General features: G+C 45.6%; 1 protein-coding gene, 5 non-coding genes and 6 gene segments (V, D, J or C); 5 read left to right on the top strand and 7 right to left on the bottom strand.

The window, feature by feature from the left end:
- The first annotated feature begins 6,871 nt into the window (after positions 1 to 6,871).
- Positions 6,872 to 19,538, top strand: LOC119959964. The segment is given in 6 exon segments: positions 6,872 to 6,959; positions 7,088 to 7,459; positions 15,374 to 15,670; positions 15,883 to 16,194; positions 16,815 to 17,123; positions 19,064 to 19,538. Coding segments are annotated over 6 exon segments (1,740 nt in total).
- A 9,521-nt stretch (positions 19,539 to 29,059) lies between these two features.
- Positions 29,060 to 31,632, bottom strand: LOC119959959 (probable G-protein coupled receptor 139). Its single transcript, XM_038787933.1, has 2 exons — positions 31,563 to 31,632; positions 29,060 to 29,973 (listed from the first exon to the last, which is right to left on the bottom strand). The coding sequence occupies exons 1-2, from the start codon at positions 31,630 to 31,632 to the stop codon at positions 29,060 to 29,062; spliced, it is 984 nt and encodes a 327-aa protein (XP_038643861.1).
- Positions 31,633 to 39,275: 7,643 nt separating this feature from the next.
- On the bottom strand, positions 39,276 to 39,347 carry trnae-uuc. Its single transcript has one exon. It is a non-coding gene; the product is annotated as a tRNA-Glu (tRNA).
- Positions 39,348 to 47,885: 8,538 nt separating this feature from the next.
- Positions 47,886 to 48,393, top strand: LOC119959960. The segment is given in 2 exon segments: positions 47,886 to 47,931; positions 48,050 to 48,393. Coding segments are annotated over 2 exon segments (390 nt in total).
- A 9,049-nt stretch (positions 48,394 to 57,442) lies between these two features.
- On the bottom strand, positions 57,443 to 58,002 carry LOC119959961. The segment is given in 2 exon segments: positions 57,443 to 57,837; positions 57,957 to 58,002. Coding segments are annotated over 2 exon segments (441 nt in total).
- Positions 58,003 to 65,794: 7,792 nt separating this feature from the next.
- On the top strand, positions 65,795 to 67,235 carry LOC119959969. The segment is given in 2 exon segments: positions 65,795 to 65,859; positions 66,912 to 67,235. Coding segments are annotated over 2 exon segments (342 nt in total).
- Positions 66,684 to 66,755, bottom strand: trnad-guc. The gene has a single exon. It is a non-coding gene; the product is annotated as a tRNA-Asp (tRNA).
- Positions 67,236 to 89,352: 22,117 nt separating the features above from the next.
- LOC119959962 lies at positions 89,353 to 89,825 on the top strand. The segment is given in 2 exon segments: positions 89,353 to 89,398; positions 89,509 to 89,825. Coding segments are annotated over 2 exon segments (363 nt in total).
- A 10,943-nt stretch (positions 89,826 to 100,768) lies between these two features.
- On the top strand, positions 100,769 to 125,391 carry LOC119959965. The segment is given in 7 exon segments: positions 100,769 to 100,814; positions 100,943 to 101,250; positions 101,623 to 101,713; positions 115,610 to 115,909; positions 116,117 to 116,425; positions 117,056 to 117,364; positions 124,970 to 125,391. Coding segments are annotated over 7 exon segments (1,755 nt in total).
- A 16,965-nt stretch (positions 125,392 to 142,356) lies between these two features.
- Positions 142,357 to 142,429, bottom strand: trnav-uac. The gene has a single exon. It is a non-coding gene; the product is annotated as a tRNA-Val (tRNA).
- A 1,538-nt stretch (positions 142,430 to 143,967) lies between these two features.
- Positions 143,968 to 144,040, bottom strand: trnar-acg. Its single transcript has one exon. It is a non-coding gene; the product is annotated as a tRNA-Arg (tRNA).
- Positions 144,041 to 144,134: 94 nt separating this feature from the next.
- trnav-uac overlaps positions 144,135 to 144,179 on the bottom strand; it is a 73-nt gene continuing 28 nt past the window's right edge. The window contains exon 1 of the tRNA in view: positions 144,135 to 144,179. This exon is cut by the window's right edge and continues 28 nt beyond it. This is a non-coding gene — a tRNA (tRNA-Val).

The following is a 144,179-nucleotide window of genomic DNA, read 5'->3' on the forward strand; positions in this document are numbered from 1 at the left end:
TGGCGCCTCTGTCTCTGTTTTCCCCTGCCTCTCTCCCCTCTCTTCGCGCCTGTCTCTGTTTGCCCCTGCCTCTCTCCTCTCTCTCTTTTGGCGCCTCTGTCTCTGTTTGCCCCTGCCTCTCTCCTCTCTCTCTTTTGGCGCCTCTGTCTCTGTTTTCCCCTGCCTCTCTCCCCTCTCTCCGCGCCTCTCTCTGTTTGCCCCTGCTTCTCTCCCCTCTCTCCGCGCCTCTGTCTCTGTTTTCCCCTGCCTCTCTGCCCTCTCACCGCGCCTCTCTCTGTTTGCCCTTGCCTCTCTCCCCTCTCTCCGCGCCTCTGTCTCTGTTTTCCCCTGCCTCTCTCCCCTCTCCCTCTCTCCGCGCCTCTGTCTCAGTTTGCCCCCTGCCTCTCTCCCCTCTCCCTCTCTCCGCGCCTCTGTCTCTGTTTGACCCTGCCTCTCTCCCCTCTCCCTCTCTCCACGCCTCTGTCTCTGTTTGCCCCTGCCTCTCTCCCCTCTCTCCGCGCCTCTGTCTCTGTTTGCCCCTGCCTCTCTCCTCTCTCTCTTTTGGCGCCTCTGTCTCTGTTTGCGCCTGCCTCTCTCCCCTCTCCCTCTCTCCGTGCCTCTGTCTCTGTTTGCCCATGCCTCTCTCCCCTCCGCCATCCGCGCCTGTGCCTGTGTTCGCACCTGCCTCTCTCGACTTCTTGCCACTCGCGTTCTGGCTTTGGTTTCCCCGTCCATTTTTCTGGACAAAACAGGTTGGCTTCCTCCGGGGTGTCAGAGTGATATTCTTTACCCTGGAATATCACCCCATATCCTGGCAGGGTAAAGTATGCCAAACTGCACTCCACCTTCATACAGCGTGGATTTGGCACCGTTCAATTCTGCCCAGCGCTTGGCCAGCTGAGCACCAATGTCCTGGTGCAGGCGGATGGAATGTTCTTCCCGCTTGCCCCCTCTCGCACTCTTCACCCACCTCAGGATCCGCGCTTAGTCCTGGTGCCTGTGAAGCCTCACGATTATCACCCCCGGTTGTTCCCCAGCCCTCGGCTGCTTCCGAAGCGACCTGTGGACACGGTTTACCTCCGGGAACTTGGCGAAGCCTCCTCGCCGACCAGCTTCCCGATGTTGCTGCTACGTATTCACTGGAGTTTCTCCCATCCGTTCCCTTCGGCGGCCCCACGCTTCTCATGTTTTGCCGACGCGATCTGTTCTTCTGGCCGTCGACTTTATCCTTCAACCCCTTCGGGCTCTGGCCAACTCACTACCTCAATCTCCAGTCTCGCGATCCAGTCCCCTTGGTCGGAGGTGGCATTTTCGAGTCTATTGTTGTCGTTTCCTGGCCCTCTAGCCTCCGCTCCATATTGTCCATTGCCTCCCTCTTGGGGGCCATCGCCGCTTCCACTGCCGCCTCGACGGCTGCCAGGAAGTCATTTCTCATCTCCCCTCTATCTTACTGAAGCTGAGAGGCGATGAAGCCCGTCAATTGAACCATCAGCGCCGTGGTCTGTGCTGGGAGATCTGTGGGATCGGCCCTCACGGGTTCTGTGTCTCCACGTGGAGATGCCTGCTCTGAGGCTGAGCTTTCCCTTCCCTCTTCCTTGCTGGCTTCTCGGCTGGGCGGCTGATTCTTTCTCATGCTGTTTAGAAGTGCAGTCAATGGCGGGGGGTGGCGGGGGGGGGGGGGGGGGGGGGGGGGCTAGTCCGCGGGATTACGAGCACTTTTGTTGCTGTTTTGGGGGTTATAAAGCTGTCGTCAGTAGTTCTTCGACGAGAGCCACCTTTCCTGCGACCACTCAGCTCATGGCCGCCACTGTAAGTTCTGACGTCAGAAAAAGCGATGAATATTCAGTTACATTCCTGACTTCCGCCTTACAGATGATGGATAGAGTTTGGGAAGTCAGGAGGTGAGTTACGCACCACAGAATGTTCAGCCTCGGATCAGCTCTTGTAGCCACATTATTGAAATGTCTTTCCTGTTCAGTATTTCACAAAACGTAATCACTAGGATATTGAAAGTGGGTGATTAAAACATGGCAGCGTCATATAAATCTAGGGGACGTGTTAGGAATCTCCCTTTTTGGCTTTGGCCATTCACCCCCACTTCAGTGGCATGAATGTTACTTGCCACTTATCAGCACAAGACTGAATGTTGTCCGGGACTTGCTGCATATGAACATAGACGGCTTTAGTATTTGAGGAGTCGAATGCAATTCACAATATTGTGCAATCATCAGCAAATATTCCCACTTCTGACATGAGGATGAAGGGTGAAGCTTGGTCCTATGCCTCAATCCTGAGGAACTCCTGCAACAATGTCCTATGACTGAGACTGACCTTAAACACCTACAACCATCTTCCATTGTGCAAGGTAGAGCTCCAACCAGTGCCCCCTGATTCCCATTGGCTGCAGTTTTGCCAGGGTTTCTTGATGCCACAATAAGTCAAATGCTGCCTTGATGGGCCGAGTGGCCTAATTCTGCTCCTGTGTCTTATGGTCTTATGGTGTTATGATTCTGTCTGCACCTCCCACCGTCTGGGAAAGCAGGCATCTTAATCAAAAACCGCTCCCACTCGGATTATTCTCTCTTCCAACATCTTCCATTGGGCAGAAGATACAAAATCTGAGAACACGCACTAACAGATTCAAAAACAGCTTCTTGTCGGCTGGTACCCAACTCCTGAACGGCCGTCTTATGGACAGAACTGATGCCTCTCTGCATCGTCTACTGTTGCAGCACTACCCTCCGTATGTTTCACCCGATTTCTATGTCTACGTATTTATATTGTGCATTTATCGTACATCCTATGTTTTTTTATGGATAGAACGATATGTCTGGACTGCAAGGAGAACAATACTTTTCACTGTACCTCGGTATAGGTGACAACAATCAAAATTTAAGGGCAGCACCACAGTAAAGTGGCTCAATTTCTGGTGGCACATTTTTGTTCACTTTTGTGAAATGGAGAAATGTTTACCGAGGCGCTGTATGGAGTCCATGGGAAATTTGATATTCACATCAACAATCATGGTGCTGGGGAGGGTTGATTGGTTTATTATACCACCTGTAACATGTTTGGGGTTATTGTCTCTGAGGTCCCCCAGGAAATCAAGATGGGATCTTCAGTTGAAGGGGAAAATTTGAGTGTATGAGTGTTTGTTCGAGAGGGAGGGAGAGAGAATGTTTGTGTGAGAGATTGTGTGTGCATAGGCGTGTGTCTGTGTTTATGTGCGTGTCTGAGTTTCTGTGCGTGTGTGTATGCGAGAGAGCATTTATGTGTGTGCGTTTGTTTGAAAGACATCATGTTGTGTACAACTGAATTTCACAAAGATCACAAGCAATCTTTTATTTACAATAGATTCACAGTAAACACATCCACTTCATACTGATTTTTTTCATATGGCATCTTTGCTGAGAACGGAGGAGGCCAGGTTTTGACAGTTAGGTTTTGCCATGAGTTCTGTATATGAAGCTACCAATTGTCATTATGGGTTGTTATTTTCAATGTTTGTGTCGACTGCAAAGCCTCTAAATCCACTGGTCGTGGCCGTTCACACCAGCCCGCTGGAGGTGACGTCATTTTTATCAGCTGGTGACACCCAAGTGCTTGGGGCCTTCATGTGACACTTGGAAGAACACTTGAAGCGGAATATTGACCTTCCCACTCGATGTGTGGGTCTGACTACTTCACCATACGGAAATGCTTTGGGAATGTAACGATCTTCTATCCTTTGATCATACCAGAGCCGTGCAAACCACCTCTGTTTTGTTTGATTTTGAGAGTCTTTGAAGATCTGTCGTTGAGAATACTCTCGCATTCTGATTTTGTCCTGCCGGTACATGAAATTATCGCATGATCCAAATATTACAACCGTCCGTCCTCAATGTAATCATGTTCCAGCTTTCTGTCTTTGACATGAAGATTCACCACTAGCAGTGAAGAATCACCAGCACCGGATGAAGATTGTCAGCTTCCTCTTACTGACATCCCGCTCGTTAGTTCCTGATCGCCTGCGGATGTAATTCATCCAGAAGAGTTCGAAGGACTGAATGTATCGGTCTGACACACATTGCAAAGGACCTGCTTCAATTTACGAAGTAGTCAAGCAGAAAATGAGAATGTTGAACAGCATCTTTCAGGCCCATCTATAGCTCCATCCATCAATCTCATTCACTGATTCCTCAATCAAAATATTCAACTATTACTAATCCCTGCATCAAAGTTACCCTTGTATATTTTGAGCAGATGGTGGGTGCAGTATTAATATAATTGTACCAGTAATCGTGAGGCCCAGGATAATTCTGCGAGGACCCTAGCACAAATCCCACCATGGCTGGAATTTGAATTCAATTAATAAATCTGGAATATATAATAAAGATGACCAGGAAATCCTTTCTTTTCACCCATGAAGGAAATCTGACACCTGGTCTCACCAACATGTGGCTTCAGTCGGACAGCAACATGTCTGACTCTTCAGTTCCTTCTGTGCTGGCCCAGCAAACCACTCAGTTCAACAGCAACTAGCGAGAGGGAACACATGGTGGTCTTGCCAGTGAATCCCACATTCCATGGATGAATAAAGCTAGAAAAACATAAATCTGCATGTTTATCTATTACACAATCTACCCTCTGTCTAATACTCTGTCTGATAGTCTACTTGTATTTCTATCCATTACCACAATGTTATGAGATATGGGAGAGATCCTCCAGTCGGTTATATGAACAAAGAACAAAGGAAAGTACAGCAGAGGAACAGGCCCTTCGGCCCTCCAAGCCTGTGCCGACCATGCAGCCCGTCTAATCTAAAATCTTCCACACTTCCTGGGTCCGTATCCCTCTATTCCCATCCTATTCATGTATTTGGCAAGATGCCCCTTAAACGTCCCTGCTTCCACCACCACGAGTTCCAGGCACCCAATACCCTCTGTGTAAAAGTAGTTGTTGCTTAGAGGTGCCAGAGAAGCTGGCTAACTCTCTTTTCCTTAGAGATGAGAACAGTACAAATAGCTTCACAATTTAAAACATAAAATGATCTCCAGTACTGTTGCTGGGTAGTATTGTTTATAAATAGTCCTCATTGACAGTGTTAAGAGTTTCAAGTTGGCTTGCAGCCAAGCGGTCAGTACTGAGGAAACAGATCTCTGAAAAAAAATCCAGATGCTTCCTGTAAACAACATTGAACATTCGAGCCTCCCTGACTGCAGGCGGCTGGATTGCTGCCAAATACTGTGTGGGGCAGATTAACCTGAATATGAATGGACACAACGGGATTTATCCATTCAAACAATAAATGTTTCAGTCTCACATGAAGTAAACGTTTTAAATCTTATTTCATCGACAGTATTAAATTCAGTGAATGTTCTGTTCACTCTGAGATTAAACATGATCGGAAAATAGTGATCTGACCAGATGCTATTTAATTTATATTAGTTCTGAGTCAAGGTCACTCTAGTTATCAAAGTCTGTTTGGTAATAACCTAATGAAGTGAGAGTGACTGGTGCTGATGGACACAATCCACAAGCCCAATAAGTTTAGGGAAAAAGTTAAATTAAAAGAAAGTCACAAAACTGCCATGAACTCTCCGGAATTCCTGGAATATTCTCCGAGTTGTTGACTTCATTTAAACGGACGCGTCTCTTATACCTGATTAGCTTCGTGTTCTGTACAATATAATTTGTGCTTATTTCCATTATTTAACAGTCCCTCTCATTGCTGCCATTGAGTGGAGAAATGACCAGTTCATAGCCTGCTTTAATGGAAAATAAACATGTATTCCTGTGATATTGTGTAATATTCCACAAAGTCCTGATATCCTGTGCTTCCAACACCAGTGAATGTTAGACAGCCGGTGACCGATAAAATTAGCTGCAATGATTTGGATGCCGAAGGATAACTTTACTGATCGCCGTGTCCGATCCGATTCATTAACTTCTCTGTCAACTGTTAATGTAGATTTTATGTTTCTCTGTCAACTCACTGCTTAATTATCAGGCAAGCGGCTTCTTTTACCGCTAATGTTCACAGGACTGTCTGAGGCTCAGGGGCAATTCGTAATGTAAGTAGTGGCATTGTATAATGTGAGTGATTCTTCTTTTCCACAGACCCAGATTGCACAGTGGTAGCCACCCACCCTGTAAATAGAATCACTTTGGTCATGCCCCGCGTTTAGTTACATAAATCGATACGAATTCCTCTAATACATGATATTTTATTGCTTTCACGGGTTAGAGACTCAGAGTTTTGTAAATCAGGCAAACAATCAACTTTAAAAAAATAATTTAAAAAAAAATAAATTTAGATTACCCAATTATTTTTTCCAATTAAGGGGCAATTTAGCATGGCCAATCCACCTACTCTGCACATTTTTGGGTTGTGGGGGCGAAACCGACGCAGACACGGGGAGAACGTGCAAACTCCACACGGACAGTGACCCAGAGCCGGGATCGAACCTGGGACCTCAGCGCCGTGAGGCGGTTGTGCTAACCACTGCTGCCCTGCAAACAATCAACTTATTCCCTGTTAATATAATTTGACCTGTTTATGTTCATTCTCTTATGTTGAAGTGCAGAAACAAAGCGAATTAATTTGCAATGGGATTAGTTTTTATGAACAGATTTTCACAAGTAATTTCGTCATTAGAACCAATGGAGACATTACAGAGAATCCATTCAGACAAAACACTGTCCCGATACAGAGGAAAGTCAATTTTACTGATAACCTATAGTAAATCTCTGGGTCCATTCTGTTGGGGGTGTGGAAGGTGGGACGTGGATCTAGGCGGCGCCTCCACCAGGGAATCAACAGGCGGCGCCTGGAAAGCCGCCCCCTTCTGCCGGGTATTTAAATGCCGCTCACTGTGACCCGAATCCAACAGTCCGGGAGCTGGTTTGTTCACTGAGTTCCTGACACAACCATTTCCCCCAAATGACCAGATGGATGAGGTGGCCCATTTCTCTCAGTTTGTTGCTGACTTTCTTATCCCGTGAGTAGTTTTTATTGTCCAAGTCTCTCACTGTTACTGTCTCAGTGTTAGTCTCTCTCTGGAATGTTCCAGAGTCACCAATCATTTCACCAGCATTAATCCTCGGTCTTTTTGATATATTTTTACAGGTGTCCAGTCGGATATTGAGGATATTGACGACATTATGTTGACTCAGTCAGAGGCAGAGACCGGGAATCCCGGAGGCTCCATGAGGCTGACCTGTAAAATCAGCGGCTTCAATCTTGACGACACCTGGATGAGCTGGATCCGACAGGTTCCCGGACAGGGGCTGGATTCGCTGATTTGGTACGACAGTTCTTCAGTCAGCTTCCATGCCCCAGAGATTCAGAATCGATTTTCTGCGTCCAAAGACCTTGCAAACAACATCTTCTCTTTAACCATGACGAGTCTGAAGACCGAAGACACCGCCATCTATTACTGTGCAAGCTCCGGGGGTCTGGACTATTGGGGACAAGGGACAATGGTGACGGTGACTGCAGGTAAAAACCATTGAATTATTTACTGGCTGCTTTATTTCAGTCGTTGTTTAGTATTTTTGTCTATTTTAACAAATCATTTGTTCACTAAAATGTGGGTTTGGTGGATACTATATTGAGATTTTGTTGCAGTGTTTCATGTGATTCTGGTGTAAAAGGTTATATAATTACTTTGCCTCTTGACAAAAGGTTGTGCTGAGTGATTCAGTCCCTGGTTGTTATGATTTGATGTTTATTTGCTGAGGATACTGTGTGGTCTGGTTACTTTAAATACCTAACGTCTGTTAAACAGTTTGGCGGTTCTGCAATGTATAATCTCGGTGACATCTGGAGGCTGCAAGTTTTACCACCTCCTGCAGTGTTGGAAACGAATCCAATATTAACAAAATATGCTAAGTTTGATGTGTTCTCCGTATTCACAATACTGATGATATTGTTTCATATTTCTCTTTGGTTTAATTATTAATTCATTTGGTAACAGACTGAGTTGGTGGGTTCGAGATTGAAGTTTTCTTGAAAAGTTATGTTCGATTCTGTTGCAAGTGTTTTTTGAACTGAGCTGCTTCTCCACGCAGCGAGCTTTAGCCCCTTGGTGATGAGATTCGGTGTTTTCCTGGAGAAGAGATTGTGTGTCTAGGTGACTTGACATAGAACATAGAACAGTACAGCACAGAACAGGCCCTTCGGCCCTCAATGTTGTGCCGAGCCATGATCACCCTACTCAAACCCACATATCCACCCTATACCCTTAACCTTACATTTATTAGGACACTACGGGCAATTTAGCATGGCCAATCCACCTAACCCGCACATCTTTGGACTGTGGGAGGAAACCGGAGCACCCGGAGGAAACCCACGCACACAGGGGGAGGACGTGCAGACTCCACACAGACAGTGACCCAGCCGGGAATCGAACCTGGGACCCTGGAGCTGTGAAGCATTTATGCTAACCACCATGCTACCCTGCTGCCCCCAAATAAGTTATATTTGTGAAACGGTTTGGCGTTTCTACATTTTTTAAGCTCGGTGACATTGAGATGTTTCCTGGTTTAATGCAAACAATGTACATGTTTGAAACTGTTTGAAACACGACTCTAAGGAGAAAACGGGCAGGTGTTGGAGATGAAGAAATTAATTAACTATATATTCGGTCTTTTTTATTTTAACTGATGATTACAGATTAAAATCAAACTTTTGGCTTCATTCAGAACACAATTCGCTGCTGCAGTCTCAAACTACTTAATGAAAACGTTTTCATATTGGAAAGTAAAATTAATATAATTTAAACAATTATATCGCGGTTATATAACTCCATATTAACCATAGATGTTTTCATAATAAATATCATCCATCATCAATTGCCTTTCACAATTCTGCTGTGCTCTGCACAGCATTAGCATGATCGGAAACGTTTATCGGCTTTAAATATTTTGTGATTTTGCCTGAGCTGTTTTAATAATAACATACTGAATCTACAGCTTTGTTCAGATACACAAGAGATTGTAAAAACGTTTTATACCCCTAATTACGTTTGCAGTTACTTAAATCTGATTTTAACATTGCAGTTTGGCAATTTGTGTGTACAGTTATTATATTCCCTCTGTGCAGCTGCAGCAATATGATTCCTTCAATGTCATTTGTAGTTGGAGAGCGAGTCGATTGTCATTAATTTAATCCTAACGTTTTCTGAGAGGTCGAGGTCTCAGGCAGTGAAGGAGATGTTCGTATGGTTTATTTGAATTGTAGGAATGTTCAAACTGCACAAGGCTGGAGATTGACAAGTAAAACCTTGAAATTCAAAGAGATTAATTACAAAAGCCGAACATTAGCTTTGCAATAAATAATAACATCCTATCTCCCATAGCTGTGCTGCACACAGAACAGAATTGTGGGAAAACGAATGATAGAATAGAAGAAGAAATTATATCTGAACCTCTTGTTTATTTCTTCTGAAACGTTAAAATGAACAAAAAAATCTACTCCATTTGCTCATTGTAATTTAGTGTTGTGATTAAGGATCTGAACTATTTGTCTTCACTATGTTTACACTGATTAATTTGGATCCGCTTCCATTAAATAATATCTTTGAGGACTAAATTACTGGGATTTTTTGAGTTTTTAAATCTAGGAAGCTATTTTATTGATGACAGACTGCCAGGGTCTTTATTTATGTTTATATGTGTAGTATCGAATTACGACGGGTTCAAAACTCGGAAGTCTAGCTTTAACCATAATATGATCTAACCCCCTCGTCCATCCACCACACCCCCCACTGCTACACTGACATATATGGAGAAACACATACACAAACGCACGCGCAGGCGTGGGCAGTTCTAACACTGTCAGCAAGGTTGAAAATATCTGCTATATTTCACTCATTGATTTATCACCTGAATTACAGTCTGAGAATAGATGGAATTCAGGATTTATCACCGCCTTCAGAAATGTGCAAATTTAACATTTTTGGTAGGTTAAAAAAGGGCAGTTAGAGTAAACGCAAAAAAGTAAGTACTAAAATTTGATTAAATTCATATAAAAGTATTATACTGTCTGAATGTTTCCATCCGGTTATGTGAAGTTTATTGATTAACATTTCTTACTACTTAATAAAACTCAGATTATTTAACAATGTTTCATGCAGGAACAAATTTAAATGATAGAAACTATTTTTTACTATTTATATTATAGAGTGCAAGTCATCTAACAAGACAACTAATTGACAATTAACAATAGCTTACAATGCAATATTAATACTGACTTATTAAACATAAATGACCCCCTACAATTCAGTTGTAGACTCGGCACGCACAATATAAAAGTTTTTAATGAATTTTAAATTGTATCGAAAATGAATTTAGAAAACAATGAATTTCTTTACTCAGGTATTTTAGTTCGATTATCTTGTTGATTACATTTTTAATGCTAATAATCATCATTATTGTCACAAGTAGGCTGACATTAGCAACCGAGTTACTGTGAAAAGCCCCTAGTCGCCACATTCTGGCGCCTGTTCGGGTACGCAGAGGGAGAATTCAGAATTTCCAAATTACTGAACAGCACGTCTTTCGGGACTAGTCGGAGGAAACCGGAGCACCCAGAGCAAACACACGCAGACACGGTGCAGACTCCGCACAGATAGAGACCAAAGCCGGGAATCGAACCGGGGTCCCTGGTGCTGTGAAGCAACCGTGCTAACCACTGTGCCACCGTGCCACCCCCACATTTAATTAAGCAATTAAATAAAACAGTCAATCGTTTTTTAATGAGAATACTTCCTGGTTTCTTTCATTCTTACTTTGTCACCACTCTCTGTTACAGACATGAAACTGCCATTAATCTGTTATATTTAATATGCTCATTGTCAGCGAAATTATATTTTAGGTAACATGACTCAGAGAGGGAGAAATCGTCGGAGAGAGTATGGGAATGAATGTCAGTTCATTTCAAATCAGCTATTGAATTATTGTTATCAGAAGTTGATCATTGATCAGTTCGAATCAGTTTGAATGAAATTGACAGATTGAACAGACCTATCTGCTGGGAACTCGATTGTTGTACCGTTTGTGTCTTTTCGATTTATGTCCACATGGTCACTGTGCAGGGACCAGGAATTTTCCCGACTGGTTGTAAATCTTCTGGTTTCTTCTCCTGTATTTCAGAGAGTAAGATTTAATTGATTTATTTTAAAGACATGCATCTGTAAGAAATGTGAAAATTTGACTTGATATTTGACAAGTGCATCAGAAATTTCTCTCACACGCCCACACGCAAACACATTCTGAAACACACACCGTCTCTCTGTCTGTCTCTGTTTCACACATCCACACACACACAAAACACACACTCTTTCTCAAAATATTTCCCTCTCTCACACTCTCTCTTGCACACACAACTTCTCTCTCAAACACACGGAACCTCTCCCACACTATCTCTCTCACACATCCACACAAAAACACTAACATGTTCACACTCTCTCATACACTTTCTCTTACACACATACGCACTTCTCACACATGCACAAACACACTCACACACATCATCTCCCTCACATGTCTGTCAAGCAGTTGCACTCTTTCTGACAAACTCGTTTTCTCACACACACACACATACTCTCTCTCTCTTTCTCTCACTCTCTCATACACACACATGCACGCTATTTCTATTTATCTTTCGCTCACTCTCACATACACTCTCATACACATTCACTCACACACACATACTCTCACACACTTTTTCTTCACTCACCTGAAGATGGAGCAGTGCTCCCAAAGCTCGTGATTCCAAATATACCTGTTGGACTTTAACCTGGTGTTGAAAGACTTCGTAGTGTGCGCATCCCAGTCCAACGTCACACTTTCTCTCATCACACGTACTTGCTTACACACACTCTCTCTCTCACACATATACTCTGTGGCTTCACAGCACCAAGGTCCCAGAGTCGATGCCCGGCTTGGGTCACTGTCTGTGCAGAGTCTGCATGTTCTCCAGGTGTCTGCGTGGGTTTCCTCCGGGTGCTCCAGTTTCCTCCCACTAGTCCCGAAAGACGTTCTGTTCGGTCATTTGGAAATTCTGAATTCTCCCTCTGTGTGGTCGGTGCCGGACTGTGGCGTGTAGGGACTTTTTACACGAACTTCATTACAATGTAAGGCAACTTGTGACAACAAAGATTATTATTACATACTTTGAACTCTCCCGCACAAAGATACATTCTCCTACACGTTCGCTCTCGTCCATACTCTCACTCACATACACACTATCTCCCTCTCACAAATGCACTCTCCCTTTCGCAATGTCTCACACACATTGCCTCGCTCACACACAATCTCACACAGACTTATAGTCTCACGCAGATAGTCTCATGCACAACCTCTTTTGTTCTCACATCTTTTATCACACACACTCGTTAACATTCACTCAGCCACCTTCACTCATTCCACCCTATCTCCCCACACTCCATCACCCGCAATTGCGTACCCTGGATCACTCACACTCACTTTCACTCATACGTGCTTACTCATACACCCACACTCAAGGACGCACTGTAATTTACGCACCTTCACTCAATCCACCACCCTCGTACACCTCCTCACCAACCAACCCTCCTTCAGTCAGTCATTCACTCTGACCCATTCACTCACACTCATCCATGCTCCCCTTCCTCACTCACTCAGACTCATTCATTCATCTTCACTCACCCACAATAACCCACCCTCACTCACCCAACGACACTCACCCACCCTCACTCACTCGCATTGACACATTGTTTCTCACTCTCCGTCATTAATCCACCTTCATTCAAAGAACAACAAAGAACAAAGAAACGCACAGCACAGGAACAGGCCCTTCGGCCCTCCAAGCCTGCGCCGACCATGGTTGGCCGTCGAAACTAAAATCTTCTACACTTCCGGGGTCCGTATCCCTCTATTCCCATCCTATTCCGTATTTGTCAAGATGCTCCTTCAACGTCACTATCGTCCCTGCTTCCACCATCTCCTCTGGCAGCGAATTCCAAGTACCTACAACCCTCTGGGTTAAAACCTTGCCTCATACCTCATACATGCCCCATGCAGCTCCTCTAATCCTTCGCCCTCGCACCTTAAACCTATACCCCTTGACCCCTCTACCCTGGGAAAAAGTCTCTGACTATCCACACTGTCTATGACTCTCATAATTTTGTAGACCTCTATCAGGTCGCCCCTCAACCTCCTTCGTTCCAGTGAGAACAAACCAAGCTTATTCATCCTCTCCTCATAGCTAATGCCCTCCATACCAAGCAATTCCTGGTACATCTCTTTTGCACCCTCGCTAAAGCCTCCACATCCTTCTGGTAGTTTGGCGACCAGAATTGAACACTATACTCTAAGTGTGGCCTAACTAAGGTTACAACATGACCTGCCAATTTTTATATTCAATTCTCCGGCCGATGAAGGCAAGCCTGCCGTATGCCTTCTTGACTACCTTCTCCACCTGTGTTGCCCCTTTCAGTGACCTGTGGGCCTGTAACCATGATCTCTCTGACTGACAATACTCATGAGGGTTCTACCATTCACTGTATTTCCCTACCTGTTTTAGACCTTCCAAAATGCATTACTCATATTTGTCCGGATTAAACTCCATCTGCCATCACGCCGCCCAAATCTCCAAACTCTCTAAATCCTGCTGTATCCTCTGAGAGTCCATATCGCTATCCAAAATTCCACCAACCTTTGTGTCGTCTGCAAACTTACTAATGAGACCAGTTACATTTCCTCCAAATCATGTATATATACTACGAACAGCAAAGGTCCCAGCACTGATCCCAGCGAAACGCCACTAGTCACAGCCCTCCAATCAGAAAAGCACCCTTCCATTGCTACTCTCTGCCTTCTATGACCTAGCCAGTTCTGTATCCATTCATGCAACCATCCTCACTCGCCAAGCCTTACTCACTCAGCCACACTCGGACACCTCGCACACATCCACCCTCAGTCAGCGCCAAGCTAATCACTCACTCAAACTTAATCATGCACGGTCACCTGGATACCCTCAGTCACCTACCTTCAGTCGCCTCACTCACCTGCCGATCTTCCCTCATCCAACTCAGACTCGACCACCCATCCTCACGCACCCACCTCTTTCTCATCCACCTTCTGCTCACTCAACCTCACCCATTGACTCACTTGTCCTCTCTCACTCCCGCTCACGAATTGAGCGGGAGAGTATATTGGAGGGGAAAGGAAGAAATAACTAGTGCCAGGCCACAGAACGACTGGCACCCGAGCGTGGGTGGCTGACAATGGAATAGCGAGAACCGGAAGAAAGCACAGAGCGCTGGGGGAAATGCAGAGAGCCCGATAGAAAGGCAGAGAGTTGGGGGAAAGTGCCAGGGGTGAGGGTTGTCGAAAACGGGAAAGAGGCGTGGGAACGTTTAATAAAATGACAGAGAGCGTGGAATAGGAAGAAAAGCTTGGGGGAAAGTGCAGCGAGCCTGGGGCAGCATAACCAGCTAGGAAAGAGCAGTTGAGCAGGTATATCGGCAGAAAGCCAATCGCAGAGAGTGGAGAGAAGGTGCAGGGAGATGGGGGAAAGTGTGGATTTTTGGGACAAGCGCCAAGAATCGGGGTAAAGGGCCAAGTGCTGGGTAAAGAGTAAAGGGCCAGTGGAAAGTTCTGGAAACTGAGGCAAGCAGCAAAGAACCGGGAATAGTGCAGAACAGCTGGGAAACGTGCATGGAGCCAGGGAAAGGACAGTGGTCTGGGTGGGGGGCAAAAGGCTGGTTGTCAGGATAGGTGGAATGTAGAGTTAACCCCACAATCAGCTCAGCCATAATTTTATTGAATGGCCAAGGGGACCTGGGGACCGACTGGCCGACTCTTGCTGTTAATGTGCTTGATCCAATGATTAGATAGTTTTGGTGTTATTTGATCTTTTACTCAAATGTAGAGTTCTGTGGTCATTCTCTAAGTATGTCTTTGGAAGGTGTGAAGGTTTGAAAGTCACAATTCATTATAGAGTTGGAGAGAGGAGGAGGTAACGGTCACTTTGAACAACAGCAATTTCCAAAACTACAATGATATAAAGGAAGAGACAACTTCATTGCCACAAAGAGCTGTTGATTGAGAAATAAAAGCTGGCAGAAATAATGAGGTCGACTCTTTGCTCTTCTATTTTATTCCAATTAAAGTGCGTCCATCAGATGACATCAAATGTTAATTTTCTGTAATGTGTTAAAGATGAAGAAGGGATCTGAGTGTCTAAAGTGCGAATAACGAGACGGTGATTCCTAAATGATGGAACAAATAGAAGCTCACATATGGATGCAGGTTTTAATGGGAAAATATTATGATAAGTTTGTATCTGTATCCATACTCTAAGTTGTGTGATACCTTAAGCACAAATAACAGAGCCTAACTTGTTGAATGGGCCATTCTCTCCCAGCGACACCGTCTCCGCCCACTCTCTACATCCTGGTCTCCTCCTGTCAGCAACACAACACCAATGGCTCAGTGACCTACGGCTGTTTGGCGATGGACTACTCCCCAGAAATCAGCAGCCTTACCTGGAAAAAAGATGGGCAGCCGATCACCACAGGAGTTAAGAAATACCCGTCAGTGAGAAACAAGAAGGGAACCTACACCCTGAGCACCCTAACCATCATCGAGTCAGAGGGGGGATGCAGCAAAATAAGCTGTGAGGTTCGATACAGCGGCTCAGACAAGAGCATTGGAATGACATGTAAGTGTTGTGGAAATTGTGAGAAACAGAAAGCCTATGATTACCTTGTATAGGGTATTCGTTGTAACACATTTACACTAAACTTCATTGTCCTGATCCATGGAAATTCCAGCTTAGTGTATATTGGCCGCAAAATTACTATTAAAGTATGAGGCCATTTTATTTATTCTCATTTTTTTCTGTAAGAAATGTCTAACACGTGTTTCTTGAAGGCCGCCTGCCTGACAACCATCTAAATATTATCCTCACCGTGAGTTCCAGTGAAGAAATCACAAGACAGAAATTTACAACCATCGTCTGTTCAGTCAACGATTTTCGTCCAAAGTCAATGACGGTGAAGTGGCTGAAGAATGGACAAGCCATGGGTTCAGGAATTGTCACCTCTCCCGCCTGTGAAGTGAACGGGAACTTCTCGGCGAGCAGTCGGCTAACAGTCTCCGCTGGGGAATGGTTCAGCAAAGCGGTCTATACCTGCCAGGTCACTCATCAAGAGGTCACGCAAAGTCACAACATCACCGCGTCTGGTAAGAGACACAAACAGAGGAAACAATAAATCATCCTGCAATCTGATGTTAATCCAAATCAGGAATTTACTAAAGTTACAAAACACAGAACAACTTCTCATTTACTGCCATGTAGTTTGTGTTTCATTCTGATGTCAGAGCTCCATTAGGATTGCTGACCATTCAGAATTTTATCAGAACAGCAAAGAATGTTTCCTCTACCTTCAAATCATTTAGTGAGTGAGGTGGACTTGATACCAGCTTTATCCTGAGACAACTGGTTGTATTTGAGAGGCAGGGGGCGCCTGGATCCCTTTACTGATAACAGCTCCGGGGAAAGTTCATCCAACCTATTTATGGATCAGCGTTCATTACTGCGTTCCATCGATCAGCAATGGTGTTCTCGAATTGGGAATGTTGCAATGCTTATTCGTTGGAATGATACCAGGATTGAACGACTTTAACAATGAGAATAGTTTTCATACACAAGCTTGTTTTCCTTTGAGTATCGAAACTAAACGGCAATCGTTAGGGGTTGATATTTCGAAGTTGATTTATTCCCATTGAGTGAGTGAAGGCTGAATAATGCTGTCCTGTTTCTTGAGATGGAACTTGGGTTAATTTCATTTTTTCATTCACAGATCCGTCCCTTTGCACTGATGCCTCAGTAACATTACTGCCACCGCCAATAGAACAGGTCTTACTGGAGGCGACTGTAACCTTAACATGCATCGTTTCGAATGCTCCATATAGAGTCAACGTGTCCTGGAGTGAAGCGACGAAGCCGCTGAAATCAGAGATTACCGACCAGCCTGAGGCAGATACTGAGAGCGTGGTCAGCAAATTAAACATCTCGACACAAGCCTGGCTGAGTGGGGCTGCTTTTGACTGTGTGGCGAGCCATCAGGACCTGCCAACTCCTTTAAGAAATTCCATCCGTAAGAATATAGGTGAGCGGTGTCATTGAAGCAATAAGTGAGTCATTGTGTCTATCTCTAGCGTCAGCACAACGGTCAATATTTAGTGTTCAGTACATCTTCGGTCTACTCTGATGGGTAATTCCGCTAACTAAATAATCTGTGCCTGTAGAATTTATGGGGAAATTGATATGAATGATGAATGAATTGAAGGTGGTGATATTCGGTTCAGATGGAGCAAGAACATTGACCATAAGTCATAAGAGCTGGCCTAGGCAAGGGGGCCCATGAAGACTGCCCGGCATTCATCGAAATTATGATTGATCTCATATCAATCTCAATTCCATTTTCCCGCCATAATCCCATATTCCTTGATTTTTTTTTTACTCATTAAAAATCTGTCCATCTCAGCGTTCAATATACTTCACGACCAAGTCCCTACATCTATCTGTGTTAAACAATTCCACAAATTCTCTGCCTTCTGGGAGAAGACATTCCTGCTCATGTCTATCTGAAATAGGGGTTCCCTTACTTTGAAATTATGCCCCAGTCCTAGATCCTTCCACAAGGGAAATCAACCTCTCAGTATCTACCCTGTAAACCCCCCTGAGAATCGTTTATGTCTCAATCAGATCGTCTTCATTCTAATCTCCAGTGAGTACAGGCCCAACCAGCTCAACCACTCACAAAAATCCCCCCATACCCGGGATGAACCTCGTGCACATTCACTGGACAGCTTTTAAAAATAATATGTCTGCCTGAGATAAGGGCGCCAAAACTATTCAAGTACATAAGATGTGGTGTAGCTAGTGCACTGTATAGTTGTAGCAAGGCCTCCCTATTTTTATGTTCCATTCCACTTAAAATGAAGGTCAACATTCAATTTGCATTCCCTATTAGTTGAATGTTCGCGTTCTGTAATTCCCCAAATCCCTCGTTTCTGCAGTCCTTATCCATCTTTATCCTAATTAAAGTTCATTTCCTTTATTTCTCCTACCACAGTACATATTCTTACATTTTCTGACATGAAGTCCCATCTGCCAATTCTCATTTAACTTGCCTTCCTCCCTATTTATGTGGCTTCTGCCAACTTGGTAATAGTACATTCACTTATCCATCGCTGTTTAGACATTCACGTGGATTACATAGAATCATAGAATTTACACTAGAGAAGGAGGCCATTCGGCCCATTGTGTTTGCACCGGTCCTTAGAAAGAGCACCCTGCTTAAGACAACACCTCCAGCCTATCTCTGTAACCCCATCTGACCTTTTTGGACACTAAGGGTTAATTTATCATGGCTAATCCACCTAACCTGAACATCTTTGGACTGTGGGAGGAAACCCACGCAGACATGGAGAGAACGTGCAGACCCATGCCAGGAATCGGACCTGGGACACTGGAGCTGCGAAGCAATAGTGCTAACCACTGTGCTACGATGCCGCCAACAGCTGCTGGTTCACTTTTTGGCCTGTTTGTTACTTCCTCAAATAGCTGCAATAAACTTGTGAAGCATGATTTTCCCTCCATGATGCCGCGCTGACTGCGAGATTATGTTATGTATTTCTAAATGCTCTGTTATTACATCCGTTATAATGGACACTAACTGTCTCCCACTGACAGGTGTTAAGGTCACTGGCCCTTTTTTGTCTCTCTCCCTGTTTTGAATTTCGGCAGTTTTCCAATCCTCTGGGAGTAAGGTGGGAGGAGCCTGGTGTGAAGCTCATACACCAACACACAACAGTTGGATCAATGACCTGTTTCCCTGCTGTACACTTTCTGAAACTTTCTGGTACAACCCCGTAAATTCTCAGGCAAACCTCTGCTCCGAGCTGGGAAACCGGTCAGATCCCAAAGTGGAAAATGGAAGCCTTTAAAATCCAACACAAAACACATTTCTCTCACATCTAACCCGCGGTTCCATTGTCTCCGGAATTCCCCATTTTATTGACATTTATTGTACATTTTCTGCAGATCCCAATCCGCGGGAACCGTCCGTCTCTGTCCTCCTGCCCTCGGCTGAAGACGTCTCCGTTCAGAGATTCGTCTCCCTCAGCTGCTTAGTGAGAGGTTTCTCCCCCCGAGAGATCTTCGTCAAGTGGACCGTCAACGACAAGCCGGTGAATCCCGGGAACTACAAGAACACCGAGGTGATGGCGGAGAACGGCAATAGCTCCTTCTTCATGTACAGCCTGTTATCCATTGCAGCGGAGGAGTGGGCCAGCGGCGCTTCTTACTCCTGTGTGGTGGGACATGAAGCCATCCCCTTGAAGATCATCAACAGAACGGTTGATAAATCCAGCGGTAAACCCAGTTTTGTGAACATTTCCCTCGCTCTGATGGACACCGTTAATTCATGTCAATGAGAATCTATCACTTTCATTTCGAACTGCAAAAAATAATAAATGTTTTTACTTCTGCTTGTGATTTAAATACACAACCGCTCAAATACTGTTCCATTTTTTCTAATGCCAGATCTGTTTGGTAAAGATCGGATCTTTACAGGACTCAAAGTTTTACGGAAGCAATGCGCGCAGCTCTATTATACCTGCGCTAGAAACTGAGTAAATCTCATTCATTATAGCCTTCCGCAAAGTAAATAAATCAGTTTTCCTTCCGCTGTGGATAAGTAGGGCAATTTCTCATTTCAGATAAACAAACGCATCACATTACATCTCGGTGTACCTGCTTTTCTCATTGTTCATTCATTGAAATATGATATCAGCTGTAAGTTGCTGCCCCACACCCTCTGCAAACTGAATTGCGGGTCTCACAGAAACATAGACCAACTATCCCAAGAGAGGAGAAAGGTACATGGTTAATCTGCTTCACACTGTATCTAATCCACTGTACCTTCACTTCCCAACAATGAGCGGAGAAGGGGCATTAGTCAATCAATTATCACCCCACTTCACAAACAAAGAGAGGGACAGAGGCATTAGTTAATCCACTAATGCCCCCGTATTCTCAACAAAGAAAGGGGGCGGATTAGGCAATCCACTGTACTCCCACTTCCCCAACAGAGTGGGAGAGGGGAATTAATCAATCGATTGTACTCCAACTTCCCCAACACAGAGTGGGAGAGGGGAATTAGTCAATCCACTGTACCCCCACTTCCCCAACACAGAGTGGGAGAGTGGAATTAGTCAATCCACTGTACCCCCACTTCCCCAACACAGAGTGGGAGAGGGGAATTAGTCAATCCATTGTACACCCACTTCCCCAACACAGAGTGGGAGAGGGGAATTAGTCAATCCATTGTGCCCCCACTTCCTCAACACAGAGTGGGAGAGGGGAAATAGTCGATCCATTGTACCCCCACTTCCCCAACACAGAGTGGGAGAGGGGAATTAGTCAATCCATTGTACCCCCACTTCCCCAACACAGAGTGGGGGTATTGGTTAATCCACTCTACCCCCATTGCCCAAAAGAGAGTGGGGGTGGGTATTAGTGAATCCACTTTATCCCCACTGCCCAATAAAGAGTGGGGGTATTAGTTAATCCACTCTTCCTCCACCGGCCAGCAAAGAGCGGGGGGGGGGGGATTAGTTAATCTACTCTACCCCAACTGCCCAGCAAAGAGCGGGGATGTTAGTTAATCCACGCTACCCCAACTGCCCAGCAAAGAGCGGGGGTATTAGTTAATCCACTCTACCCCCACTGCACAACAAAGAGGGGGATATTAGTCAATCCACTCTATACCCGTTCTCCAACAACGATCGGGGGTATTAGTTAATCCACTCTACCCCCACTGCCTAACAAAGAAAGAGGGGGGGGGGGACTGGTGCAGCCACTGTCCCCTAACCTCCCCAACAACGAGTGGTTTAGGGCTATTAATAATAATCTTTCTTAGTGTCACAAGTAGGTTTACATTAAAATTGCAATTAATTACTGTGAACATCCCCTTTTGTTAACCCACTTTCCCAACGAAGAGAGGGGGAGGGGCATTAGTCAACCCACTGTACCCCTCACATGCCCAAGCAAGAGGCAGGGGCATTAGTTATGCACTGTTCCCCCACTAGCCCATCAAAGAGAGGGGAGGGACATTAGTTAATACATTGTGCCCCCACCTCCCCAACATTGAGAGGGGGAGGAGCATTAGTTAATTCACTGTCCCTCTTATTTCCCTAACGTAGAGAGGTGAAGGGGCGGTGGGGAAGGCCCCCACCAACAAAGACACCTGCATTATTTAATGCACTCTAACCCACTTCCCCCAACAAACAGAAGAGGAGTGACATTATTTGACCAAATGCATCCATATATCCCCAAGAAAGAGCGGGAGAGGTGCATTATTCAACCCATTGTATTCTCACTACCCAACATAGAAAACTGACGAAGAAATCGTTAACTGATTTTGTTTCTAAGTCACCAAGAAAAATAATAATTAAATGTATTATTGTCATAAGTGGACTCACATTAACACTGGAATGAAGTTACTGTGAAAAGCCCCCAGTCGCCACATTCCGGCGCCTGTTCGGGTAAACAGAGAGAATTCAGAATGTCCAATTCACCAAACAGCACGTCTTTCGGGACTTGTGGGAGGAAACCGGAGCACCCGGAGGAAACCCACTCAGACACAGGGAGAACGTGCAGACTCTGCTCAGACAGTGACCCTAGCGGGAATCGAACATGGAACTCCAGCGCTGTGAAGCAACAGTGCTACCCACTGTGCTGCCATGCCGCCCATAGGAGAATCGCATTAGATGACGCATTGCACCACCATATTCTCAACACACAGAATGGAAAGGAAAATTCCTTTCGAGGGGGCGAAACAATGAACTCACTGTCCTCCCACTCCCCCAGCCGAGAGTTCGGAAGGCCGGAAGAACACAGCTTTCAACAATGCAAGTCATTTCGAACTTCGTGGTCGTGTTTTCTTCTTCCATCAGGCCAATCCTAGTGTGTAAAATATATCTTAAAACAGGACAATTTCTAAATCAAATAATGCTCCATTTCCTGTTAGTCATGTGCTAACACACGCAGACACGCACACAATACACACATATACACACGCACACACAGAAATGCACACATACGCGTGCACATGCAGATACACACACATATAAACGCAGATATGTTAAACAAGACAAGCAGACTCACACAAGGATATAAAACACAGTTGGAACCATCATCATATGCAGCAGCACATAGTGAGAAGACAGTAACACAGACATGAAGATATACACTGCCACCCACATTAGCACACATATATGGGCACATGGAGAAGCACATTAACAGCTTACACACGGATAAAGAAAGACATACATGAATACAGCAGAGCATTCGGATGCACACAGTTAAATGCAAACATTAGCGTGCTCATACACGAGAGGACACGAAAACACACATTAGAACATAGAACATAGAACAGTACAGCACAGAACAGGCCCTTCATGTTGTGCCGAGCAATCATCACCATACTCAAACCCACGTATCCGCCCTATACCCGTAACCGAACAACGTGCTGCCCAGTACACAGGGGACGTATATATTTCAAAACATAGTCATATAAATATATCAATGCATACATACACGTATTAACACATCAACACAGACGTATATACGCGCGCACAGACACACACACTCGCATAAACATTCGTATATTGATTGATATGTGGTGCAGAAGGAAACATATCACTACCTATATACCAGGCCAGAACACATAAGCGCGCATTAACACAACTCTGAATAAATAAACATAGACTTCAATACAAAATATCTCATTCATACAGAAACATAGACAGAAGCACGAAATGCACAGACAATCACACAGGTTAAAACTCATGGCACATGAACAATGAAATGAACGCTCATAAACACACCTTGACAGACAAACCGTTCAAGGCAAATCATGAGTTAGTTCAGCATTAAAGACAAACGACGAGATAACAGTATATTTCTAATATAACATTTGATGGGCATATTCACAAAAACCTATCCCCATTTCATAATGATCCCACAAACGCACAAGTGTTTCCATTACCATAAACAACTAAGACAGGAACTGACGTCCGAATTCTTAGCAGAAATATTACAGTTTTCAAAGAAGCTCAGTGAACTTCCCTCAATATCAATCGTAATAATCTCACATTGTAACAAATTGTTCGAAAATAAACTGAAACTAAATAAAAGCTGCCATGCTTTCGACACGGACTGTTTGAGGAACGTAAAGGAAGAAGAGCTGTGTAGACAGTGACAGAGATCGGTTTCTGAGTGGCACGAACTCAACAGAGTGGGGATAAAGGGATCTTTTTCATGATGCCAGGCGGTGACTAGAGGTGTGCCTCAGGGGCCAGTGCTTGGACCACAACTTTTCACAGTATACATTAATGATCTTGAAGAACATGATGTGGAGATGCCGGCGTTGGACTGGGGTGAGCACAGTAAGAAGTCTTACAACACCAGGTTAAAGTCCAACAGGTTTGTTTCAAACACGAGCTTTCGGAGCACGGCTCCTTCTTCAGGTGAATGGGCATTCACCTGAAGAAGGAGCCGTGCTCCGAAAGCTCGTGTTTGAAACAAACCTGTTGGACTTTAACCTGGTGTTGTAAGACTTCTTACTGTGATCTTGAAGAAGGAATTGAAGGCACCGTTGCTAAGTTTGCAGATGATACAAAGATCTGTAGAGGGGCAGATAGTATTGAGGAACGGGGGGGGGGGGGGGGGGGAGAGAGGTGTAGACGGACCTGGAGAGGCTAGGAGTGGGCAAAGAAGTGGCAGATGGAATACAATGTGGGAAAGTGTGAGATTATGCTCTTTGGAAGCAGAAATTGAGGCATAGGCTATTTTCTAAATGGGAAGATGCTTAAGAAAACAGAAGCACAAAGGGACTTGGGACTCCTTGTTCACGATTCTCTTCAGGTTAACGTGTAGGTTCAGTCGGCAATAGGAAGGCAAATGCAATGTCAGCATTTATGTCAGAAGGGCTAGAATACAAACCACGGGTGGACTTCTGAGGCTATATTCCCGTACCAGCCTCCCCGAACAGGCGCCGAAATGTGGCGACTAGGGGCTTTTCACATTAACTTCATTTTGAAGCCAACTTGTGACAATAAGCGATTTTCATTTCTTAAGGCTCTGGTCAGATCCCATTTGGAGTATTGTGAGCAGTTTTGGTCCCTGTATCTAAGAAAGGATGTGGTGGCCTTGAAAAGGGTCCAGAGGAGGTTCACAAGAATGATCCCTGGAATGAAGAACTTGTATGAGGAACGGTTGAGGACTCTGTGTCTGTACTTGTTGGAGTTTAGAACGATGAGGGGTGATCTTATTGAAACTTACGGGATATTGCGAGGCCTGGATAGAGTGGACGTGGAGAGGATATTTCCACTTGGAGAAAATCTAGAAGCAGAGAACACACTCTCAGACTAAAGAGACGATGCTTTAAAACAGAGATGAGGAGGAATTTCTTCAGGCAGAGGGTGGTGAATCTGTGGAACTATTTGCCGCAGAAGGCTGTGGAGGCCAAATCACTGAGTGTCTTTAAGACAGAGATAGATAGGTTTTTGATCGATTAGTGGATCAGGGGTCATGGGGAGAAGGCAGGAGAATGGGGATGCGAAAAATATCGGCCATGATTGAATGGCGGAGCAGACTCGATGGGACGAGTGGCCTAATTCTGCTCCTATATCTTATGGTCTTATAGAAGATATAAAATGATTATTAAATTCGGGAATATATTACTCACTTAAGAAAGATAAAAGATAATATGTATAATAACACAAGATATCCTGGAAGGGAACACAATTTAACTACATTTCCTCGGCTCCATCCTCGTAGATAACACAGACCACACCTGGACGGAAGACTATGAGGATGATAACGGCAACATCTGGACAACCGCTTCCACATTCATCACCCTGTTCTTCCTGAGCATGTCGTACGGCACAGCAGTCACTCTGGTGAAGGTGAGAAGATTCAATCCACTCACACTTAAAACTGACAGCAGCAGTTTGAAAACTCATTGCAGTTTTCATTGATTACAAAATCTAACACTAATGCCCTAGATCACAAACATCTGCTTTGTTATTTAATCTTCTTTTACAGATTAAGTGACCGGTTGAATTTTGGAGATCGTAGATTTTCATCAGCTCTTCATCAATATCTCTATTACGAATTCATAATATGTCCCTGGTGATCTTAAAATGTTTCTCAGTTTGCAATATAAGTAATAATATAGATGTATTGTAATTTTAGCTTATAATTGTTCTGTAGTTTGATTTCCATTTGTAAATAAGTAACATTTTTTCACTCCTTATTCGCAATTATTGCCTTCCTTTTATGAGTTCCTGTTCTCTCTTTCTAGTGTATGTTGCAGATGTATTTGACAGCTCAGAGCGGATGTGTTCTGCTCGTAGTGCGACGCTCAATTGGTATATTCTCTTTTGTTAATTTGAAAATGAACTTTTCTGCAATTATTTCTCAGAATCTTTGAAATAAATCCTAAATGAACAATAAACTGATTGTGACTTTGCTGAACTCCTGTCTCCAAAGCCCCTTTGTGCCGATCCATTTTCCCATTGCACTCATTTCACTTATACTCTGGTCAGTCACAGTTCCACGTCAGAACAGCGGGTACTCTGCTTCATCAGAGACCGATACAGGGTAATGAATGGGAGAAGAATGGTGTCCTTCACAGTGACAATCAAGACACTACCAGATTAGCTGCAGCACGGGTTAACACTCTCCATGTTGGCCAAATAAATAATTCCCAGGCTATATTCAACAATGCCGACAGAACATAGAACAGTACAGGCCCTTCGGCCCTCAATGTTGTGCCAAGCCATGATCACGCTACTCAAACCCACGTATCCACCCTATACCCGTAACCCAACAACCCCCCCCCCCCTTAACCTTACTTTAATTAGGACACTACGGGCGATTTAGCATGGCCAATCCACCTAACCCGCACATCTTTGGACTGTGGGAGGAAACCGGAGCACCCGGTGGAAACCCACCCACACAGGGGGAGGACGTGCAGACTCCACACAGACAGTGACCCAGCCGGGAACCTGGGACCCTGGAGCTGTGAAGCATTTATGCTAACCACCATGCTACCCTGCTGCCCCGGAGGTACATATCAAGGAGTGAACCCTAGACGCTGGGACGTATATCACACAACAAATAATTGAGTACTAATTCCCACATTATTACCAGAATTTCGGGCCAAGACAGACACCAGGGAACAAAAACGGTGGAAATTCCGAGTTGGATTCCCTACAGTGCAGAAGATGGCCATTTGGCCCATTGAGCCTACATCGACCCTCAGAAGGAGCACCCAACCTCGGCCCATTTTCCCACCCCTGTAACCCATAACCCCACCTAACCTTTGGACACTAAGCGGCAATTTAGCATAGCCAATGCACATAACCGCATATCTTTGGACGGCGGGAGGAAACAGGAAGTCCCAGAGGAAAGCCACGCAGACTCGGGAGAACATGCAAACACCACACAGATAGTTACCCAAGGTCGGAATTGAACCCGAGTCCTTGGCGCTGTCAGGCAGCAATGCTGACTGTGCCACTGTGCGGCCCATGACACTCGTTAATCAGACACAATAAAGAAGCAGGAAACATGGGAATTGTTCCCAGCGAATAATACCTATCTAATCCAGAGCCTGAAGCTTGCATTTTCTTGGAAACATACAAATAGACGCTTTGTCACCCTGTTCTGGTACAGACGTCAACTGAATTTTAAGGTAAATACACTATCTGACGGCTGCAAGCTTTACATTTTGTACCCATTAATACTGACTCTGCCTGAATTTGCGGGGATGCATTTATCTATAATAAACTGCATTCCCTCTGATACCTAGCCCTGAACGCGTGAAATACCAGCCAGGCATATCCCTGCTCAACTCTGTGATACCACCTCGCAGAACTCACTGAACATCACCCCAGGGATACTATTCAGGTCCCTCTGACACCATCCCCCTGAGCTCACTGAACATCATCCCAGGGATCTTCTCACCTTGCTCCAATCCCTCTGACACCATCCCGTGAACTCACTGAACCTCACCATAGGGATCCTCTCTCCCTGCTCCATTCCCTATGATACCATCCCCCTGAACTCACTGAGCATCATCCCAGGGATCCTCTCTCCCGGCTCCATTCCCTGATACCATCCCCCTGAACTCACTGACCATCACCCCAGGGATCATCACTCCCGCTCCATTCCCTCTGATACCATCCCCCTGAACTAGGGGAACATCGCCGTAGAGATCCTGTCGCCGTGCTCTCTGCCGTCTGAATCCATCCCCCTGCACTCATTTCAGGGAATCTATCTTCCTCAGATCAAAATAAATAAAAGTCCCCGAGGACCATAGGCTGCTTTGCCTTTTTGCGAGAGAGGTGACTTGTGGTGATTTTATCTGAGAGTCACTGCACCTCAGCCGAGGGGCAAGGCTGAGAAGGCGTTGCTTTGATTTATCACATCAGCCTGGGCACTAATTGAACTCAGGTTGTCTGCTTCACAACCAGCCAGCCATCCAACAGAACTAGCGACTCCCTCACTCTGATACTCTCTCTGTAAACTTACTGGGCACCATTCCAGGGATGCTCTCTGCCTGCTCAATTCCCTCTGATACAATCTCCCGAAATTAACTGAACATCCCTGTGATCTGTCTTATTTTCATCTGCTCACTGACCGTCAGGGACATCTACACAGAGGACAGGCGAGCGACCTTAGAGGAACGAGGCAGAGACTGCAGCTGCCCAGCGGGGACGAACTTTTTCACCTACAGGTTAAGAACCTTCTCTGCAAGGAGGCTACAGCTAACCCACGGACCCCGAGAAGCACAATGTTAGAGGGAATACTGTACTTGTGTAACCTGAGAGGGGGGACTCCGGGGACCTGTATCGACAACTATTAGAAAGGATACACTCCCCACTGGACGAAACACGGGAAAAATGTGAGAAAGAACTATGGGTGGAAATAGGATGGGGACTCTGGGGCGAAGCCCTGAACAGGGCCAACTCCACCTCTGCTTGCACAAGGCTACGACTCATGCAAATGAACGTGGTGCATAGGGCGCACCTGACAAGGATTCGAAAGAACAGTTTCTTCCTGGAGGTGGAGGACAGATGTGAACGGTGCCAGAAAGGCCCTATCAACCACACTCACATGTTCTGGGCATGCCCCAGACTTGACGTGTTTTGGACAGCCTTAATCGAGGCAATGTCCAACGTTATGGGGGTGAGGGTGGATTGGTGCCTGGGGAATGGCAATCTTCGGGCTTTCGGACCAGCCAGAACTATTTCAGGACCGTTACGAAGTCAACAGCCAAAAGAGCGAGGAGAAGTGTGTGGTTGGGGGGGGGGGGGAAGCAAACGCGACACCAGGGAACAGATTGGGAGGAAAGTTGGGGGAGGCAGGCGAGGGAGGCTGGGGCATGGATAATAGGGGGCCGAGAGTAAGAGCACAAAGAACAGAACCCCCAAAGAAACACCGAAAATGGGTCGGTGGGGTGTGAGTGGGAGCGGGGCCAATTGGCAAAGTGAGGGAGGGGAAGGCGAAGGGGAAAGAGCTGCATATATTTAAATAGGTGACATTCACCTATCTGTAAGATATGCAATCGAATAAATCATATCAAGACAACAAAAACGTGGGGGTGGTCAAGGAGTGGGTGGGGGAGGGTGGAATGTTCTTGTATATTTTACCCGATACACATACCCTTGTCTATTGTATAGTGTGTGAAATCAAAAGCAACAACTGCAATAAAACTATTTTTAAAAATCGTTTACATCTGCTATTGAACGTGCAATGTGGTTTGTTCGACCACATTTTCCCTGCTATTTCATGTTAATTCTGAATGCTGGAATACAAGATTTGTGTTCAAATAGTTTAATGTTTCTGTATCTATTATAAAGTTTATTTTGTTCAGGGTCGTGAATTATTGTGGCTTTATCATCTTAGTAAGCAAGTGTGATTTCATACTTTATCTACTTTGAAACATATTAATAGTCCTTAACTTGATCATGAAACATCGTTTAACTTAAAGCAACTGGTGAAAATGGCGAAGGGAAACATGAGCAACTTCTTCAGCTCATTTCGGAACTTGGTCTGGGCTACTGCATAGATGAAGGTGCTGTTGCAGGAACTGAGTAACTGAAGCATGTTGGTCGTTTCTTGAAATATGAAGTGTGGGTCATTGAAATCCAGACCGGTGAAGTAGGCCTCACCTGTAACCCGAACGTATAGGAAATGTCCAACATATGTGACCCACAGGAGGAGGAAGCTGAGCGAGATGGCCAAGAGCAGGACAATCGACTTCTTGCGGTTGGCTATCTCTGGATCTCCGTCACTCTCTGAGCCCTTCAGCCTCATGCGGGCTCTGCTGGCCTCTACAATGTGCCTTACAGTCAGGGCGTTGAGCATCAGAATAAAGAAGAACGGAAGAAAAGGGGTTAATATGTGGTCGAGCCAGTCATAAGCTTGCCACGATGTGATCGTGTAATAGCTGGACTTAATATCACAGAACCAGGGAATCTCGTCCAATATGTACAAGGGCTGGTAGGTGAAGTCAAAATGGATGTTCTTGACGTAGCTCAAGGTAATGACCATTCCTATGACCAGCAGTGCAGTTTTCTCGGTGCAGTATCTGGTCTTCAGTCTCTGACAGCAGATGGATACAAACCGGTCGAAGGTGAAGGCCACGGTCAGCCATACTGAACCATCACGGGTCGCATAAACGAGCACGGTGCTGACAGCGCATCCGGGGGTGGTCGATAGGACGCTGTATCTAAAGTAAATGCCACCAACCCGGTTGAGGATAACAGCGGTGACCATGACAAGGGAATCAGTCACTGCTATCGCTACCAGGTAGTAGGTGATACACCGAGAGAGTCCGCACCGTCCTCGGGATAGGATGATGATCGCCATCAAGTTGGCTGTAATAGAGAAAAGAGAGAGGCGTCACTGAGCGGACTCCAAAAACCAGCGATTCCCTGATCCATTCCGCTACCGAATCCCTCCTGACCTGTCCATTTCGCACCTCCAGATTTCAATTATTGCAAAACCATTACTGCTTGATGCAAATCCAATGCTGGATTAAACGTTTGTCAATTCATAAAATATCACAATCAGTCCCTGCAACAAACTCCGCTCTCTGGCCACTGGGTCCATTCCCGTGGCTGGCCATCCTCTAAAGTTAGAGACCATTTACAATATTCAAGTCTTGTTTGACCGTGGGCTGAACTTCCAAACGCCCACATTCCCAAACCCGTCGGTCATAAGCACCAACACTGCATACTTCGACATTTCTCCACAGCCTATGGTATCGCCGGTCTGAAAGTCTGCCTTAGCTTAAGAGCTATTCAAACCCTTATTTACCACTTTCATATGTCTATCCTTCCAATTTGCATCGCCAGTGAACTCAACTGAAAGGGGCGGTACGGTAGCATAGTGGTTAGCACAGTTGCTTCACAGCTCCAAAGTCTGAGGTTCCATTCCCGGCTTGGGTCACTGTCTGTGCAGAGTCTTCACATCTCCCCGTGTCTGCGTGGGTCTCCTCCGGGTGCTCCGGTTTCCTCCTACATTCCAAAGATGTGCAGGTTAAGTGCATTGGCCATGCGAAATTGCCCTTACGTGTCCAGGAAGTTTGGGTGGGGTTACTGGGTAACGGGGATACGGTGGAGGTGTGGGCTTGGGTGGGGTGCTCTTTCCAAGGGCCGGTGTAGACTCGATGGGCCGAGTGGCCTCCTTGTGCACTGTAAATGCTATGATTCAATGATCCAAAACTGTTGTTCCTAATGAATAACTCATACCACATCCCGTTCAGCCATTGTAAATGTACTGCCTTCGATCACAGCGCCAGGGCCCTGGGTTTAATTCTGACCTTGGGTTACTGTCTGTGGAGTTTTTACTTTCTCACTGTGTCTGTGTGGTTTCCTCTGGGTGCCTCTCACAGCCCAACGATGTGCAGTTTAGCTGGATTGGCTATTCTAAATTGCCCCTCAGTGTCTAAAGCAGATGTGTAGGTTAGGTGAGGCTAAGGGGTTATTGGGAAAGCGGAGGGGACTGAGCCTGGGCGCAGTACTCTTTTCAAAGTTTGGTACATGTTCGAATCGCCTCCATTTGAACTGATTCTATGATTGCCTAACAAAGCCTCTATTTCAGCATTCTCTTGATTGTTTCACTTACCTCATGCGGCTTATTAGACTAGTCCCTCCCCATTCCTGTGCCATCCTGCAGCCCAATAACGATTTGTAGCAAATGTGTTGCACTGTTTAACAATATAACGTCAGTACAATGCTAAACATTATAACTCATATTTCTGCAGTCTAATAAACAATTGTTCTATAAGTGTGAAGGGTAATTTATTGACCATTTATTGTCCTGCTCTGTAATACAAAATTAAATGATGCACTCTAATATATCGTAATGCAGAAACTTTTCAGCACGATCCTTAAAGGGAAGAGATAAGAATTCTGGAGATTCAGAAGAAAAATAAATATTGCAGTTGAGATTCTGCTCTTACCTGGGAAACCAATAATAGCGAGTGCCGGGTAATAAATGGCAGAAAATGGTCCATTCGCTGGTCCATGCATCGTCTTTCAGGAACCAATTGAATTCTGCAAGGTGCACATACTAGATCTGCAAGACTTCCAAAGGGTCCCTCATTTATACCAGTGAGAGTCTCCAGAGGGGCAATTAAATTCCAACATGCACTTTAGTTACAGATCAGTGAATAAACAAATTAAGAGACGAGTCCATGCCTTTCATTTGTTCCCTGGGGTGAACTGCTGACTGCAACCTTTGCGGTCCCTCCCAGCCCCAAGATAATTCTCTGCGCCTCCATCAATCAAAACACCTCTTGCTAACTCTGAGCTGAAGTCTGATCTCTGATAAAAAATCTGTCTCTTTCAATATCTGTCATATTGTGCTTTTCGTTGACGGATACGTTGACGTGGTTTGCGTATATATAAGTGTTCTGGTGTTTAGTGCTGCATTGATACACAAATATTGAAATATATTTGCGAGGAAAGAACTTGAAATAACTAATCGCAAACATGGGAGGGCGTATGAGGTCGAGCGGATCGCAGGCAAATGCTGCGCCATGTGCACACAGCAGGCCCCTTTGTTTATCCTCGGAAACCATCCATTCTGAAAGTGCCTTCAGATGTTCCAGTATGAGTTTAAAGTTTCTAGTGAATAAACAATTGATAGGTGGCTGGTGGAATATCAATTCCGATAACATTGGGCAAGTAATTACCGAGACATGACTCAGAAGCAATAACAAGAAGTGCAGTGAAAATGGAGGCACGATCCATAAAATCTAAAAATGAACATTTTTCGGACAGTGGGCTGTGCAGGCAATATTACTGAATATATTTAAGAAGGAAATAGAACACTAAATGTGTCAAAGTGTGTGGAAAATGTGCTGGGGTACAGTGTTGATAGAGAACCCATTGTGATCACGTTGGATGGAGGAACCGGCTCGAAAGGCCGAAGGGCCGAATGGCCTTCTACTACTACTATCTAAAATGTTTTCCTATTTTGATGATGCATGGTGCTGTGTGGTATTACCTGAGATTGCACCTCGTAAACTACAGAGGCATTGTCTAGCTTAGTGTACCATTTCATTATAATATGAAAACAAATTACTGCGGATGCTGCAATCTGAAACACAAGAGATAATGCTGGAAAATCTCAGCAGGTCTGGCAGCATCCAAAGGGAGAGAAAAGAGCTAAAGTTTCGAGTCGAAAGACTCTTTGTCAAAGTCGTCATTGGACTCGAAACGTTAGCTCTTTTTTCTCCCTACAGATGATGTCAGACCTGCTGAGATTTTCCAGCATTTTCTCTTTTATTTCATTATAGTAGGTGCAGTATCAGTTACTGCTGTAACACACCATGCCACTGCTCATATCGCACTTGATTTGGCCACTGTTTATACTACACTGTGTTATGTTGTTATTAATACTCCACGAGGGAGGCATGGTGGTGACAAGATCTAATGCAATATAAAAATACATATGGTCTTTATTTATAATTTTTCAGATCAAGTGATAATTTAGCATGGCCAATATACCTATCCTGCACATGTTGGGGTGAGGACCACGCAGACACGCGGAGAATGTGCAAACTCTATACGGCAGTGGCCCCAGCGGTTCGAACCCAGGTCCTCGGCGCCGTGAGGTAGCAATGCTAACCACTGCGCCAGCATGTCGCCCTCGTGGAGTATCAATAACAACTGTCCCACCAGGACACCCAGGTCTTGTTGCACTTCCCAGTTTCCTAAACTGCCATCATTCAAAGACTAATCTGCCTTCTTCTCTTTGCCACCAAGGAGGGTAACCTCACATGATGTCAGACCTGCTGAGATTTTCCAGCATTTTCTCTTTTATTTCATTATAGTAGGTGCAGTATCAGTTACTGCTGTAACACACCATGCCACATGGAACACATCAGAAGATCCAGCAGAGGGCAGCAGAGCAGAGCTTCTGATTGGCTGTTCCGGGGAGATTTGCATACGTGCAGTGCGGTCAGCGTAAGTTGAAGGTGCACCTGCATCAGTGACCCGAGGAGTTCGACGGAAGGTGAGCATCCAGCAGAGGGCAGCAGAGCAGAGCTTCTGATTGGCTGTTCCGGGGAGATTTGCATACGTGCAGTGTGGTCAGCGTAAGTTGAAGGTGGTTTGTGAAGGGGCTGTTCTCGAGTGACAGCTTTACCCGAAACACTACTTACGTAGTGTCTCCCACCCATCCTCCTCCTCTAACCAAAAAAAAAAGCTCTGTCCATTGGATTGCTAAACTAACAAGTTTTTTATTTTTTTTATTTTTCAGTAGTTGGGAAGTTAGTTCAGTGGGAATGGAGGCTAGGGCAGTTGAATGTTCCTCCTGCAGAATGTGGGAGGAAAGGGTCACCTCTAGTGTCCCTTCTGACTACATCTGCGGGAAGTGCACCCAACTCCAGCTCCTCGAGAGCCGCATTAGGGACCTGGAGCTGGAGCTGGATGAACTTCGGATCATTCGGGAGGCGGAGGAGGTTATTGAGAGGAGATATAGGGAGGTAGTCACACCTCAGGTAAAAGAAGAAAGTAGATGGGTTACCGTCAGGGGAGGGAGAGGGAACCGGCAGGCAGTGCAGGGATCCCCTGTGGTCGTTCCCCTCTATAACAAGTATACCGTTTTGGATACTGTTGCGGGGGACGACTTACCAGGGGTAAGCAATAGGGCGCAGGTCTCTGGCACAGAGTCTGTCCCTGTTGCTCAGAAGGGAAGGGAGAAGAGGAACAGAGCACTTGTCATTGGGGACTCCATAGTTAGAGGAACAGACAGGAGGTTCTGTGGGAACGAAAGAGACTCACGGTTGGTGTGTTGCCTCCCAGGTGCCAGGGTTCGTGATGTCTCTGATCGTGTTTTTGGGATCCTTAAGGGGGAGGGGGAGCAGCCCCAAGTCGTGGTCCACATAGGTACCAACGACATAGGTAGGAAGAGAGATGGGGATTTGAGACAGAAATTCAGGGAGCTAGGGTGGAAGCTGAGAGCTAGAACAAACAGAGTTGTTATCTCTGGGTTGTTACCCGTGCCACGTGCTAGCGAAGTGAGAAATAAGGAGAGAGAGGAGTTGAACACGTGGCTACAGGGATGGTGCAGGAGGGAGGGTTTTGGTTTCCTGGATAATTGGGGCTCATTCTGGGGTAGGTGGGACCTCTACAAACAGGATGGTCTTCACCTGAACCAGAGGGGTACCAATATCCTGGGGGGGAGATTTGCTAGTGCTCTTCGGGGGGGTTTAAACTAATTCAGCAGGGGGATGGGAACCTAAATTGTAGTCCCAGTGTACAGGATGTTGAGAGTAGTGAGGTCAGGGATAGGGTTAAAAGTTCGAAAGAGGGCACCGGCAAGCAGGACGCTGGTTTGAAGTGTGTCTACTTCAACGCCAGGAGCATCCGGAATAAGGTGGGTGAGCTTGCAGCATGGGTTGGTACCTGGGATCTCGATGTTGTGGCGATTTCGGAGACATGGGTAGAGCAGGGACAGGAATGGTTGTTGCAGGTTCCAGGATTTAGATGTTTCTGTAAGAACAGAGAAGATGGTAAAAGAGGGGGGGGTGTGGCATTGTTAATCAAGGAAAGTATTACGGCGGTAGAAAGGACGCTTGAGGACTCGTCTACTGAGGCAGTATGGGCCGAGGTTAGGAACAGTAGAGGAGAGGTCACCCTGTTGGGAGTTGTCTATAGACCTCCGAATAGTCCCAGAGATGTAGAGGAAAGGATTGGAAAGATGATTCTTGACAGGAGCGAGAGTAACAGGGTAGTTGTTATGGGGGACTTTAACTTTCCAAATATTGACTGGAAATACTATAGTTCGAGTACTATAGATGGGTCAGTTTTTGTGCAGTGTGTGCAGGAAGGTTTTCTGACACAGTATGTAGACAGGCCAACAAGGGGCGAGGCCACATTGGATTTGGTACTGGGTAATGAACCCGGCCAGGTGTTAGATTTAGATGTAGGTGAGCACTTTGGTGATAGTGATCACAACTCGGTTATGTTTACTTTAGCAATGGGCAGGGATAGGTATATACCGCAAGGCAAGAATTATAGCTGGGGGAAAGGCAATTATGATGCTATTCGGCAAGATTTAGGAGGTATAGGATGGGGAAGGAAACTGCAGGGGATGGGTACAATCGAAATGTGGAGCTTTTTCAAGGAACAGCTACTGCGTGTCCTTGATAAGTATGTACCTGTCAGGCAGGGAGGAAGTTGTCGAGCAAGGGAGCCGTGGTTTACTAAGGAAGTTGAAGCACTTGTCAAGAGGAAGAAGAAGGCTTATGTTAGGATGAGACATGAAGGCTCAGTTAGGGCACTTGAGAGTTACAAGTTAGCCAGGAAGGACCTAAAGGGAGAGTTAAGAAGAGCGAGGAGAGGACACGAAAAGTCGTTGGCGGATAGGATCAAGGAAAACCCTAAGGCTTTCTATAGGTATATCAGGAACAAAAGAATGACTCGAGTAAGATTAGGGCCAATCAAGGATAGTAGTGGAAAGTTGTGTGTGGAATCAGAGGAGATAGGGGAAGCATTAAATGGATATTTTTCGTCAGTGTTTACACTGGAGAAAGACAATGTTGTCGAGGAGAACACTCAGGTTCAGTCGACCAGGCTAGATGGAATTGAGGTTCAAAAGGAGGAGGTGTTAGCAATTTTAGAAAATGTCAAAATAGATAAGTCCCCTGGGCCAGATGGGATTTATCCTAGGATTCTCTGGGAAGCCAGGGAGGAGATTGCAGAGCCTTTGTCCTTGATCTTTATGTCGTCTTTGTCGACAGGAATAGTGCCGGAAGACTGGAGGATAGCAAATGTTGTCCCCTTGTTCAAGAAGGGGAGTAGAGACAACCCTGGTAATTATAGACCTGTGAGCCTTACTTCGGTTGTGGGTAAAATGTTGGAAAAGGTTATAAGAGATAGGGTTTATAATCATCTTGAAAAGAACAAGTTGATTAGCGATACTCAACACGGTTTTGTGAAGGGTAGGTCATGTCTCACAAACCTTATTGAGTTTTTTGAGAAGGTGACCAAACAGGTGGATCAGGGTAAAGCTGTTGATGTGGTGTATATGGATTTCAGTAAGGCGTTTGATAAGGTTCCCCACGGTAGGCTATTGCAGAAAATAAGGAAGTATGGAATTGAAGGTGATTTAGCGGTTTGGATCAGTAATTGGCTAGCTGAAAGAAGACAGAGGGTGGTGGTTGATGGCAAATGTTCATCCTGGAGTTCAGTTACAAGTGGTGTACCGCAAGGATCTGTTTTGGGGCCACTGCTGTTTGTCATTTTTATAAATGACCTGGAAGAGGGTGTAGAAGGATGGGTTAGTAAATTTGCAGATGACACGAAGGTCGGTGGAGTTGTGGATAGTGCTGAAGGATGTTATAGGATACAGAGGGACATAGATAAGCTGCAGAGCTGGGCTGAGAGGTGGCAGATGGAGTTTAATGCGGAAAAGTGTGAGGTGGTTCACTTTGGAAGGAGTAACAGGAATGCAGAGTACTGGGCTAATGGCAAGATTCTTGGTAGTGTAGATGAACAGAGAGATCTCGGCATCCAGGTACATAAATCCCTGAAAGTTGCCACCCAGGTTAATAGGGCTGTTAAGAAGGCATATGGTGTGCTAGCCTTTATAAGCAGGGGGATTGAGTTTCGGAACCACAAGGTCATGCTGCAGCTGTACATAACTCTGGTGCGGCCACACCTGGAGTACTGCGTGCAGTTCTGGTCACCACATTATAGGAAGGATGTGGAAGCTTTGGAAAGGGTTCAGAGGAGATTTACTAGGATGTTGCCTGGTATGGAGGGAAGGTCTTACGAGGAAAGGCTCAGGGAATTGAGGTTGTTTTCGTTAGAGAGGAGAAGGCTGAGAGGTGACTTAATAGAGACATATAAGATAGTCAGAGGGTTAGATAGGGTGGACAGTGAGAGTCTTTTTCCTCGGATGGTGATGACCAACACGAGGGGACATAGCTTTAAATTGAGGGGTGAGAGATATAGGACAGATGTCAGAGGCAGTTTCTTTACTCAGAGAGTAGTCGGGGTGTGGAACGCCCTGCCTGCAATAGTAGTAGACTCGCCAACTTTAAGGGCATTTAAGTGGTCACTGGATAGACATATGGATGAAAATGGAATAGTGTAGGTCAGATAGGCTTCAGATGGTTTCACAGGTCGGCGCAACATCGAGGGCCGAAGGGCCCGTACTGCGCTGTAGTGTTCTATGTTCTATGTTCTATGTACAGTCGTTGAAGGTTGGCATGCAGGTACAGCAGGCTACAAGGAAAGCCTATGGTATTCTGGCCTTCAGATAGAGAAGGTTTGAGCATAGGAGGTGGGATTGCTTTCAACAGTTATATGGAGCCTTGGTGAGGCCGCACCTTGAGTATTGTGTGTAGTTTTAGTTTGAGGAAAGACATTCTTGCTTTTGAGCATGTCCAGCGAAAGTTCACCAGACTAATTTCCGGGATGGCAGAACTGACATATGAAGAAAGATTGGATCGACTGGGTTTGGACTCACTGAAGTTTAGAAGAAATGAAATGAAATGAAATGAAAATCGCTTATTGTCACAAGTAGACTTCAAATGAAGTTACTGTGAAAAGCTCCTAGTCGCCACATTCCGGCGCCTGTTCAGAATAAGAGGGGATCTCATAGAAACATATACAACATATAGAATCCTGGATACATATACAATCCTGATGGGACTGCACGGGTTAGATGCGGGATGAATGTTCCCGATGTTGGGACTAGGGGGTCACAGCCGATGAATAAAGAATGCGCCATTCAAGTCTGAGATGAGGCAGAACTTCTTCTCTTACAGAGTTGTCGACTTATTGAAGTCTCTGCCACAGAAAGCAGTGAGGGCCAGTTTGTTCGATATATTCAAGAGGGAGCTGGAAGTGGCCCTTGCGGCTAAAGGGAGAGAGGGGAATGGAAAGAAAGTCGTAGTGTGAGATGGGATTTGCATTATCAGCCATGAACATTTGAGTGGTGGTGCAGGCTCGAAGAATGGTCTGCTCCTGCACCGGTTTTCTGTGTTGATATATATGAGTAACCGAACAGAGGCAGATATGAAGTAGAAGAAATTTAAATACAGGATTGTGAGAAGATGGAACCTGTTGCCACATGGAGCTTGGAGCAGAGAGTATTGATACATTTATGGGAAGACTTGGAAATACTGGAAAGAGAACAGACTAGACGGACACAGGGAGCTGGATGGAAATGGTCAATTAGATATCGGACGGGAGGGGACAGTCTGGTCTGGAGTACATGCGCAGACACAATTTACTTGGGCCGAACGGTCTATTCCTCTCCCCCAATTTCTATACTATGTAAACCACAGAGAATACTGCACAGAGAGAACCACGGAGAGAATCAGTCATGGGCGGAAAGAATTGAAAATGTCAGAAGTAAATATTATTTCATTCTGCAATTGAGGCTATGATTTTATCAGAACACCATTAGTTTCCATGCCTGGGCTGTACCATTGGCTCACTGGTTAAGGTGGTAGATCCGAAAACTGATTCGAACCTCCAGGAAAGTTCTAATCCTGTACATTAATAGTAATTTACGATGAATGTCTGGAAAATGAATTCTCGGTTAAATGGAATAAAAACAAAATTCCAGATCTGATTCCTCATCTTGACCTCACACGAAATGCCGATGGAATATATCATTGTGACAGTTCATACAGCAGCAACAAGAACAATTCCCTGACCGGGAATTGAACCCGGGCCACGGCGGTGAAAGCGCCGAATCCTAACCACTAGACCACCAGGGAAACCGCTGGGTTGAGCTCCAGAATCACTGACCATGATCAATTCACTCATTCGCTCTATTCACTGGAACTGGCTTGTCCATCAGGGTATGTTTGGTTAAACTTTTCTCAGGGTCATAAACAGCCAAATAGAGGATAAATACCAAATCAGCTTGGGAGGCAGAGTGAAGACACAAGGCAAGGCTGGATTGCATTTGCTTTTATGCGAGGAGTCTTAACGACGAGGCAAATGAACTGAGGGCGCAGATTAACATAATCGAGAAAATATCCTGGGACCTCTCTGGAGAAACCTCCACTGAGAGATGTGTGACCATAATCGCAAAGACGCGAATGTCCAATCAGTATATTGTTTCATTTACAATAGCAACCGAAGGAAATCTCCCGTTCAGAGCGAATAGCTCCGTGTTAACAGGCCACCCACATGGCAATGATATCAACGTTCTTCGTGAGCCGTCTTAAAATTAAACAACATGCACAATGACCGAGTGGAGCAGATCAGATAAAACCGCTGATTCTCCCTCACTGATTCTCTCTCACACCAGAGACTGTGCTCACTTACTGACTGTCTTCATCCTCAGAGATTTAATATTGTTGGTCAAAGAGATTCGGGTGATCACGGAAACTCATTCAAATCTTATCTGAGGAAATGACAGGCAGATGTGAGATCGTTTCATTGGACGGAAAGATTGAGATCAGAAAATGACGTTGATGGCCGCTCAAACACATCAAGGAAAACACATTAACTTCCCGTGAAACCGTCAACAAATTGCATCAAGGATCGGCTGAGAAAACTTAACTGCAGAATCAAATCAGACCGAAAACTTGATCGGAGAGGAAGAGAGAGATACATTATTAGTTTATCAGTCATATTTCTGTTGGAATCATTATTTCCTTCATATTTGGCTTGTATGGGAAGATCAGATCAAGCAATTAAAGGTTATTGAGACTGAAAATTCTTCAAAGCTGGTAGAAATCACTTTATAGCATAGAAATTAAAAGATCTAAAGGGAATGTGTGAATTGGATAGGGTGAGTCTCCAGCTGGCAGCAGGAATCACAAAGATGCGGTGGATGGCCGAAGAAACGATAGGACAGATGGGAATATTTGTGCCTTAAAAAGTAGACAGAGAATAGGAAAGCAGACAGCGATTAAAAATGATGCAGCAATACAAAAAATGTGAATTAATGAAATGTAGATCTGAGCAATATACCAGTATCAATTATGAAAACCTGAGCAATGTACCTCTGCAGGTGAATGTGGTTCATTGTATGTATCAGCCCAGTGACCGGCTGGCCTCAACGCATTGACAATATAGATTGTTGGACATTGCGCTGATCTAAGCATCCTTCAATGGATCAGCCCTTCCACTGCGAGGGCTAACTGCTAAATATCTGAGCAATTTCCCTGCCAGCTAGCAGATAGAAGCCCCAGAGGTGTATCAGCTCACTGCCTACTGACTCTCCGAGTTTAAAGATTTGGTCGACGGCGCTGTGCAGGTAAGGAATTCATCACTCGCCAGGGTCAGATTCGACCCCGGGTCCCTGGCGCTGTGAAATTGAACAGTCCACTCTGTGTAGATCTGACTCATCCCCATTTGGAATTTCATTATTAAATAACATCAGAGCTGAAATCAACCACAACTCCACTTTCACACCTACCTTCGACAACCTTTCACCCCCTTGCCTATTGAGAACCTATCTACCTCTGCCTCAAGAATATTCAACGGCTTTGCATCCACGGCCTTTTGAGGAAGAAAGTTCAAGGTGAGGAACGAAAATTTCCTCACTTCTGCTTTGGGTGGGCGACTTTTAATTTGAAACAGCGAAGCCTACTTCTAGACTCTGCCACAGCAGGACATATCCTTTTCACAGCCACCTTGTCAACCCCCGCATTTTAATCAAGTAGCCTATTCCTCTTCTAAACCGCAGCGGATACCAGGCTAGTCTGTCCAACCTTTCCTCATAAGATAATCTGCTCATTTAAACAAAGCCTGAATGGGAGGGATCTACACTAACACATAGCATGGAAGTCAAAAACTGAAGGGCCCGTATCTTCCTGCATTGGCAGCTGTCCTACCACCTTCCCCATTGTCAACCTATCGAATTGCCCCTGCAATTTTTTCCTCCTCGCATAATCTTTAACCAGAGCCTGCACTTTGTCCCAATACCCTCTATCTGCTAACAACCCCGAAACGAGCCTCCACGCCGGCTTTTGCTCTCGTCCCGATCTGAGCTGAATCTCCAGCCAGTGGGGTGCATGATCCGAGATTACTATCCCCGTGTACTCTACCTCCTTCACCCCATCCAAAACGACCCTGAACCCTACATATGTGAAAAAAAGAGATGCTCCCTTCCGCCGGGGTTCTTGAAGCACCACAGGTCCACCATCACCATCTTTTCTATAGACCCGCCCAACTCCTTTGCCGTTTATATTCTATCCATTGACCTGGGGCTCGACCTGTCTACCGTCGGTTCTAGGACACAATTAAAATCTCTTCCCATAATCAACTGGTGCGTGGTCAAGTGGATCGTTCCAGAAACCCACATAAAAACTACATTGTTCCAAGTCGGTGCATGCACATTCACCAATACCACCAGCTTACCTGCTAATACCCCACTCACTATCACATATCTCCCACCCGGGTCGATTACTTCCTTCGCGCTCACAAACCCCGTTTTCTTACTCATCCACATGGCCACCCCCCGCGACTTTGAATCAAACCCCGAGTGGAAAACCTGACCCACCCACCCCTTCTTCAGCCTAGCCTGGTCCTTCACGCGTGGGAGCATCTCCTGCAGAAAGACCCCCCCCCCCCCCCCCCCCCGCTTTTAAACTCCTTCGATGGGCAAAGACCCCAGATCTCTTCACCGGTCCATTGAGCACTCGCACGTACCATGATATCAGCCTTAGCGGCGGCTTACACCTCCAGTGCCTCTGCCATCCGCAATCCTTACCTTTCAGCTCTAACCCCGTTAATTTCACCCTATGCAGTTTAAGTACCTGCAGGCACGGGACTTCCTACGCACACAGGTCTCAACCTACCCGCTCCTACCACCAAGGGGGACACAGGACAGGGTAATTTCCAGAGTATGGCTGGGATAGAGAAAGTTTTCGGACATCTATAAAGAACTCATGGGGTCAGAGGAAATGCAGATCGAGGAGCTGAGACACAAATGGGAAGAGGAGCTAGGAAGAGAGATAGAGGATGGTCTCTGGGCGGATGCATTGAGTAGAGTCAACGCGTCCACAACATGTTGCAGGCTCAGCCTGATACAGTTTAAGGTCGTTCACCGGGCACACATGTCAGTGGTCCAGATGAGCAGGTTTTTTGGGATAGAAGACAGGTGTGCAAGGTATACAGGAGGACCAGCAAACCATGTCCATATGTTCTGGGCATGCCCGAAGCTTAGGGGATTCTGGCAGAGGTTTGCGGGCATTATGTCCACGTGTTAAAAACAAGGGTGGCACCGAGTCCAGAGGTGGCGATTTTCGGAGTGTTGGAAGACCCGGGAATCCAGGAGGAGAAAGAGGCAGACGTTCTGGCCTTCGCTTCCCTGGTAGCCGGCAGACGGATATTATTAGCTTGGAGGGACTCAAAGCCCCCGAAGATGGAGACCTGGCTATCGGACATGGCCAGCTTTCTCTGTCTGGAGAAAATCAAGTTCGCCTTGAGAGGGTCAATGTCAGGGTTCGCCCGGAGGTGGTAGCCGTTCGCCGACTTCTATCGAGAAAATTAACCGTCAGCAGAGAGGGGAGGGGTAGTTTAGATTAGTGTGTAAGAACAGTGGGACCTGTGAGGGAGGAAGACGGCCTTTGCACAGTGTATATATTTGTGTGCACATGGTTTCTTCTGTTGTTGTTACAAAATCACAAATACCACAAATAAAATGTTTTATAAAAAGAAAATTTCACCCTGTACCTAGCCCATCCAAGACTCTTCTTTTCTCCGCCCCTGACCATGTTTCTTATCAAACCTCACCTCGTCGCATACCCCTCCCTTCACCCCAACCCTCTCCCTCCCCCCCCCGCCCCCTCCCCCATACCCTCTACAGCCACCTCTCTCGGCCTTCCCCCCCCCCACCTCACTTCCGTTCACCAGCATTATCTGCCAGCCTAGAAACTCTTTCCCAAAAGCTCCTCCGACTGACCTCCCTCCCCCCCCGCCACCCCCCTCCCCCGCCCTCACCTCTCTGTTCTGTGAAGAAAGTTCCCGGATAAACTACCCTTTCCCCACCCAAACAGATCGAACCACAGGTCACCTCTGCCAAAGACAAATAAAAAGAAGCACAGCCCCAGGCAGCAGGATGGGGTGGGGGAGAGGGGAGAGAGGGAGTGGGGGAGCCGTCCCCTTACAAACCTTTCACCCCTGCACGGTTAGTCAACCCAACAATAAAAATCGGTGTAAAAGAAACCCACCCCTCCCTCCAACCCCCGGTCTACCCCATCTCAATTACTTCAAACTGCCAGCACCTCATCGCAAAATTGTTCAGTTCAGTTCCCCTCAGTTGATGTTCCTTGATAAAGTCATTGGCCGCTTCTGGAGTCTCAAAATAGTATTGCCAGTCTTCATAGGTCAGCCATAGTTTCGCCGTGTACATCAGCCCAACCCTGACCCGCTGTACAAAAACCGGCAAGGCACTCTCACATCCTCTCATTGAGAAATCACAATATGTAGATCAGTTTTGCTGAATACCTGTTTGTGTTAATTCAATCCAGCACTCTATCCGCTTTCTGCCGCCGCTGAGCAGATTATTTCAAGGGAATCTCGGGCTCTGACAAAATAAAGACACTCCGCTATCCTACCTCAATAATGTCACTCCGCTATCCTACCTCAAAGACTGATCCTGTTCAGTGCCCAACATTGTCTTTACTGAAGTCCTCGTTCCTTTTGTGAGGAGAACACTTTCACCCTCTCCCTCCCTCTACATTATTATCATTAATCGGAAAACAAAGAGCTTTGCTGTGAATTGCTGAATTGTGGAACACGGGAACTGCACGTTGAGAGGTTGTCATCTGCTGTTTGTTGCAATCTCCGCAATGCAGAAAGAGGCCATTCGACCTGTCGGAGTCTGCATGGAAAGACCACCTTACCTAGGCATAATCGCCTGTCCTGTAACTGCACCTAACCTGCTCATCTATGGTAGAAAACCGGAGCAACCGAAGGAAGTGCACGCAGAATGTGAAAGCTTCACAAGACACTCACGTAAGGCCGGAATTGAACCTGGGTCCCTGGCGCTGCAGTGCTACGGTATTATTTTTGTTAGCGTAAGTTAATTACCTGTAATATATGAAAACTATAATTGTTCTGTATTCTCCATGATCGGGGAGCCGGCAAATCACCTTGTGGGTGCTTATAGGGGCAGCACGGTAGCATGGTGGTGGGGCAGCACGGTAGCATGGTGGTTAGCATAAATGCTTCACAGCTCCAGGGTCCCAGGTTCGGTTCCCGGCTGGGTCACTGTCTGTGCGGAGTCTGCACGTCCTCCCCGTGTGTGCGTGGGTTTCCTCCGGGTGCTCCGGTTTCCTCCCACAGTCCAAAGATGTGCGGGTTAGGTGGATTGGCCATGCTAAATTGCCCGTAGTGTCCTAAAAAAAAGTAAGGTCAAGGGGGGGTTGTTGGGTTACGGGTATAGGGTGGATACGTGGGTTTGAGTAGGGTGATCATTGCTCGGCACAACATTGAGGGCCGAAGGGCCTGTTCTGTGCTGTACTGTTCTATGTTCTATGTTATCTCCCCTCATATAGCTTGAATAAGTAGGTTCTGAACTGAAACTCTGTGCTTGTCGTCTGGTCATAGAGGAAAACTGTCGGTGTGAAGATTGATATTCACAACATACAATCCGTGACAAACAGCAGAGGGATACAGCATAAATATTAATGTTAATCACCGGCACAGATCCACTTTAAATATTTCACTGACTGGACATCTTCATGGGCTAACCTTGGGCTTTCTACACAAACAGTTCCCAGCAGTGAGAGAACAATTTTAGAATTATTTAACAAGCACCCTCCTGTGGAAGTTCATCGCCTTCTACTCAATAGGACGGATCCAAGAATAACCAATTTCGAATAAAACAATTTACACTCGGTGCGAATTTCAGATTCAATTTCACTCTGTTTGCCGCTCCCAGTTCTGACGTCATGAATTAGAGAACAAAGAACCTGCAAATTGATTGGATGATTTGGAGAATAATGGGTTGATTGGTTATTCCCTGGTGTTTCTGTCACAAACTAGCCAATCCGCAAAGAGGCTGGATATGAGTCAACCTGTAACCAGTTCTTGAGTGGAAACTATTTCAGGTGGAAGGAGCCTCTTCAAACCCGCCACCATCTCTGTGAATATGTTCACTGTTACTTTTTCCTTTATCTTTACAGCAGCTGCTGTCTTAACTGGTAAGTTCGAATGTTACGTAACTCTGCGTTTCACATCTATCTCATAATTTGTATTTAAGCGGTTAGTGCAGAGAACACAGAAATATCCATGCCTTGTTTCTAAGTGCAGAAACAATCATTCAGACCGATCTGAACTTAACTCTGAAAACTCGTCTGCAAAATTCGCATTCTCCCCCACTGCCCCTAATCTTACCCCGCTGGAAAGTGCTGAAAGTTGTTCAAAGGGCTTTTTGTTCTGAACAATATCCCTCCTCCTTGAGTCACATTTTTTAGGGAATGTCTTTCTGCTTAACACTTCTGATTTAATTCCCAGGTCAGTGTTGCGAGTAATCGTCTGATAATGGGGATAGATACTGCAGCGACATTTTTTTATTTAATATCGCTCTGGTCACTTACAGGGTATTGTCGAGGAGATTCAGTTTCACAGACACCAGCTGACACCTCAGTCCATGAAGGAGGTGACATTGAATTGTTCTGCAATTTCACATCTGCAAGCAGAGACGTTCCTTACCTGCATTGGTACCGCCTGAATGCCAGCGGCTCCTTAGAGTACTTGTTGCAAAGGAGCAGATTTAGCGAGAAAACAGAGGGCATTCCAGAGAACCGTTTTTCAGCGAAGCTCGATGAATCTGGTCTGACTGTCCCGCTGAAACTCTCTGAGGCACAACTGACTGACTCCGCGATGTATTACTGCGCACTGAGACCCACAGACACCCTGAACCCGCTGAACCTGTACAAAAACTGTCAAAGTGTTCATGCACATAACAACTCTTCAGCGATGTTATAAGTGGGGGTCGAAGATCTTCCACATGCGCACCATCTTGCTTCTCGTGATACCTGAAATGAAGTGAAATGAAAATCGCTTATTTTCACGAGTAGGCTTCAATTAAGTTACTGTGAAATCCCTTAGTCGCCACATTCCGGCGCCTGTTCGGGGAGGCTGGTATGGGAATTGAACCGTGCTGCTGGTCTGCCTTGGTCTGCTTTAAACCTCTTACATTGAATTCTGTTAAATGTATGGCTGTCATCTGAATATAAATTATACTCATTCTTAATAACAACATATCAGTTATCAGTATGCGTTTGCCCATCGTCAGTTTATGGGGAAATGTTGTTGGTGAATGTCTCGGCTTGTGTAACACTTACCTGGACATATGAAAATAACAAATGCATTCAAGAATGGAAATTGCCAGCTTCCGCCTGTAGGTATTTCTCATTGTGAACTGTAGAATGAACAACGACAAATCACACCAAGCAGACTCAACTATTAACTTATATTTCCTGTTTTTTCAACTTGTATCGATGATCGTTGTGGACAAGCTGCAGGGTCTGTGTATTTCATCCCTCCTGCGCTCCCCGATAATTGATGTTCTCATTTTCAGTTTTCATCAAATGTCCGAACGGTGTACAGTTAAGTCCATAACCACCAGAGGGCGACATGGTCAGAGCCAGCGTCATTCTCAGCACACTGGGATTATGGAGCAAATGCTGTTCAATCGCGGAATCACACTGCGTTTTGAGTTTTGCAAATAAGAGAGAAGCATAGAAAATAGGAACAGTCGGAGGCCCTACGGCTCTTCCAGCCTGTTCCGGCATTCATTATGATCATGATTTATCTGCCAACTCATGAGCATAATTCCGCCTTCCCCCATATCCTTTGATCCGTTTCGCCCTAAATCTAAGTCCTATATCTAACTGCTTCTTGAAAATATATAATGCTGGAATCTCAATCATTGAGCATGTTCAAGACAGAAAACAACAGATGCCTTGAACCGATCAAGAGATATGAAGATAGGACCAGAACGTGGCGTTCGGGTAGACGATCAGTCCTGATCTAACTGAATGATAACACAGGACCGAAGGGCCGAATTACCTATTTCTGTTTGCATGTGCCAATCTCCCATGTTTCTATGCACTTCGCTAATTAAATCTCTAAATCTGATTATTTATAAGAGTATTTATTGTAACCCAGTCTGATGTGCTTCGATTTATTGTCTACAATCTCACTCTTGGGGGTAACACAGCATTACTGGATACAGAAGGAAAGGAGGTGAGAACATCCGGCCACCCCACAGCAGATTGTTAAGGGCGGCTTTGGACGGGTTTCTTCAAATACCCAACTGGCCTTTCACAGAGCGGACAGTGACAATGCGGCGACTCAATGTCTGTGTGATGTGGAGATCACTTCTGACTGGTAATCATGTGGAAACTTCATTTCACAGCTGCTCACACACCCCAACCATTGTTCAAGACGATGCCGTCACCTGCTGATAGTTGTAACACTTGCTGCTTTAATATGACACTTTTTTCAAATCTGTGTCTTGGAGATTCTGTCACTCAACCGGTCTCATCAGATATTAAGAGAGAAGGTGAACTCGTGACTCTAAGATGTACCTATATTACTACATGGAACGGCTACAGGCTGTACTGGTACCGACATCATCCAGACATGGAACTTGTGTTTATCGTGAGGAAAGACCGTGATGGTTCTGAAGATAACGCAGATATATTTAAATGGCGCTTCTATCTGGATCTCCAGGCCTCGAACAAATTCCTCAGTTTGATTAACTCTGATCTGAGCCTGTCGGATGCTGCCGTGTATGACTGCGCGTTCAGACGCACAGTGAAAGAAACAAGACTCACACCCGTGCAATAAAATGTCCCATGAACAGGAGATGTGAGCCCTTGTCGATTGAGGATTGCTTAGCCTCGTGGACAGATGCAAAGCGAGTTGACAGCCGCTCAAACACACAAAGGGGAAACCAAATTAACCTCAGATAAAACTGCCATCCAAGAGTTTCCTTTAGCAGTAGAGAAAATAATCTGCAGAATCCAATCGGATAGACAGATAAGGCACATAACGTGACTTCAATCATTCTTCGATGAGGGTTAAGAAGAAAAGCCTTTTATGTTAAGTTGGACTTTCCCCAAAACATTACAGACACTGAAACCGACGTCATTACTCTCCCCCGCAAATTCCAAAGCAATTTGTGCAGAAAACTGCAAGCGCCCAAGTTTACACTAGTCCTGCAAATTGTGTATTGCATACCAATAACACGAATAAAAGAGCAGGAAGTATTTGACATAAGCATACAGCAACATCTATTCGTAATTTGAGCGTACAGAGAATCTCCCAAAATAAAGTCATTTACAAATGGGGCAGCACGGTAGCATTGCGGATAGCACAATCGCTTCACAGCTTCACAGGTTCGATTCCCGGCTTGGGTCACTGTCTGTCTGCACATCCTCCCCGTGTGTGCGTGGGTTTCCTCCGGGTGCTCCGGTTTCTTCCCACAGTCCAAAGATGTGCAGGTTAGGTGGATTGGCCACGCTAAATTGCCCTTGGTGTCCAAAATTGCCCTTAGTGTTGGGTGGGGTTACTGGGCTACTGGGTTATGGGGATAGGGTGGAGGTGTTGACCTTTCAAGAGCCGGTGCAGACTCGATGGGCCGAATGGCCTTCTTCTGCCCAAATCATGATTTGGATTTGGGTTTATTGTCACGTGAACCGAGGTACAGTGAAAATTATTGTTCTGCGTCCAGACAGATCGTTTCGTATGTGAAAAACATAGGGTATACGAGAGATACACAGTGTAAAAACATAGTTAATGACATCGGGTGAGGCATGCAGAGTGCAGAGACGATGCGTGGAGAGTCCAGTTCTGTCCATTAAAGGCCATTCAGGAGTCTGGTAACAGCGGGGAGAAGCTGGTTTTGAACCTGTTCGTGCCCGTTGTAAGACCTTGTATTTCCTGCCCGACGGAAGATGTTGGCAGAGCGAATAACCCGGGGGCAGGGGTCTTTGATTATTCTGCCCACTTTTCCCAGGCGGCGGGTGGTGTAGGTGGAGTCAGTGGATGGGAGGCGGGTTCTTGTGATGGACTGGGATTTGTTCAGGACTCTATGTAGTTTCTTCCGGACTTCGGCCGAGCAATAGCCATATGAGGGCGGCGATGCAGCAGATAGGATGCTTTCTATGGTGCAGCTGTAAAAGTTGTTCACAGTCAATGTGGACATGTGGAATTTCCTTAGTTTCCTGAAGAAGTAGAGGCGCTGTTGTGCTTTCCTCGTCGTCGAGTCAACGTAAGTGGCCAGACAGAGATTCTAGAGTTTTGATATGAGTTTGGCTGGGATTATGCTGTTGAAGGCGGACTTTAATGAATAACTACCTTCTTGAAGTAGATGAGAACCTCGTAACTGAGTAGGGAGAGGTGGAGGACGTCCATGAGTTCACCGTCCAGTTGTCACGTATAGGATCTGAGTGCACGACCATGGACTCAGACAGGATTCGTTACTGTCCGAGGGTTCACTTTCAAGAAGGCCGATTTGACCTTGAAGGCTGTGACGGTAGGTATAGGTATGTTGGGGCATTTGACAGCGGTTTATTTGTTTCCTGCTCGAAACGAGCACAGAATGCATTGGGTTAATCGGGAAGCGGTTTCATGACCACTTCAGCAAATCAATCAGTAAATCCCATGGCGCTGGGGAATGAGGGCAGTCAATTTTATAATCTCAAGGCACCATTTCAGAAATCTGTCAGCATTCTAAAAGTTTGCTTTAATAACAATAATAACAATAATCTTTATTGTCAAAGTACACTACAATTAAGTTACTGTGAAAAGCCCCTAATCGCCACACTCCGGCGCCTGTTCGGGTGCACAGAGGGAGAATTCAGAATGTCCAATTCACCAAACAAGCATGTCTTTCGGTACTTGTGGGAGGAAACTGGAGCACCCGGAGGAAACCCACGGGGAGAACGTGCAGACTCCACACAGACAGTGACTGAAGCCTGGAATCGAACCTGGCATCCTGGAGCTGTGAAGCAACATTTAGTTGATAGGAGATCACTACATTGGTTTTGTACTCTGCTACATTTGCCACCTTCCACTGTAAGTGATGCCCACTGTCTGTATAATCAGCCGTGCCCTCACTTGAGCTCCAAATATAAATACACCCCACCCCACTCCTCCTCCCCACTGTCCCTTCTGCAGAAAATGTCGCTTAATCAGATAATATCTCTATCTCACTGGCGAAGAACAGGAATGTTACTGAAACAGATGTGTTCAATGCACTACATCATTCCCCATCAGACACAATAGCTGTCGTGAGATGAGAAATAGCGCCACCAGATAGCGTCTCAATACGAATAGGCTTTCAGCAATGCAATGTGACATGATTCTCAGAGACTATATAGGATAACATTAGATTCGAACGTGACACAAGATAGCACAATCAGTTACAATCAGGATTATCCCAATTGAGATCCAACACATTGCAGACACCATTGGTACCGAATGCATGCACACATACAGTCAACTAAACAAAAAGGGGCCCTGAATTTATCATATTGGCGCCAACAACAGTGATGGGCGGTTCAGAATCTATTTTGATCGAAGAGAAAGTTATGACAGTATTGAGAGTACTGCCTCATCAGACATTGAAGCGTTTGATAAGCAGTGAGACACGGTGAGACAGTGACTGACCCGGCCAAAACAGTTCCTGCTGCAGATTCCACACAACCAATCAGGACATAGCTGCTCTTCTTTCGTGAATATGTTGACATCTTTATAGAGGACCTTTTCACAGCTTTTATCCATCCTGTAAGAACAGGGTCAATCAGGTGCCCCTCTATATGCTGACGACTTTGTTAAGCAAATGTCGCAGACGCCACACATTCAGTCGGGGAAGGTTCATAGAATTCTCTCCATTGTGTTAATTATTGTATTTTCCCTCAGGGTCCATACACTCTTTCTGGAAATTGTAGACTGAGTTCGGCTCAGGGCGATCAGATTTCTCCTTTACTCAGTCATGCTGATAAAGGGGTGCGGCTCCCCTCACTTCTCTCCACCGGGGGCAGAAGAACATCCTTCCCTTCAGACAACTGCTATGTTCACATGTGAAACACCCGGTAAAAGGGCAAGGAAAAGAATAAATTACCTCCTCCATCAGATCGAAAATATCCGGTTCCAACCAACGCAAGCGCAGCACAACCACGTGACTTAGTCTATAAATTAGCCGACATTTCAATATTTTCCGACTCCATTCATTTTCTTATGACGTGATCTGTGTCCCGTTTTCTCACTGAGATTTGATATTTTAATTGCAGTGATGTACTGCATTCTGCAATTAAATGTATCATCATTTATTCTGGCGATTCTAACGTGTATGTACAGGAGTTGCACCAAATAACTTTCAGCGTTTGTTTTTTAAATGTTATTGTTGTTCCAGTGATTCATAATCTTATTTTCTTCGCAGGTCGATGTCTCTCGGACCGGGTGCTTCAATCTCCCCCGTGGAAAAGTGTCCAGAGAGGGAATTCCGTGCGGTTGGACTGCAGCTATGAGGTATCGAACTTTTACGCCATGAATTGGTACAAACAGAAACCCGGTCAGGGACTGGAATGGATTCTAAGGAAAGCAGCGACGGGCCGAAGCGGTCGTTTTAAACTGAATCTTTACAGTGACGACAAACGCGGCGAATTACTCATTGAAAACACAGAGAACGCTGATGCCGCTGTTTATTACTGTGCGACTGAGCCGCACACTGAGACAAAACCCGACATTCACTGTACAAAAACCTCTCTCCGAGTTACAGTTCCGGAACAGCTGCAGCAACGTCTCCAATGACACAGGACAGGGGGAAGGCTCAAAGCCAGAATAGCTAACGGAACCTGTGGGCAGGGTTACCGCGGAGAATGTTACTGCAGTGTTTCTCTCTATAACTCCCATTAGATAGGCTCTTTGATCAGAGATACCGACGGTTGTAACATAGAACACCAGGGTGCGGAAAGAGGGAGTGTAGTCGCTGCTGTGCAAAAAGCTTAACTGTGATTATTGTCCAAGTGATAACCGAGACGGTCCCTTTACTGAGAGTTCATTCTATGCCGATAAGCTATTACACAGAACCAAACGTAGAAAATAGAAGCAGTGAGATACCATTAGGCCCTACACGCCTGCTCCACCATTCATTATGATCATGGTTGACGATCAAGTTCAATACCCTGATCCCGCCTTCCCCCCATATCAGTTCATCCCATTATCCCCAACAGCTATACTTCATTACTTCTTGAAATTAAACAACGTTTTGTCCCCAACTACTTTCTGTGCAGTAAATTCCACAGATTCACCAAGCTCAATCCGAACACATTTACCCTTATCCCCAAACTATGACCCCTAGTTCTTTACTTCCCCACCATCGGGAACATTCTATCTGAATCTACTCTGACTAATCCTATTATAATTTTTAAACTTTCTATGAAATCTACTCACTCTTCTAAACTTTAATGAATATAATCTTGACTAATTTCGTCTCTCCGCATATGAAGACCCACCATCTCAGGAATAAGTCTGGTAAACCGTCGCTACACTCCCTACAAAGCAAGAGCATCCTTCCTCAGATAAGAACACCAAAACTGCTCCCAATACTCCAGATGTGGCCTTACAAATAGTTCCCTTTCAGAAGGTGGTGGCGAACTGCCTTCTTGAACTGCTGCAGTCCCTGAGGTGTGTGTACACCCACCGTGCTGATAGGGGGGGGGGGGGCATTTCCAGTATTTTGACCCAACGACAGCTAAGGAACATCCGATATATTTCCAAGTCAGGGTGGTGGGAGATTTGGGGGGTGGGGTGAACCTCCACATAGTGGTATTCCAGGCATTTGCTGCTGCAAGGTTCACTGCAGAAGTAGTGGCCCTGGGTTTGCAAAGTGGTACCTAACGAACCTTCGTGGGTTTCTGCAGTGAACCTTGTAGATATAAAGCAATTCAATTCACCAAGGATCTGCATAACTGCACTAGTAGACGATTCCCTAAACTGCAAAGCAACCGACAGACGGAGAATGAAGCAGTATCGTAGTTTACCTATTTACATCATGATGTCATTACCAATCAAAGGGGTTAGGTGTTGTGTTTTGATATGGATACATAACTGGTTGGCAGATAAGAAACAAATAGTCGGAATTAACGGCTGTTTCCAAATGGTATGCAGTGACTAGTGGGGTTCTGCAAGGATCGGTGCAACGATCTCAGCTATTCGCAATATATATTAATGATTTAGATGAGGGAACGAAATATGATATCTCCATATTTGGATATGGAACATGTTGGGTGGAAGGATGAGCTGTCAGGAGGATGGAGAGACCCATTTGTGTGATTCTAGTTGAGTGGGTTGGCAAATGAATGACAGATGCGATATAATTTGGATGAATGCGAGGTTAACCACTTTGGTATCAAAAACTGGTCGGCAGATTATTATCGAGTGGCTTAAGTTATGAGATGCGGATGGTCTCGTACACCAGGTGCTGGTGGTAAGCATGCAGGTGCAGCAGGCGGTAACAAAAACCTCAAATGGTACGTCGACCTTCATAGCGAGAGATTGGAGTATTGGAGCAGGCAATTACATAGGGTATTGGTGAGGCTGCAACTGAAATATTGTGTGTAGTTATGTTTTTTTTAATCTGAGGAAGGATGTTCTTGCTCAAGAGGGATTGCACAAAAAGTTTACTAGACTGATTCATTGGATGATGGGTCTGATGTATTTTTTAAACATAGAATTTACAGTGCAGAAGGAGGCCATTTGGCCCATCGAGTCTGCACCCTACCCCTACTCAAGGTCAACACCTCCACCCTATTCCCATAACTCAGTAACCCCACCCAATACTAAGGGCAATCTAAGGGCAATTTATCATGCCAATCCACCTAAACCGCACATCTTTGGACTGTGAGAGGAAACCGGAGCACCCGGAGGGAACCCACGCACACACGGGGAGGATGTGCAGACTCCGCACAGACAGTGACCCAAGCCGGAATTGAACCTGGGACCCTGGAGCTGTGAAGCGATTGTGCTATCCACAATGCTACCGTGCTGCCGACTAGAGAGATTGAGTTGGTTAGGATTGTATTCTCTGGAATTCAAAAGAATGAGGGGGGTCTCATAGAAACTAGACAGACTAGATGCAAGGCGGATGCTTCCGATGGTGTTCAGACCAAGGGACCACAATCTGTGGATTCGGGTAGAACACTTAGGACAGACATTATGAGAAATATTTTCACCCAGACCGTGGTCACCCTGTGGAATTATTTACCATCTAAATGAGTTGAAGATAAAACATGTCTTCAAGAAGCAGTTAGATATGGCACTGGGGCGAAGGGGATCAAACGATATTGGCGGAGTAAGGAATAGGATACTGAATTGGGTGTTGAGCCACGATCATAATTATTGGCACAATGACCTCCTCCTGTTCCTGTTTATTATGTTTATATGTCTCTATATTTGTTTGTCAGGAATTCGAACCCACTGATAAACATCTATTGTCTTCCTAACTCCTGCAGCTCAGATATTTTTTGTAAACCAAAAATTCCTTATTTTTTATTTTACGCTTCGGCACTGATAGCAAGGAAAGTATTTGATGCCCATCTCTAACTAGCCTTTCGCCTGAATGGCTTGCTAGAATATTGCAGAGGGAAGCTTCGAGTCAACGAGATTTATGCGCCTCTGGAGTCAAATGTCCATCCATGATCTGATGTCACAGTTTCTAGTTACATGCTGTTCAGATTGGACGCACCTGGCTTTATCTTCGGAGAAGAAGGAACAATTTTACATTATTAATTCACAGATTAACAAGGAATGACAAAGAATTATGAGTTTAAAAAATGGAGACAGGCGATGATTTCTATAAACAACTTAGATGACTATGTGGGGGGTAGTATCAGTAAGTTTGCGGATGACACAAAGATAGGCCGGGTGGTTAACAGTGAGGCTCAGAGTGATGGGTGACAGGAAGATATAGACAGGATGGTCAAATGGGAAGAAAGTGGCAGATGGAATTTATTCCTGAAAAGTGAGAGATGTTACACTTTGGAAGGAGCAATTTGATAAGGAAATATTCAATGAATGGCGCCACACTGGAAACTCCTGAGATAAAGAAACCTTGTCATGTTTGTAAATAGATCTCTGAAGGCAGGGGACAGGTTAATAGGGTGCTGAAAAAGGCACATGGTACACTTGCCTTTATCAATCGTGCCATAGATTACAAAAGCAAGGATGTAATGTTGGAGTTATATAGAACCTTGGTGAGGCCACAAATGGAGTACTGTGTGCAGTTCTGCTCACCACATTATAGGAAGGATGTGATTGCACTGGAGGGGGTGCAGAGGCGATTCACCAGGATGTTGCCTGGGTGGAATATTTAAGTTCTGAAGTGAGGTTGGATAGAATTGGGTTATTTTCGCTGGAGCAGAGAGTCTGAGGGGGGACCATATTGAGGCGTACAAGATTACGAAGTGCATGGACAAGGTGGTCAGGGAACAGCTGTTCCCCTTAGTTTAAGGTTTGTTTGCGCGGGGACACAAGTTCAAAGTGAGGGGCGGGATGTTCAGGGGGGATTTGAGGAACAGCCGTTTTTCAGAGAGGGTGGTAGAGGGGGGTTGCCTCACATCCTTTAAAAAATACCTTCATGAGCACTTCGCATGTCTTAACACTCGAGGCTATGGGCCAAGTGCTGGCAAATGGGATTTGATTGGCAGATCAGATGCCTTTAATGAGGCGGTGCGGACTCGATGGGCCAAAGCGCCTTTTCTGCATGTTATTTTTCTGTGATTCTGTGATCTCTGCTGTCCAAGGACATGCTCTCCGAGGCGCGAAATATAGGTCATCTCGCCATTGAACAGCTGATCGAACCAATGCCATGCAGTGACAAACGGCAACATTCTTGCGTGTCAGAGCGAGAACAGCCCCATTTAGGGATCCTGTTTGTTGAACTTGCCCACTCGCTGATTTATTTGTTATCATTTCCATGCATTTTGAGCAGGAAGGGATGTTTACTGGAAGGACAGATCGACTTTTGAAAGAGCCAGTATCTGGACCGATGCAAAGAGATCGAGTCAACGGTCCCGGATATGCTTGCGGTTCAGAATCCGCACAGTTAAAGTTCCAGACAGTCTCTCACGCGCCTAAAACGAAGCAGAAACTCTACCTGTCAATGAGAGTCACAGCGATGTTCTCAACAAAATGCATCACTCAACAAGGAAAGATCAGGAACACTGGCTCAATTGTGTTAGTTAATTTCAACACAACGCGATATTGAAATCAATCTGCATTAGCTGTTGGATCACATGAATTTACTGTTTTTTTCCTTTTACCTTTTCCGTGCCTGTTTATAACATTGAACAAGCCTATCCCGGGCTCCCCTCTCAGTTTCCTGTAGCCTTTGGCCCATTCACATCTTTTATTTAAACAGAGTGTGTTCCTGCGTCAGAGACAATGTATACAAAATGAACAGAAGCCACACAATTGTGACGATGATCTTTGAAACAAACCCAAGGGTAGCCCCAGTGTCCATTGAGCTTCACAACATTTCCTTAGCGCTGGTATAGTTTCTGTTGCCATGAACAATACACGGTTTTCTGATGATAATTTACAGACCAGGATTAGTAGGATACTGGCTGCAGCAGCGCCCTGCGTGTTTTTCTTTCAACCCATGTCCCAGGTCGCCACCAACTGGCCTCACAGAGCCAGAGAGTCACAGCGAAGAGAGACGGGAAAATCTGGATGCGCGGCAGCATGTGATTAAAGCCATAGTGCCTTCCAATGTGATTGTCTGATGATCTGTCTGTCATCTTCAATTCTGCAGTTTGGGTTTTCAGCCGCTCCTGGGAACAGTTTCATTGGCGGTTGGTTTGGTTTCCTCTCGCTTAACCTTGTGGCTGCGTCAGCCTAACAACCGCGTCAGAAAGGAGCTGCTATCTGCAGTGAAAGATAGTTTTTGTACAGGGCAGAGCCTGTTTCCCATCACTGTGAGTCTCAGAGCGCAGTAATAAACGGCAGCGTCAGCCAGCTGCAGACCTGAGATGGTTAAACTGGTGAATTTATTGGAGGTCTGGAGCTCGGCAGAGAAACGACTTTTAGCAAAATCTGCTTTATTTTCACCACCCCCCGAGCCTTTCCACAATATAAACTCAGGTTGGGAGTCTGCACGCTGCCGGTACCAGTATAAATAGTAACCGCTCGCTGTGGTATCATATCTGCAGGCAAGAGTCAACTCTTCTCCTTCTGTCTTAACATCCGAGGACAGCGGCTGCGTGACTGAATCTCCATGACTCAGATCTGAAAAATAAAACAGGTTCAAATCGAAGAAAACATCGGACCCAGGACTGTTGTAAATCCATTTTAAGCCATATGTAAAAAATGAGAGAAAATATGAAATGTGTTTGGTCCACAATTACCTGTTAGAAGCGATCCGCACACAGCCCAGATGCTGAGTAGCCGCATTGTCGCTGTCAGCTCTGTAAAAAAAGAATTTGGATGTTTAAAGCCTTCTACCCAAAGCCCCCCCCCCCCCCCCCCCACTATCTGCTGTACTACATCCGGCTGCTCTTACCTCACTTCCTGATGTCCCCAATGGCAGAGTGAACCGGCGGGGTGATGCTCTGTCTGCCTGTGATGACAGAAAGATAGTGCATTTTTGGGGGTAGAAGTCCGCTTTCAAGAATGGATTGTGTAAATTACACCAGTGTTTATTTTGATTCGTTCGTGGGATGTGACAGCCGGTGGCTGCACCAACATTTATTGCCCATCCCTGAGGGCATTTAAGAGTCAATCACATTGCTGTGGGCCTGAAGTCACATTTAGGACAGACCAGGTAAGGACGGCAGATTTCTTCTCTAAAGGACATTTGAAAATCAGGTGGGTGTGACAATTGACAATGGTTTAATGGTCATCTTCATCTGCAATGCCGGGATTCGAACTCGGGTAATCAAAGAATGACTCTGGTCCCTAGATTACCAGCCCGGCGACACGGGGCGGCACGGTGGCATAGCGGTTAGCACTGCTGCCTCACAGCCCCTGGGGACCAGGTTCCATTCCCGGCTTGGGTCACTGTCTGTGCGGAGCATACACGTCCTCCCCGTGTGTGCGTGGGTTTCCTCCGGGTTCTCCGGTTTCCTCCCAAAGTGCAAAGATGTGCGGGTTAGGTGGATTCGCTATGCTAAATTGCCCCTTAAGTATCCAAAAGGTTAGGTGGAGTTACTGAGTTACGGAGATACATTGGAGTTTTGTGCTTCAATATATGGAGCTTCCAAGGGCAGCTGCAGACTCGATGGGCCAAATGGCCTCTCTTTGCACTGTAAATTCTATGACTCTATGACAATACCACTACTCCACTTCCTCCTCTTTTCTGTTTTCTGCAACAGTCAAACACGGGATTATTCCTGGTTCTGGTTTCTTCGGGACCACTCAGTTTCTGACAGTTAGTTACTCCACCAGCCGTGACTAGAGTGAGCTTTCCCTCATGAATCACTGAGCCAATTAGTTCACCATAATTACATATTTTTTTGGCTTGGCAGACGACCCAGCAGCCGGTCTTATGACGCAATGGCAGCGTCTCGAGAAACTCCTTATTCAAGTCCAACACGAGGACCTGTTGCCTCCGGAAGGAGAGCTCACAACGCGGTTCAACGGCTTCATATTTGCTCTGGAATCCTTTGCTAATATTCCCGAAAGAAAAAATGTGTGAACATACGCCTATCGTTCACTTTAGAGCAACGGCACGAACTGTCACTGCACAAGCAACTGAACATTCTTAAAGAATAAACGTTTCCAACTAATGTAAGCAGGATTTCGTTCAATAGCTCCTTCTGTTTAAAATGATTAGTTTAAATCTGGTTCGTTATCCTTTATTCACTGAGCCATGGCCCTCAAATTTTGGATTAGCTTTATGAGTGAATACCGTCAGCGCTTGTCAGAAATTCTACATTGCTCTGTTCGAACCACGGGTGCAAAGATCAAAGAGCTGGTTCACAGCGTCTGTGGGACGTATAAAGCAAGAGAAAAGCAAATTACTGCGGATGCTGGAAATTTTGACAAAGAGCCATCGGACTCGAAACATTAGCTCCTTTCTCTCCCTCCAGATGCTACCAGACTTGCTGGGATTTTCCAGCATTTTCCCTTCTGTCCGACGTATAAAGCAAGTTCTCCTTAATTTAAATTCATCGAAGCGGCCCAGGAAGACCTTTCAGTGCCACGTTCAATCTTAGTAGAAATAGAGATGGTGCCCAAACGATAAGAGTGAAATAATTGAGGAACCCCGTCTCAAAGTGGGTTTTCAGTTTCATTCTCACATCCTTTTCCACATCAGACAAACCTTCTCTCGCTCTCTCTGCGCTTTCATAAGAACTAGGAGCAGGAGTAGGCCATCTGGCCCCTCGAGCCTGCTCCGCCATTCAATTAGATCATGGCTGATCTTTTGTGGACTCAGCTCCACTTTCCGGCCCGAACACCATATCCCTTAATCCCTTTATTCTTCAAAAAACTATCTATCTTTACCTTAAAAATATGTAATGAAGGAGCCTCAACTGCTTCACTGGGCAAGGAATTCCATAGATTCACAACCCTTTGTGTGAAGAAGTTCCTCCTAAACTCAGTCCTAAATCTACTTCCCCTTATTTTGAGGCTATGCCCCCTAGTTCTGCTGTCACCCGCCAGTGGAAACAACCTGCCCGCATCTATCCTATCTATTCCCTTCATAATTTTAAATGTTTCTATAAGATCCCCCCTCATCCTTCTAAATTCCAACGAGTACAGTCCCAGTCTACTCAACCTCTCCTCATAATCCAACCCCTCCAGCTCTGGGATTAACCTAGTGAATCTCCTCTGCACACCCTCCAGTGCCAGTACGTCCTTTCTCAAGTAAGGGGACCAAAACTGAACACAATACTCCAAGTGTGGCCGCACTAACACCTTATACAGCTGCAACATAACCTCTTCATAACCTTTCACCAATATCAGGCTCAAATCCTTAGATATGCAAATGTTTCTATGATGAGTATTGCCCTCCCTAACGTTTTCAACCCATTGAGGTAAGTTGAGTTCAACCATTAAACCTACGTTTGTTTCAAAATGCATGGGGTCGCAATGAGCTTGCAGCAGGTGCTGTGATCCATGAGTGATATTGTGATCTGACGCCCTCTGGTGGACATTGGATAAATGTTCTGATGTTGGCGGACAGAAGAGGCGAGAATCCGTGGTTACTTGTCCGTTGGACTTGATTGTGTCGGTTTGTGGCATGCTGGATTCTTGCCGGTCTGAATAAATATGCCGGGCATAAAATTGGATTTTAAATCGTTAACCTACGTTTTGGAAGAAGGAAAGTAAAACGATTGTGGGTGAAACGTAGAAACTGGCGACGGGAACGGACAATAGGGGGAAATAAATTGAAATACAGAGAGACAATTAAGATTCCACAGCTGCATTTGTGAAGATTATTTTTAATATATTGCGAATTCAAATATCAAGTATTATAGTTCTGCGAGTGAACCTCAACAGCTATTGTTGCGTTTTGTGCTTATTGCGGTTCGAGAAAGACTCCTCTGGCTCTCACGCCGCAGATTGAATTATTGCTTCTGTTTACCAGTGTGCGACGCCCTCTGCTGCCCAGTAACTGGAATTGTCACTGTGGGGTTTGTCCGGGACTCATGGCACGGAAATGCACGGCAATGCCAGAGATCAGCTCTGTGATTTTGTTTGTTTTGCTAAATCCAAAAGAGAATCGATCAGTGAAATCGGGATTCCAGTTGGTTCTCCCCCCATAGATATAACGCATATACCCTGGAGGGTGTTATTGAATCATGAAATCACATAACTTACTCTGCAGAAGGAGGCCTGCACCGGCCGTTGGAAAGAGCACCCTACCCAAGCCCACACATCCACCCTATCCCCGTAATCCATCAGACCCAACCCTTTTTGATCATAGGGGCAATTTCGCCTAGCCAATCCACCTAACCTGCACATCGTTGGACTGTGGGAGGAAACCGGAGCACCCGGAGGAAACCCACAGAGACACGGGGAGAAGGTGCAGAATCCGCACAGACAGTGACCCATGCCGGGAATCGAACCCGGGAGCCTGGAGCTGTGAAGAAACAGTGCCAACCATTGAGCTACCTTGCCGCCAATGGCAGAGTTGTTCACTCTGAAAGAACACAGAACATTTCGAAGAATTTGATTTAAGATGCAGTTTAGGTTGATATTTCTTTCCTTTTCCAACGTAATTTCAGCAGCCCACCGTTCCAATGTGTCTTGCTGGCTCTAATGTGATATAGAAAAATAGAACATTTGGGGAGGAGGAGGCCATTCTTACCTGCCACACCAATCATTATGAGTCATCAAGCTCGAGAGCCTCATCCCGCATAGCCCCATATACTTTGACCCCCTATGCCCTAAATCCTGTATAGAACTGTTTTTGAAAACATACAATGTTTTGATCTCAACTTCTTCCTGTGGTAATAAATCCCACAAGCTGATCACTCTCTGGGTGAAGAAATGTCTCCTCGCCTCTGTCCAGAATTGACTGCCCCACATCCTCAGACTGTGACTCCTGGTTCTGGACACATCCACCATCGCTAATATCCTTCCTGCAACTACCCTGTCCAGTCCTGTTCGAAATTTACAAGTTTATCTGAGGTTTCCCTCATTCTTCTGAACTCCAGCGAAAACAATCATATTCTGCATACTCCTGTACTAACACAAATGTTAGTAATAATCATTATTTCACCAGCAGCATCATCATCAACATGAAAGCAACTAGATAGCAGGAGAAATGGACTGACTGGATTTAGACTGGGAAGAAAATATTGATTTAAAAGTGAAACAATGATCAGTGAGATCGTTCCACGTGACGGCTCTATGTGTAACTCTGCAGTCCGGGTAGCCTCTGATATAGCAAAACTATAGAACCCTATTCCAGTGAACCGCTGATCCAACAATGCCAAGCATTGAACTAAGGGAGTACCCTGTCCATTAAGAACGTGCAGGCAAGACAGTATCATATGTTGTAGTCAGGGCAACATCAGGCAAAGATCTCACACAGAGATTTGATATATAAATAGCTTAAATTAATAAGAACGTTCCCACCGAACATTATATAATTATCCCGGCCCCTCTGTAAGAGCTGTGGTCCTTTCACATTGTTTCCGTATGGAGGAGAGCGGGGTCAACAGAGGCGTGTCAGGATTAGTGAATTATCCAATATTGAATGCAATCTGTATTACTGACCTCGGAGAAAACTGGGGATGAATCTATGGTCAGCTGCGATGGAATAGTTCTGAGCTAATGTTCAAAGAACTAGAATAATAATCTTAATAATAACCTTTATTGTTTCAAGTAGGCTTACATTAACACTGCAATTAAGTTACTGTGAAATGTGGCCACTAGTCGCCACATTCCGGCGCATGTTCGGGTACACTGAGGGAGAATTCCAAATGTCCAATTCACCTAACTATCCATTATCTGAAAAGTTCAAATTAAAGATGGAAGAAGAAATCGTATTAACTTCTGGGGAACTGGTGGAGACTGTTTGCGAGAAAAATCATGCAGTCATGGGAAGGCATTAAGGGGAGGGGGGATGAATAAAAGCACCATAGAACGATTGGTAATGTTTTGTTCATTTTTGTTCGTGTAAATCGCACAGTAATATTACTGCGGGTACGAAAACAGAAAATGATGGAAAATCTCGGCAGGTCTGACAGCCTCTGTGGAGGGAGAATGGAGCGACCTTTCGAGTCTGGGTGATTCTGTCAAAGCTGGAGACAACTGAAAATTGGGTCAGAATTATATTGTTGTGAGGGAGGGGTTTGGAGGGTGGGTATGATGGAGCTGAAGCGACAGGTGGAGATTAATAAATATATCAGGGACAGAAAGTCAAATGGCATGTAAATGGTGGTTTTAATGGCTACAGGTGCCGTTAGTGGCACATTAAGTGATCAGAATGTGTCAATGGGATAACAGGGGTAAGCAGTGTGTAAAGGACATCAAGGGTAGAGATGGCCCTCGTGAGGCTGGGGAGGCGAGACAATTGTCGAATAAAAGTGGATCGATGAAACATATGAAAATAAACTGATGGAAATAAAAATGATGTGAAGGTGGAGGAGACAGTTCACAGTCTGAAATTGCTGAACTCAAAGTTAGTCCGGAAGGCTGTGAATTATATTACTGCGGAAGTGGTTATTCGCTGGACTTATAGAGGGCTGTGCTTTGTTGCTATTTTACGATGGTCCCTCACTGTGACCCTCACTGTGCAGGCTGTGTCTTATACTCGGCATGTGTCTTATACTCGGTATGTGAGCGCCCTCTGCTGAGCATCAACTGTAAATGTCAATGTGCGGTTGTTGTAAGGGATCCAGTATATCAGCAGCACTGTGGGCTGCAGGGCGGATAAATATAATGCACTGCCAGAGATCAGGGTGATCGTGTTGCCAATCATTAGCTTGGCAATCTTGGCAATTTTATCGAATGTAGCTGAAAAGCGATCACTGATGAAGATGTGTCTGAATAGTTTCCCTCCCAGAACATGAAGCAGATAATATGGAGGGTGCTCGGCGATCTGACTGTACCAGTACGCAAACGGATCAGAATCGCTTGTTTTCAAAGTGCAGGTTAGTGTGATATTACTTCCCTCTTCAACCGTTATTTTGGCAGCCGACTGCTCCACTGTGTCTTGAAGACTCCATTCTGACATTAAATAGCGGGAAAACAACAACAGTATCAGTCTCATATTTACCTACTTAAACATCATCAGCAGCATTATTATTATTTTATCAATAATAACCTCTGGGTTAGAGCAATGAGGAGGAGTCTGAAGTGTTACTGGGACTTACTGAAAAATGATATAGCGATGAAGATCAGAGCGAGACGGTACCTCATGGTCCTTCCTGAGACTGTAACTGTGCAGAGAGAGAAATCCTCTGCCAGAGACAGAAATACAGCTCCCATCCCCCTGCATTTCTGATCCAGCCAGTGAGGGGAACGGAGTAGCCAATATCGCAATCGGGTCAGAGCAGCAAACGGAAGCTATGGGCGGGGAGGCCGCAGACTCAATATTGAGTGCAGTGTGTGGTGACTCGCAGCTGCACTCCGAACTGACGGAGCGGAAATAGCGACAGTTGTATCTCCAGACGTCTGAGACCATCTTGCCCCTATTCACTGTTCAAATGGCTGCAAAGAAATAGGCAGTAAAAGTATGAAGGAATACAAATAACAAGAAGTCCGAAAGTTGAATGAGGCCCTTCGGCCTATCCCTCCTGTACCGTATGAGGTATTTATCCAATTCGTCTTTCAGCCTAACCCAACCCGCATTTTTCACATAGCCCGCCATTCCCCCTTTCCAAGATATAAACAATTCCCTTTTCAAAGTTACATGCAAATGTATTCCTGCCAGCCTTTTATGGCAGTCAATTCTAGATTTGAACATCTCATTTGAATCAGGAAATCTAACATCTCTCGGTCTTTTTCCTATTAATTAGGGGCTGGTTTGGCACAGGGATAAGTAGCTGACGTTTAAAGCAGACCAAGGCAGGCCAGCCGTGCGGGTTCAACTCCCGTACCAGCCTTCCCAAACAGGCGCCGGAATGTGGCGACGTGGGGATTTTCACAGTAACTTCATTTGAAGCCTACTTGTGACAATAAGCGATTTTCATTTCACTTCATTTTCATTCGAGATGCTTGGGCTATGATTTTAGTGGAAACAGTTGCTCCCACAGCGATCCCTGAGTAAGACTTTTCCTTAATTGATTTGATATAAGAAAAACAATCTCACTTTCTCTTCCCAGTTCTCCTTTGTGAAGTCTCCCATTCCTGATACAATTCTGGCGTATCTCCTCCACACCTTCTCGCATGTCTTCAAATTTGTTTCGAAATACTAGTTTTACCCTGTGTAAACATCATTTATATTTTGAAGCACAAACCTCAATATGATTAAAGATTGTGACTCACAAGCTCCAATTTTGATTTCTAGGAGAAAGTATTTGACATTCTTCTCTTGAAATGTAAATTAATTGGCACCAAATCCATCCAATGGCCTCATTCAAGTCCGGATTGAACTGAATCCTCCAGCAGGGGTAGTGAAATTGCAATATGATCATCAGAAAGTCACGTATGGCAACGTCAACGTCAATAGGAAGGGTATCCTGAGTGAGGTCACAATGGGTCTGGCCTCCTGCAGTGTACGGGTGGAACAATGAGCTATAAAGAGTCCGGGTCCCCCTCTCTCCTTCTCAATCTCTGACTCATTTCATTCCCGTTCACTCAGAGAGATTCGGTCAGACATGTTTCTGGTAATACTGACGGCGCTGTTGCATCGTAAGTACAGGGTTATGCTCACCAGGGTAATTTAGCAGATTGATGTAAGAGTATTTGATGGTATTTTCTAGTTGGGGAGAAGATCTATACTGGCGCCGGTTTAGTTCAGTTGGTTGGAAAGCTCGTTCGTTGTGCAAGAGAAAGACCAATAGCGCAGGATTAATTCCCATACCGGCTGAGGTTATTCATGAGGAACCTGCCTTCTCAACTGTCCCTTCACGGAGGTGTGGTGATCCTCGTGTTAAATAGCCACCATTCGGCTCTCCCTGAGTGTAACCTATGACAATCTGGGACTATGGCGACTTTATTAGTAATCTTTATGGTCACAAAGTAGGCTTACATTAACACTGCAATGAAGTTACTGTGAAAAGCCTCTAGTCGCCACACCCCGGCGCCTGCTCGGGCTCATAGAACAGTACAGCACAGAACAGGCCCTTCGGCCCTCGATGTTGTGCCGAGCATCGAGTCTGCACCAACCCACATTAACCCTCACTTCCACCCTATCCACGTAACCCAATAACCCTACTCAAACCCACCCTATACCCGTAACCCAACAAACCCCCCTTAACCTCACTTTTTAGGACACTACGGGCAATTTAGCATGGCCAATCCACCTAACCTGCACATCTTTGGACTGTGGGAGGAAACCGGAGCACCCAGAGGAAAGCCACGCACACACGGGGATGACGTGCAGACTCCGCACAGACAGTGACCCAGCCGGGAATCGAATCTGGGACCCTGGAGCTGTGAAGCATTTATGCTAATCACCATGCTACCGTGCTGCCCACAAAAGGATTGCCGTCTTTTTCCAGTGGAGGTACAAACTCCCCATCGGGGAATTGAACCCCGGTCACCCGCGTGACAGGCGGGGATACTAACCACTATACTAACGAGGAACTGCACATTGACGGATAATTCAGAACGTCCAAATTACCTGTCGATATATATGGTGGAGGGCTTGTTAAATGGGAATTTATACACACATGCTGATAGACACAAGTCTCGATTGATTCTCTTTAACATGGTGCTCTTATATTCATTCACTTTCACAGGTGGATTGTGTGCAGTTCGCGTAACTCAATCTCCGGTTTCCTTAACTGTGTCAGAAGGAGGTTCGGCGCAGTTAGACTGTGAATATACAGAGCAGCTTATATTCACCATGCAATGGTATCTACAGAAACAGACACAGCCTCCAAAATGGATGATTAGCAATGTGGTAACACTGAAAACAGATGAAATCTCTGGACGATATCTGGCAGCTGCTGACGAGTCTACAAAGTCTGGTTACCTCAATATAAGCAGCCTCAGTGTGGAGGACGAAGCGGTCTATTACTGTGCAGAGAGGCACAGCGTCAAATAAAAGCCAAGAGCTCGTACAAAAACCTCAGCGAGTACTTACTTCTCGGATAATGAATTGTGATGCCTCATTGCCCTTGTCCAATTCAAGAGCGATCCGGTCGCGGGATTCCTGGGACCTAGCGCTCTGCCCCCAGTTACACATTTCAGTAAATATCAGGGAGCTTACCCCGAATATTTATGCACCAACGGAGGTCGAAATCAACCAACAGATATGGAATGAGTCTAACTGTGCAGTACGGGCTGTTCTTCCAGACAGTTAACTCAAAGCGACCCAGGGGGGCGTGGGTCTGTGTCAGTCATTGCTGTAAGAAAACACAGAATGAGGTTGAAAATGCGCTATGAAATAGATAATTATTCGGAAAACACTGACTCAGGTAACATCACGACCATTATCCGAAAATACCGCAGATTGTGTCTGATGGACGCTCGGACAGAAGAATAACGGAAATGTAAACGTCGTCTGTTATTATGAAATGAAATTTGAAAATCGCTTATTGTCACGAGTAGGCTTCAATGAAGTTACTGTGAAAAGCCCCTAGTCGCCACATTTCGGCGCCTGTTTGGGGAGGCTGGTACGGAATTGAACCGCGCTGCTAGCCTTCCTTGGTCTGCTTTCAAAGCCAGCGATTTAGCCCTGTGCTAAACCAGCCAGATCGGGAAAGAATTCACTGATTGGCCGACTGGGGGACAGGCTGCAAACTGTAGATCCCCTCCATTGACCTTCTGTAAGGCTTTATTTCCTGCATTGTGTCTCCGCTGTACAGACATATGCGGCAGTGTCTGTCACGGAGTCTCACTAACATCCAGGTCGCTGTGCTTCTCTCAGCTAAAATGAACTGAGTTGTGATCCTGTCCTGATTGCTGATACCCCTCGCCAGGTGCTGACGTTTTCAGTCAGGGTGTTGTCTGTACCATTGCCGGTTATTTCTCTTTACTGTAGTGGAACATGTCAACGATGTTGTAGCTCCATCGGTCACAACCGCTGACTCGGGAGGCTGTGATGCATCTGCACTGTCAAAAGCGTTTGAGAACCATATGTAGATATGCAATAATTTCAGAAAATTAATATGATATACAGCATTTTTAATTCATTAACGGGATATTGGCGTCGATGGTTAGGGCACCATGTATTCCCCATCCCTAGCAGCCCCTCAGACAGTGGCGATGAGCTGACTTCTTGAACCGCTGTTGTCCCTGAGGTGTCGGTACACCCACTGTGCTGTAACGGATGGAGTTCCAGCATGTTTCCCCAGCGAAAGGGAAGAAACGGCGATAGATTTCCAAGCCAGGGCGGTGAGTAAATTAGACAGGACCCTGCAGGTGGTGGGGTTCTCAGCTATCTGTTGCTCTTGTCCTTCTAGACGGCAGTGGTCGTAGGATTGAAAATTTCTGTCCAAGGAACCTTGCTGGTGCATTTTGTAGATGGTACATATGGCTGTCACTGTTCGTAGGTGGTGGAGGGTTTGAATGTTTGTGGAAGGGGGAGCGATCAAGCGGGGTGCTTTGTCCTGGATAGTGTCAAGCTTCTTGAATTGAAATTCAATTTGCTAATATGACCATCTGACCAACCTGCCGATATCCTCTGGTAATCTAGTTCCCTCCTTGCTATTTACCACATCACCAATTTTGGTGTTTTCTGCCACAATTCACATTCGTCCAGAGAAAAGGGAGCGAACGTTTCGAGTCTGGATGACTCTTTGTCAAAGCTTTGTTAAACCACTTGAAGCTGTTCTCACAACACCGAAATGGATCGAAACATTTCAGAGCCTACGCATGAATAACAGCTAAAGTGGATCACATGGGCCTTCGAAGATGCTCCATCATTCAAAAAGCTCATGGTTGATCTTTCTTACATACACCATCGAGCACTGTTCCCAAATCCCTCATGTCCCTTACGTTCACGAATCTATTGAGACTGTCATAGAATCATTAAATTCCTTCAGCGCAGAAGGAGGCCATTCAGCCCATCGATAAAGCACGTACCCTCCGAAAGAGCATCCCACCTAGTGTCAACCTACCCCCCCCCCCCCAACTCTATCCCCGTAACCTAACCTTTTGGCCACTAAGGGGCAATTTAGCATGGCCAATCCACCGCACGTGCGATATCTTTGGACTGTGAGAGGCAGCCGGGAGCACCCGGTAGGAGGAAACCCAGGCAGGCACGGGGAGAAAGTGCAAACTTCACACCGAGGCCGGAATTGAACCCGGGTCCATGGCGCTGTGAGGCAGCTGCGCTAAACACGGTGAAGAAATTCAGCTAACGACGACTCAATGAGGTAGTGAATAATAATAAGTGGGATTAGACCGAATGTCTGTCCTTTAACAGAGCTAATCGATGAGACTGGACGGATAGGTAATAGTTAGTGTTCTGTTATCAGTGCCAGAGTCTCCCATTCTGAAAGCTGTTTGCAGATCCGGATAAGTCATACAAAGAGGGATTTACAGAGAATTACACACTTTCGGCGTCGCCGAAAGAGATCATTTGGGGCGAGTTGGTCTTCATTAGTTTGTTGATAGCACCAGTTCACCATCCACATCACAGATCTGATTCAGTGTGTGGAGGTAAGAGTGTCTGGCCGATTCTTGTATGGACTGTCTACGCCTTTGTAACAGTGCGGGGGTCACCACACAGAGATATAGGGCAGCGTCAGAGACAGGGGCCCCGGCGATAGTTAAAGGAACAATTTCCTTGCCTTGGTGAAAATCAGCAGAAAATCGCCCAGAGAACTTTGGAGACTGATCCACCTGCCCTTTGCCGTACCTCCTCAGTAAATATCTCGGAGATTCCTCGGAATACTGGTTGTACCAGGAGAGCATCTGGCTACTGTATTATACTGTGTAACTGCAGTTCAATGTTGCCGTCTGTCCTTCCAGAAGCTTTAAGACTGGCGGGTCTTGGGAAAACTGAATCTTGGCCACTGGTTCCTGCAACAAGATATAGAATGGGTCAGAAATCTGGGCGTAAATATAACCCATGAAACATACACTGAGGATTTCAGATCAGACTCACAGGGCAGCAAGACCATTATTATCAGTAAAGCACACAGGGTGCACATGGTTCCTGATTGGACAGTAAACACCGGCATTGTTTAAAATATGTTGCTGCTTCTAGCCTCATATCAAAGCGGAAACTCAGATCAGAGGCAGGGTTATTGGGAAATTGTGGGGCGTTTCTCGGTGCTGCGATTGGCTGCTCTCTCTGATCTGACGTCAACTGTTGACGAATCACCAATCATACCACATCCATGATTATGCTTTTCCGTCCTCCCTCACTTGCTGTCTCATATTACCAGTCATTCTGTCTCTTTCTCGCTTCAGCTCACTTTACTTAGAAATTAAAATATAGACAGATGGACAGACGGACAGACGAATAGATATATAGATAGATAGATAGACAGACAGACAGACAGACAGATAGATAGATAGATAGGTAGATAGATAGATAGATAGATAGATAGATAGATAGATAGATAGATAGATAGATAGATAGATAGATAGATAGATAGATAGATAGATAGATAGATAGATAGATAGATAGATAGATAGATAGATAGATAGATAGATAGATAGATAGATAGATAGATAGATAGATAGATAGATAGATGGACAGATATATAGATAGATAGATAGATAGATAGATAGTTAGATGGATAGATAGATAGATAGATAGATAGATAGATAGATAGATAGATAGATAGATAGACAGACAGACAGACAGATAGATAGATAGACAGACAGAAAGATAGATAGATAGATAGATAGATAGATAGATAGATAGATAGATAGATAGATAGATAGATAGATAGATAGATAGATAGATAGATAGATAGATAGATAGATAGATAGATAGATAGATAGATAGATAGATAGATAGATAGATAGATAGATAGATGGACAGATATATAGATAGATAGATAGATAGATAGATAGATAGATAGATAGATAGATAGATAGATAGATAGATAGATAGATAGATAGATAGATAGATAGATATAGATAGACAGATAGATAGATAGATAGATAGATAGATAGATAGATAGATAGATAGATAGATAGATAGATAGATAGATAGATAGATAGATAGATAGATAGATAGATAGATAGATAGATAGATAGATAGATAGATAGATAGATAGATAGATAGATAGATAGATAGATAGATAGATAGATAGATAGATAGATAGATAGATAGATAGATAGATAGATAGATAGATAGATAGATGGACGGAGAGACGGACAGACAGATAGATCGATAGATCGATAGATACTAAATAGCCGCATAATCAATGTCCGCTGTAGAAATGACGACTTGGGAATTTGAAGAAACCCATCCTGAGCCACGTCCTGAACAATTTACTGTTGAGTGTCCAGATGTTTTCACCTCTCTCCCTTCTGTATTCAATAGTGATATATGACCCACAGGTGAAGAGATAGTAGACAATAAATGGAAGCACCTCGATCTGAAACACAATCACTATTCTGGAAATGGGTTTTTCAGGTTTTAACTCAAAATATCTAGTCATCACTTTTAAATCATACAGAACACACCGAGGCCATTCTATCCATTACACGCGTGTCGTTTCTCTTGAAGGGTTTTTCACTTATTCTTAATCTGCAGCCTGCATTCAATATATCTCATATTTTTTAAATTCAAATTTTCTGTTGAAATATTTACACACTTGTCTCTGAAAATTAATTCTCGATCAAGTCTCCATTATAGTTTAACATGGACCATGGGAAATGAGGAAATGGCTGAGGAACTGAACAGGTTTTTTGGGTCGGTCTTCACAGTGGAAGACACAAATAACATGCCAGCGACTGATAGAAATGAGGCTATTACAGGTGAGGACCTTGAGAGGATTGTTATCACTAAGGAGGGAGTGATGGGCAAGCTAATGGGGCTAAAGGTAGACAAGTCTCCTGGCCCTGATGGAATGCATCCCAGAGTGCTAAAAGAGATGGCTAGGGAAATTGCAGATGCACTAGTGATAATTTACCGAAATTCACTAGACTCTGGGGTGGTCCCGGTGGATTGGAAATTAGCAAACGTGACGCCACTGTTTAAAAAAGGAGGTAGGCAGAAAGCAGGAAATTATAGGCCAGTGAGTTTAACTTCGGTAATAGGGAAGATGCTGGAATCTATCATCAAGGAAGAAATTGCGAGGCATCTGGATAGAAATTGTCCCATTGGGCAGACGCAGCATGGGTTCGTTAAAGGCAGGTCATGCCTAACTAATTTAGTGGAATTTTTTGAGGACATTACCAGTGCAGTAGATAACGGGGAGCCGATGGATGTGGTATATCTGGATTTCCAGAAAGCCTTTGACAAGGTGCCACACAAAAGGTTGCTGCATAAGATAAAGATGCATGGCATTAAGGGTAAAGTAGTAGCATGGATAGAGGATTGGTTAATTAATAGAAAGCAAAGAGTTGGGATAAATGGGTGTTTCTCTGGTTGGCAATCAGTAGCTAGTGGTGTCCCTCAGGGATCCGTGTTGGGCCCACAATTGTTCACAATTTAGATTGATGATTTGGAGTTGGGGACCAAGGGCAATGTGTCCAAGTTTGCATATGACACTAAGATGAGTGGTAAAGCGAAAAGTGCAGAGGATACTGGAAGTCTGCAGAGGGATTTGGATAGGTTAAGTGAATGGGCTCGGGTCTGGCAGATGGAATACAATGTTGACAAATGTGAGGTTATCCATTTTGGTAGGAATAACAGCAAACGGGATTATTATTTAAACGATAAAATATTAAAGCATGCCGCTGTTCAGAGAGACTTGGGTGTGCTAGTGCATGAGTCACAGAAGGTTGGTTTACAAGTGCAACAGGTGATTAAGAAGGCAAATGGAATTTTGTCCTTCATTGCTAGCGGGATGGAGTTTAAGAATAGGGAGGTTATGTTGCAATTGTATAAGGTGTTAGCCTCAAAATAAGGGGAAGCAGATTTAGGACTGAGTTTAGGAGGAACTTCTTCACCCAAAGGGTTGTGAATCTATGGAATTCCTTGCCCAGTGAAGCAGTTGAGGCTCCTTCATTACATGTTTTTAAGGTAAAGATAGATAGTTTTTTGAAGAATAAAGGGATTAAGGGTTATGGTGTTCGGGCCGGAAAGTGGAGCTGAGTCCACAAAAGATCAGCCATGATCTAATTGAATGGCGGAGCAGGCACGAGGGGCCAGATGGCCTACTCCTGCTCCTAGTTCTTATGTTCTTATGTTCTTATGTGATAGTGGACTTGGAAGGGCTGCGGTTGTAGGGTGGACGATTTAGTAGCTCGCCGAGAGAAGTGGTTCAATCCTCTCTGCCTGGACTGAAGCTATTGTCGGATGGCGATTAATGATATGTAAGCAGATAATAGGAATGTAGACTAAAGGAGAAAGAAACAGCATGAAATACACAGAGGAGAAACAGAGAGACAGATAAATGGCGAACGAAGATATACAGATACTTTTCTTTCACTTGCTACATTTGCATTTTGATCTTGCCAAAGCAAATGCTGTCGCAGTGAATAGTTGTCAACTCTGCACGTCCACAATTCTCATGAGGACTTTGCCGTGATGGAATTGGTGAGCGAGAACATGTGAGAGTCAATGCATGGAACAGCGTTGCAAGAATAAATTGACCCCAGTTACTACGTTGATTTTGGACTCAGAATATGGAAAGAAGCATATCTCCCAATATACACAGATCTTCCGGAAGCAATGAGACTGACAACGAACAGCCACTGTACTGGTAACTTCAGAGAGCAAGAGAATAATGAGAGACACTCGTCAGTGTATAGATATATCTCAGAGAGAGGAAGAACAATGTTCAGTGTACAAATACCTCCCTGAGATAGAGGACTGAGAGACACAGTCAGTGTACCGATATCTCTTTGAGCGAGTGGGCTAAGAGATGCCAGTCAGTAAACGGACATCTCCCTGAGAGAGTGCACTGAGAGACAGCAGGCATTGTACAGATAGCTCCTTAAGAGAGACAACAGTCAGTGTATCGATATGTCCTTGAGAGACACCAGGAAGTTCATAGATGGGCAGCACGGCATGACAGTGGTTAGCACTGTTGATTCACAGTGTCAGGGTCCCACGCTCGATTCACAACTTGGTCACTGTCTGTGCGGAGTCTGCACGTCGTCCCCCCCCCCCCCCCCCCCCCCCCATGTCTGCGTGGATTTCTTCTGGGTGCTCCACTTTCCTCCCACAAGTCCCGAAAGACGTGCTGTTAGGTGAATTGGACATTCTGAATTCTCCCTCAGTGTACCTGAACAGGAGCCGGAGTGTGGCGATTAGGGGCTTTTCACAGAAACTTCATTGCAGTGTTAAGGTAAGCCTCCTTGTGGCAATAATGAAGATCATTATTATATCTCCTTGAGAGAGATAGGACTGAGAGACACCAGACATTGTACAGATGTATCCTTGAGAGAGAGGACGGATAGACACCAGTCAATGTCCAGACATCTCCTTGATGAGAGACGGCGGAGAGACACCAGTTGATAATTAAAGTGCTTGGGAGTGTGTCGTGCTTTGAGATGGATAGAAAACTGGTGAGCAAACAAGAAGCCAAAAGTTGAATAAATGGGTCTGATTGGCAGGGAGTGACTAGTGTGGTACCGCATGGATCTGTGCTAGGACCCCAACTCATCACATTATTTATTAATGATTTGGACGAGGGAACTAAATGCATTATCTCCACATTTGCTGTTGACACAAAGTTGGATGGGACAGTGAGCTGTGAGCAGGACGCAGAGATGCTTCAGCAGGATTTGGACAGGCTGAGTGAGTGGGCATATGTATGACAGATTAACTATAATGTGGATAAATGTAAGGTTATCCGTTTCGGTAGCAAAAATAGTAAATCAGATTATTATTGCAACGGGTGTAAATTGAGAGAGTAGGATACTCAGGGAGACATTGGTGTACTCGGGCATCAGTCACTGAAAGTCAGCACGCATATACAGAAGGCAGTATGTTCATAGCACCAATTCACCAACCAGATCACAGATCTGGTTCAGTGAGTGGAGGTAAGAGTGTCTGGCCGGTTCTTGTATGGACTGTCTACGCCTTTGTAACAGTGCGGGGGTCATCACACAGAGATATACGGCAGCGTCAGAGACAGGGGCCCCGGCGATTGTTAAAGGAACAGTTTCCTTGCCTTGGTGAAAATCAGCAGAAAATCGTCCTGAGAACTTTGGAAACTGATCCCCCTGCCCCTTGCCGTACCTCCTCAGTAAATATCTCGGAGATTCACCGGGGTACTGGATGTATCAGAAGAGCGTCTTGCCACTGTATTTTACTGTGTCACCGCAGTTCAATGTTGCCGTCTGTCCTTCCAGAACCTTAATAACGACAGGATTTGACCACAGGAATAGAGATATTTTGTTGGAACTGTATAGAGCATTGCTGAGACCACACCTGGAGTAATGTGTGCTGTTCTGGTCCCTTATCTGACGAAGGATGTTTTTGCTATCCAGGGAGAGCAGGGTAGGTTTAATAGGCTGATTTATGGGATGGCGGGAATGTCTTATAAGGAGAAACTACGGCGATTAGGATTATATTCATTGGAGTTCGGAAGAGTGAGACGGGATCTCATGGTAGCTTCAGAAATTCGAACAGGACTACACAGGGTAGATCCAGGGTCCAGAACTCGGGGACATAGTTTGAGGATAAGGGACAAACATTTTAGGACAGAGGTGAGGATACATTTCTTCACCAGAGAGTGGTGAATCTGTGGAATTCATTCCCACAGAAATTATTGAGGCCAAGACGTGTAATTTCTTGAAAGAGTTGGATGTCGCTCTTCGGGTTAAATGGATCAAGGGATTGGGGGGGGGGGATCAGGATATTGAGCTTGATGATCAGCCTTGATCATAATGAATGGCGAAAGAGGCTCGAAGGGCTGACTGGCCTCCTCCTGATTCTCCTTTTTATGCATGTTTCTATGAAATACTCTTTGAATCATCACACAACTGCATAACATAAACGCTCAATGGTGGGACAGTCTCGGTTACTTGGACAATGATCACTGTTCAGCTTTTTGCGCAGCAGTCGCTACACTCCCTAGTTCCTCACTCTGATACTGTGTTATGACCGTCAGTATCTCTGATCAAAGCGCCTATCTAATGGCAGTTACAGAGAGAAACACTGCAGTAACATTCTCCGCAGTCACCCTGCCCGCAGGTTCTGTTGGCTGTTCTCAATTGATCCTCCCGGCCTGTCGTGTGTTATTGAGAGATTGCTCCAGCTGCTCCGGAAACGTAACTCGGAGAGAGGTTTTTGTACAGTGAATGCCGGGTTGTGTATCAGTGTGCGGCTCAGTGGCACAGTAATAAACAGCGGCATCAGCGTTCTCTGTGTTTTCAATGAGCAATTCGCCGCGTTTGTCAGTGTCAATATTCAATTTAAAACGACCGTTACGGTTTTCGCCGGTCGATGCTGCCCTTATAATCCATTCCAGTCCATGGCCGGGTTTCTGTTTGTACCAATGCATGGCGTAAAAACTTGAAACCTCATAACTACAGTCCAGCCGCACGGAATCCCCTCTCTGGACACTTTTTCTGGCGGGGGATTGAAGCACCCGGTCCGAGAGACATCGGCCTGCGAAAAATTAAAGTAAAATAAACAAACGCTTTGTGTTATTTGGTGCAACGTCAGTACCTACACGTTAGCATCGCCAGAATATGGGGCAATATATTTAACTGCACAATGCAGTACATCACTGCAATTAAAGTATTAAATCTCAGGAAGAAAACGGGACACAGGTCAGATCACAAAAAAATGAATGAAGTGGGAAAATATTGAAATGTCGGCTGATTTATGTCAGTCACGTGGTTTTGCTGCGCTTATATTCAGATGACAACCATCCACTTAACAGATTTAAATGTAAGGTATAACGACAAGCAAGGTGGTACGCTGGTGGGAGATCTTCGACCCCCTCTGACTATACATTGTTGAGGTGTTGTCATGTACATAAACGATTTGACAGCTTTTGTACAGGTTCAGCAGGTTCTGTGAGTCTCAGTGCACAGTAATTCAGCGCGGAGTCAGTCAGTTGTGCCTTAGTGACTTTCAGCGGGACGGTCCGACCAGATTAATCGAGCTTCGCTGAAAAGCGGTTCTCTGGAATGCCCTCCGTTTTCTTGCTCCTTCTGTTCCTCTGCAACAAGTACTCCAAGGAGCCGCTGGGATACTGACGGTACCAGAATAGGTAAGGAACGTCGCTGCTTGTAGATGTGAAATTACAGAACAATTCAATGTCACCTCTTTCATTGACTGAGGTGTCAGCTGGTGTCTGTGAAACCGAATCTCCTCGGCAATACTCTGTAAGTGACCAGAGTGGCATTAAATTAAACAATGTCGCTCCACTACCTCACTCCCAACACTTACCTGGGAATTAAATCAGAAGTGTTAAGCAGAAAGACATTCCCCACGGAACGTGACTCAAGGAGGAGGGATTTGATCTAACAACAAAAAGCCCTTTGAACAACTTTCCGTAGGATACATCGGGGTCAGCTGCGGGCAGTGCGGGAAAATGTCTAATTTCCAGATGGGTTTTCAGCGTTAAGTTCAGGTCGGTCCAAATCTTTGTTTCTGCACTTAGAATCAAGGTGTGGATATTTCTGTGTTCTCTGTACTGACCTCTTAAATATAAAGTATGAGATAGATGTGAAACGCAGAGTTACATAGCATTCGAACTTACCAGTTAAGACAGCAGCAGCTGCAATGATAAAGGAAAAAGTAACAGTGAACATGTTCACACAGAGATGATGGAGGGTTTGAAGAGGCTTCTTCCACCTGAAAGTTTTCACTCAAGAACCGGATGGAGGTTGACTCATATCCAGCCTCTTTGCGGATTGGCTAGTTCTTGACAGACATTAGGGGATAACCAACCCATCCATTATTCTTCAAATTATCCAATCAACTCGCAGTTTCTGTGCTCTCCGATTCATGACGTCAGATTTGAGAGGGGCAAGCAGTGAAATTGAATCTGAAATTCGCACCGAGTGTAAATTGTTTTATTCGAAATTGGTTATTCTTGGATCCGCCCTGTTGAGTAGAAGGCGATGAACTTCCACAGGAGGGCCTGCTTCTTAAATAATTCTAAAAGTGTTCTCTCACATCTCGGAACTGATTGTGCAGAAAGCCCACGGTTCGCCAATGCAGATATCCAGTCTGTGAAATATTTAATGTGACATTTATTTATTAACAGTAATATCTCTGCTGTATCCCTCTGCTGTTGTATATTTGTCACGGAATGGATGCTGTGAATATCAATCTTCACACCGACAGTGTTCCTCTGACCAGACGACACGCAAATAGTTTCAGTTCACAACGCATTTATTCAAGCTATAGAAGGGGAGCTAAACACCCACAAGGTGATTTATCAGCTCCCCGATCATAGAGAATACAGAACAATTATAGTTTTCATATATTTCAGTTAATTAACATACACCAACAGAAATAATACCGTGGCACAGTGGGTAGCACTGCAGCCTCACAGCGCCAGGGACCCGGGTTCAATTCCGGCCTTGGGAATTGAACCTGTGTGGAGTTTTCATATTCTGTGTGGGCTTCCTTCGGTGTTCCGGTTTTCTCCCATAGATGAGCAATGTGGTTGCTCATGTGGTTACAGGGCGGGCGATTGGTTCGATCTAAGTATCCCTGCAGACTCGATAGGCCGAATGGCCTCTTTCTGCATTGTTGGGATTCTATGACACAAACGGCAGATGACATCCTTCCTTTGTTTCACGATTCAGCCAGTCAGAGCAAAGCTCTTTCATTTCTGATTAATAATAATAATGTAGAGGGAGGGTAGAGGGTGAAATTGTTCTCCTCACAGCAGAAACGAGGACTGCAGCGAAGGCACTGAACCATGATTGTCAGTGAAGGGTATACGCAGCACATGGTATGTGGTGTACAGTCCGATTAGCACAACGGAATGATTTAAACTGTGTTCTCAGATTTAAAAGTAAAACTGACCACGGATTACTGCCCTTATTCAGACACTAAGGGTGCTGCTCACGACGGGGATTGGCTGATTTTAGAAACAGATACGAACTGTCAACCAATCAGTATCACTGGTGTGAAACAAACTCATCCACCCTCACCTGTTTCCGCCCGAAGTCCGCCTGACTACATCGCGCTTCTCACCCCATCTCTCTTTGTGCATCGTCAGGTGCAGATACTAACATGCGCACACTCAGACACACACACATACACAAAGAAATACAGGCACAATCACACGCACACACCCGAAGCACAGATACACGTATAGACAGGCACGCACACATTTTCTCACACACTGAGACACCCATACTTGGACACAGAAACAGACACACATCCATGCACACAAACACAGACAAACAAGCACAGACACAGTCACCTCTAGATAACAAACATGCATAAATAAACATGCAACAAGATAGAAACGCGGGCAAACAGACGCACAGATAAACACGCAAAACAAAACAAAAGCACACACAAACAATCACACAAATAAAACAACATACAGGAAAACACAATCACAGGGACACATACACTCACGCACAGACACGCAAAACGAGACATACGGACACAGAGACAACACGGACACATAGAACCACACACAAAATACAGGAAAACAGGCACAGGCACACCTCAAGGGCACAGACAGACACACAGCTAAATAGATAAATACACAGATGGACACACACACACATACACATCGGCACACTCACTCTCACACACAAACGCAAACACACATACACCTCCAGACATTATAGTATCATAAAATTTACAGTGCGGAATGAGGCCATTTGACCCATCGAGTCCACACCGGCCCTTTTCGGAAAGAGCACCCTACCTGAGCCCAAACCCAAACCCAAACTTTTTGGACAGTACGAGGAATTTAGCATGGCCAATCCACCTAACCTGCACATCTTAGGACTGTGGGAGAAAACCGGAGCACCCGGAGGAAACCCACGCAGACACGGGGAGAACAGGCAGACACCACACAGACAGCGACCCAAGCCGGGAATCGAACCTAGGACCGTGGAACTGTGAAATAACTGTGCTAACCAGTTGGCTACCATACCCCCCGTTACAGACAGACAAACGCACACACACACACTAAGGCACAGAGATGATAGACATGCCAACATACACAAACATAAACAAATCAACACCAAGGCAAGTACAGACACAGCTAGACACACACATACACCCACACACACTGGCACACAAACATTCACACACACAGACACAAAATCAGGCACCAACGAACCAGCAGACATTCACAGACAAAAACACACAGACATACCCATAAACACTGACACACAGGCATGCACGCGCGCACACACAAACCAAAGACACACACCAACAAACACTCACAAACGCACGCACAGACCTACACATGCACACACAGACACAGTCAGGCAGTCAAAAACATAGATACACGCAATACACACGCACAGATATACACAGACATACACACAGAAGCACAGACCAACACACATCGACATGCACAAAATCACAAATACACGGACAAACGTTTGTTTATGGGCAGCACCGTAGCACAAGTGATTAGCACTGTGGCGTCACAGCGCCAGGGTTCCAGGTTCGATTCCCTGCTGGGTCACTGTCTGTGCGGAGTCTGCATGTTCTCACCGTGTCTGCGTGGGGATCCTCCAGTTGCTGCGGTTTCCTCCCACAGTCCAAAAACGTGCAGGTTTATAATAATAACAATAATCATCACTTATTGTCACAAATATGCTTTAATTAAGTTACTGTGAAAAGCCCCTAGTCGCCACATTCCGTCGTCTGTTCGGGAAGGCTAGAACAGAAATTGAACCAGCGATTCCTGGTCTTGTTCTGCATTACAAGCCAGCTGTCTTAACCCACTGTGCTAAACGAGCCCCGGTTAGGTGGACTGCCATAATAAGATGCCCTTAGTGACCAAAAAGGTTGGGATGGGGTTATTGGGTTACGGGGGTAGGGTGCAGGTGAGAGCTTATGTGAGTCGGTGCAGACTCGGTGGGCCGAATAGCCTCCTTCAGCACTGTAAGTCCTAGGTTCTAAACACGGACACACACATACACACACATACAAACATACTCGAACGCACACAAACACAAACAAATCACACACAGCACGCTGGCACAGTGGTTTTCACTGCAGCCTCACAGCGCCAGAGACCCGGCTTTAATTCCAGTCTTGGGTGACTGCCGCTGCGGAGTTTGCGCGGGTTTCCTCCACAGGCTCCCGTTTCCTCCTACAGTCTAACGGTGTGTTGGTTGCTTACATTGGCCAAGCGAAATTTTCCACGAGCGTCCAAACGATTATGGGGTTACAGGGATAGGGCGGAGGATTAGCCTCGGCAGAGTTCTCCTTCGAAGGGTAGGTGCAGATTCGATGGGGCAAATGGCCTCCTTTTACACTGTGGGGATTCTGTGATAAACACGAATACACTTAGATGGATAAGTGCGCACACACACACGCAAACGAACACATCCACACACACCCACGCTGATGAAAATGAAATGAAAATCGCTTATTGTCACAAGTAGGCTTCAAATGAAGTTACTGTGAAAAGCCCCTAGTCGCCACATTCCGGCGCCAGTTCGGGGAGGCTGTCACGGGAATTGAACCTTGCTGCTGGCCTGCCTTGGTCTGCTTCCAAAGCCAGTGATTTAGCCCTGTGCTAAACAGCCTCTGGGCATTTCTTTGCTCCACTCAGCATCCGTTGCAGGTGCCTATTTCTTGGTGCTTCTCCTTCAGTTTCGTTCATAATCTCTCGTTGTTCCGGTCTCCCACTTCCCCTTCTCTCTCTCGCTTTCCCGCATTCCCTCTTTCACTTTCTTTCTTTATCTGCATGCTCGCTCTGTCTGCGTGCCTCTTGCTGCTTCATTCCATTTTCACAATATGATTTTCTCCGCCTTTCTCACTCACAATGCTTCTTTTGTCCTTTCGTTAAATTGAAAATTGAAGCTGCCTGGAGTTGAAGTGACCCGTTAATTATTTTAATGTGGGAAATATAATATGAATGTAGGAAGGATACATTAACTGATAATATATTTGAAAGTTATGAACGGGCACTTTGGCTGAATATTATTTAACAAATGATGAAGTAGCGCCCTCCTGTGTCCAGAGCAGGATAGCACTCGGGGAAGATCTCGACAAACCTACATTGGTACCTGCAGAGACACACATACAAACATTTGGAGATGCACACACGGATATGCATACTCGACCACGTACTCGCAAACACAGACACACAAACGCAGACACACAGGCAGATAACTGCCCAGGCATAAGTTCCGATACAAACTGATGAATACATATATCACAGGGATGCGCAAACACGCAAGCACACACATACACAAGCACAAATACACACACAACGTACACACACAGCACAGGCACAGCACACACACTCCAACACAAATACAGATGGATACACCGTTGTTTATATCCAGCGGTGTCTGGCGAGTTACATTTAATGTTATCTTACACAGGCTCTAGCGAATAAAGTCTGTGTAGAGATTCTTCTATATTCGGATTCACTCGATTTTTCTACATTTGTGAAAATGTTTTCCAACCTGTCGGAACATTCCTGAGCAGTATGTGAGAAGCTGATTCGCTGGTTGTCCTTTCTCCCTGCTCAAAGTGGACACTATTCACCGTCGTCACTTTCAACGTTCAGTTCGTCTATCCCTACTTGTGATTCTGATTTCCAATGAAATGTTTGAACTTCAGGCGAATCAGTGTTCACGTGGGCCGTCTGGAAATTGGAGTTAAGGCGAATATCGGCGATCTTATTGGCCCAGGGTGTAGGATCGAGATATCGATGTTCTTTTTTCCTCGTGTTTCTTATGTTCTTGTGTTCACCTTCATTTTTGTAATAAGCACATGCCCACATACCATTCAAATAAATACTTAGATCTCACGTTGCATCGAAAAAGCCTATGGTCAGTTTGCTCAAGGGGACGAAATTCATCTGAAGGGTGTCATTCGATGACGATGAGTCTGTCGCGCCGACTAGCCAATGTTATTGTGGCACAAAAGCCAGAGTTTCTTAGAATCAGTGCTTAGCTCTAACTATTATGACTGCCTTGAGGATAGAAAAGAGGAGTAATAGACATACAATGGCCTCTGAAGGACGAGAACCTGCTTGCTTGTTCCTTCAAGGCTTCACTGGCTGCAACATTGATAGCCCATCCCTTTAGAAACCGGCGGTGAGCTGCATATCTGAACCGCTGTCCTCCAGATTATACAAATAGAAATTAAATGGGGAGTTTGGAGAACAATGGGACTGCGAGAAAATCAAGAGGAATCAATGAGTTCTGTGAAAATAAACTATGCAAATATTTCCAACACGTTATTGATCATGCGCTTATCATAAATTTAAAAATTAAGCAAAACCTGAATTTGTAATCAACAACTTTATGGCTGAACAGTTAAACTTTAACCACGCTTTTCAATTAAAGTTACTGCATCAAGCAGCAGTCTGGTGCATGGATAATTGATCTGTTCATGCGTCAGTGGACGGAGAAGCTGATCAACAATCCACCTGCTCATATCGGAAGAACAAAGCCTGATTCCAGCCAATCAAATCGCAGGATAGAGTGACCGAACCTTTATCCGGCGCTTACATTAGCCGGATACTGAAGACGTTGATCCACTTCGTGCTCTTCTGATCTGAGCTGTGCTCCGTTTTCTTATTGCCATTTCTATTTAAGGATGTGTTACACGGTGCAATTGAAGCTGCCTTTCATTCTGGTGTTACTAGCTTGTAGGTGCTGGAAATGTACTTTCAAACCTGTGGAGAAATGTTATTTTTTATCGGTGTTGCTCCAGTGTCTCATTGTATGAATGTGTTCACAGGTCGATGTCGCTCGGAGCAAGTTTTACAAAGTCCCATTGCAAGAACAGTTCAGAACGGGGATTTGGTGCAGCTAAACTGCAGCTACGACATGTCCAACATATACGGAATGTATTGGTACAGACAAAAGTCAGGTAAGGGGCTGGAGTGGATAATAAGGCGAATATCGGCTGGAAAAGAGACAGAGGGTCGATTCGAATTGGAACTTTCTACTGCGGATAAACGGGGCCAATTGGTTATTGAAAACACAGAGACTGCGGATACCGCTGTGTATTACTGTGCGATAGAGCCCACATTGAGAGGAAAGGTGCAGTCACTGTACAAAAACCTCCACCCTCTTTACAATTGCCGCAGCAATCTAACAAGTAGCAAACCGCATGCCAAACGTGTGAGACGAGAGCAGGAAACGAGAGATTGGAGCGAGGCTCCCAGGCCATTACAATTTCCTTCTGCTTGCTGTTTTCTGTAAAGATACTGATAGTCAGAATATACATTATCCGATTGAACAAACAGTCACACAATGCATGCGGACTATCTGGTGAGAAAAATAGTCTGCACTGCTTAATTTTAAGCACGATCTCGAATCAGACATTTATAATAATCTTTATTAGTGTCAGAAGTAACACGGGAATGACGTTCCTATGAAATCCTCTTGTCGCTTGCTCGGATTTACTGAGGGAAACATGACAAGCACATCTAACAAGCACATCATTCGGGACTTGTGGGAGGAAACCGGAGCACCCAGAGGAAAACCACACAGACACGGGGAGAACGTGCAGACTCCACACAGACAGTGACCCAGCAGGGAATCAGACCCCGGGTCACTGTCTGTGTGAAGCAAATGTGCGAACCACTGTGGTACCGTGCCGACCTCGGATTATTTGTTTATTTGATGCTACTGCCGGACGTGTGACTGGAAAGATAAACACAATTCCACTGTTTACATGCAACCATGTTCCCTCTGAACTGTCTATACTTTGAGATGGATTTTCTCCAGTGCTTAATTCTGGAGAAATACTGACTGTCACAGAAAAAAACAGCTTTCAGGACAGATTCGCAAAGAGACTGAAATGATACTCACCTTGTGAGTCGCACCATCAGGTTAATTACATTTCAGCTCGCGTCAGTAACATTAACTTGATACTGAGAGTGAAGGAAATCAACTGAAAATCTTTGTCTAGTAGAATCGATTTTTTGGCTATTGGAGAAGACCTCGCCAGCATTACCCTACCTTTGGTAAGTTCACGGACGGCTATATTGGCTCCTGCTTCTTTAATCTGATTAAAAAACATTAATGTCTTCCTGAAAAACAATCTGGACCGACCGTTCGAATCTGCTAAACTGAATCACATGGGGCATGAAATGCTGGCAAATTAGATGGGAATAAATGTTTATTGGATTATAGCCGATCTCCACGAACGTGACTTCATTCCAAATGTCAATAACTACGATCTCTATTTGCTTGAAAAGCATCTTCAGGAAGCTACCAAAACCTCAAAACTGTTTTCAATCCTTGAGTATGATAGGATGCACATTAAGCTGTATTTTAACATGAATGTCGGACCACATACGTGTGAGTTGTAAAATACATTTTTGAAACGCACTAACGAAACGACGTTCTGAATTGGATTTACAAATCTATATATTTCCATTAACGGGTGAAACGTTTGAACTGAGTCTCGGAGGAACATGTGAGGACGGCGTCCTCTGGCGGAAATGGTGAGTACTTGCACATTAATGAGATGCTGATTGAAAGCAGAGAGGAAGTGTGTCGATTCGGGATTTCCTGTTGCCCAATTGTGTGAGGATGAGCCGTGCAGGTGCCTATGGTCAATGTCAATACCTATATAGACAGTCAACAATAATAAACGCTTAATCACATTAAATGGAAATTCAGTCACCCCCTCGCTAATTTGATCCTTTCTTTGCTGCAAAATAAACAGCAACAATCCCCACATTCAGACCAACTGAGTTTCATTTGCTTTCAATCTAACTGGCACCGGATCACACGACATCTATGTACAGGTTCCACAGCATCGGGAAGGCTCAATTTTCCGTTTATCAACAAATTATTGATGATTGTACTTGCGGAAGTGCATTCCTTTGTGACTGCATCGGGTGAACTTCTGGCCGTGGCCTGGGCCACTGTCCAGCTGTTTGACAATCACCTGCTTGATTATCTCTATTAAACTATTTCAGTCATGCAGCTGCACAATATGCCATTAGTATCAAGAATGATGGATGCCCGTTATGTTTGACGCACATTATGATAGATGTTCATTATGGTAGATGCCCATTATGTATTGACATTAGAATGTCTAAAGTAAACATGCTGAGGTTTCGCTTTGGCTTGCTGATAACGGTGTTAATCACAATTTACAAATGTGAGCACCAGAGTTAGGTTGATTCTGTCATTGTCGTTAATGGGGAAGTGTATGCCTTCTTGGAGGTTGCCTCTTTTGTCTGAGATGCTATATCGCTACTTGTCATCAGATATGGTAATTTCTCAGTTGCAGCACGCGGGAGCTTTATCATATCGGAAAGACACAGTGAGTTGAGATAGTGATGAGGAGTGTTGTGGAATGACTCCCCACGATTGTTCATGAGTCAGACACTATTCAGTGCAGGAAAGTTACTGTTGGCGCAGAAATTTCACTGCACTGCTGATCCACCCAATCACAGAAATGGGCATGCGCAGCAATTTCTCTGGTTATGTGGTCTTGGCAGAGCGACAGCAGCAAATGGACGCAGTGGCCGGTGACAATGAGATTCAAACTGACAGAATTGTACACGTGACCCTCAGCTGTCTCCGCAAGTGATAGAGCGACAGTGAATCTTTAGATGTCTGTGACTACCCTGCCCTTGCTCGTTCTTCCAAGGGACTGAGAAACAATGGTGGGGGAAAGGCATTAAGTGACCCGAATTACAGAAAGCTCGGATCCGGTGAGAGGATTTGGTTTATAATAGGTTTGCCTATTAGAAAGCCAAATTTCAATCGCCTTTTAGATCGGGAACCACCAAACCCACTCCCACCAGTCCAGGATTCTGCTTTTGAACTGATAATCAACTTTTAAATTTGCTTTAGTGTCATCTTCTCCATCACCATAAGGGCCACGTCCCAGATCGCAACAAAACATAAATAAATAAATGCATTTCTACTCTCCATACCCATTTTCCCACATGCCTCCTTGTTTGACCTGTGAGATCACTGTGCCGATGGTTCTGGGACTACTGCCTGCTCCATGACGATTACAATTAACCATTAAGTGCAGATAGTCTCTCCGCTGAGGGAAGCCGCAATCGCCAGCACCATTGTTTTGGTCAAGTATCCCTTCGATTGTATACACTGAACTGTCTTATTTCACATGAGAATTGTTTGATTTCATTCTGTAATGTTTCTTTCTGCCATCTCTCTGTTTTTAGCCTCTGTTTCAATGATTTTGCTCATCCAATCATCGTGTTTTCGACACACCTGCATTCCACTAACCCTGATCCATGTGTCTCAGTGATACCGTAAAATCTGAGTTCTACATCTGTGCCAGTCTACCCATCTCTCGTCTCTCTGTTCATGTGTTGCACTGTATCTAAATTAAGTAATGTTCAACCTACCTTCTCACTGTCCACATGACTATACAGAAATATGTCAAGTCCACGGCACGGCATGGGCTTACCGGCTACTCTGACAGGGAAATAGACTTACTGCTTGATTGTTGTTACATTTTAACAAATTCCTGCTATTTATTTCAGTGTCTGTGGCAGTACATTCAGACACACATTTATCTCCGACTCTTTGTGGACGGTATTTGGATGCTTCAATGTCATCCGTCTCGCCACAGACCCCAGAACTATTGAAGCATTTGAGCCTCACATAGAGAAAGGCCTGGACACATTCAGCATCAGGATGATAAGTGGCAGCTAATATCTATGCCACAAAAGCAGCATGCAACGTTAATCTCAAACGAGAGGAAATACACCCAGCGACCCTTGGTACTGTGTCCTCGATCATAAATACCCTGGAGGTTGCCATTGACCAGAAAAATTAACTGGATCCATCGCATAAATACGGCGTTAGAACAGCAGGCAAAACAATGCGCATTTTGGAGCGAGGAACTCGTCTCCAAACTCCCAAAGCCTGCCCAACATCGACAGGAAACACACCAGTCATGTGATTGAATTCTCCCACTTGCCTGGAATAGCGTCATTTCAATAATACTCAGGTAGCGTCACACCATCTGAGATAAAACAGACTCATTGATTTACGCTTCACCCATCATCTGAAACATTCACTCACATCACCCACCAGTGCGCATTGGCAGCAGGGCGCGTCATCTGCAAGATTCACAGCAGCAAATTACAAAGACACCTTTGCGAATACTTTCAAACGTTGCCAGCTCTACCAGCTCGAAAGACAAGGGCAACAGATACATGTGAAGATTGCCATGTGGAAGTCTGCCTTTAGGTCACACAGCATCCTGACTTGGAAATATGTCTCTGTTCTTTAACCGGGGAGGACGTGGTGAATTGAATTCCACCACGGCAGCTGGTGAAATTTAAATTCTATAAAAATCTGGGGTAGAAATGTATAATGAAAACCATTAACCGTTGTCACTAATTCCCTTTAGAGCAGGAAATCTGTCATCCTTACCTGCTCTCCCACAGGAATGTGTTTGACACATAACTGATAATGGCAATAAATGTTGGCCCAGTATGGTCACATAAATACTGTCATGAGACAATATCCGGTTATTCCTTCAGCAGGCGCCCTAAATCACATCAATGTGACCGTTCAAAATGACCCACATTAGCTTGTTGGTGAAGTTCTCTTTCAGAGGGTCCAGAATTGATGGGACGAATGGTCTCCTTCTGCACCGTATGGATTCTATGATGCGATAATTGACGTGTAAATATGCCTGATTCCTGACAGCGGCGTTTAAAAAAATTGAAGGAGAAAATAAAGTTGCCAACTGAACCGTGAGTGTGATCTGACTGGAGTAACTGTTACTACTATCCGAATAATAACGTGAATGGAATTCTGAAAAAAGGCTATTAAAAACAGGAAAATGCCTCTGCTTCCGGGTCACATTGTCGGCATAGGTTTGATCCGTACACCTAGACCGTACACCTAGACACGGAAGGACAGCTAACCACCTTCCCGGTTCATTGGCGACAGAAGGAAGTGAGATGAGAACATCCGGAGACAAGGCAGCAGCTTATTCAGGGCGGGGATCAGATCGGCTGTCTTCAAGTATCCAACTCCCGTTTCACAGAGCGCGCAGCAACAATGCGGCCACTCAGCATCTGGCTTCTGTGGGGAGGTCTTCTAACAGGTAATTTTGGAACTAACATCTTTCATGGTTTCCATCGTGTCTTCAGCATGGTATGAAATAACATTTGAACAGCCGATTATCATATCTGATCGGTTTTGATTTTCTTTCAGATCTGAGTCACGGAGATTCTGTCACTCAGCCGTTTTCCTCGGACGTTGAGACAGAAGGAGGAACGGTGACTTTTAACTGTACCTATGATACTGCATCGAGCAGCTATAGCTTACTCTGGTGCCGACAGCACCCAGACACACAGCCCACATATATAATCAGGAAATATTCTGGTGGTGCTGAATATAAAGCAGATTTTGCTGAAGATCGTTTCTCTGTGGATCTTCAGACCTCGATGAAATTCATCAGTTTAAGTATATCGAGGCTGAAGCTGACTGACACTGCCGTGTATTACTGCGCTTTCTGGGACACACAGTGATAAAAAGCAGCAGCATCCCTGTACAAAAACTGTAGGTGGAAACTGCAGTCTGTTGAAGCATGTGGAGGCTCGCGGGCAGCTGCAGCCACAATGAGCAGCGGAGCTGTCAGCCACTCAGTCACACACGGGAGAGGAAACCACATCAACTCCCATCAAACTGTCATCTAATTGTATCCAGCATGGGCTGAGAAAACAAACTGATGAATCCAATCCGACCAGCAGACATAGCAGAGAAACATAATTGAATAGGCCCTTTCTAACCCCCACACCGTGTAACCTGCTGCGCTGTGAGGCCGGTCGTGGTGAGCTCCACATTCCCCCGGTCCAGCGGCAAACTCTCAGTCAAACATGTATCTGCTCAGTTTAGAGAAGCCGATCTACTAGTACTCGCTCTGTGTCTCTCAGAGCCCGTTGGCGAAGGGTAGAAAAGACAAAGGGGTGTCGTCAGTATCCCAGGTGGTGATGGTGGCATGTGTGTGGATGGGGAAGGGGTGGGGGTGGCAGCCTCCTGAATGATTCCTCTCTGCTACTGTGTGAGGCGTCTGCTACTGCAGATTGATTCCAAGGCTACTCCCTAAGAATTGAATGCAGCTAATCGCTGAGCTGATGCACTGAGAGAACCAGCACTCCTCTACACAGATACGTTGATGTAATATCCCTTTCATTCAATCATTAGAATTCTCGTCTCCTATCGGTTTTTTAAATATTCAATTGTAGTTTGGTTCTTTTATCACACCGTTTTTTCAGTTTATTTTCAAAATTATTTTGCCCAATTATTTCCCCATCTTTCCATTTCCTTCAACCAGTCCAATTTCCCCTGCCGACTCAGGACAATATGCAATCTGTATCCATTTCACAGGCAATCTCCCTTCTTTCTGTCCCTGGGCATCCGTTCATCTCCTTTAACATGTGGAGAACCAACCTACCCTGTCCATGTGCCAACACGGCAGCACAGTGGTTAGCACAATTGCTTCACAGCGCCTTCTGCACTGTGAATTCTATCTATGAAAAGGACCGTAAAGCAGCGGCTACACAGTAGCTGCATTGTGTAACATCGACGGGATGCAACTCGCCAAGATTTCTTCAACAGCACCTTCCATACCGAGACCTCCGAGAATTACAATCACATGGGAACACAATACTCTGCATCCTCCTACTCATACAGTTCTCTGGGGTAGAAATCTGCCTTGTGCACTAGCAAAGAAGAAGTGATATCTGAAATCTAATTCTGCTAACTGCACTGAAAATGGATATCAAATGTTGCATACACTGTATACACTGTATACACTATAACTCCCGTTTCGGGTTATTGCCAGATACCGATTCTTTGTCCAAAACATTATTGTTTCCATCTCAAAGACATGTGGAATAATGCTCCCACAATTCAAACAGAAGCATCAATAAACGTGATCAGATCTCGGAAAATAATAGGCAGATTCAGGTTCAAATATAGAATTCCTGTAGGTTACAAGGCCATTCGAGCCATAGTCTGCACTGACCTCGGAAAGATCACACTGCCCAATCCCCCACCCTTGCAACATGATCAGTGCATCCCTGAACACTAAGGGGCAATATCATAGATTATCATAGAATTTACAGTGCACAAGGAGGCCACTCGACCCATCGAGTCTGCACCGGCTCTTGGAAAGAGCACCCTACCTGAGGTCAATACCTCCACCCTATCCCCATAACCCAGTAACCCCACCCAACACTAAGGGCAATTTTCGACACTGAGGGCAATTTATCATGGCCAATCCACCTAACTTGCACATCTTTGAACTATGGAAGGAAACACACTCAGACAAAGGGAGAAAGTGCAAACTCCAATAAGGCAGTCAGGAAATGAACCCTGGCGCTTTGAGACAACAGTGCTAACCATTGTGCCACCGTTCCGCCGATGGCATAAGCACAGACTGGGTCTCGTGCATTCTAAACTGAGTTCTGGTCTAGCGGAGTATTGGCTGATACAAACTGAGACATGGGCAATGCAGGAATAAGACGGATATCGTACAATACAAGAATAACAGAGGCAGGGCCGAGTGTTATATAAACAGGGACATAGACAGGTGTAGCATTAACTAAAGCAGGATTGACTTTATTAGAATCTGCCTATCTAGTAGAGTAATAACTGAGACATAACCACATGCGATGTAAACAGAATGTTGTTCCAGTTACGATGCACAGATAAACGTTCTGATGCTGTAACCATTGTGACGTGTTTCTTGCCAGACTAACCTAGACATGGTTCAGTACGTCATAATCAACGATGTTTAATATAAACAGGGTGTGGGCTGGTATATTAACAACTGATATTCAGCCGAGTGCAGGAAGACTGAGACAGAGCCTGTTGCAATGTGATAGAGACATGGCCGAGTGTAACGTAAAACTTGGCGGGGTCTGGGTGAATGTAAGCTGGGTTATTACCTGTTTTAAATGTTTTCATGGGATCTTGGCGTCACCAATAATGGCAGCATTTGATGCCAATTCCTAATTGACCTTGAGAATGAGGTGCTGAGCACTCTTATTGAACTTTGCATTCGATACTGAGTAAGTACACCCACAGAGCTGATAGAAAGGGAGTTCCAGGATTTTAACCAGGGACAGTGAAGGAACACGCATATAGTTCCCATCAGAATGGTGTGTGGCTTGGCGGCGAACTTGCAGGTCCTGCTGTTACAGTGCATCTGCTGGGTCTGGTCCTTTTAGATGGCTGAGTTCGTGGGTCTGGAAGGTGGTATAGAAGGAGGCAGTTGTTGCAGTAGATTCTTGTGTATCGCTCACGCTGCTAGAATTGTCCACCCGTGATGCAGGGAGTGAATGTTTCCGCTGGTGGATGGGGTGTTCCTTGAGCCGGCCGTTTTGTCCCGGGAGGCGTCGAGATTCTCAAGTTTTGCTTGAGGGGCACACTTCAGACAAATGGAGAATATTCAGTCAAACTCATGACCTGCCTTACATATAATGTTATAGGGTTTTCGGAAGTCATCGCAGAATTTCCAGCCACTGACCTGCTCTTGTAGCCATATTATTTAAATGATTCTCCCAGATCAGTTTTTCACCAATGCTAATCCCTAGGATGTTGATAGTGGGGGATTCAGTCACGGTAGTGTCATTCAAAAATCAAGGTGAGATGGTTAGAATTTCGCTTTTTGACACTTGTCAACCCTAGTCTGTATGTTGTCAAAGTCTTGCTGCATATGAAGACAGACTGCTTCAGTATTTGAGGAGCCGAATATGGTGCAGAGCATTGGGTAATGATCAGAGATCATCCCCACTTCTGACCTTATGGAGAGTGATGCTTGGGCCGGGGATACTATGCTAGAACACGATACGTGACAGGATGATCCTTGACACTTTTCATGAAGTTGCTGATGATCGAGTGCAGACTGATGGAGCAATAATTGGCCGGATTGGATTTATGCTGCCTTTTGTGGACGGGTTATGATTGGCAATGTTACACATTGTTGGGTACATACCAGTTCCGTACCTGTACTGCAGCAACTTGCCTGGGTCGCAGCCAGTTCTAGGGCACAAATCTTCAGTATTATTGTTGGACTATTGCCAGGGATAATAATATTTGCAGCGCCGTAAGCCGTTTCTTGATATCATGTGGAATGAATCAAATTTCCTGAAGACTAACATCCATGATGATGAAGACCATCCTCGGCAAGTCTGACAGAAACGTTCAGTCTTGTATTTTGCTCTGACGTGCTGGGGTCCCCATCATTGAAGAGGGGAATTTTTTTGAGGCTCCTATTTCGGCAATATGTTTAATTTTTCATTCCTATTCAGGTCTGGATGTGGCAAACTGCAGAGGCCAAGATCCTATACATTGAAAATGGGATCACAGTGATTGTGCGCTATAAACATTGACATGTCCTGGTGAATTATTAATTGTAACAAAGTGCCGTGTATTATAAACAAAGATAGAGTCTAACCTAACAAAAATACAGATGGAGCCCAATTTAAAATTAACAGAGACGGGGATCATTGCAGTAATTATTGAGGCAATGTATGTTTCATGCAGTGTAAGACATCTCGATTTAAGTGCCATTTGCTGGCCAAACATTGCAATTGCAGTTACTTTGAAAATGTGGTTGTCAGGTGTGGTCCATGATGTTGATGTGACAATAAACCATTTCCACAAATATAATATCACATCACCTTCTGCGGGAGGTGCCAGGATTTAAGGTGTAACTCATTTCAGGTGTCGCTGGCTGATTCTCCCACATTGAGATCAGCACCACAACAAAGCGGCTCAATTCCTGGTCACACATTTTTGTTCATCTTTGTTAAATAGACGAATGTTTACCTGGGCGCTGTATGGAGTCCAAGGGAAATTTTATATTCATCTTAATAAACATGGTGCTGGAGAGAGTTTATTGGCTCATTACACAACCCGGAAGATGGTTGGGATCATTCTCTCCGAAGCTCCTCAGGAAGTTAACATGGGATTTTAATTTGAAAGGGAAAAGGTGCGTGCGTGGAAGACAGAGAGAGTGCGTGAGTGAGAGACTGGGTGCGTTTATGGGCATGTGTGTATATCGGTTCCTCTGGATATGTTTGTGAGATAGAATTTGTGTGTGCTTGCGTGTGTGTTTGTGTGAAACACATGTTGTGTACAACTGCATTTCACAAATATCATGACATCCTACTATTTCCAATAGCAAATACATCCACTAGTATTGACACAAGTTTTGTACATGAAGCTCCCAATTGTCGTTCCGGGTTGTCATTTTCTCGGTTTGTGTCTATTCCAAATCTGCTAAAGCCACTGGTCCTGGTGGTTCACACCAGCCCACCGGAAGTGTCGCCATTTTTTCAGTTGCAGCTGATGACACCCAATTGCGGTGATCAATGTTCAGGTTTAGGGACATTATGTCAAGCTGAGAAGAATCCTTGAAGCGGGATATCGGACTTGCCACTGGGATGTGGAAACTCCTTGGACATGTGACCATCTTCCATTTAGGGACCATACTATAACCGTGCAAACGACCTTTTTAATGGTATTGAGGGGACTTGGAAGCTCTGTCTTTCAGAGTACTGCCGCATTTCTGATTTTGTCCCGGCAGTAAATATCCACAATGCACTGCAGACAACAAAGATGAAATTGGTTGAGTTGTTTTTCTTGACAGCTGTAAGTGTTTCTTGTTTCACAGCCATACAAGAAGGTTCTGAGAATTCAGGCCTTATAAACCATCTGCTTGTTCCAAAGGGTCAGCTTGATGATATTCCATGGATATTTAATGAGTCAAACGAATATCGCATCTGCTTTCCCCATGTCAGCATTACATTCTACATCAAGGCGTCTCTCAGCATGGAACCCCGGCAGCAGAATCGGCTCACCGGCTCTTATTTAGTGTGACCATGGCGAGAGTGCAACACTTTGTCCCACGACCACTGTTCCTCATGCATATGAAAAGGAAGAACAAGTTACAGGCGGTGGGGAACAGTCCATGAGTCTCTGTGGATTATGTTTTATTTGGATGACCGCATTTTCCGTGCAGAGGAATTATTTGATGAGGATGTATTGTGATTGTCTCCGGTTTGATGACTGAAAGGTTGTAGAAGTTGCAGCCTGACCGACTGAGCAAGTGCATTTCATCCATACCTTCAGAGACAGCGAAGATCATCAGTATGGCAGAGCAGCACGGTAGCATTGTGGATAGCACAATTGCTTCACAGCTCCAGGGTCCCAGGTTCGATTCCAGCTTGGGTCACTGTCTGTGCAGAGTCTGCACGTTATCCCCGTGTGTGTGTGGGTTTCCTCCGGGTGCTCCGGTTTCCTCCCACAGTCCAAAGATGTGCAGGTTCGGTGGATTGTCCATGTTAAATTGCCCTTAGTGTTGGGTGGGGTTACTGGGTTATGGGGATAGGGTGGAGGTGTTGACCTTGGGTAGGGTGCTCTTTCCAAGAGCTGGTGCAGACTCGATGGGCCGAATGTCCTCTTTCTGTACTGTAAATTCTATGATATCTAGTATGAAGAAGATGCCGAATAGAGTTGCGTGTGGGACACGGTCCTCTTTCACTCAATTATTCACTTAGAATCTATCGGAAGTGGAATCATCAATCTGTACAGTGCAGCGCATTTTGCCATGGAAGGAGTGAATGAGACAGGGGATCTTTAGCAGACAGCCAATCTTCCCCAAATCTTATAGTCCCTGCTCAGCTGATCGTGTCGAATGTTTATTGAGATTGATGAAAGTAAGGTGAAGAGGTAGGCATGTGGCAGAGGGAGCAGATCATGTCCAGAGTAAATCTTGCGACACAAACACCGCACCGTGCTTCCAGCTACATTCGGCCTGCAAGCAGATGAAGTGTTTAAAGTGTGAAGCCAGCAAAGGCCTTCCGAGTGCTGCTTTGAGTGAGATATGTCAATAGTTGTGCAGTTTCCTCTGTCCACTTTGTTTTCAGATATTGGTTATGATTTTGCATCATGAATCTTCTCTGGGATGGCTTATACCTTCCAGCAGAGAAGGTAAAGGCCGTTAATGTTCAGAAACATAACAATTATTTTCAACAATTTGCATTCATTCATGAATATAAATAATTAGATTCACCAATAGTATCGTTTCACAAAGATTAGTACAGTTTGATACTAAGTTATACAGTGCGGGTATCGCTGGCGAGGCCATTATGTATTGTGCATCGCTAATTGCCCTTCACAAAGTGGCGGTGAAATGCGTGTTTGAACCTCTGCAGTCACTCTGGTGTAGGTACACCGACGATGCTGTTAGGGAGGGAGCTCTAGGCTTTTCAACCAGCGACAGCGAAGTTTCAGCGATATATTTCCAAGTCAGGATAGTGAGTGATTATGAAGGGAATTTCCACGTGGTGATCTTCCCATGTGTCAGCTGTCCTTTCCTTCTAGAATGTAATGGTCCTGGGTTTGGAAGGCGTTTCACAGGAGATTTGCTGCGTTCCTGCAGTGTATCTTGTGGATGGTACATTATTGCCATTATTCGCCGGAGGTGGATGGAATGAGTGTTTGCACATGGAGTGACAATAAAATTACTTTGGCCTGGATGGTGTCGAGATTCTTCAATGTTGTTGGAGCTGCACCCAACCAGGCAACTGGAGAGAATTTAATTACACTCCAGACTTATGCCTTGTAGATGGTGAACAGGCTTTGGGAGTCAGGAGGTGAGTTACTCGCTGCAGGCTTCCTAGACCCTGACCGGATCATGCCGGCTCAGTCCAGGACAGTTTCTGGTCAATGGTAACCCCAGGGTATTAGTAATTGGGGAGTCAGCGATAACAATATCACTGAATGTCAAGGAGAGATTGTTAGATTCTATTTTGGTGTAGGTGCGCATTCTTTAGTACTTCTATGGCGAATGATATCAATTGTCACAATTCACAAAGTTAAATAATTATATTAATCAATTATCATCAACTCACAACATAACTAGTTATATTCACCAATTATTTTCGGCATTTATTTCTTGTAAATGCAATTTATTTCAGGGGGATAGATTTGAGACCAGGAAGCGATCAGCCATGATGATTGAATGGCGGATCAGGCTCGTTGTGCTGAATTGCCTATTTCTGGTCCTAATTCCTATGTTGCTATGTTTAACATAATTTATTGAGATTAAGTTTCATTGAGATAGGTTTGACCATTCTGTCACCAAGTAGTAACATCTGCATCAGAATTCAATGTGAAATGGTATTAAACCACACCGAGGATAATGTGCAGCCACCCAGCAGCCTCTGTGCTGTATTGGCAAGTAATGGACTCAGAGAACCATACAATTTACAATACAAGGAGGCCATTTCTGCCCATCGTCCTGCACCGGCCCTTGCAAAGAGCCCCCTACTTAACACGATACTTCCACCTTACATTCGTAGCCCAGGAACCCGACATAACCTTTTGGACACTAAGCGGCAATTTAGCATGGCCAATCAACCTGACCTGAACATCATCGGACTGTGGGAGGAAACCGGAGCACCCTGAATAAGTCTCCTGGGAGAATGTGCAGTCTCCCCACAAACAGACACCCAAGACAGGAATCGAACCTGGATCCTGGGACTTGGGGCAGCAGCGCAAACCACTGTGTACGACTCATTGTCATACATAATCCTCTGAAAAATGACTGGAATGTGAGATGATTTTTAATGTGATGGTAAAAATGAAAATACCTGTACCTAATGTGACGTTAAAGAATCTTTAAATCCCATGTTGTTAGTACACTGTTTTGGAAAGTAATTCAACATTTACAGCTGTCCACTGAGTTTCACAGTATTTCTGTTTTCACATTAATGTGTTTTTACTCTGGTGTCTTCATTTATTTGGGTAGAGACATCTTGAATGACATATTGTACATGAAATGACTACGTGTTCCAAATATTGCAACCGTCCACCAGAACGTAATCATGTTCCCGCTTTCTGTCTTTGAGATGACGATTTGCTATCAGCAGAGAAGAATCAGTAGAATTACAGGAATATCTCCAGTTTCCTCTTAGTCCCGTCCAGCTCGTCACTTCCCGATAGTCTGGGGATGGAATTCACCCAGAAAAGCTTGAGTCACCGAATGTACTAGACTGACACAAATTATTAAGGGTCAGCTTTAATTTGGGAAGTCACCAACCGCAAAACTGAGAATGTAGAACAGCATTATTCAGGACCATTTATCCATCCATCCATCAACCCCATTCACCAAAATATTCAGGTAACCAAACAACATCCATCCCTACATCAAAGCAGTAAGCCTTTATATTTCGGTGGATAATGGGGGAGTATTAATGTCATTGGACCAGTACTCCAAAGGCCCAAGCTAATTCTGTGGTGACTTGGGTGCAAATCCCACCATGGCCGGTGGGGGAATTTAAGTTCAATTAATAAATCTGGAATACATACTAATGGTGATCATGAAATCCTCTCTACTTCACCAATGAAGGAAATCTGATAACCCTCCCTGGTCTCACCTACATGTGGCTCCAGGACAGCAACATGTCTGACTCTTCAGTTCCTTCTGAGCTGGCCCAGCAAACCACTCAGTTCAACAGCAACTAGGAACAGGAATACATGGTGGTCATCACAGTGAGTCCCACAATCTATGGAAGAATAAAGTGGGGGAAAAATAAATGTGCATGTTTATCTGTTACAAAATGCACCCTCTGTCTGATAGTCTGCTGGTATTTCTATCCATCATCACAATGTTATGAGATGTGGGAGAGATCCTCCAGCGGGATATTGCTGCTAAGAGGGATCAGAGAAGCTGGATAACTCTCCTTTCCATAGAGATGGGAACCGTTCACAGAGGTTCGCAATTTAAAACATAAAATGATCTCCAGTCCTGTTGCTGGGTAGATTAGTTTATAAATAGTCCTAATTAACAATGTTAAGAGTTTGAAGTTGGCTTGCAGCCAAGCGGTCATACGGAAGAAACAGATCTTTGAAAAAGTACATCCAGATGTTTCCTGTAAACAACATTGAACATTCGAGCCTCCCTGACTGCAGGTGGATTGCTGCCAAATACTGTGTGGGCCAGATTCGCCTGAATATGAATGGACACAATGGGATTGATCCATTCAACAATAAATGTTTCAGTCGCACATGAAGTAAACGTTTTAAATGGTGTTCCATCAGATAAATATATTCAGAAAATGTTCTGTTCACTTTGAGATTAAACATGATCGGAAAATAGTAAACTGACCAGATGCTGTTTAATTTATATAAGTTCCGAGTAAAGGTCACTGTAGTTATGGAAGTCCGTTTGTGAAGAACCTAATGAAGTGAGAGTGAGTGGTGCTGATGGACCCAATCCACAAGCCCAATAAGATGAGTGAAATTGTAAAAAAAAATAAGTTAAATTAAAAGAAAATCAGAAATCTGTCTTGAACCCGCCAGAATTCCTGGAATATTCTCCAAGTTGTTGACTTCATTTAAACGTACACTTAGACGTGATTTTCACCGTGTTCTGTACAGTTTAATTTGTGCTGATTTCCATTATTTAACAGTCCCTCTCATTGCTGCTAATGAGTGGAGAAATGACCAGTTCATGACCTGCTTCAGTGGAAGATTAAACATGTATTCTTGTGATATTGTATAATATGCAGCAAAGTCCTGATATCCTGTGTTCCCAACACCAGTGAATGCTAGACAGCCGGTGGTCAGTAAAATTAGCGGCAACGATTTGGATGCTGAAGGATAACTTTGCTGATCGCACTGTCCGTTCTGATTCATTAACTTCTCTGTCAAAAGCTGGTGTGAATTTTATGTTTTTCTGTCAACTCACTGCTGAATTATCAGGCAAGCGCTTCTTTTACCGCTAATGTTCTCAGGACTGTCTGAGGCTCAGGGGCAGTTCCAGAAATGTAAAGAGAGACATTGTATAATGTGAGGAGTTTCTTCTTGTCAACAGACCCACATTGAACAATGATAGCCATCCACACTGCAAATGTCATCACGCCATTCATTCCATCATTTAGTTACATTTCGTCTGATAAATTATACTTTATTGTTGCAATGGGATAGAGACCGAGAATGTTGCAAATCTGACTGACAGACGATTTGTTCCCTGACAAAATGTAATTTAATCTGTTTATGTTCATCCCTTTATATTGGAGTGTAGAAATAAAGAGACTTAGTATATAATGGAATTAGATTTTACTTAGAGATGCTCAAATATAATTTTCCATTCGGATGAGGAGAGACATTACAGTGAATCTATTCAGCCAAACAAATATACCGGTACCGATCTAATCTCTTTTTAAAATAATAACCTATAGTAAATCTCTGTGTCCATTCTGTTGGGGGTGTGGAAGGTGGGACGTGGATCCATACGCCGCCTCCACCAGGGAATCAACAGGCGGCGCCTGGAAAACCGCCCCCTTCTGCCGGGTATTTAAATGCCGCTCACTGGGACCCGAATCCAACAGTCCGGGAGCTGGTTTGTTCACTGAGTTCCTGACACAACCATTTCCCCCAAATGACCAGAAGGATGAGGTGGGCCATTTCTCTCAGTTTGTTGCTGACTTTCTTATCCCGTGAGTAGTTTTTATTGTCCAAGTCTCTCACTGTTACTGTCTCAGTGTTAGTCTCTCTCTGGAATGTTCCAGAGTCACCAATCATTTCACCAGCATTCATCCTCGGGCTTTTTGATATATTTTTACAGGTGTCCAGTCGGATGTTGTGCTGACTCAGCCGGAGGCAGAGACCGGGCGTCTCGGATGCTCCCTGACACTGATCTGTAAAACCAGCGGGTTCAGTCATAGCAGCTACAACATGTACTGGGTCCGCCAGTTTCCCGGACAGGGGCTGGAGTGTCTGATTTGGTACTATAGTTCATCGGAGAACGCCTACGCCCCAGCAATTAAAGATCGATTCACTGCGTCTAAAGACACTTCAAACAACATCTTCTCTTTGACTATGACGAGACTGGAGAGCAAAGACACCGCCATCTATTACTGTACAAGAGATATAGTAGCTGGGCCTGGAGCTGCACAGCAGTTACTGTCAATACAAAAAGCCCCTCAGCACTATTTAACTGAGGCTGGGAAAGTGCTCGCTTTTGCAATCCAACTTTATTTATAGTGAAGTATTATTTATTTCCAGCACAGCACAAATGACAAACATTAGTTTGGAAAATCTGTGATAATTATTCACTCATCAGTTAGTGATTTCAATAACATGCTCCTGTATTACTCTGTGGTACATAGAGCATTGGGTCATGTGTGAAGAACAAGCGGTATCCACAAATACAATTATAATCTAATGCAAATTCATTGTGACTTTACTTCGTCTCTGGTTTCTGAATATTAAAAATAATGGTGGATTTCTGTCTACTTTGTGCAGGTGCGCTTATTGTATGATGCTGTCCAGGGTTTGTCAGGTTGTGACGACTGTGCATATTGGGGACAAGGCACCATGGTGACGGTGACTGCAGGTAAGAACCATTCAGTTAGTTACCAACTGTTTCACTTGAGTCTTTGCTTTTTTTTGCTATTTTAACAATGCATTGGTTCACTGAAATCTGGATTTGGTGGATTCTGTATTGAGATGTTTTGCAATTTTTCATGTGATTCTCCTAGAAAAGAATTATAGAATTACCCTGTCTCTTGACAAGGCTTCTGCTGAGTGCTTCAGCCCCTGTTGTTATGATTTGATGTTTATTTGCTGAGGATACTGGGCGGCCGGGTTACTTTAAATACATAACATCTATTAAACAGTTTGGCGTTTCTTCAATGTTTATTCTCGTTGACATCTGATGGCTGCAGGCTTTGTCACCTCCTGCACCTGATAGAAAGCTAATCCAATATTAACAAAATATGCTAAAGTTTCTATATTAATTTATTGAACATGTTCTGCTTCTTCACGATGGTGATGCTTTTATTGATTCTTGTTTTAGTTTTTCCATCCATTCACTTGATGGCAGAAGGATTTGATGGGTTCTCGATTTAGATTTTCTTGAAAGGTTGCTTGATTCTGTTGAAAGTGTTTGTAGAATTGAGCTGCGTCTCCATGAAAGGTGTTTCAGCCCCTTGGTCATGTGATTTGGAGTTTTCCTGCTGAGTAGATTGTGTGTCTGGGTGACTTTGAATAAATAGAATTCGAGACGCTGTTTGGCGTTTCTGCATCGTTTAAACTCGGTGACACTGAGTGGTTTCACGTTTTCTGGTCAAATGCAAACAGCCTATGTATTTGAATCTGCTTGAAATACCATTGTAGGGAGAAACGCTACAGGTTCCGAAAATGAAGGAAATAATTAAATATTTATTTGAGTTGATTAAAAAATGTAACTGGTGATTACTGATTAAACTAAACAATGGATGAGCAGCACGGTGGCACAGTGGTTAGCTCTGCTGTCTCTCGGCGCCGAGGTCCCAGGTTCACTGTCCGTGTGGAGTTTGCACATTCTCCCCGTGTTTGCCTGGGTTTCACCCCTAAAACCCAAAGATGTGCAGTTTAGGTGAATTTGCCACACTAAATTGACCCATAATTGGAAAAAATGAATTGGGTACTTTAAAAAAAACTAAATCATGAAGTCATGCAGAAAGTAATTCGTTACTGCAATCTCAAACTACATAATTAACTATTTTTAAAATTGGAGAGTGAAACTAATATACTGTAAACAAGCATAATGTGTAATATAACTTCATATTAGCCATAGATAATTAATGTTAATATCATTAATTATCAATCGCCCTTCAGAATTCTGGTGTCCATTAGCATGACTGGAAACTTTTCTAGACTGGAAATATTTTGTGATTATGCTGAAACTGTTTTAATAATAACAAACTGATTCTACAGCAGTGTTCAGTTACACTAGAGATTTTTGAATTATTTTTTATATCCTTGATTGCATATGAAGTTACTTAAATAGGAGTTTAACATTGCAGTTTGACAATTTATGTATCCGGTTTTATATTCTTTCTGGGGAGCAGCAACAATGCAATGTTTTCAATGCCATTCGTAGTTAGGTAGTGAGATAGTTATCGCTAATCTAATCATAAGAGTTTTCTGCGATCTGTAAGGCGCTGGTAGAACAAAGAACAAAGAAAAGTACAGCACAGGAACAGGCCCTTCGGCCCTCCAACCCCTTGCCGACCATGCTGCCCGACTAATCTACAATCTTGTACACTTCCTGGGTCCGCATCCCTCTATTCCCATCCTATTCATGTATTTATCAAGATACCCCTTAAATGTCACTATCGTCCCTGCTCCCACCACCTCCTCTGGTAGCGAGTTCCAGGCACCCACTACCCTCTGTGTAAAAACACTTGCCTCGTACATCTACTCTAAACCTTGCACCTTGTACCTTAAACTTATGCCCCCTAGTAATTGACTCCTCTACCCTGGGGAAAAGCCTCTGAAGATCCACTCTGACTAGGCCCCTCATGATTTTGCCGACCTCTATCAGGTCGCCCCTCAACCTCCGTCGTTCGAGTAAGAACAAAACGAGTTTATTCAACCGCTCCTCATAGCTAATGCCCTCCATACCAGGCAACATCCTGGTAAATCTGTTCTGCACCCTCCCAAAATCCTCCACATCCTTCTGGTAGTGTGACGACCAGAATTGAACACTACATTCCAAGTGAGTCCTAACTAAGGTTCTATGCAGCTGCAACATGACTTGCCAATTCTTATACTTAATGCCCCGGGCAATGAAGGCAAGAATGCCGTATGCCTTCTTGGCTACCTTCTCCACCTGAGTTGCCCCTTTCAGTGACCTGTGGACCTGTACACCTAGATCTCTCTGACTTCCAATACTCTTTAGAGTTCTACCCTTCACTGTATAGTGAAAACTGTTGTGAAAAAAAACATATCATTTTATTTGAATTGTAGAACTGTTCATAATGCACAGGGCTGGATATTGACAAGTAACAGCTTGAAATTCAAAGAGATTAATTGTAAAAAGCGAATATTAGGCTTCCTGATAAATAACAACGTCTTGTCTCCCATAACTGGGCTGTACACACGATGGAATTGTAAGAAAAACAAACGGTATAGCAGAAGAGCAGAATGTCTCTGAACCTCGTGCTTAGTTTTTATTAAATATTAAATTGAATAACAAACTATCCATTCCATTAAGTTTCAGAGTTGTAGAGGATCTGAATGACTTGTTTTCATTATGTTTTGCACTTATTAGCTTGGATCTCCTTTAATTAGTAATATTTTAAATAATTAAGTCACCTGTATTTTCTGAGTTATACAATCTAGGAAGCACTTTTATTGATTACAAACTGCCAGCGACTTTATTCGTTTATATATGTAGTTTCGAATTACGACCGTTTGTAAATGCGGAAGTCCGTCTTTAACAAACGGATGATGCAACATCACACCTCATCTCCCCACACACATACACCACCACACAAACACGGACCATTCTCGCTTCAAGCATGGACCGCCCGGTTGAAAGTATTTGCAATGTTGCATTCATAGATTTATCATCTGGATTGCCCACTGAGAATAGATGGAATTCAAGATTTATCAATGCGTTTAGAAATTACATATTTAACATTTATGTCAGTTACAAGAGGGCAGTTGAATTCAAAGCAAAGCCTAAAGTACTAACATTTGATTATATTTAATAAATGTCTTTGACATGTCTGAATGTTTCCATACGGTTATTTGAAGATTATTGTTTAGCATTACTTAAGATGTAATGAAACCAAGATTATTGAACAAAGGTCCAGGCAGGAACAATTTTCAAATTATAGAAAGCTATTTCCTATTATGTTTTATTATAGAGTGTAAATCAGCTAACAAGACAATTAATTGGCGATTAACAATAGTTTGCAATGTAATATTAGTCCTAACTAATTCCGCAAATATTACCTCCTGCGATTGCGGTGCATACTGGCGTACATTATGTCACAGCTTGTGGAGAATTTTAAGTTCTATGGAAAATGAATTTACAAAACAACACATTTCCTTATTCAGGTGTTTCATCTCGATTATCTTGTTGATCACATTTAATTAAGAACTTAGATAAATCAGGTAATCCGTTTTTAATGAGAATATTTCCTGATTTGTTTAATTCTTACCTTGTTACAGAATCTCTGTTACGGACGTCCAATTACCTACCCTCAATCTCTCATACTTGATGTGCTAATTTTTAGCAAAATTATATTTTTCAAAATGTTCGCAACTTGAAACAGACAGGGAGAAATAGTTGAAAGTCGAAGAGAGTTTAGAAATTAATATCAGTTTAATTTAAAATAAGTTACTATTGTTATCGGAAGTTGACCATTAATCAATTAGAATTAAACGGTTTGAATGAAATTGACAGATTGAACGGATCGATCTGCTGTGTTTGTCTGTTCAGTTTCCGTGTTTTGTGTCTCGTCACTGAGTTAGGACCAGGCATCTTCCTGACTGTTTGTAAACCTGCTTCTTTCTCCCATATTTCAGAGACTGAAATTTAATTTATATATTTTCAAGACTTGCAGCTGTGTGGAATGTAAAAGTTTGACTTGCTGTTTGACTGGGTGCGTCAAAAATTCCTCCCACACGGAAAGACATTCTCAAACGCACACAGTTGTCTCTCGCGCACACACTAAAAAACGCACATGGCCTTTCAAAAAATCTTTCCCTCTCTCACACACACAAAAGCGTATTCTCGCTTTTCCACACCCAAACACAAGCGCACTCCCGCACACACTGTCTGGCACATACAGTTTATCTCTGAAGCGCAGGGCAGCACTGTGGCGCAGTGGTTAGCATTGCCGCCTCAGGGCGCTGAGGTCCCAGATTCGATTCCAGCTCTGGGTCACCGTCTGTGCCGTTTGCACAGTTTGCAGATTCGCTCCGTGTTTGTGTGGGTTTCGCCCCCACATCCCAAATGTGTGCAGGGTAGGCGGATTGGCCTCTTAATTTAAAAAAATCCCACACTCTCAACCTATACGCAAACATGCTCACACACATTCTTTCACACACTTCCTCTTACCCACCGTCTGACTTATTCACAAACTCACCCTTGCGCACACATTGTCTCTCTCTCACATATTCACACACATCATCTCCGTCACATAATCTGTCACACAGACGCACTTGGTCCACATGCGTTCTTTCACACGTTTGCGAACGCTCTCTTCCATCTCTGTTTCGTCTAGTCTCACATACACCCTCTCACACACGCATAATATTTTACACATATTCTCTCAGCACGCACATACAGTAAAAAGTCTTACAACACCAGGTTAAAGTCCCACAGGTTTGTTTCAAATACGAGCTTTCGGAGCACTGCTCCTTCCTCAGGTGAGGAAAGAGCTGTGCTCCGAAATCTCGTGTTTGAAACAAACCTATTGGAATTTAACCTGGTATTGTCAGACGTCTTACTGTGCTCACCCCAGGCCAACGCCGGCATCTCCACATCACGCATATACAGACAGACTTTGAACTCTCTCTCCCACACAGACACGTTCTCCCACACGCTCGCACTCGCCCATACGAAATGAAATGAAAAATGAAAATCGCTTATTGTCACGAGTAGGCTTCAATGAAGTTACTGTGAAAAGCCCCTAGTCGCCACATTCCGGCGCCTGTTCGGGGAGGCTGTTACGGGAATCAAACCGTGTTGCTGGCCTGCTTGGTCTGCTTTCAAAGCCAGCGATTTAGTCCTGTGCTAAACAGCCCCTCTCTTACACAAACATGCTCTCCTGCTCACAAACGTAGTCTCTCTTTCACAAACTCGCATACAGGTTGCCTCTTTTGCACACACACAATCTCTCTCACACACACGATCGCACAAAGACACTTTCATGCACGCGCTATTTTGCTCACGCACACATCTTCTCTCAGATGCACACACAAAATCTCTCTACACAAAGACACTCTCTTACACACACACATATGCATTCTCTTATTCGCACACTTTACCTCACAAACATTGCCACTTTCATTCACAATCACACACAATCTCTCACGCACACATACTCACACATTCACGCAGATAGTCTCATGCACAAACTCTTGCTCTCACACACCGTCTCGCTCATATACATACTGATTCTTGCTCTCATGCACTGTCCCTCACACACAACACACATTACATTACATCCTCTTACATTAAGGCAGCATTTCAAAGAGTGGCATTAAGGAACATCCAGAAAAACTGGAATCGATGAGCATCGGGGGGGGGGGGGGGGCACTATTCGTTTGTAAGAGTCATACATCGCACAAGGGAAGATGGTTGTGGATGTCGGACGTCAATCATCTCAGCTCCAGCACATCACTGCAGGACATCCCAGGGTAGTGGCCAAGGCAAAATCATCCTCAGCTACTTCATCCATGACCTTCCTTCTATCACAATGTCAGATTATAAGAGCAGTACGGTGGCACAGTGGTCAGCATTGCTGCCTATGGTGCTGAGGACCCGGTTTCGAATCCTGGCCCTGGGTCACTGTCCGTGTGGAGTTTGCACGTTGTCTGCGTGGGTTTCACCCCCACAACCCAAAAATGTGCAGGATAGGTAGATTGGACACTCTAAATTGCCCCTTAATTGGAAAAAATAATTGGGTACTCTAATTTTATTTTTAAAATAAATAATAATGTCAGATTATTCACTGATGGCTGCACGATGTTCAGCACCATTTGCAACTGTGCAGATACTGAGACAGTCCATGTGCAAATGAAGCAAGACCTGGACAATGGACAAGGCAGCACGGTAGCATGGTGGTTAGCATAAATGCTTCACAGCTCCAGGTTCGGTTCCCGGCTGGGTCACTGTCTGTGCGGAGTCTGCACATCCTCCCCGTGTGTGCGTGAGTTTCCTCCGGGTGCTCCGGTTTCCTCCCACAGTCCAAAGATGTGCGGGTTAGGTGGATTGGCCATGCTAAATTGCCCGTAGTGTCCTAAAAAGTAAGGTTACGGGGCGGTTGGGTTACGGATATAGGGCGGATACGTGGGTTTCAGTAGGGCGATCATTGCTCAGCACAACATCGAGAGCCGAAGGGCCTGTTCTGTGCTGTACTGTTCTATGTCCTTCTAAGTTGCAAATGACATTTGCGCCAGACAGGTGCAGTCAAAGCATATCTCCAACAAGAGAGAATCAAACCATCACTGCTGAACATTATATCCTCCACTATCAGCATCCTGGGGTTTACCATTGACGAGAAACTGATCTAGAGGAGACACATAAATGTTCTGGCTACAATAACTAGGAATAATGTAGCGAGAAACTCACCTCCTCACTCACAAAAGCCCGTCCACCTATAAGGGACAAGGCAGGAGTGTGATGGAATGCTTTCCACTTGCCTATATGAGTGCATAACTCAAACACTAAAGAATCATAGAATCCCTATAGCGCAGAAGGAGGCCATTCAGCACATTGAGGCTGCACCGACCTTTCAAAAGACCACACTATGTCGGCCCAATCCCCGCCTTATCCCTGTGACCCCACCAAACATAGCGGCATTTTAGTATGGCTAGCCTGGTCATCTTAAGATATCATTCGAAGCTCACCACGTACAAAGTAAGACGTCTTTCAACACCAGGTTGTTTGGCATGCTTTCAACATTCACTCCCTCCACCCTTGATAAACGGTGGCAGCATTATGTCCCATCTACCATATGCACTGCAGGAGTTCATCGTGGGCAGCACCTTCCAACCCATGACAGCTTCCATCTGGATAAGGACAGCAAATACATGGGAGCACCACCAACCGGTTGAATTGTGTCAGAGGATGCTGTGGGAAGCGATGGAGGAGGTTGCAGGGGCTCTGACCTAAATTTTTAACACCTGTCTCACCACGGGGGAGGTGCCAGAGGATTGGAGAACAGCGAATGTGGTCCCACTATTTAATAATGTGGTAGAGATAAGCCAGGGAACCGCTTACCCTACTGAACTACAGGTAGAGTACCACTCACGCCAGTTGTAGGAAAACGAACTTGGCCTAACCCATGCCTTATCGACACATTTCTGATGGAGAGAATCTATCTCCACTTGGAGAAGCAAGGTTTGATCAGAAATAGTCAGCATGTCTTTGTCAGAAGCAGGTCATGCCTAACAAATTTGATTGAATTGTTTGAGCATGTAACCAGGTATGTAGATGAGGGTAGTGCAGTTGATGTAGTTTACGTGGATTTCAGCAAAGCCTTTGACAAGATCCCACGTTGGAGACTTATAAAGACGATGCATGGGATACAGAGTAACTTGATACAGTGGATTCAAAATTGGCTTCGCTGTAGAGACAGAGGGGGGGGGGGGTTTACAGACGGCTGCTTTAGTGATTGGAAGCCAGTGGCGTAGCATTGCTGGGTCCCCTATTGTTTGTAATTCATATAAACGAAATAGATTACTATTTGGGGCAAAGAGCAGTAAGTTTGTGGAAGGCACAATGATTGTCGGGTGGTTAACTGTGAGGTTGAGTGTCTTGTGTTACAGGAAGATGGTCAAATGAGCAGCAAAATGGCAGATGTAATGTAATCCTGAAAAGTGTGAGGTGATCCACTTTGGAATGAGTAATTCGACAACACAGAATTTAATGAATGGCCTGACACTGAGATATTCTGAGAAACAAAGGTTCCTTGGCTTGTTTTACATAGATCTCTGAAGGCAGAAGGGCAGGTTGTTAAGTTGATGAAAAGGGCATATGGGACACATGCCTTTATCAATGAAGGCATGAATTACAAAAACAGGGGAGTCATGCTAGAGTTATATGGAACATTGATGTGGCCACAGCTGGAGTATTGTGTGCAGTTCTGGTCGCCACATTATAGGGAGGATGCCATTGAACTGGAGAGGGTACAGAGACAATTCACAGGATGTTAGCTGGGATGCAACATTTAAGTTATGAAGCGAGGTTGAATAAACTTGGGTTGTTTTTGCTGGAGCAGAGAAAACTGGGGGGCGTCGTGATCGAGGTGTACAAGATTATGAGGGCCATAGACAGGTTCGATAGGGAGCAGCTGTTACCCTTCGTTGAAGGGTCAGTTACATGGGGCACAAGTTCAAGGTGAGGGGCAGGGGTTTTAGGGGGGAATTGAGGAAAAACGGTTTACCCAGAGGGTGTCGACACTCTGGAATGCACTGCCTGGGAGGGTGGTGAAGGTGATTTGACTCAATTCCTTTTCAAAAATACCTTGATGAGCATTTAGCACGCCATAACCTTCAAGGCCACCTTCTAAGGCTTTGACAAAGGTCAGATGCTGCCAAACCTGCCAAAACAAAAAAAGTTTTTCCAGCATTTTCTCTTTGCTTTCAGATTCCAGCATTCACAGTAATTTGCTTTTATAACATTCAAGGCCAAGTGCTGGCAAATAGGATTATGATTGGCAGGTCAGGGCATTTCATTGTTGGTGCAGACTTGGTGGCCCGAAGGACCTCTTCTGTACTGTATTATTCTGTATTCTGAAAATGAAATTACATAGGTGACAGCACTATATATAAAGAATATCCAAATGTTGCACTGTGCACAGATTTTTAACAAACAGACAGAGAACTGGTTGAGACCACGGCCACCAGGTTAACCAATACTGGTGTAAAATTGGTCAAGAATCATAAGCAGTCCAGCCTCGTTTCACTGTAACCTCTCTCAGTCTGCCTGTCTGTGAATTTGACACGGGTGTCTTAAAGAAATACATTGGCATTAAAGCCGCTGTCCAGTGATTTACACTGTTGTCTGACTGCATACAGCCCGTGTTACTGAAAGTATTAAAGCAGCTGCCCAGTGATCTACACTGCTGTCTGACTGTACACAGCCGGTGTTACTGAAAGTATTAAAGCTGCTGTCAGTGATCTACACTGCTGTCTGACTTTACACAGCCGGTGTTACTGAAAGTATTAAAGCAGCTGCCCAGTGATCTACACTGCTGTCTGACTGCACACAGCCCGTGTTACTGACAGTATTAAAGCAGCTGCCCAGTGATCTACACTGCTGTCTGACTGTACACAGCCGGTGTTACTGAAAGCTGATCAATGTGGAGAATCAGGACAGGATCGATGGAGAGGAAGAGGAGGAGGTGGGGGTGGTGGAGCCGAATGGAGGAGCCCCCAGCTCGGCTGTGGACAACAAGCAACAGAAAGCTGAGACTCGGCCCTGGAATGATCATTCAACCCACTCCCCCCTCCCCTCAGGCACGCACCCTCATTTGTCCACAATCACTCGTCCACATCCTCACTCACACACCCTCATGTACAATCAGACACCCACTCTCACTCACCCTCACTCGATGACTCTCACTCACACACCCTCACTTACCCACCCTTACTGACTCTAAATCACTCACACTCACTCACTCTCAATAAGTCACCTTCACTCACTCATTCTCACGCACGCATGCTCACTCACTCACCCTTACTCACCCATCCTCACTCACTCACCCAACCTGACTCCCTCCTTCTCACTCACTCAACGCCACTCACTCACCCACCCTCTCTCAGTCACCTAAACTCAGTCAGCCTCACTCAAAAACTCACCGTCACTCACCTCACCCATCGTCACTCACTCATACTCACCCACCCACCCTCATATACTCACTCTCCGGGTAGCACGGTGGCCTAGTGGTTAGCACAACCGCCTCACGGCGCTGAGGTCCCAGGTTCGAATCCCGGCCCTGAGTCACTGTCTGTGTGGAGTTTGCACATTCTCCCCGTGTCTGCGTGGGTTTCACCCCCACAACCCAAAAATGTGCAGAGTAGGTGGATTGGCCACACTAAATTGCCCCTTAATTGGAAAAAATAATTGGGTAATCTAAATTTTAAAAAATATATATATATATACTCACTCTCACTCTCCTACCCTAATCACTCACACTCGCTTACCCACCCTCACTCACCCATCCTCAATCAGTCGCCCTCACTCACACACCTCACTCAGCCTCATGTACTCACCCTCACACACCCACGAACACTCACATACTCTCACTCAGTAAAACTCACTCACACCCACCCTCATTCATTCACAATCACTCCCCTAGCCTCATTCACCCAACATCACACACTCACCCTCATTCATTATCTCTCACTCATTCACAGTTGCTCACCCTCACTCACTGTCACACACTCCGCAACACTCACTCGCCCACCCTCACTCATTCACCCCCTCTCTCATCCAACCTCACTCAGGCACCTTCACACTCGCCCTCACGTCCCCACCCTCACACCGACAACCAGACCCTCACTCAGTCAAACTCACTCACTGAGACTCTCTCATTCACTCACTTACACCCAACCTGATTCATTCACAATCACTCGCTCACCCTAACTCACTATCGCTCACTCACTCTCACTCACTCACACTCGCTCACTCTCACGCATGGCAATACTCAATCTCCTACCCTCACTGACTCACCCTTACTCACTCGCCTTCACATACTCTCTCTCCCTCACTCACAAGCACTCACTCACTCTCACTTAATCTCACTCATCTATCCTCACGTGCTCACCCTCACTCACCCACCCTCACTGACTCACCTACACTCACCAAAATCCACTCAACCACCCTCACCCACTCACACACCCTCGCGCATTCACTGTCACTCATTCAATTTCACTCACTCACTTTCCATCATTCACCCTCAATCGCCCCACTCAGCCCCTCACTCTCACCCACGCTCATTCATTCACAATCATTCAAGCATCTTCATTCATCGACCTCTCTCACCCACCAGTACTCACCCATCGTCATTCACTCATCCACACTCACCCACCCTCATTTGCCCACGCTCACCAACCATGGTCATGCACTTGCCCTCAATCACAGACCCGCACTCACTCAACCTCACTCACCCACCTACATTCACCAACCCTCACTCAGTTACTCTCATTCACACACTCTCACTCATTCTGCCTCATTCACTTTCCCTCACTTACCTACCCTCACTCCTACAAATTGATTAACTTACCCTCGCTCACCAACCCTCACTAACTTACACTCACTCATCCAGCCTCACACTCACTAACTCAAACTCACTCGTCCACCCACACTCAACTGCCCTCACTCACTCAGATTGATCCAACCTCAGTTACAGACGCTCACTGACTCACGGTCACTCACTCACCCTCACTGACACATCCTCAGTCAATAACCCTAACTCAACCAACCTTCTTGACTTACACACTTCACTCACACACAATTATCTACTTTCCCTCACCCGCTCACCCTCACTCAATCATCATTACTAACTCACCTTCTATGGTGTCCCCTCGCTCACACTCATCCTTCTCACACACAATACCTGGTTCACCCATACTTATTCATCCACCCAAAATTAATCACCATCAATCAGTCACCCACCCTCACACACCCAACTCCACTACCCCAGCCTCATTCACTCACACTCATTCATTCAACTCACACTCACTCACCTTCACTCATACAGGCTCACTCATTAACCCATACCCATTCACAGACCCAAATTCACACATCTTCACTCAATTTCCCTCCGTCACCCACCGATCCCCACTAACGCACCCTCATTCACTCAGATTCATTCATTCACACTCATTCGCCCAGGCTCCCCTCCCTCACTCACTGACCTCCCTTAACTCACACTCACAATCCACGTTTACTCACTTACCTTCACTCACAGTCAACATAATTCACTCACACACCACTGACACGCCTTTGTTCGCTCTCCACCATCACTCGCCCACCCTCACTCACCCTCACTGACACACTGTCCCTCACTCTCCATCACTAATTCTCCCTCACTCAAGCACTCATCCCCACTCTCGAAACCTTACTCACTCATCCACACTCAGCCACTCTAAGACACACTCACTCTCACTCAGCACCAAGCCGCTCATTGACTCAAACTTAATCATGCACTCATCAACCGTCACTCCCATTCACTCACTCACCAACCCACCCTCACTAATCCACACTCACACTCGGCCACCCACATTCACGCATGCAAATTCACACACCCATCCAGCCCTTTCTCGTCCATCTTGAATAACACCCCCTACTCACTCACCCTCACCCATTTACTGACTTGACCTCTCTCATTCTCGTTCACTAAATGGACGGCAGGAGGTGTGTAACGTGAGAGTAAGTGAGAACTGGTGCGAGACCTGAGAACGAGTGGCACCTGATCGTGGATGCCTGATGAGGGAGCAGCTAGAGCGGGAAGAAAGGCCCGAGAGTCGGGGAACATACAGAGAGCCGGGGAGGAGGGGGACCAGAAAGCGGGAAGGAGATGCCAGGGGCGGGGAAGGGGCTGAGGAATGACAAAGAGGCGTGAAAAAGTGTAGAGGAACCATCAGAGAGCCGGGGGCCAATGCAAAGAGCCGCGGGAAATGCAGAGAGTCGGCAGAAACTGCCAGGGGCAGGGGTTGGGGAAAATGGCAAAGAGGAGTGAGAAAGCTTATAGACAATGACTGAAATCCATGGACTAGCGCAGAGAGTTCGGCAGAGAGCTTGGAGAAAAGCAGAGAGAGAGAGCCTGGGAAAAGGAGAGAGCTAGCAAGAGTAGTGAGCTTGGAAAATGGGCAACGAGACCAGTGCAAAGAGTGACAAGAAAGGGCAGGGAGCCAGGAAAAAACGCCGAATGTTGGGGAAAGTGTCAGGAATCGGAGTAAAGCGCAAAGAGCTGAGGAAAAGTGCACAGAGCCAGCGAACAGTCTCGGGAGCCAAAACAGAGCAAAGAACCTGGTGAAGTACAGAGCAGCTGGGCAAATTAGAGAGGCTGAGGAAAGTTCAAAAAGTTGCAAAAAACGCAGAGAGCCAGGAAAGGGACAGGCATCCTGGGGGGAGGCCAGAAACCTCGTTATCGGGGAAAGCAGAATGTGGAATTCACCCGATATTCAGCTCTGCCATCGTCTTACTGAATAGCAGAGGAGGCCTGCACATTCCTGCTGTTAATGTGCTTGATCCTATGATTGGAGAATCTTGGAGTTACTGGAACTTTTACTCAAAAGCAGATTTTTAAAGGCATTATGTAAGTGCTGGAAGGTATTTCTGAAGCAAAGTCGCTATTTTTTGTTTTGGGGAGTGGGGGTAGTGAGGTGGAGAGAGGAGGGGGCATCAGTCAGTTTGAAACGGGCAATTTCCAAAACTGCAATGATAGAAATGAAGAGACAACTTCTTTAACACGAAGTGCTGTTGATGGAGAAATAAAGGAAACCCTTTGCTATTCTATTTTATGAAATGAAGGTACGTCATTCGGATCACATCCAAATGTTAAATTTCTGTAATGCCATAGAGAGGGATCAAAGGATGTGAGTTTCTAAAGAGAGAATATCTCAAATGATAGAACTAATAGAAGTTCATATATGGATCCAGGTTTTAATGGAAAAATATAAGGATAATTTTGTAACCGTACCCAAATTCTAAGGTGTGTGATACCTCAGCACAAGTAGCAGAGTCTAACTTGTTGAATGGGCCATTCTCTCCCAGCGACACCGTCCCAGCCCACTCTGTACAGCCTGGTCTCCTCCTGTCAGCAACACAACACCGATGGCTCCGTGACCTACGGCTGTTTGGCGATGGACTACTCCCCAGAAATCACCAGCCTTACCTGGAAGAAAGATGGGCAGCCGATCACCACTGGAGTTAAGAAATACCCGTCAGTGAGAAACAAGAAGGGAACCTACACCCTGAGCAGCCAGTTATCCATCACCGAGTCAGAGGGGGGATGCAGCAAAATCAGCTGTGAGGTTCGACACAGCGCCTCAGACAAGAGCATTGGAATGACATGTAAGTGTTGTGGAAACTGTGAGAATCAGAAACCTATGATTACCTTGTATAGGGTCTTGCATATAACTAATTTTAATACTCTGCATATCCCTGATCCCTGGAAAACCCAGCTTTGTGTCTAATGACCACAAACATGTTTTAAAGCATATGAACTCATTTTGTTTGTCAATTTCTTCTGCAAGAAATATCTAATTGTGTTTCTTGAAGGTCCCAGAATTTATGCTCCAAATGTTCTCCTCGCCGTGAGTTCCAGTGAAGAAATCGCAAGACAGAAATTTGCAACCATCGTCTGTTCAATTAACGATTTCCGTCCAAAGTCAATGACGGTGAAGTGGCTGAAGAATGGACAAGCCATGGGTTCAGGAATTCTCACCTCTCCCGCCTGTGAAGTGAATGGGAACTTCTCGGCGAGCAGTCTGCTGACAGTCTCCGCTGGGGAATGGTTCAGCAAAGCGGTCTATACCTGCCAGGTCATTCATCGAGGGGTCACCCAAAGTCACAACATCACCGCGTCTGGTAAGAGACACAAACAGAGGAAACAGTAAATCATCCTGCATTCTGATGTTAATCCAAATCAGGAATTTATTAAAGTTGGTACAAAGCACAGAATAATTTATAATTTCATGCCACGTAGTTTGTGTTTCATTCTGATGTGAGAACTGCATTTGGATGCTCACCATTCAGGATTTGATCAGTATAGAAATACATGATTCCCTCTAATTTGAAATCATTTAGTGAGTGAGCTGGACTTGATATCAGCTTTATCCTGAGACAGCTGATTATATTTGAGAGGCAGTGGGTGACTGGAACCCCTTACTGATAACAGCTCCGGGGTAAAGTGTTGGAAAGTTCATTCAACTTATTTATAAAGCAGCCTTCCGTATTAGGTTTCTGAGTTCAGTACTAGAATATTTGTATTGGGAATGCTTCAATACTGATTCATTAGAATGGCATCGGTGCTGATTGTATTTCACAATGAGAATAGTTTACACTGACCAAACTGGTTTTCCATTGTGTATCGAAGATTAAAGGCGATCATTAGAAGTTTCGAAGTTGATTTATTCCCATTTAGAGAGTGAAGTCTGAATCCTCCTGTCCTGATTCTGAAGATGAAACTTGTGTTGATTTTCATGTTTTCATTCACAGATCCTTCCCTTTGCACTGTTACCTCAGTAACAATACTGCCACCGCCAATAGAACAGGTCTTACTGGAGGCGACTGTAACCTTAACCTGCGTCATTTCGAATGCTCCTTATGGAGTCAACGTGTCCTGGAGTGAAGCAAAGAAGCCGCTGAAATCAGAGATTGCCGACCAGCCTGGGGCAGATACTGAGAGCGTGGTCAGCAAATTAAACATCTCGACACAAGCCTGGCTGAGTGGGGCTGTGTTTGACTGTGTGGCGAACCATCAGGACCTGCCAACTCCTTTAAGAATTTCAATTCACAAAAAAATAGGTGAGCGGTGAAACTGAAGCAAGAAGTGAGTCATTGTGTCTATTTCTAGTGTCAGTGCAGCAGTCAGTATTTAGCATTCAGTGTATTTATTGTCCATTCTGGTTGGTAATTCCACTAACTAAATACTCTGGGCATTTAGAGTTTAAGGGGGAAATTGATATGCAGGTGAATGAACAATCAATTAAAAGCAGTGATATTTGGTTTAAATGGAGCGAGACCATAGACCACAAGACTTAGGAGCAGATGTAGGCCATTGAGCCCATCAATACCGGTCCAGCCTTCAGTGAGATCCTGACTGATCTGATGTGACAACCTTCAACTCCTCTTTCCCGCCTTATCCCCATATCTCTTGAAGCCTTTACTGATTTAAAATATGTCTCTCTCAACCTTGAACGTACTGACTGACCCAGAAACTACAGCCCCCTGCGTTAAATAATTCCTCAGCTTCACTAGCCTCTGAGAGAGGAAATTCTTTCTCATCTCTTTTTTTTTAATAAACAATTTTATTGAGGTAGTGTTTGGCTTTGTAAACAGTTACAGACAACAACAGAAAGAAAGCAAAAAAGGCAACAATGTGCAAACATCCACGTACATTCAATACACCAGTCGTAACCTACTGCGCAAGCCAGCTCCTCTCCCACCGGTACTACCCGCCAATTTATCCCTCCTACTCTACTCCACTCTACCCGCCCCCCCTCCCCCCACTTCCCCCCCCCTCCCCCCCCCTCCCCCGCACCCATCCCCTCCCCGTGCTGACGCTCACACTCCCGCAAAGAAGTCAATAAATGGTTGCCACCATCGGGCGAACCCCTGTACAGATCCCCTCAAGGCGAACTTAATTTTTTCCATACCCAGGAAACACGACGTGTCTGCAAGCCACAACTCAGTCTTTGGGGGCTTTGAGTCCCTCCATGCCAATAGTATTCGGCGCCGGGCTATCAGGGAAGCAAAGGCCAAAACATCGGCCTCTTTCTCACCCTGGACTCCCGGATCTTCCGAAACCCCAAAAATTGCCACCCCTGGACCCATCGCCACCCTTGTTTTTAGCACCAGGGACATGACGCCCGCAAATCCCTCCCAGTACCCCCTAAGCTTAGGGCATGCCCAAAACATGAGCACGTGGTTCGCTGGTCCTCCTGCACACCTAGCGCATTTGTCTTCTATCCCAAAGAATTTGCTCATCCGAGCCACCGTCATGTGGGCCCGGTGAACGACCTTAAATTGAATCAGGCCGAGCCTGGCACATGTTGCGGTCGAATTTACCCTACTCAAGGCTTCTGCCCACAGCCCATCCTCCATTTCCCTGCCAAGCTCCTCTTCCTATTTGAGTTTCAGCTCCTCCGTCTGGGACCCCTCCTCCCTCATGAGCACCTTATAAGTGTCAGAGACTCTACCCTCCCCTTCTTCCCCCCTAGAGATTATTCTGTCTTGGATCCCCATTGGTGGGAGGCGTGGGAAGGATGGGACCTGTCTACGGACAAAGTCCCGCAACTGTAGGTACCTAAAATAATTTCCCCTTACCAGACCAAATTTCTCCTCCAAGCTCCTCAAACTCGCAAAGCTCCCTTCCAGGAACATATCGCCCACCCTCCCCACCCGCCGCCATGCTCGAAACCCCCCATCCATACTCCCAGGGGCAAACCGATGGTTGTCGCAGATTGGCGCCCAGACAGATGCCCCCATCTCCCCCACATGCCTCCTCCACTGGCCCCATATCCGCTGGGTCGCTACCACTACCGGGCTGGTGGAGTACCTGGCCGGTGGCAGTGGTAGAGGGCTGCCAAGCTGGAGCCCCTGCACGAAGCCGCCTCAACCCGCTCCCAGATAGACCCCGTACCCACCATCCACTTCCTGATCATAGCGATGTTGGCCGCCCAGTAATAATTAATCAGACTTGGCAAAGCCAGCCCTCCCTCGCTGCGGTTCCTCCTCAGCATCGCCTTCTTCACCCGTGGGGATTTTCCCTCCCAGACTAAGCTCATGATCATCCTGTTAACTCTTCTGAAGAAGGACTGTGGGACAATGTTCGGGAGGCACTGAAAAACAAATAGGAATCTAGGGAGGATTGTCATCTTTACAGTCTGCACCCTCCCTGCCAGCGACAGCGGGAGTGCATCCCATCTCCGAAACTCTCCCTTCATTTGTTCCACCACTCTGGCCAAATTTAACTTGTGCAGCCTACCCCAGTCTCGCGCCACCTGGATTCCAAAGTACCGGGAATTGTCCTTAACCAGCCTAAACGGTAGCCCTCTCAATCTGTTCTCCTGGCCCCTTGCCTGTACCACAAACATTTCACTCTTGGCCATATTTAATTTGTATCCTGAAAACTGGCCGAATTTCCTCAACATTTCCAGTATATTTCCCATCCTGGCCACTGGGTCCGACACGTACAGGAGCAGGTCGTCCATATAAAGAGAGACCCTATGTTCTACCCCGCCCCTCACCATCCCCTTCCATCCCTCTGCGGCTCTCAGCGCAATCGCCAGCGGCTCTATGGCCAGCACAAACAGCAGCGGGGAGAGCGGGCAGCCCTGTCTGGTCCCTCGGTACAACCTAAAGTACTCCGACACTTCTCTGTTAGTCCTGATGCTGGCCTTTGGGGCCTGATATAATAATTTGATCCAATTTACCTGTCCCTCCCTGAATCCAAACCGTCCGAGCACCTCCCATAGATAGTCCCACTCCACCCGGTCAAAGGCCTTCTCAGCGTCCATCGCCACCACTACCTCCACCTCCCGCCGGGGGCATAATTATCACATTAAGTAATCTTCTCAGGTTGGCCGCCAGCTGCCTACCTTTCACGAACCCAGTTTGGTCCTCCCCAAACCCCTCTGGTACGCCAGTACCTTTGCCAGGAGCTTGGCATCAACATTAATCAGGGAGATTGGCCTGTAGGACCCACACACCTCAGGGTCTTTACCCCGCTTCAATATCACTGATATCGTGGCTTGCGACATTGTCGGCGGCAGGGTCCCTCTGTCCCTTGCCTCATTGAAAACCCTCGCCAAAACCGGGCCCAAGCAGCTCTGAGAACTTCCTATAGAACTCTGCTGGATATCCATCCGGCCCCAGGGCTTTCCCCGACTGCATGGCCTTTAGCCCCCCCCCCCCCCCCCCCCCCCAATACCTCCTCTACTATAATCGGGCCCCCAGCTCATCCACTCGCCCCGCACTTACTGTTGGGAATGCTAACCCATCCAGAAACCTTTTCATCTCCTCCGGTTCTTCCGGCAGCTCCGAAGTATACAGCTGGCGATAGAAGTCCCGGAATACCTTATTTAAACGTGCCGGGACCTCCATTTTGCGCTCCTCCCCATCCATCACTCTACTTATTTCCCTGGCCGCCTCCCTCTTCCTGAGTTGCTGTGCTAACAGTCTGCTAGCCTTTTCCCCATGCTCGTACACCACTCCCCTCGCCTTCCTAAGCCGTTCCACGGGCCTACTCGTGGATAGTGCCCCCAGTTCCACCTGTAGTCTCTGCCTCTCCCTGAGTAAAACCTCCCCCAGGGACTCCGCGTGTTCTTCATCTATCCAACCCATTTCACTGACCAATCTATCCATCTCTGCCCGGTCTGCCTTGGCTCTGTGGGCCCCAATTGAAATCAGCTCCCCCCGCACTACTGCCTTTAGTGCTCGCCGCTGAGACCTCCCCCGTGTCATTCACCTGCAAGTAATTTTGCATACACCTCCGAAGCCTCTCACAGATCCCTCCTCCGACAGCAGTCCCACGTCTAGCCTCCATTGCGGGCGTTGGTAGTTCGCCCCCGCCCCCCCCCCCCCCGATCAGCAGATCTACCCAGTGCGGGGCATGGTCTGAGATAGTAATTGCCGAGTATTCCGTGTTCTTTACCTCCCCTATACAATCCCTGCTTAGTACGAAGAAATCTATCCTAGAATATACTTTATGGACGTGCAAGTAAAACGAGTAGCCCCTTCCTGTCGGCTGTCTGGCTCTCCAGGGGTCCACTGCCCCCATTTGCTCCACAAACCCTTTCAGCTCCCTTGCCACTGCTGGGAGTCTACCTGTTCTGGGACACGACCGATCCAAAACTGGGTCAAGGACCATGTTAAAGTCCCCCCTGCCCCCATTATTACCCTGTGAGAGTCCAGGTCCAGGATCTTCCCCAGCACTCTTTTAATGAAGTCCACGTCATCCCAGTTCGGGGCATATATATTCACCAGCACCACTCTTCTCCCCTCCAATCTGCTCCGCACCATCAGGTATCTGCCCCCTCCCCTGTCTGCGGCTATGCCTCCGCCTCAAATTGCACCCGATTGTTGATCATGATTGCTACCCCCCTGGACTTCAAGTCCAAGTCCGAGTGGAAGATTTGGCTAATCCAGCCCTTCCTTAGCCTGGTCTGGTCAGACACTTTCAGATGTGTCTCCTGCAACATAATTACATCCGCCCTCAGAGCCCACAAGTGCGCAAACACCCGCGCCCTCTTGAACGGCCCATTCAGTCCCCTGACATTCCAGGTGACCAGCCTGTTTGGGAGGCACAAACCCCCCCCCCCCCCCCACGCTGGTCAGCCATAGCCTTTCTCGGACCGGCCCCCGGCCCGTGCGTCGCACCATAATTGGCCCGCCTGTTGGCTGCCTCCACCCTCGACCTCCTTTCCAGTACCTATTTCAAGTCCCTCCCACATCAGCAGAACAACTCCCCTCCCCCCACCTAACAACATCCCGATACCCCCACCCCTGCCATCCACTGGCTGTGATCTCCCCCCCCCCCCACCTGACTCCCTTGACTAGCCAATCTGCTAGCCCGGTGACTCATCACTTCGGCGCCCTCCTGTCTCATTCCCATTGTTTCGCCGTCCTCATCCCCACTCCCCGGTGCCCCATCCCCCTCTCCAACCCACTGGAGCAAACTCACTGGCACAGGAAGGCATGGACATCAACAAAACAAAACCCCCCCAACCCACATCCTCCCCCCCCCCCCTTGCTGACCGGCCCCCCCTTCATTACCGTGCCAGCTCCTGTGTCCTCCGCGAGCCGCACAAAAAGAAAAAATCCGCCCGAAAAGGAAGAAACAGAAAAAAGAGGAAAAAATAAAAACACGAGGAGAAAAAAACAAAAAACAAACCAGTGTCCATGAACAAAGGAAAGAGTCCCAAATGTTCCGCTTGGCACCGTTGGCCCAGCAAACCATTGAACAGCAGTCCAGGCCCATTCGGCGTAACTTCCCACGGTAATCCTCGGGCCCTAATCCACGCTCATGTGCCTCTTTTTGGGACAAGCCCCTGATCACTCGCAAAATCCATCGCTTCTTCGGGCTCGGAGAAGTGGTGTTGATCCTGGTGCGTGACCCATAGACGAGCCGGAAACAGCAGACCAACCTTCACGTGCTTCTTGAACAGCACCTCCTTGACTTGTTTAAAGGCTGCTCGCCGCCGAGCCACCTCTCGGCTTAGGTCCTGGTAAATGCGGGGGACACTGTTGTTCCACGTGCTGCTCCTGGTGCTCTTTGTCCACCGCAGTACCCGCTCCTTGTCCACAAACCTGTGGAACTTAATCACCATTGGGCGGGGGAGTCCGCCCGGCCGCCCCTGCCTCGCCTGCACTCTGTATGCCCCCTCCAGCTCCGGTGGTCGCGGAAAGGCTTCGGTCCCCATCAGCTGCATCAACAGGTCTGCTACAAACGCTGGGGCATCAGCTCCCTCAGCCCCCTCCGGGAGGCCGACAATCCTCAGGTTGTTCCTGCGGACTCTATTCTCCAGCTCCTCCACTCTGTCTAGCAGTCTTCTTTGCCGCTCCTTCAGCCCGTCAACTTCCAGCACCGCAATCGTCTGCGCAACCTTCTGCGCAACTGTCTGCGCAACTGTCTGCGCAACCGCCTGCTCCTCCGCTGCCTCTCCCAGCTCCTTAACTTTAACATCCTGCGCATCCAGCCTCTGGTTCAGCTGATCCACCACCTTCTGGATTGGGTCCAAGCTGTCCCTCTTCAGCGCTTCAAAACTGGACTTCATTACCTGGAGCATGTTATCCAGCGCCAGTTGGATTGCTGAGTCCGGGGTCCGTGTGTCCGGCATCTTAGGTCCCAGGTAAGTTTCTTCAGCTCCTTGTCTCTGTCCCTTTTTCTCTCTTTTCTTCTGCCTCCTGGACTCCCGCTGTTCCATGTGCCGCAGCCCATTCCTCAGCACTTTCGCTGCCGCCTTCCTTCAGGTCCGTGGTCCCGCTATCGCGGGGAATCAGCCCCTAAACGCCCGCCGGAGTGAGAGCCCGCCGAATGTGCGGCTCACTGGGACATCGCCACCACCGGAAGTTCATTCCTTCTCATCTCTGTCTGAAATGGAAGAACCCTTACTTTGTGATCATGCACGCTTCTCACAGACGCTCCGACAGGGAAAATACTCTCCCAACGTCAATCCTAAGAAGTTCCCGGATAATCTTTCATGTCTCAATTATGGCGCCTTTATTCCTCTAAACTTCAATGTGTACAGCCCAGCAAAGTTACCCTCAGCTGATAAGAAAATGCCTCCATACTCGGGATCAACCTCGTGATCCTTCTCTGGACTGCCTTCAAAGCCAATCTGTCTTCCTCAGATAAGGGCAACAAAACTATTCAAAGTGTATCAGGTGTAGTCTAACAAAATAATAATAATCGCTATTGTCACAAGCAGGCTTCAATGAAGTTACTGTGACATGCCCCTAGTCGCCACATTCCGGCGCCTGTTCGGGGAGGCCGGTACGGGAATGCCTTGTACAGTTTTAGCCAGACTGCCCCATGTTTATATTCTATTCCCATTGAAATAAATGTCAACATTCAATTTGTCTCCATATTACCTGCAGAACTTGCTTTTTGTGGTTTCTGCACGAGGGCCCCCAATTCCCCCGTTACTTCAGCTTCCTGCAGTCTTTCTCCATCTAAATAATATTCCGTTATGTTCTTCCTTCTCCCAAAGTGTCGAACCTCACATTCTCTGTCCCTCTGTGGATTTTCTGTCATCCTCACCACTTGCCTTTCTATTTTAGTATCTACAGCCGTGGGAATAGTACATTCATTCATTAAACACAGTTTTGAAATTCATGTATATTATATCTATTGCCCCCCCCCCCTCGCCTTTTCGTTATCAACTCAAATAAGAGCACTACATTTGTCAAGAAATGATTTCCCCTTCACGAAGCCGTGCTGACTCTGTTGATTATATTGAGTATTTCTAAATGCTCAGCTATTGGATCCGTTAAAATGGACTCGAACCGTTTTCCACTCACAGATGTTAAGGTCCCTGGCCGATAGTTACCTGTTTTTGACACCCTCTCTTTTGAATAAAGGTGTTACATTGGCAGTTTTCTAATCCTCTTGGGGTAAGGTGGGAGGAGCCTGGTGTGGAGTTTAGACACCAGCACAGAACAGTTGGGCCGAATGGCCTGTTCCCCTGCTGTACACTTTCTGAAACTTTCGAATCCAATATCCATAAATTCTCAGGGAAAAGGATTGTGTCCACCTCTGCTCCGAGCTGGGAAACCGGACAGATCCCAAAGTGGAAAATGGAAACCTTTAAAATCCAACACAAAACACATTTCTCTCACATCGAACCCGCGGTTCCATTGTCACCGGAATTCCCCATTTTATTGACATTTATTGTACATTTTCTGCAGACCCCAATCCGCGGGAACCGTCCGTCTCTGTCCTCCTGCCCTCGGCTGAAGACGTCTCCGCTCAGAGATTCGTCTCCCTCAGCTGCTTAGTGAGAGGTTTCTCCCCCCGAGAGATCTTCGTCAAGTGGACCGTCAATGACAAGCCGGTGAATCCCGGGAACTACAAGAACACCGAGGTGATGGCGGAGAACGGCAATAGCTCCTTCTTAATGTACAGCCTGTTATCCATTGCAGCGGAGGAGTGGGCCAGCGGCGCTTCTTACTCCTGTGTGGTGGGACATGAAGCCATCCCCTTGAAGATCATCAACAGAACGGTTGATAAATCCAGCGGTAAACCCAGTTTTGTGAACATTTCCCTCGCTCTGATGGACACCGTTAATTCATGTCATTGAGAATCGATTGGTTATATTTTGAAATAAAATTAAAATAATAAAGTTTTTTTTCCTCCAATTGTGATTTAAATGTACAGCCGCATAACTAATGGTGCTTCCACTTTGCTGATATTAGATCTGTTCAATGAGACCCGGGTTTCTACAGGTCTCGGCCCCAAGTCTGATACAACCAGAGCTCCCAGCTCAGATACACCCTGGGTTAGAGACAGAGTAAAACTCATTCATTCCAGGATTCAGCAAAATATCTTCGTTGACTTCCTCCCGTTGAGGAGAAATCGGATCATTCCCATTTCAGACAAACAAACCCATCACATTTAGATCTCAGTGTTCCTGCTTCTCCCATTGTCCATCCCTTTAAAATTGATTTCAGCTTTAAATTGTTGTGTCACACCCACTGCAAGTTGAATTGAGGGTCACACAGAAACATGGACCAACAATTCCCCATCAAAGAGAGGGGAAAGGGAAATGATTAACCCACTCACTGTACCCCGACTTCCCCAACAGAGGCGGAGGCCCTTTAGTTAATCCACTGTACCCTCACTTACACAACAAAGAGATTGGGAAGGCCTTTAGTTAATCCACTGCACCCCTACTTTCCCAACAGAGAGAGGAGGAGGGGCTTTAGTTAATCCACTGTACACCCACCTCCACAAAAAGAGAGTGGGAGGGCCTTTAGTTAATCCACTACACCACTTCCCCAAGAAAGAGGTAGGCGGAATCCCTTTTGTTCATTCACTGTATCCCCATTCTCCCCACAGATAGAGGCGGAGGGCCTTTAGTTAATCCACCGTACCCCCACTCTCCCAACAGAGAGAGGCGGAGGGCCTTTAGTTCAGACACTGTAACCCCACTCTCCCCACACAGAGATGCGGAGCTCCTTTAGTTAATCCACCATCCCCCACTTCCCCAACAGAGAGAGTGGGAGGGCCATTAGTTAATCCACTGCACCCCTACTTTCCCAACAGAGAGAGGAGGAGGGGCTTTCCTTTATCCTTTATGTGCTCACTTCTTCAAAAGAGAGAGAGGGGAGGTCAATTATTTAATCCACTGTACCACCACTTCACCAACAGAGAGAGGCGGAGGCCTTTAGTGAATCTACAGTACCCCACTTCCACAAAAAAGGAGATTGGGAGGAGCATCAGTTAACCCACTGTACACCCACTTCCCCTAGAAAGAGATAGCGGAGTGCCTTTAGTTGATGCACTGTACCCCCACTCTCCCCACAGAGAATGGCAGAGAGTCTTTAGTTAATGCACTGTACCCCCACTCTCGCCACAGAGAGAGGAGGAGGGTCCTTTGTTAATCCACCGTACCCCCACTCTCCCAACAGAGAGAGGTGGAGGGCCTTTAGTTAATCCCCCGTACCCCACTTCCACAACAAAGAAAGTGGGAGGGGCTTTGGTTAATCCACTGTACCCCTACTTCCCCAACAGAGAGAGGAGAAGGGGCATTCCTTTATCCTCTGTGTGCTCACTTCCTCAAAAGGGAGAGAGGGGAGAGGAATTATTTAATCCACGGTACTTCAACAACAGAGAGGGCAGGGGCATTAGTTAATCCACTGTCTCCCCACTTCGCCAACAGAGAGAGGTGGAGGGGCATCAGTTAATCCACTCTGTCCTCATTTACCCAAAAAAGAGAGGGGAAGAGCCATTCGTAAATGCCCTGCACCGCAACTCCCTAACAAAGAGGAAGGGATATTAGTTAACCCACTGCAACCCCACTTCCACACCAATGCATGGGGAGTGCAGTATTTAATACACTTATCCCCACATATACACCATATAAAGGAGGGGAGTTTGTTAACACAGTGTACCACACTTCCCCAACAGAGAGGGGGGGAGGGGCATTAGTTAAATAACTGTACCCTCACTTCAACAACAGAGAGGGAGGGGCATTAGTTAATCCACTGTACACCCACATCCCGAACAGAGAGGGGAGGGGGTGCATTAGTTAATCCACTGTACCCCCACGTCCCGAAGAGAGAAGGGAGGGGGAGGGGCAGTAGTTAACCCACTGTACCCCCACGTTCCAAACAGAGGAGGGGAGGGGCATTAGTCAATCCACTGTACCTCCACATCCCGAACAGAGAGGGGAGGGGCATTAGTTAATCCATTGTACCCCCACTTCAACAACAGAGAGGGGAGGGGCATTAGTCAATCCACTGTACCCCCACATCCCCAACAAAAGAGAGAGGGGCAATATTAACCTATTTCACCTCCACGTTCCCGAGGAAAAGAGGAGGAAGGCGATGAGTGAACTCTCTGAATCTCCACCTCCTCAGCAGGGGGAACCCAAAGAGAATTTGTTCAGCTGACCAGAGAGAGGGAGATTATTCACTCCAAAGAGAAAATGCTGGAAAATCTCAGCAGATTCCAGCATCCGCAGTAATTTGTTTTTATCCAGAGATGATTATCTCACTGTCCTCCCAAACCCCAAGCAGCGAGTTTGAGACCGGACGAGCCTCTACTCTGAGCATTCTGTCACTGACATTACAAGTCGGCTTGTAGTTTACTGCCTGAAGATGTGAAAAGACCATCATGATAAAGATGTTCTTTAAATACCTATTTATGCAACAGAATTTTACTTTTTGTTAGCACTCTAGTTCCTCTTATCCGTGTGCTAAAACTGATTCCCCATAATCCAAACCCAGACTCGCGATGGAATTCTCCCTGGATTTTTATTGTTCTCTCCTGAGGCACCTCCTTGTATTTTTGCATTCGGTCACCTGATGTCACCTTGCATCTCACACAAAACACACTTATAAGCACAAAGTTCAACATATGCGACATGGCTATCAATAATACCCACAACTGGCAAAGCTACAGGCAGCTGATACAAATACACAAACACACAGTTAAACAGACTTAAACACGACACATACATACACCCCCTTCCCCACAGACATATACACATGCACACATGGACACAAACACACACATACACACACACACAGAAACATACACCCGGCACAACGAACCACACATATATTGACACAAGAACACACGCGAACGTGTACAGAAATGCACAAACATTCACAAAAACACAAAAAAGCACACGTTTATACTCACACAGACACATTGACACATACAGACACTAATATACGTACGCAATCAGGCACACAAGAGGCTGGTTTAGCTCACTGGGATAAATCGCTGGCTTTTAAAGCAGACCAAGCAGGTCAGCAGCACAGTTCGATTCCCGTACCAGCCTCCCTGGACAGGCGCCGGAATGTGGCGACTAGGGGCTTTTCACAGTAACTTTGTTGAAGTCTACTCGTGACAATAAGCGATTTGCATTGCACACAAGCGTACACAAACGTACGCATTCACCCACATGTCCACACGGATACACAAAGATGCAAACGCAAACATATAAAACCAGACAAGTAGACTAACATCAGAATATGAAACACAAATGTAACCAATAACATATACAATCGCACAATTTCACGATGACAGAAGTATAGAATTAAGGACAGAGACGATAATCCACATTACCACAATTATGGGTACACGTAGATATATGTCAGCAGACACGTACACATGTTAACACGAGTAGACATTAGTGCACATGGAGACATCAATACACAAGTAATACATAGCTATAAACAACCATCATTTAGCACAGAGCAAAATTGCTGGCTTTGAAAGCAGACCAAGCAGGCCAACAGCACGGTTCGATTCTTGTAATAGCCTCCCCGAACAGGCGCTGGAATGTGGCGACTAGGGGCTTTTCACAGTAACTTCATTTGAAGCCTATTCGTGACAATAAGTGATTTTCCTTTTTTTTCATCAACGCATACACAGCACCACTGTCTCCCAGTGCCAAAGGCCGGGTTCAATTCCAGCCTTGGGTGACTGCCTGTGTGGAGTTTGCACGTTCTCCTGTGTCTGCATCGGTTTCCTCCGGGTGCACCCGTTTCCTCCCACAGTCCAATGATGAACAGGGTAGGTGGATTGGCCATGCTCCATTGCCCCTTAGTATCCAAAAGGTTAAGTGAGGTTATGAGGGTGGGGCGGGGGCGTGCACCTCGGTAGGGTGTTCTTTCACAGGGTCGCTGCAGACTCGATGAGCCGAATGGCCTCGTTCTGCACTGTCGGGATTCTATGATGATAATTCAATGATAAAACACACACATATATACATGCGCACGGATATACAAGCACAAATGCGCTTATCCAGTCACAAACATTAAGACACTGGCATGCATGATGTACGCAAATGGACACAATAACACATATTACTAGGCAGGAAAGTACAAACACATATTAACCCAGGAATTAATACATAAACATAGACTTCAATACATAAGCATACACAATAACAGACTCATATTAAGGCAGCACAGAAGCGCAGTGGATTCTCCCTGATGCCTCATGTCGCCGAAATCACAGGTTCGATCCCGGCTCTGCGTCACTATCCGTGTGGAGTTTGCACATTCTACCCGTGTTTGCGTGGGTTTTGCCCCCACAACCCAAAATGTGTGCAGGCTAGGTGGATTGGACACGCTACATTGCCTCTTAATTGGAATAAAAATGAATTATGTACACTAAATTTATGAAAAAAATAAATAACTCATATCTCCACATTGATAGAAGATAAACAAAGTATACATACAGGCGCTGACACACAAATACACAGATCAATACTCATTGGCACATGAACACACACAATGGCATTTTACACACATCTGGACAGACAAAAGAAGCAAAACATGAGATCCCCATCCACACAGACACAAGTGCTAAAGAACAAATACAAATGTCAGGCAATGGGCGGCATGGTGGCGCAGTGGTTAGCACTGCTGCCTCACGGCGCCGAGGACCTGGGTTCGATCTTGGTCCTGGGTGACTGTCCGTGGGTTTGACCTCCACAATCCAAAGATGTACAGGGTAGGTGAATTGGCCACGCTAAACTGCCCCTAAATTGGAAAAAGAAAGTTACAGAGATCGGTTGTTGAGTGTCACGAAGTCTACAGTAGCTATGCAATGAAAAATATATTAGAGAATGAATGATCAGATAAAGAAAATTAAATGAGAATATTAACAATATATCCTGGATTAATAAACAATCTGATTATATTTATTGGGCTCTATCCTCATAGATACCACAGACAACACCTGGACTGAAGACGATGAGGATGATAACGGGAACATCTGGACAACCGCTTCCACATTCATCACCCTGTTCGTCCTGAGCATTTCCTACAGCGCTGCAGTCACTCTGGTGAAGGTGAGAAGATTCAATCCACTCACCCTTCAAACCGGCAGAAGCCTTTTAAAAACCATAAATGTTTGATTGATTAAAAACTCTAACATCAATGTCCCAGATCATAAACATCTGCTTCATCATTTTCTCTCTGTTTTACAGATCAAGTGATCGATTGACGTTCAGACGCTGTAGATTTTCCTCAGCTGTTTATTATGATCTGTGTGTGACAGAAATACAATATCTCCTCTTGGTGACTCTAACAGTAAAATTCTGTCAGTTTATTTTTCTGCATCTGTAACTGAGATAATCATGGACAGTATTTCTGCTTTCAGTTTGAAATGTATGAGACATAATTGTAATATAATTGTAGCTAATAATTTCCCTCAATGTCACGTCTAAATAAGTAACTTATCTCGTTCCTTATATAACTGTTGCCTTCCCTTTACGTTGAGCTCCTGTTCTCTCTTTCTTGTGCCTGTTACAGTTGTACATACATTTGGCTGCTCAGTGTGAATCTCACTGTGACCCTCAATCGCTATGTTCCCTTTTGTAAACATCAAAATAAACTTTTGTGTAATATTTTCTCAGAAATTTTAATTAATATTGAATGAAAAATGAAGAAAGTAAGACTTTGCTGAACTAATTTCTCTCAGGTCCATCGGCACTGATCCCTTTCACCGATTATGCAGTTTTCTCCCCTTTCCCAGGCAGATATTTCTCACCAGTCCTGTCTGGGATGTGTCTGAACTCAAGGCCCCTCAGTGAAAGAGCCACTGCGCCACCAAGCGGCCCATCCGGGTAAAGCCAACTTCACCTCTGCCTATTTATGGTAAACTGCAGAGATAGAATGCCAGCTGAAGAATTCCACAGATCCACTACCCTCTGGTGGAAGAATATCTCCTCATTTCTGTCCTAAATTTGAGACTCCTTACTCTTAGATTATGCCCTGTCGTGCTAGACTCTCCCACAAGAGGAAACAAGATGATTTTTCAGGCTGTGTAACTGGTTAAAGCTCTTTCCACAGTCAGTTCACTGGAACACTCCCACTCAGGTGTGTGTGTGTCTCGGGGCTTTTCCAGTCACACTGATGTTTGAAATCTCTTCCCACAGCCCGAACACATTGACAGTTTGTGATATTTAGATCCTAATGAATTGAGTGACTGTCAGATCTTGATGTTAAATTTGGTTGGAGTTTCCCAGCTGCCAATCCTCCCATTCTGATGTCTGAAATAGGTTTCCAAAAATGATCACTGTAAGAATGGGATAGAAATTCACAACAGGTCATTCTAGTTTCTATCGAACCTTCTTTCTGCTCTTGCTTTCCCCAAGCATGTGGTCCAGTCAAAATAAACGACCAAAATCTGCCAGAAGCCCCAACAAAAGTGCAGGGAACCTTCCTAAATGAACCAGAATATTGTTCCCAGTGTCTCTGAAACACTCTGTCCGCTGAGGTAGCCACTGGGTGTGGAAGGTGTCAAACATTCTGGTGGATACCACATGCTCCCTCTGCAGGGCCACTGGGAATAGACAAGACACGGAACAGAAGTCGGCAGCCAGAGTAATCACCACCCCCTCCGTAATAATAATAATCTTTATTGTCACATTTAAGCTTACATTAACACTGCAATGGAGTTACTGTGAAAAGCCCCTAGTTGCCACATTCCGGCGCGCGTTTGGGTACACAGAGGGATGTTGCTCGTTCTACTGTTAGTGTGATTAACACGCCTCCAATAAAGGACATGTGCTTAACACTGGCTTGGCTCTGTATCTGTATCCATGCTCTGGAGTCGCCAGCTGCCGCAAGAGACACCGTCACAAGTATATTAAGGTCAAGTTCAAAGCAATAAATCTAAACACCGATCAGTCAGTCCAAACAATTAGTGTGTATTATAACAAATATAATAAATACTCATGCACACGCTAAAAGACTAATACTTATTCCTACTATTAAACGACTAAATACTTATCTAGAAAGGAACAGGCAAGGTCAGGGGGCAAGGCCTTCGTCCCGTTCTTGGTCTGCAACTTCTGGTCATTAAAGTCGGCAAGAGTATAAGCAATGCCTGGGTCACGTAGCGATCGTTGTTTTGGCACTTACTGATAGATGGCTGATGCTCAACGGCCGGTGATGAAAGACAGGATCTGGAGGCTGGAGTCGGAGGCCGGAGTCAGGATGCAACAGCCTAGGCCGGAGTCAGGAAGCAACAGACCGAATCATGTGTGGGACCTTCTTTTTATAGGTACCAGGCAGTTCAGGCCCCCTTGGGGCGGTTCCCTCATCGATTGGGTCTTTCCCGATCGATACGTTTTGAACTCCCCTATCCTGGGATCGTTTCTCGATGGCTGGGGCGGTTCCTAGGGGTCATTGTTCTGGTTTCTTTGGAGCCATCCTGGCTGGGTAGCTATAGAAAAGTATCGATTGATACTTAAAATGTTTCTATTGTATCTGGGACTGGGCCGGTATCACCTCATCAGTATGCAGATCGTTTTCCTATTTGCACCTTTGGCTGGGTTTCTGCAACTGCCTTGAAACCGGTTTTTGTACGTGCTAAATGCTAAATGCTTCTGCAAGCTGTGTGTCCTTACTATGGCTGTTTTCCCCTGTATTCTTTGCGGTTCTCCATGTTGTAGACTGGTGTCCATCTTAGATGGCTACATTCCCTCCTTGTGATCCTCACGAGAAATTGTGAAGGATCACCTATGTATGGTTCTTCTATGTTACTTCGATTTCCTTTGGGTTCCTTTTTGGGTTCCCTGACCTTAGCAAGTTCCTGGGCGTCTACTCTGTCCTTAACTATGGCAAGAAAATTTTAACTCACATTTTTTTACTTGGCGCTATGTCAAAGGGGACATGCATTACCAATATTTGAGAACCTCTACCTATCACAATACCTACTCTCATCTTACTTTAAACATTTCATCACATTCTAAAGTCTTATCCATTCACACCACAGTACATGTCGCTTTCTGACTCGGCAGTCGAGTTCAGAACCATATAATACATCAGTGTCTCATTTTTATTTACATATCGCTATCAATAAATTTCCTATGCATCAAGGGGTTGGGGGGATTGGTGAAAACCGAAAATAGGGGATTGAACTCCGTAAATGGTTGAGGGGCAGGAACGGGAGGCTCTCCTTTTCCATTTCCTCAACCTGAGGGTCTGTACTATGATGCAGAGAATTGCAATCACCAACAGTGATTCAATCACATGCGACATCGAGTACCAGGTCATGAATTTCGTGCACCAGGTCTGAACCTCACTGATCAGTGCTGAGCGCGGAGAAGTCGGTGTGTGGGAAACATTAACGGCGGGGGTCGTGGGGGAAACATGATTTGCCTCAACATGCAAAAATACAACAATATTTAAAATAAATAGGTAGGCTTCCATCATGGTCTTCTTTGTTCTCTTCCTTCTCTTCCTTTGTATGGCCGATCCTTGCCGTGAACCCTCCTTCGACTGTTCGAAAGCTATGGGATCAAGCACAGTATCTGTCAATAAGTTTAATATCTGTAATGCTAGTGTATCTGTCCTCTCCTTCCAATTGACCCTTAAATGAATGGCCAAGTCACACCCTGTGACTCCCCTCATTTTTTGTTTTCAAATACGAATTTAGGAGCAGATATACACCTAACAACTTTACCACTGCGAGCCGTCTCGCAGGCTGTGCGATTTACCATCCGAATGTTCCTGGATGTAAATAGCATGTGGGATGGCTGCCGAAGGGCTACCTAAAGAAAACTGAAACCGAATTTTGAACCAAAAGGTCGAATAAGTTGCGTATGGGCCGCTACGAGTAAGATTTGTATGGGATCCCCGGGTAAGGCGTGCTGTGCCGTACCCGAGCTTGGCTGACAAAAGGGGGTTCTCAGACAGGGCGGGTCCTCAATGCCATTTCTCCACTGCCTGAGCAACCTGAAATGAACGGGTATGAATGTATTCATCGTGGGATTGCAGCCTCTATTCACAGAATAGAGGGGCACCTGAAAAACAAGGGAGGAGCCAAGATGCTCCAACATCGGAAAGCAGATTACAAGTCGTGAACTTTGTCGGTTCACCAGAGGATACTGAACTGAAGTTCTCAGAGGTATCTGCGGACAAACTAACGTGCGTGCGAGGCGGTCACAAGCTTTTCAGCTGAAAAGAAGATGGTCAACCTCCAATCAAACCTTTAACAAACAACAAAGTGATCTGATCTCCAATCAAACCATTAATATTATCAATAAACAAACAAACACAAACAAACAAAACATACGTGCAGGTTCCATCAGAAAGGATTTCGCTTCCCTCAAGCGGTTCCTCTTTTACATCATCTGGACACCTCACTTCTCCTCTCTCTCTGTGAACAGGGTCACAAAGGGGTTGCAGTATCGGGAGTCAGACATCACGTCTTTCTCTTCTCCCGGATCCCACACTCTTGTATGGATCAGGCATGCGATCTGTGCGTTATGTGACCGGGGGTCACTCTCATCATTACGGACAAGTCTCCATGAATTGTCCCTGTGCCAAAGTGTGGTATCTAAGTTTGAAGGGTCATTGTCGGTGTCGTCGGGGTCGGGTGGTGGGTCTGGGTGTGGGTCTGGATATTTAATGTAGGTGACCTCCATGGAGTCACTGGAGTCGGGGTCGTAGTCGCTGAAGTGGCGGCTGTAGGGTGGGGTGCTGTGGCTGTCCTCATTGTCAGAGTCAGTGTCGCTGTCTCTGCTGTGGCAGCTTGTGGGCGTTTCGGGGCGTGGTCTGAAGTCAGTGGGCGGAGTCGTGGGCGAGTCCAATGAGGAACTGGTCTGTGAGGGGGATGGTGGGAATGTGTCTCTAGTGGGCGGGGCGAGATGTTCTGCTGCGTCTAGCAGGACATGGTGTGTGTGGTTAAACTGTGTTCCATATGCCTTCAGTTGGTTAATATGAAACCACGCAGTCTTACCGTTGGGGTATTTTATTCTGTAAATGGAGGGGCTAATTTTGTCCGAAATTGAATAAGGGCCGGAAAATTTAGGTGCCAAAAAGCTGCTGGGGTTCTAAACAGATAACATTACCTGTTGTCCAACCTGAAATTCTGTGGAGTGTACATTCTTATTAAAGCAAGCTGTGCTTTGTTTTCCTCTTTTTCCCAATTTTACTGCGGCTGCTAACTGTGCAGACCTCACAGTCTCAACTAGGTCTTTGACTGCCTTCTCATGTGTGAGGGCCCTCACTTCGGGGCTAGTCATGTCCAGTCCAAAAAGGAATTCTGTACCTTTCATAGGGCGTCTGGTCATGAGTGTGTGTGGGGTGAATCCTGTGGATGATGAAACCGTGTTGCGGATGAACATGAGTGCGAATGGGAGTACTGAATCCCATGTTGAATTGTTCTCCTGAACCATTTTTCTAAGGGTCGATTTTAGGGTCCGATTCATGCGTTCAACTATCCCGCTTGACTGGGGGTGATACGCAATGTGGAAATTTTGTTGAAGTGAGATCCCTGATCTGACTCTATACTTCTCGGGAGACCCCATAGCGTGAAGATGTGGTGGGTCAGGATCTTTGCAGTTGTCTTAGCTGTATTGGTGCGTGAGGGGAATGCCTCTACCCATTTGGTAAAGGTGTCTATAACGACCAGAACATATTTATAGCCATTCCTACAAGGGGGCAATGGTCCTATAAAATCGATCTGGAGGTTAGTCCAGGGGCCATTAACAAATCGAGTATGTCTAAGTTGTGCCTTTTTCGAGTACCTCTCCGGGTTATTTTGTGCACAAATTAGGCAATTCTCGATGTAATGGGTCACATCGTTTCTTAAATTTGGCGGGAGCTTTAGGTACCTGGGGGTGCAAGTGGCCAGGGACTGGGGGACTCTCCACAAGCATAACTTTACCAGACTGGTAGATCAGATGGAGGAGGAGTTCAGGAGGTGGGACATGCTGCCATTGTCGTTGGCAGGGAGGGTGCAGTCCATCAAAATGACAGTGCTTCCGAGGTTCTTGTTCCTTTTTCAGTGCCTGCCCATATTTATTCCCAGGGCCTTCTTTAGGAGAGTGACCGGCAGTATTCTGAGCTTTGTGTGGGCACATGGGACTCCGAGAGTGAGGAGGGTGTTCCTGGAACGAGGAAGGGATAGAGGCGGGCTGGCGCTGCCCAACTTTCTGGGGTACTATTGGGCAGCCAATGTGTCAATGGTGCGTAAATGGGTGATGGAGGGGGGAGGGGCGGCGTGGAAAAGAATGGAGATGGCGTCATGTAGAGGTACGAGCCTGGGTGCCATGGTAACGGCACCGTTGCCGCTCTCCCCCAAGAGGGTTACCACGAGCCCGGTGGTGGCGGCGACCCTAAGAATCTGGGGACAGTGGAGACGGCATCGGGGGAAAACAGGGGGCTCGATGGAGGCTCCACTGGGTGGCAACCATCGGTTCATCCCGGGGAACACGGATGGGGGATTCAGGGGATGGCAAAGGGCGGGCATCAGCAAATTGAGGGACCTGTTTATTGGCGGGAGGTTTGCGGGCCTGGGGGAGCTGGAAGATAAATTTGGCCTTCCCCAGGGGAACATGTTCAGATACCTGCAGGTAAAGGCGTTTGCTAGGCGACAGGTAGAGGGATTCCCTTTGCTGCCCTCGCAGGGGACGATGGACAGAGTGCTTTCGGGGGTGTGGGTAGGAGAGGGGAAGGTGTCTGACATCTATAAGGTAATGCAGGAGGTGGAGGAGTCGTCAGTGGAGGAGCTGAAGGCTAAATGGGAGGAGGAACTCGGGGAGCAGATAGAGGACGGGACTTGGGCGGAGGCCTTGGAGAGAGTCAACTCTTCCTCCTCATGTGCGAGGCTTAGTCTCATCCAATTTAAGGTGCTGCACCGGGCCCACATGTCCGGGACTAGGATGAGTAGGTTCTTCGGGGGTGAGGACAGGTGCACCAGATGTTCGGGGAGTCCTGCGAAAGACGCCCATATGTTCTGGGCATGCCCAGCACTGGAAGAATTCTGGAAGTGGGTGGCGGGGACGGTGTCGAGGGTGGTTGGATCCAGGGTCAAGCCAGGGTGGGGACTCGCGCTTTTTGGGGTTGGGATGGAGCCGGGAGTGCAGGAGGCGAAAGAGGCCGGGGTCCTGGCCTTTGCGTCCCTAGTAGCCCGTCGAAGGATTCTGCTACAGTGGAAGGATGTGAGGCCCCCAAGCGTGGAGACCTGGATCAGTGACATGGCGGGATTTATAAAATTGGAAAAGGTCAAATTTGCCCTGAGAGGATCAACACAAGGGTTCTATAAACGGTGGCAGCCTTTTCTGGACTTCCTGGCTCAGAGATAGGTAACTGGGTCAATAGCAGCAGCAACCCGGGGGGGGGGGGTGCATTATTGTAGTGTTTATTCTGTAACTTTATAGTGTTTTAATTTGCGTTGTTGTTAAAATGCTGGGTTGTTCATGGGGATGGGGCGAATGTATATGATTGTTAATATTATTGTTATTTTCGGTATTTTACTAAGGTGCGTTATTGTTGTATAAAATCAAAATTTCTCAATAAAAATTATTTAAAAAAAAAAACAAAGGACTTTGAATGGATCAGCACCGAGGCACGGGCAAGAGTCGAACCCGCGATTTTTGGTTTACGAAACCAACGCCTTTCCTCTGGGCCACCGCACCTTATGCAAGTAAATGATGTTGATTGCACTGTGAGTTGTTATCATTTGGAGTCTGGCGCAACAATTGATGAGAGAAGAAGAATCAATAGAACTTTTCAAAAAGTATTGTCAGAACTTGAGAACGGAAAACCCCGCGGGATTTAAATGCAGGGTGAAAAGGGCAATAGAAAAAGTTATTTCAAATAGGCGGAGGTAGCGTCAGTTCAATCTGCCCCCACCCCTCCGACACTATATTGTTCTCAGTGAGTTGAGCAGGTGCAGGATGGTCACGGGCTGCTGGGTGCTCAACTGTGGCTATTTCCGCTCCATCACTTGTGACTGCAGCTGATATTCGCCGCACAATTTTCAGCTTTGAATCTGCGGTGCCCGGTCACAGTTTCCGTTTGATGGCCTCGCTCCAACACCATTGGGATATTCTAGACATCGCTGCCGCTGCTCGATTCCTGTCATTGGTTGGATCAGCAATGCAGTGGGACCTGAATCTGGATTGCTGCTCTGACAGATAATTGACTGCGCTAAAGAGCGATTGATTCAGGAACGATCGCGGGGAACTGCCTCGTCACCCTCTTCGTTATGATCTCGCTACTCAGTATTTCCTTCACTGCAAAACCCCCATTCTCCCCTTACTGAGTAACCAGATATTATTGTTAATTAAATAATAATGAGTATGGTGCAGGTGACCGTTACGTTGGTCAATATGAGGCTGATTCTGAATTTTGAGATTATTATTGTTTTCTGTTCGTTTCTATCAGACTGGAGCCACCAAGACCCAGTGGAACATCTGGACGCTGAAATGAGGGTTAAAGAGGATACTGACGCCACACAGCAGTTCAATCGATACTGACGATCCTGATACACAGTCAGCATCGGGCAGCCTGCATGGTTCATATTCCGTCTGATTGGAGAGAATCTGCGTAGCAGCAAATGTAGAAGTGATCGCAATATGACACATATATAAAGAAATACCAGCACAAAAATAGAGAGATCCCCATATGTGTCTGTGCCGTCAATCACATTATAGCTGAAAGGCAGAGGGTCCCAGAAACAAACCGACACCGAGAGGGGTAGGGGTATGTGTGTGTGTGTGTGGGGGGGGGGGGGGGGGGGGGGGGGGCGGTGATATACATCTCTCAAGGTGGATACGAGAGGGCGGTCAGAAAGACCATCGCCATTTATTATTATGTGAAAATGGAGCAAGACGGGTTATTGGATTGGATTTGTTTATTTTCACGTGTACCGAGGTACAGTGAAAAGTATTTTTCAGCAAGCAGCTCAACAGATCATTTAGTACATGGCAGAAAAGGGAATTAAACGAAATTCAAGAAAATACAAGAAAATACGTGGGACTAAATAATAGGGAAACAAAAGATATACAATGTAACTACATAAGCATTGGCATCGGTTGAAGCATACAGGGTGTAGTGTTAATGAGGTCAGTCAATAAGAGAGTCATTTAGGAGTCTGGTGACAGTGGGGAAGAAGCTGTTTTTGAGTCTGTTCGTGCGTGTTCTCAGACTTCTGTATCTCCTGCCCGATGGAAGAAGTTGGAAAAGTGAGTAAGGTGGGTGGGAGGGATCCTTGATTATGCTGCCCGCTTTCCCCCGCAGCAGGAGGTGTAGATGGAGTCCATGGATGGGAGGCAGGTTCGTGTGATGGACTGGGCGCTATTCACGACTCTCTGAAGTTCTTTGCGGTCCTGGGCCGAGCAGTTGCCATACCAGGCTGTGATATAGCCCGATAGGATGCTTTCTATAGTGCATCTGTAAAAGTTGGTAAGGGTTAATGTGGACATGCCGAATTTCCTTAGTTTCCTGAGGAAGTGTAGGTGCTGTTGTGCTTTCTTGGTGATAGCATCGACGTGAGTGGACCAGGACAGAGTTTTGGTGATGTGCACCCCTAGGAATTTGAAACTGCTAACCATCTCCACCTCGGCCCCGTTGATGCTGACAGGGGTGTGTACAGTACTTTGCTTCCTGAAGTCGATGCCAGTTCTTTTGTTTTGCTGGCATTGAGGGAGAGATTGTTGTCGTTACACCACTCCACTAGGTTCTCTATCTCCCTCCTGTATTCGGACTCGTTGTTATTCAAGATCCGGCCCATTATGGTCGTATAGTCAGCCAACTTGTAGATGGAGTTGGAACCAAGTTTTGCCACGCAGTCGTGTGTGTACAGGGAGTAGAGTAGGAGGCTAAGTATCCAGCCTTGCGGGGCACCGGTATTGAGGACTATTGTGGAGGAGGTGTTGGTGTTCATTCTTACTGATTGTGGTCTGTTTGGTCAGAATGTCAAGGATCCAGTTGCAGAGTGGAGAGCCAAGTCCTAGGTTTTGGAGCTTTGATATGAGCTTGGCTGGGATTATGATGTTGAAGGCGGAGCTGTAGTCAAGAAATAGGAGTCTGATGTAGGAGTCCTTGTTTTCGAGATGCTCTAGGGATGAGTGTAGGGCCAGGGAAATGCTGTCTGATGTGGACCGGTTGCAACGGTATGTGAATTGAAGTGGGTCAAGGCGTTCCAGGAGTATGGAGGTGATGCGCTTCATGATCAGTCTCTCGAAGCACTTCATTACAATTGACGTCAGGGCCGCTGGAGGGTAGTCATTGAGGAATGTTGCCTCGTTCTTCTTTGGTACCGGTATGATGGTGGTCTTCTTGAAGCAGGTGGGGACCTCGGAGTGGAGTAGGGATAGGTTAAAGATGTCTGTGAATACCTCTGCCAACTGGTATGTGCAGGCTCTGAGTGCACGACCAGGGATCCCACCCGGGCCCGTCGCCTTCCGTGGGTTCACTTTCAGGAAGGCCGATCTGACTTCGGAAACTGTGATGGTGGGTATGGGTGAATTAAGGGCTGCTGGGGCACTCGACAGCGGATTGTTGGTTACCTGCTCAAACCGAGCATAGAATGCATTAAGTTCATTGGGAAGGGATGCGCAGTATGTAAGAAGTCTACAACACCAGGTTAAAGTCCAACAGGTTTGTTTCAAACACGAGCTTTCGGAGCGCAGCTCCTTCCTCAGGTGAATCACAAAACAGAATCATTTAACCTGGTGTTGTAAGACTTCTTATTGTGCTCACCCCATTCCAACGCCGGCATCTCCACATCATGGCCAGAGATACTGCTCGACCCGGCCCGGTTATGTAGATCTTTGGGCTTTTTTCTGAGGGATTCTTCTCCAGAGACCGCTGCGATAGGCCCATTGAAGATTTTAAGACAGATGTGGTTGGATTCTCAACTGAAAAGGTAATCAAAGGTTATCCGGGGTAGGTGAAATGTGAATCTGAGGTCATGTTCACACCTGTCACGAACTTATTGAATGTTGGAGAAGGCTCAAGGGGATGAATAGCCAACTCCTGCTCAACATTCGTCTGTCAGCAGGTCCGTGAGGAGGCGTCACAATCTCCTGAGTTATCGAGGGAGACACAGCACCGTTGAGCGATTGATATGTTTTACCCTCAGCATCCCCCCCCCAGCCCATACCATCCTACTTCAGCAATCTGATCCCTGTTTGTAATTGTTCTCTGACGCACTGTTTACCTTTGTTCTGCCATTAACACATTCTGACCGCTTGATGCGCCATCAGCACCTTTCTTAGCCTTGATTAACCTCATTTACATTCCCTTTTTCTTTCTGCCCGAGACACTTTCGTCATTTCCCACCTATTGCTAGCCCTCTATCGAGGCCCAATACAGCACTCCACCACCCCCACCCCCCACCCACAATCGTCTGAATCTCCAGTTCCAGTTCTCCAGCTTTGACAAAGAGTCCACTTGACTGGAAACGACAGCTGCCATTTCGCTCCCCAGAGGCTGTCAGACCTGCTCAGATTGTCCAGTATTTTCTGTTTTTGTTTCCGTTTGAAGCATCCGCAGTAAGTTGCATTTGTCATACATTTAGACATGTTTGAGATTGTGATTAATGTTCATTTGTAAATCGCTGAAACTCTGTTGTGGATGAACTAGCTGCTAATATCCGAGCTGTGCCAAGGTATGAAAATTGTTCACCTCTCATTGCCTGCCAAAAATTCAGTGCTTGGGCCTTAATGTTCAACTCAGTTTAGTGGCTCATGTGAGACGAAATCTCATAGTCCAGGAACACACGAGATTCCGGCAACATTCAGGAAACAGAATTATTTTGTGCCCAATAATTGTGCAAACTTTTCTCACACGAAATGCTAAATGTTCGATGTTTCTGCCCGGTTTCGAACCGGGGACCTTTCGCGTGTAAGGCGAATGTGATAACCACTACACTACAGAAACCGCTGGCTATCAATGGACGTGCGGAATGTACAACCTCACTGTGTTGCTGCAGATTCTGATGGTCTGTTTGAGAGGCCAGGCCCCTTGTTGCAAGCGACAGCTGTTTCTTAAATTAACAGATGTCTCAACATATAAAGCCGTGAGATGTAGAAATGATATCGAAATTAACATAAATTGTATTTTGCTTAATGTCTGTCTTAAATTTGTGCTCTTTGGTCTCGAGGTCTGTTTCTCGTTTAGGGATTTTCAATCAATGCCTGTGGGAGTGGTCGTGGGTTTAAATCCAGGACAGGCTCTTTACTCCAGGTCAGGGATTATGAATTGTTTGCAATGCTGACGGCGGGGTTGATTTACATTGGCCAACTCTGAAAAAGATTTCTCAGGACTCGGGATGTTTACGTCGTTTCTCTCCCCACAGATGCTGCTCGAGAGAGACAGTGTCTGACCTGGAGTGCGTTTGGATAACATTGATGCTCCAGGTCTGTGTTAACCACAGGCACGCGACCTATCTAATCCACAGAGCCAAAGTGGAGAATTGAACTGACTGGGGAGCTGGATCTTAACGCTGACCTCCCGGACCTCGGCGTCGTGAAATGTTCCAAAGAAGCTCAACAGACACTCGAGGAACAGCAGCGCATCTTTCCACTGGGCTCAATACAGCTTTCACACTCAGTGTGTGTTCAGCGGTGTCACACTGTAAATGAACTTTGTTTTCCTGTCGACAAATGCCGCCTGACTACCTGAGATGTTGCAGTACTTTTGGCGTTCTCCGCAGATGTTAGATGGACTTTGCGACGCCTTGAAATTTTCTGTTTTTGTTTACTATTGACGCATCCGCAGTAAGTTGCTTTTATCGTACATTTATACATATTTGAAATGGTGATTAAATATGTCCATCTGCATCTGTGAACCCAATAGATTCTGTGGTGGATGAACATACTGCTAATATCGGAATTGTGGCAAAATAGGAAAGGCTTTTCTTCCTCCCGCGTCTTGAAAATTCAGTATTTCTGACTTTGTTGCAGGAATTTTAATACCTTATGCGAGACCAATTTGGAACTTCTTCGAACGTGCGAGATTGAGAAACAAACGTATTTCGTGCAAACATTCGTCACACAAAATGAGAAGCACGGGATGTTTCTGCCCGGTTTCAAACCGCGGTCCTTTCGCGTGTTCGGGGAATGTGATAACCACTACACCACAGAAACTGCTGGGAGCGCCGCGAACTGTTGACGTGTGCAATGTTCAACCTCAATATGTTGCTGCAGCTTCTAATTTTTTCCGCTGAGAGGCCATGTAACTTATTGGAAGAAGCCGTTTCATTAAAAATGATGTCTCAACTTATCAAAGATCAGATATTTTGACTTTGCTGAACTGACGATAAGTTATGTTTTGCTTGAAGTTAAATTGAGAGGGCAGGGCTTTCATTAGTAACCACAGCTGAAACGAGAATTGATGATGCCCTGCTCAATTTGCTCTGCATCAGGAAACAGCTGTCCAACCCACTGAACTAAAGGGTACGCCAAAACTAGGAACTGCGAGCCAGCCAGGAGTCGAACCTGGAATCTCCTGATTCGTAGTCAGACGCGTTATCCATTGCGCCACTAGCCCACAGCAGTTATTGGCTTTTGCTATTCCTCGATGATGAAGACCAGTTACGAGATTGAGCTAATATTTAGCGACAGACTAAACTGGAAACACCAGATGTTTCTGCCCGGTTTCGAACCGGGGACCATTCGCGTGTAAAGCG

Source organism: Scyliorhinus canicula, unplaced genomic scaffold (assembly GCF_902713615.1).
Source record: "Scyliorhinus canicula unplaced genomic scaffold, sScyCan1.1, whole genome shotgun sequence".
NCBI classification, from domain to species: Eukaryota; Metazoa; Chordata; class Chondrichthyes; order Carcharhiniformes; family Scyliorhinidae; genus Scyliorhinus; species Scyliorhinus canicula.

Excerpts from the sequence above, each read along its gene's own strand:
- LOC119959959 (XM_038787933.1), bottom strand. The coding sequence starts at position 31,632 with ATGCATGGACCAGCGAATGGACCATTTTCTGCCATTTATTACCCGGCA. Across the intron at positions 29,974-31,562 it reads CGCTATTATTGGTTTCCCAG|CCAACTTGATGGCGATCATC; the intron begins GTAAGAGCAGAA and ends TCTCTATTACAG.